Source organism: Pituophis catenifer, unplaced genomic scaffold (genome assembly GCF_029215685.1).
Source record: "Pituophis catenifer annectens isolate HBS135680 unplaced genomic scaffold, rPitCat1.0.hap2 SCAF_6, whole genome shotgun sequence".
Taxonomy (NCBI): Eukaryota; Metazoa; Chordata; class Lepidosauria; order Squamata; family Colubridae; genus Pituophis; species Pituophis catenifer.
Window position 1 is genome coordinate 68606928 of NW_027256886.1, and position 144179 is coordinate 68751106.

General features: G+C 39.1%; 5 protein-coding genes across 5 annotated transcripts in view; all 5 read right to left on the reverse strand.

Moving 5' to 3' along the window:
- Positions 1–15581: 15581 nt before the first annotated feature.
- LOC139318532 (lipase member M-like) lies at positions 15582–30821 on the reverse strand. The gene is made up of 9 exons (XM_070946007.1): positions 30720–30821; positions 29409–29526; positions 28961–29159; positions 28156–28265; positions 25330–25466; positions 22355–22501; positions 21891–21962; positions 18473–18544; positions 15582–15832 (listed from the first exon to the last, which is right to left on the reverse strand). Exons 1-9 carry the CDS (start codon positions 30819–30821, stop codon positions 15599–15601), a joined length of 1191 nt encoding a protein of 396 aa, XP_070802108.1. The 3' UTR covers positions 15582–15598.
- A 13069-nt stretch (positions 30822–43890) lies between these two features.
- On the reverse strand, positions 43891–56449 carry LOC139318533 (lysosomal acid lipase/cholesteryl ester hydrolase-like). The gene is made up of 9 exons (XM_070946008.1): positions 56345–56449; positions 55469–55586; positions 54832–55030; positions 53102–53211; positions 49799–49938; positions 49062–49208; positions 46298–46369; positions 44956–45021; positions 43891–44124 (listed from the first exon to the last, which is right to left on the reverse strand). Exons 1-9 carry the CDS (start codon positions 56447–56449, stop codon positions 43891–43893), a joined length of 1191 nt encoding a protein of 396 aa, XP_070802109.1.
- Positions 56450–62594: 6145 nt separating this feature from the next.
- LOC139317944 (lipase member M-like) lies at positions 62595–79482 on the reverse strand. Its single transcript, XM_070945125.1, has 9 exons — positions 79354–79482; positions 78072–78189; positions 72916–73114; positions 70920–71029; positions 69176–69312; positions 66929–67075; positions 66479–66550; positions 64207–64272; positions 62595–62828 (listed from the first exon to the last, which is right to left on the reverse strand). Exons 1-9 carry the CDS (start codon positions 79450–79452, stop codon positions 62595–62597), a joined length of 1182 nt encoding a protein of 393 aa, XP_070801226.1. The 5' UTR covers positions 79453–79482.
- A 13079-nt stretch (positions 79483–92561) lies between these two features.
- Positions 92562–121911, reverse strand: LOC139317941 (lipase member M-like). The gene is made up of 9 exons (XM_070945122.1): positions 121810–121911; positions 120619–120736; positions 104148–104346; positions 100369–100478; positions 99170–99306; positions 97551–97697; positions 96997–97068; positions 94259–94324; positions 92562–92795 (listed from the first exon to the last, which is right to left on the reverse strand). The coding sequence occupies exons 1-9, from the start codon at positions 121909–121911 to the stop codon at positions 92562–92564; spliced, it is 1185 nt and encodes a 394-aa protein (XP_070801223.1).
- An 8508-nt stretch (positions 121912–130419) lies between these two features.
- Positions 130420–144179, reverse strand: part of LOC139317943 (lysosomal acid lipase/cholesteryl ester hydrolase-like) — a 20592-nt gene continuing 6832 nt past the window's right edge. The window contains exons 5-9 of the mRNA XM_070945124.1: positions 140833–140969; positions 138171–138317; positions 132826–132897; positions 131787–131852; positions 130420–130650 (exon numbers count right to left, since the gene is read on the reverse strand). Coding sequence (XP_070801225.1) covers positions 130420–130650; positions 131787–131852; positions 132826–132897; positions 138171–138317; positions 140833–140969 — 653 coding nt within the window. The remainder of the gene's footprint in view (positions 130651–131786; positions 131853–132825; positions 132898–138170; positions 138318–140832; positions 140970–144179) is intronic.

Consider the following 144179-nt stretch of genomic DNA (forward strand, 5'->3'; position numbering starts at 1 on the left):
ACTGAGTACCAAAAACAATGAATACAAAGAATTTTCTCCCATAAGGAATAATATAGAGTCACAAGGCAGCCAACATCTACAAATTCTAGGTTGTACATTGAATACCAAGATAAGTACCAGGTCAAAATTTTTATGAAAAAATGCATTGAGTACCAAATTCAATGGATTTCAAAGCAGTTGGTTGCCTGGTACCACTGTGTTTCAAAGCATTTATAGGATACTAGATCATTACAATTTAGTTAAACCTTTCTTAGCCAGGCTGTTAGGATATACTATTTGTCCTGTTTCAGGTTCTACACACACACACACACACACACACACACACACACACACACAGAGAGAGAGAGAGAGAGAGAGAGAGAGAGAGAGGAATTTAACACTTCACTTCAAGACTTGAGAGATAAACAGTGAACAAAGTATGTAAACGAAACAGGAGCTTGCCTGAAAAAGCTTATTTTTAACAGAAACATTCAGAAGATGAGTCCAAATCCAGTCCAGATTCCAAGAGCCAAGTCAGGGCTGTCATCCAGTGGAAAGATCAGAGATGCAAGGTTTCTTACACAGATAGAAGCCACACACAAGTATCACATAAGAGCTAGAAATCAGTCATTGTTTCCCAGATCCAGGAAAGGCAGCATGCATCAGAACTGCTTCTTAAATAAGGATACAGTCAGCTATCCCTAACCAATGAATTTACTTCCTTCTTTGGCAAGAAGTCTAATAGAACATTGCTGCCTTGATCTCTTCTCTACTCATTGAGTCTGGGTATGGGAGGCCTTAAGGGAGGATGGATGGGAGGGTACTTATTCAACTTGATGCAAATAGCAAAAGAAATTGTTTATTAGATAGGTTTCTGTTAGATCAGTTCCAACTGGAAGAACTTTTTTGTAAAACCCAAGTATGCTGCAAATAAATTAAAAACCTAGACCAAGTAGAACTACAATTATTTATTGAAAAACCAATTGGCCAGGAGCCAAAGAACTGCACAAACCATATGTCCTACAACTGGTTATTCTGGACATTGGTCCAGCATATCTGGCAGGCACCAGATTGGTAAAACCGGATAAAACTTTTATGGATATTTGTTATTTAAATAGCTGCCATGCCCTATTTCCATATGCGGATTCCTCGCATTAGAGATATTCCTTTTTTTTGGATGGGGTTGCCTTTCCCTTACATCTCAGAACTATGGCCTGGCTTGATTGCTTGATAGCCCTATTGCAGTGGTAATGGTGATGAGGAGTGTGTGTGCTTTTATTAGCTGACTCTGTATTATGGAAAAACGTGTTATTGAAATTGAGGCTGTCCCATCACCCTTGTTGCAATTTAGATGATGTTTAATTGGTGGAATATTATGTGAATATCTGTAACACTGTCATTAACAGTTTGTGACAGCTCTCCTTATTCTTTATTTATAAGGCTGTTTTATTTGTTTTGCTGATTACACTAGAAGTAATCTAAGGAGGAATAGAAAGATTGTTGGTAATATTGCTGAGAGGTAAGATGTCTTTTCATAGCTGGAATATTCAAGTCAAGGGTATAGCAACTATATTATGAAAAATACCTTTTCTCCTTTTTAACCTCAAGGAGAAAGAGCAATAAAATAGCATTTAGGCTATTTGCAGCACTCTCTGGATGGTTTATAATGTAGAAGCATTATTTGCATATTGTCCCAATAATTTGGATCCCCATTTTACCAGAACTCAGAAGGATGGAAGGTTGAGCTAATCTCAAGCCCCGGCAGGATCGAACTATAGGCTATGGGTAGAGGTTGCCTGCAATACTGCACTTTAACCACTGCACCATCAGGGCTCAGAAAGAGGGAGCAAGATACACAGAATCCAAAGTCTTTTTTTTTATTTAAAAAGTTTTAACAATCATTACAACAATTTTCTCCCCAATTTTATCCAAAATGCCTTAATTTTTTTACATGTCCACCATATATGATAATACGTGGCATCATCACATTCACATCTCCAACACTTAGGTTGCACACTTGGATACATACAGGCTAGCTTTTTAGGATCCAGATGCCATCTATAAAACATTTTATAAAAATTCTCTCTTAAATTTTGGGCTTGCGTGAACTTCACATTTCTAACCCATATTTTTTCCCATGTTTCCATCATTATTGGTAGAATCCAAAGTCTTTAAGCACCCTCCACCATCTAAATATAAAAGCAGACTGTAAATTATAGAAAAAAGAGGTTTCAGAAGAAACTGAAGCCTATGCAGTACAGTGGGAGGTGGTAAGGAGAGCAATATTTTTTTATCCAGCCTGGGTAGAAACTGAAATATAGAGACTGAGCAGAACTATAAATTTTTAGAAGTGGTGGAAAAACCTAGGACAGGACAGTTCATTGAGGTAACTGGCCATCATTAGATGAATTGTCAGAGTCATTTAATTTAATTATCAATTATCAATCAAAAAATTTAATTATCAATTTTGTGGAGTGTGTATGAGACCATCAACCCAGTCAAAAACAGATGCACAAAGCAGCAACCAGGAATTGGAAGGAGAGGATATGCCATGTGATAGTCAATCAGAATTAGGGCTATCATTAGATCGGAAAAAAGGGCTTTTAAAAAAAGCACTATTTTAAAGCAGAGCTAAAATAGCAGGGGAGAGGTCGATAGCAATTTAATTAGGTGAGTGAAGCTCACAAAGATCTGTTTTCATTCACTATTTTATTGAAAGAAGACACCAATATTTTTTGAATGGGAAAATAAATACAGTGTGCAGATTCATACAAATGAATTTAACTAGCAGGGGATTAATTAATTTTCTAGCCCAAAGTTTCCCAGTCTATTCAACTATCCTTCTCCTACCCCACATTTGGCATTGCATAGTAATATATTCTAGAAGCAATCTGGAATAAACCTAAGTGGGGTGTGAGATTAAAAAAAATATATATTTTCATTAATGTTGTACTCACTGATTCTAAAGATATCCTTTCAGTCACTGATCCAGTTGTTTCTCTTAATCCCTCATTCTGTCTGCTCTCTAGAAGACTCAATTAACTTCCAAGGTGAAAGAATTCGTTAAAAATGCTGAACATGTGGAAGGAGTCAACATAGCTCTAATGACATCACCCTCTCTGAATATCCATGAATTCGGTGTTTATATCAGCAGGGGGAAAGCTTTGGTCATGAGGTTTTCCTTACAGCAGCTTTTCCATCCATTGGCGTAGAATTGCCTGCAAGAATGTTCTCAATGGGTGATCTTTTTGAACAACATCAATAAGGGAGGAATAGCTAATGGAATTGCTTGTACAACAGTGCTTCCCTTAAAATGAAATTCAGATAGTGAGGGCTGATAGAAAGGAAGCCAAAATACAGTTCCTTGTGAAGCTGTCAGAATGATCAGGAGAACTTGGATTTTATAGATAAGTGGATAAATGAGATTTGACTGTGGTTTAATGTGTGCTGGGTATTAATTGGTCACATTAATTTATGAGAAGTTGGGAGTAGCTGGAAAAAGAAGATTGGAAATTTGATTGACAAATCTGTACCTCTCCAGTTATTAAACATGGTATCACACATCTTCCTCACAGCTGTCACCAGTAGGAATCTTGATTTCAGTCATGTGAAGTCCTAATTTGACAAAATCCCCAAAGCAGCTTTTTTCAAAAGGCAACTGGACTTGGTTTTCCTTGAAGACTTTTTGTCAGACCTGCCCCAGTCAGATCCCTTAGGAAAGAAAGACCCTCAATTACATTTAAGGTGAAGTGATAGGCTCTTTTACTCAAGGTTGCTGGTTGCAGTAAAGTCAGGCCAGAACTGAAGTTTCCTGCGCAAAAGGTTACAAATTTTTTCCCCTCTTCCCAGCCCTTCCCTCTTTGACCAGTTCATCTTCAGCCAATGGAACGTCATCGAGGTGTTTTGAGAATCACTGAGATGTTTGGAGCAATCCACATTCCATTTTCAGGATGAGTGGCCTTAAGTGCTCACACAAACTGGCTCTGTGCTGCCCTGGTCTTTGTCAAGTTTTCATTCTGCCCTCCCTATTTCCCATCTTATCCCCATCCATGTTTATTCTCCATTTCCCCCCCTTGTCCCCTCATCTCTTAATGTCAGGATATTGACAAGCCACCAAGCCAAAGATGGCAGGACTGACATTCTTCGCTCCCCCTTGTTAGAGATGTTAATCCTATAGAGGAAACAAAAGAGGAGGGGAAGAGACAGACGCAAATGCATAATTAATTTGACAGTCATTGAGGCTTATCTGGGTATTATTCTTGGAACTTCTTAAGTAGTTTGGAGGCTTTAATATGTTTGGAATCTACCCACCCAGTTTCAGAGGGAGATTTATACTCGGTTTTGCCTCAATGCATGTGACAGTCCAGTACATCCTTGACCTCAAAATGTTGCTCTCCTTTGATCATGATGGGATTGGGAGGACATTTTGTTTCTAGGAGTAGGGATGAAGTGATTTTCAGTTTTAGGACGCTACAGTGGAATACCGGATGGACCCGCTTAAGTGGTTTTGGTAATTCAAGTTCAACAGTCACAGGAATAATAAACCTTTTTTTGGAGAAAGGGCCAATGTACTTTGGGCCCATTTTTTTGGAAGAGTTGTCTAGACTGCAGGTATTTGGTGGACAGATAGATTTCATCCCCAACTTTAAAGTCTTATACAGGCCAAGTGTATTATAATTGTAAAATCCATTCTTTTAAGGTGGCAGTTGGTGGGGTAGCTTGGGGCAGTTAGGGGGTAGATACAAGTCCTGCCCCTTGGTTACATTAAAAGGAGTGAATCCAAAGCTACTGTGCACTGAGTTATTGTAAGCAACTTCAACGAAAAGAAGGAGATCCACCCAGTTGTCCTGTTGAGAGTTAATGTAACACCTGAAGTATTATTCTAGGACCCTATTTGAACGTTCACAGGCCCCATTCATCTCTGGATGATGCGAGGAGCTAAGACCCTGGTGGTCCCCAAATGTTTTGAGAACTTTTGCCAAAACTGTGAAGTGATTTGAAGTCTGCAATCTGAGATTATTCTTTCTGGAGCCCCATCAGTCTATATACATGCAGCATGAACATTTTTGCCAAAGTGCAAGCAGAAGGAATTTCCAGGCAGGGCACACTTGCTTAGAGAAGAAGTCAGTTATCATACATATCACAGGATTTCCTGAGCATTTGGGTAATTTTATGATAAAGTCCATTGAGATTCCTTCCATGGGGCTTTAGGTTCTGCCACTGTCTGTAGGAGGCCTAGAGTTTTCCCTTGCTGCCTTTTGGCAGAGGCACAGGTAGGGCAGCTAGCCATATAGCAATAGTACTTAGCAATAGCACTTAAACTTTTATACAACTTTAGAGTGCTTTTACAGACTTAGCATATTGCCCCCAACACTCTGGGTCCTCATTTTACCAACCTCAAAAGGATGGAAGGCTGAGTCAACCTTGAACCGGTGGGACTTGAACTGCCAAACTGCTGGCAATCAGCAGTCAGCAGTAGTAGCCTGCAGTACTGCACTCTAACCACTGCGCCACCGTGGCTCTTATAGCTTTCTATGTCTCTCTTTAGTGATGGTCACCAAAACTGGTGTTTAACCAAGTGGAAGGTTTTGAGAAAGCTGAAATGCCCTGCTATTTTTTTAATCATGGCTTTTCTGTAGGACTGTTAGTCATTGGCTTTCAGTGACATATAATTTGCCCCCCACCCAGGCAAAGCCATCTTGCATCAAACACTCATTCCTATGGGCTTGGAACCACTTGTCTTTCTCTAGTGCTGATTTTAGGGCACCCTTTAAATCCTCTGCTTCTTGGGTCTTGAGTTTCACTTGCATCCTAGTGGTAATTTCCGCTGCCAGTTGCCAGGATGGAATAACCGGTCTAATAATCTCCAGCTTGGAGCTATTTTATTGTGACAGTCTGGATAGCAATAGCAATAGCACTTAGTCTTATATACCTCTTCACAGAGCTTTACAGTATATTACAATTGTAAAATCCATTCTTTTAAGGTGGCAGTAGGTGGGGTAGCCTGGGGCACTTAGGGGATAGATACAAAGTCCTGCCCCAATGTTAAGGATATTGTTGTTGTGTTACCAACCAGCAGAGTGTAGAGCACAGAGAAACGTTGCTGAGAGCAATGAATTAAGAGATGTGCAAACTGGTTTATCAAAAGTTTACTTTATAGTGAAAAAACAATCTCATAGTCTTTAAATCAATCCAAGTCTTTGCCAGTTAAATCAGTCCAGTGATACAAAAACTCCTCTTACCACACAAACAGTAGTTGGTTAGAATAACAAGTTCACTCTGGTTCACAAACCACGATGGTAGCAGATCCATCCAACGATGATAGCACAATGATAGCAACTCCACACACTATGGTAGCTTATCATCAACTGAATACGTTACAGTACCTTTCTTAAATACGTTTACAACCAGTGATTATCTAATTACAGCATGGCTCAACATTGCAATGAATCAGCAGTAAAACTTTAAAGTCACACAATACATATTCATATTAAAGTCACAGAATACATATATTGCCTGGACAACTTGTTAGGCTCAAACCATATCCTAACACCCTTGGTTACCTTAAAAGGAGTGAACCGCTTAAAAGGAGTGAACTGTGGTTTACAGAGTCAGCATCTTGCCCCCAACAATCTGGGTCCTCTCATTTTACCCACCTTGGAAGGATGGAAGGCTAAGTCAACCCTGAGCCTGGTCAGATTTGAACTGCTAAATTGCAGGCAGCTGGTAGTCAGCAGAAGTAGGATAGAGCATCAGCTAGGAAATTCTTCCCACCAGGATGAACCGCAGGGTGAAACTGAATTGCAGGGTGAAATAGAAGTACTGAGCCTAGCCTTGTCCCACCTTGCCCCCTCTGTCTTAGCTCTTGATGTCAGGGTACTAGCAAGGCACCAAGATGAAGATGGCAGAACTGATACATTCACTTCTCATCCAAGAAGCTCCTTCAAGGAAAACCAAGTCTAGTTGCCTTTTGAAAAAAGCACTTTGGGGACAACCATGACCTGGATGACTAAGAATCTCCCTAGACATTTAATTCGGTAATAGCTTTGAGGACTTTTGCTGACATTTCATGGAAACTCCTACAACATATTACATTGTATTCTTTCCAATTATGTCTAATAACTGGGTAGATCAAAACAGGATTGTACCATAGCATAAATAAGTATAATAGCATATTAACCTGATAGGCAGATCTTTTAGAAGCAAAGTCTTGGCAGACTAAATACAGGGATTTATTTCAGATGAGTTGCATGTACATTGATGAATTAGATGTGGCTCATAAAACAGTTGGCTGCTCAGGAAGGATTTGGGGAGTTTTCTGAAATGAGGCAAGCAAAACCAAATTGAGTTCATCTGAAGATTGTGAGCAATTTGGTACTCTCACAAATTTAACAATCCCCAAACGGACTGACAAGCAAGCCAGCAGGGAGATATAAAGGAAGAGAGAATTTTTTTTAAAAAAACTGTCTTCCATGCATTATTTAGTTAGGTGCTATCAAGTTCATCCGGATTCCTGATGATTACATTGACACTAATTGCTATCATGATTTGCTTGTAGCGTATTTCAAACCATATGCAAAATTCTAACGATGTGGCATATGACATAACTCACCCTATAGAATAAATGCATAACATTTATTTTTTATTACTGCAGATATAAATCTGCAACATGTTGTTTCTGGGCTTTAATAACTTGGGCATGCAATGTAGCTACAGTATATATAAGATTATTTAGAACAGTTAAATGAAATAACTCTATTGTTTCACTTGAACTCACTTGTGAAAATCCTCCAGCTACTGGACTACAACGGAGGTTGTAAGATGATACAAAGTGCCACATCAATAATAATAATAATAATTTTATTTCTATACCGCCCTTCTCCCGAAGGACTCAGGGCGGTGTACAGCCTATTTAAAAACAGAATAAACATCAATTTTAAATAATTTAAAAGTATTAAATAAATTTGGCTGATTTAAAAACCCCAAAAATTTAAAACATCCAATTAAAAATTATGTTGCTAACCCAGCCTGGGGGAACAATAGGGTCTTGAGTGCGCAGCGAAATACCCGGAGGTCAGAAATCTTACGAATTTCCGGGGGCAGTTCATTCCACAGGGCTGGGGCTCCCACAGAGAAGGCCCTCCCCCTGGGTGTCGCCAGCCGACATGACTTGGCCGATGGCACCCTGAGGAGACCCTCTCTGTGGGAGCGAACTGGCCTGTGGGAGGCTATTGGTGGCAGAAGACGGTCTCGAAGGTTCTCACCTTTTCACTTCAAATTGATATGTTTAGTTTCCCAAAGACTAGCAAAATGACAAAATAAAGGTCAGAAGGGTGTTGGGGGAGGGGGTTCAGAATGCAACTGACACAGAGGTGAAATCCAGCAGGTTCTGACAGGTTCTGGAGAACCGGTAGCAGAAATTTTGAGTAGTTTGGAGAACCGGCAAATACCACTTCTGGATGGCCCCAGAGTGAGGTGGGAATGGAGATTTTGCAATATCTTTCCCCCAGGAGTGGGGAGGAAATGGAGATTTTGCAGTATCCTTCCCCTGCCATGCGCACCAAGCCACGCACACCACACCACACCACACCACACCACGGCCACCAAGCCACGCCCACAGAACCTGTAGTAAAAAAAAATTAATTTCATCACTGAACTGACAAGAGCAAATCTTGAGTAATAATACATCTGGTAGGGCATAAAGATAAGTTGAAACAATTTATTGAAGGACTTGTTTGCCGTAATAAAATAGAATTGCAAAACAACACAGAGAAAATTGCTTAGGTGAGAAATAGGATTCAGTAAGTTGCAATATCAACACATTGCATAAGAAATACGGAGCAAAGAGGCTTAAGTAACAGTTGAGAAACAATAGCATAGATCTGTATGTACACTGTCAATCTTGATACTTTGATTTGAGATGTCTTAGTGCAGGGATATAAGACAGAGGACTAGTGAATACTGTTTGGCAAATGCTAATGCAAGCTGATTCGATCTACATTTAAAAAGTCAACCAAATAGCTTTATTTTTAAGACTAAAAATAGATGTCCGGATATCTATAGTAACTACACTGAACCTGCTGTTTAAATGTGGATTTTCATATGTTAAAAATACATTGTGGTAGCCTACAGGAGTCCATGCCTCCCTGCAAGTCTGTCAAATAAATCTTTTCTTGTTAACTGTTAAGGTGAAACTGAGCATGGGAGAAGTAGAATAGTTTGTGGAGTCCATGGTGCTTTCTTGGTTGTTTGCTTACAAACACTTCATTATCCAACTAGGTAACAGCATCAGTGCTAGTGGGCATGAGATTCACTCTCTGTTTATATTTATCACTTTATTAAATTTATATGCCATCTGTCTCATTATCCCTAGTATGTGAGTATATGCAATAGCTTGTTCTTCCAGTGTTGGTAGGACTGTGGATTTAACCTTGGTAATTCTATTATTATCTGCCGAATCGCCTGTCTCACAAAAACTATTCTGAGTGGTGCACAACAATCAAATAAAGCAGCAGATATCAAAACAATCAAGACATAACAATCCACATTAAAAGATAAATATTACAAAAACAAATAAACGTAGGCAAAGAGAGGGTAACAATGGCCACTTTAATAATGGAGCCATCTAAGCATGTCACTGGTTTTCTGGAATCCTCGGGCCTGATGACATAATCACATCTTTATTGCAAAAGTTTTACAATTACATTTTCACCCCTTTTTTCACCCCCCCACCACCCTCCCCAAACTTCCCATTCTCCCTAACCCTCCCTAACCCTCCCCCCCCAGACTTCCCTATTACATACTCATAACTAATAACACTAATAAATAAACCTGAACCCATCCCTCCCCCTATATAATTTTTCCTCTTTGTCTCTTTACATTAAAATATTTCTAATACATTATTTTCAAATAAAAGCTATTTGATACTTTCTAGTTTGGTATTTGTTCTGAACATATTCTATCCACCTTTTCCATTCCCATTCATAAGTCTCTTGTGAACAATCTTTTAAATACGCTGAAATCTTCGCCATCTCTGCAAAACTGGCCATCTTCAAAGTCCATTCCTCGATAGTAGGCAAAGCTTCATTCTTCCAGTATTTACCTATCAACAATCTTGCTGCTGTTATCATATACAATATTAGTTTTATTTCACCCCGTGTAAAACCCTTAACTATACCCAATAAAAACAATTGTGGAGAAAATTGAATTTTTTTCTTCAAAACATTCTGCATGACCCACCAAATTTTTATCCAAAAAGCCTTAACTTTCCTACAGGTCCACCATACATGATAATACGTAGCATCCAAACATTCGCATCTCCAACATTTTGGCTGAACATTAGGGTACATACATGACAACTTTTTAGGATCTAAATGCCATCTATAAAACATTTTATAAAAATTTTCTCTCAGGTTTTGCGACTGTGTAAATTTAACATTCTGAACCCAAATTTTTTCCCAAGTTTCCAGCATCACTGGTTCTTCAAAATTCTGTGCCCACTTAATCATACAATCTTTAACTAATTCCGTTTCTGAATCTCTTTCTAACAAAACATTATAAAGCCTTTTAATATGCATTGGACCTTTCTCTCTTATATGTCTAACCAATTCTTCCTCATGCAACATAATACCAGTTTTTTGGTCCTCTTTCCATCTCATTTGTAATTGATTATATTGTAACCAGGTTAAATTAATCCCTTCGTCCAACAGTGTCTGCAATCTCTTCAGCTGCCATCTGCCCGCATCTGTAAAAAGAACCTCTTTATATAAAAACCCCCCGAGTGACATTATATTTGTATTCCACAAGGTATGACCAAGATCCAGCCATAGCGGTATTTTATAATCCCATTTGAGTCGGTGCTTCTTCCAAACTTTCATCAGGGAGTCTCTAAGTATATGACTTTTAAATACTTTATCCACTTTATTTTCATAGAATAAGTAAGCATGCCATCCAAATTCAAGATCAAAACTTTCTGCATTCAATATTCCAGCCTTTTTATTTCCAAACCAATCACTTGTTAAAGTTAAAGCTGCTGCATCATAATATAACTGTAGGTTTGGGAGTTTAAGGCCTCCTCTTTCTGGAACATCTTGCATAATTTTCAATTTCACTCTCGGCTTTTTCTCGTTCCAGACAAACTTATTCACACCAGACTGCCAGACTTTCAGTTGTTTATCACTTTTAAGCACCGGAATCATTTGGAACAAAAACAGAAATCTTGGCAAAATATTCATCTTAACTGCTGCTATTCTTCCAAGTAAAGACAGTTGCAGCTTTTTCCAAGTCTCCATGTCTTTCTGAACCTCTCGCCACAACACCTCATAATTATTTTGAAACAATTTCATATTTGATTCTGCAACCTGAATTCCAAGATATTTTACCTTAGGTACAATTTCAAAACCTGCCCTCCTTTCAAGCTCGTGTTTACGATCTTGTGTCATATTCTTAACTATCATTTTAGTCTTTTTTGAGTTCAGTTTAAAACCTGAAACTCTACCATAGTCTTGTATAATGTCGTTCATCAGGATTATTGATTCCATTGGTTGTGATAGGGTAACAACCAGATCATCTGCAAATGCCTTTATTCTATAATCCTCTTGCCTTATCACTATACCTTTCAAAATTTTTGAGTCCCGTATTGTATTTAGCAAGACTTCCAATGTTAATATAAATAAAAGTGGGGACAACGGACATCCCTGTCTTGTTCCTTTTTCAATTTTAAACTCTGTCGTCAAACTTCCATTAATAATAATCTGTGCTTTTTGCTCTTGATAAATTGCTGAAATCGACTGTATAAATTGGTCCCCAAAGCCCATCTTTTTTAAAGTCTTTAGTAGAAAGTTCCAATCCACTCTATCAAAGGCTTTCTCCGCATCCAAAAAAACCAGCACTGCAGAAATCTGTTTATTCTTATCAAGATATTCCAATAAGTCTATTACTTGCCTTACATTATCCTTCATATATCTGCCCTCAATAAATCCCGCTTGGTCCTCATGAATTACTTTTTGGATTACTGGCATCAACCTGTTGGCTAATACCTTCGCATAAATTTTATAGTCTGTGTTCAAAAGAGATATTGGTCTGTAGTTCTCTGGTTTTTTAGGACCAACTTGTTCCTTTGGTATCAGAGATATATAAGCAGTTGTCCAAGATGGGGGTATTTTACCCCCTTGTTGAATATTGCAAAATAAATCTCTAAGTTGTTCCACCATTTCAGCTTGTAAAGTTTTGTAATACACTGCAGTCAAACCATCCGTGCCAGGAGCTTTGGCTGTTTTTAGCTGCTTAATTGCTGCTATTATCTCCTCCTCTGTTATAGGATAATTCATTCTTTCCTTTTGTTGATCAGTAATTTTTGTAACTCTCTTATCCTTTAAATATTTTTCTATAAGTCCATTCTGCACCTCTTCTTTGGCATATAATTTAGTATAATAATCCACAAAAGCTTCTTTAATTAATTTTTGTTGAAAAATTTCTTTCCCTCCAATGTTAATACTATCAATAGTCCGTATACTTTGTTTTTTCCTCAGTGTGTAAGCCAACCATCTGCCCGGTTTATTGGCATTGCAAAATGTATTATGCTTCGCGTATTGTAAACTTGTTGCAACTTGTTCCGCCATAAGCATTTGAAATTGGTCTTTCAAAAGTTTTATAGCACTTCGTATTCTTTCATCTGTTGGGTTTTTAATAAGTAATTGTTCCTTATTCTTTATTTCCATTTCCAACTCAGATCTTTTCTTTTGTCGGAACAGTCTATGTTTAAAATTCATGTAGATAAGTACCCCTCTCTAATAATCACATCTTGAAGGATTTTTGAAATGCCAAAATGGATATTGCTAAACTGGTTTCAGGAGGAAGAATGTTCCATAAGGTGACTGCCACCACGAAGACCCACCAAATGCAAGATCCCTAGCAGCCTGCCTTCTCTCCCAGATATAATGCGGCTGATGTAACAGGGAGAGGCAGTCTTTTGGATAGTCCTAGGTCATGAAGAACTTTACAGGTTAAAGCCAACACCTTGAATTAGACCTGGAAACAAATTGGCAATCAGTGTAGCTCAGGGAGCAGATGTGTAACATGTGTTTTTCTAGGACTGCTCATAACTGCTGCAATCTCTACCTGCTGAAGCTTTCAGATTCTCTTCAAAGGCAGCCCCAGATAGAGCATGTTTCAGTAATCTAATCTAGAGGTGTCTAGGACACAATTGATATAAGCAGGGTTAGAGTTAGTGATTAACTTGCAACCCAACCTGTTGTTGCCTGCATCCTGCCAACAAGACACCCATGCAGCATACTGCATACAGCATACAGGATATATTTTACTATGTGCCCAAACAAATAAATGGGAGCAGCATGTTGTTGTTGTTGTTGTTGTTGTTGTTGTTGTTGTTGTTGTTGTTGTTGTTGTTGTTGTTTTACGCTGAGTGATACATATGTGTGAATACAGACTGTATTTGTGTGGTAGGCTTACCCATAACTTATTCCATTGACACTAGGCTTTGAATTTGCATATGTTGTGGCCCGCCAGCGGCCAGCAGAGCTGGCAGCAGACTCGGACAGTGAAGAGGTTGGGGAGGAACATAGGCCAGACTTGGAGTCTGATGTGTGCTCTGTGTCGGAGGCAGAGATGGGGCCAGGGCCATCCGACAGTTATCAGCTACCTTCGGAGTCGGAGATAAGTGGGGCAGAAGAACAGCTGGAGCCTGTTCCCGATGTGTGCATGCACAGAGCTGTCAGGAGAAGGGAACAATTAAGGAACAAGGGTTGACTCGGAAGTAAAGGGGATGCTGAATGGCCTCTCCCATAGGAAATAAATAGTAGCGAAAGGGAAGTGATGTTTGCAGGAGACAATTAGTTCGTTTATTAGTGTGAAGATTTGCTTCTCTGAGTTAGTGCCTCCCAGAGACTCCTTGCCAAGTATTTCATTGTACAGCGTTGCGCCTGGAAGCTATTGGTCTGGCAACTACCCAAGGACTGATAAGGTCTGTGGTTGCAATTCATCCTTGAAAGACTTTTTGCCAGGACTTTGCTGGATGTGAATGATAGGAATTCACATTAGCCAAATAAAAAGGGGCTTTTTTTTGAGGGGCGGGGGGGGGGGACAAAGAGTCTGTTTTGTGATTTTGGGAAGCCTAGGTCAGAACAGCATGATGCATTGAGTTGAAGCAAGTTGGGCAACGTTCTGATGCCAATTGGCTTGGTTAGTTTGTTGTTTAAATTGTGCAAAAACAGCCACTGAGTATGGAGTCTTTGTAAGCCTCTACTTAATCCTGCCTAAGAAAATTAAGTTTCTGCAACAGAAAGTGACCATTGAAAGATTCAGCAAATCAGTCTGGCAGGGCTAAATTACAAAAACAGCAACTATTCTTTCTCTAATCTTGTTTGCTATAAGGTAATTGATTTACGACCGGTCACTTAGCAACCACTCAAATTTACAACGGACCCCTTCCCAAGTACTTACAAACTGGTTCTGAAGTTTCAATGCCCCCCCCCCAGGCGTGAGACTAATTATGTTACAGCTGTTTGCAGCATCTTACACTCATATGACTGTAAATTGTGATGTTTTTGCTGAAAAACGGCATTTACTTCCAGTTTTCGGCAAAAGTGCCCCATAATGAACAATGAGTTTGCTTAACAACCACAAGACTCACTTGATGATAGCCACAAAAAACAAAACAAAAAAAAACCCCTCTTGTAAATTCAAGTTGGTTAAATGATAACCTACTTTAACAACCATTATGACTTACAACTGTCCTAGGCAGGCTCCGTTACTCTTGTTTAGTTTAGTTTATTGTTATTGCACTTCGTACAATGAAATTAAATGCCATCTGCAGTGTAACAATATAATTATAAAAATAAAACACAAACACACATCCTTCACATTCTATACAATTGAATTGAAAACCAATATTGCATTAATATTGCACTATATAGCAGACTTCAATATAGTTACTGCCTTATTGTAAGTTGACAACTATTTGTATTACCTTTCCCGTCCCCCTCTTTTCCTGATAATACTGTTCCAAAAGTGTATCCTGTTTTCCCAAAAATAAGACATCCCCTGATAATATGCCCAATCGGCTTTTGAGTGCATGCGCTAAAATAAGCCTCCCTCCGAAAATAAGCCTCCCTCCGAAAATAAGCCCTCCCCAAAAGTATTTAAACATAGATCTGGAAATCAGGTAAGATGGCAAGAGGAGCCCCATCTTGCTCCATGCGCCCCAAAATAATAAGACCTCCCTGAAAATAAGGCCAAATGCTTATTTCGTTTGGCCTTATTTTATTATTAAAAAATGTAAGACAGGGTCTTATTTTTGGGAAAACACGATATTTGTCTTCAACTCAACTGAATTCAAAAAGCGAAAACGATTCTGATTTAAATTGTACTGTATGAGTTGGGAGCAATTTTGATTGCAATTTCAATGTTTCAAATGGAAAATATATATTTTAAAAAACTAACGTTATCCAATGTGTATTACAGAGATCTGTCATTGCAGCCAAAACTACAAATAGCACATTAAATCAAGGGATGATGCGATAGGTGACAAACACGTGGAGAATTACAGTGAAGATCATTATGCTCCAGTTATCCATTTTGTTTTGTTTTATTTTGGAAGAGATTATGCATATTTCTTCATCAGAGCAATTATTTCATTATACATGCGTCGGGGTGCATCCAGACCCCAGATGAAATCGAGGTGTGCCCAGTCTGGAATGGATTTATGGGAAACAAGGTGTTTGATTTGAGGCAATAAAATAGCAATATCTTTTGGATCTGAAAGTAAATCTTTTCCTCCGGTCCATACCACAGTTGGAACTGTCATATCTTTCACTTTATATAATGGAGGAGTAGGCTAGAAAATATATAAATACATAAAACAATACAAAAATTAATTAAAGCAACTGACTTTTTTTAAAAAAAATTAAAACATATAAATGGAAGCAGAGTTAGTATATTAAAATGAATTCTTTATAGTTCTTCGAAGGTTTACAAACATTAATGAATAAAACAAATTTGTATTATTATTTAGGGAGAACACGAAAACAACAATAAAATGAATGCAATGAAGATCAAGACCATTAAAATGATTTTAAGAAATAATTAAACGCTTGATGGAGTAGATCAAGTAGAACAAGTAGATGGAGCACTTTTGTCATTTTCTTAAATATTTGAAAGGGGGAGGGGTAACACCCCTTCCTAGGGCAACCACAACATAGCCAAGCAGCAAGAGGGATTTTCCGAAAGCTTCCCCTGCTGATCTAAACCAACTATCACAGGGCTGTCAAACTTGCATCGTCACAGCGTCATCACGTGACATGTTGGGACTTCCCCCCTCCTTCGCTAAACTGGGCGAGGGCGGGGCTAACATGTGATGCATCTGGCCCATGGGCCACGAGTTTGACACTCCTGAACTATCAGATTCACAGTGGGACAATTGATCACTCAGATAGTAAGAGCTTAAGTCCTTTTGGATTTATGATTATTACTGCTTCCCCTTTTACATTGCTTCTTCCCCTCATAGGACTTTTAGGTTTTACTAATTCTTTACTAAATATTGGGAGTGTTATAAGCCATGCATGGCTTGTAACAGGGAGTGTATGTAAAGTGTCCTGACCTCAAAATGGGATGTTCTCTCATGAAGGCCCATCCTAATTCCATTCTTATATATATTCTAAGAGTTTTAGATATGGTCAGAATAAAATTAAAAAATCCTGATAGAATGTGTTTGTTTGCTTTATGCTTCAGGACATGTGCCATTCTGATTGTCATCTGAGAATTTTAACATAACAAAAATAATCAGCTGTGAGCAAGGTGCTGAGGAATCATGTTGTCATGTCAAAACTAAATGTCCTGATTATAATTTTATCATGGCTTATTTATTTATTGTTTATTTATTTATTGGTTCGATTTATATGCCGCCCTTCTCCGGAGACTCAGGGCGGCTTACAATGCGTTAAGCAATAGCCTTCATACTTTTGTATATACCTGCTTAGTAGGGCTTTCGGCCCTCCCTAAGCGGTATTCTTTTTTATACAAAGTCAGCTTATTGCCCCCACAAACCGGGTCCTCATTTTACCTACCTCGAAAGGATGGAAGGCTAGAATTTTGAGGTAAGAGGAAGATAAAGATGATAAAGAGCAGCTAGACAACCTTTCTATTAGAACACAAGGCAAAATTGCTCACTTGCTTGTATGTAAGAGTTAAAGGGAGAATACACAAAGCTTTCCTCAATTTCTGGGAGTGCCTGCTTGTAGCTTGGGTTCAAGAGAGGTGAATCCACGCTTGAAGGAAAGCAACCTATATATTAGCTGGAAAGATTGACACCAATCTTCACCAGCAAGAAGGTGAGGCGTATGCCTAGTAGGAAGAACATTCTCTGTTTGACAGTTGAGAGAAGAAACTGTGACTGGTTAAAGTAACGCACAGCTGTGTGAATTTGGATTGTGGCTACCCCCAGATGAAGTACAGGAAAAATCAACAAGACCCAAGAATTCAGAGAGGAGAAGGAGAAACTTAAATAAGGTTATTGAATTGTGTGGATATCTTTGGGCTTTAAAATATATTTGGCTTTTTTTTTATGTGGATGGCAAGGCAAAATAAAGGGAGGAAAAGAAATTGCATATGCCAAGCAGAGTATGAAGTAATGGAGGAATGGAATTCATTCCTATAGAGTTGTATAATTACTGATGTATAAAAGTTATTCCTGAATTCTTTTTGTAAATTGGGTTGTGTGGTTATTGTTCTAATTCAAGAAGTAGGACACAGCTATTCAGAAAGTTCTGATTCTGAGTACTAGATATTTTCAACTGCAAGTATATCTTGAGCATTATTGGCTCAGAGAAGAAATATAATTGCCTCTTAGACTGCCCAGCTTGATATGAACATTTTGGTGAAATACTTGATGGGGAAAAAAAAGAGCTGGGAAAAATTTTGCTTGACATATCTCTGCAGGGGACTTCAGCTGTCAATCCCATGCCCATTTTTGATTTTGAAGCAGAGCTTTGCTAGCAGTTTCTTATTGCTGCTGGGACCATCAGGATTCCATCTCCACCTTACCCTTACAGATAGGACTATCTGATTATAGTTAGATTCATTACAATGAATCGACAATAGACAAGTGTTCATGAAAAATTAAAACTCAGTTAAAAACAACATTCCTGATGTAGTTGTGATTCATCCCCAAGTTCTCTGGAATAACTTGGCTTCAACTAGCAATTTGAAGCCTATTAATATTGGAGAACATCTTGTCTCCATGAGGAAGCTATTTCATAAGATGATGGCCATTGGAGAGAAATAACACTTCCCTCTCACTTCCTGGAATTGGGATCCTATTAATAGTTTCTCAGGGAAAGGCACCTCGGATGGGTTGAATCAGATTGGGTGAGATAGTCAAAGGTACCAGGTGTCTATGAATTATTTCTCCCCACATACATTTTCTTTGCTTTAATTTTTTTCAAAATTTGTGCCTATAAATAAACAAATATTGCCATACCTGATTGTGCTTCTTTTTGTTCTTCCTCTCATCACCCCAGTCAAAACCCTTGAATAATCCACAACGAAAAATCTAGCAATAAGGCAGGGATGAAATGAAATGCACTATTAGTGAATTAGTAATGATTAATTGCAGTCATACAGGTACTGTTGTCTATTGAATGTTGAAGTTATAATGGGTCTAAACCCCTGGCAGTAGAAGAGTAGATCTGAACACACCCAAACTTTATGTTCATGAGAAATTCAACACATTTGCCTAGTAATCTCATTCTACTATTCTATTATTTTTGAGGAGACAGGTATTATTGCAATATAAAAATCTGATTCAAGTAGAATTTGACCTAGAGTTACAGAACCAGCTTGCTTTAAAAGTTGATTTACTTAATTCAATTGGACCTCCATCAAAATGCAAAGTTGAATTATTAGCTCTTTCGATTGAAACTTCTTGTTTGACTAAAATTCTTCCTTCAAGTCATATGCAAAAATGTCTAGCCCAGTGGTGGGTTGCCCCTGGTTCAGACCAGTTCTATAGAACCAGTAGTAAAACCGGTGGGAGGCTCCGCCCACCAACCCCGACATCATCAGGAAGCTTCTGTGCATGCGCAAAAGCACACACGAGCAAAGCAAACGTGCGTGCGCAGCCCCGTTGCAAACTGGTAGTAAAGATAAGTATAACCCACCCCTGGTCTAGTCCTCCAGTTCCAGCTGTCCACCAAGAACCAACCTTAGGGGGGGAAATCACCTGAAAACAAGGAGGTGGTGATTTCCAAAATGTCATGAGGTTGACCACATCTATACAATCAAAGGCTTTCTTTGTTTTGTATGTGTTGTATGTGATACATGTAAGGAGTTGGTCTGCACATTCAGTCTTGACTTTTTTGACACCTTCCTGAGGATGTTCCTGCCTGATAGCATTAGTCTGAGATTCATATAAGTCTGATATGAAGGGCAATGCATGAATTTTTGCTCATTATGTTTCTTGACTGCTTTCCACCCAGCTTTAAAACAGCTTGGGGTACAAGAATATTTTGCAAATCTGAAATAGTGCTACTGCTTATTCTGTCTGTTGGAAGGCTCTTCCCCCTCAGTTTGTCTATTTATAAATATGAAACTCTTAGAGAGAATCCCCTTATTTCTTTGTTGGTAAACATAAAATTCAACACAAAAATAGTTTTATCGCGAAAGCGACTGCCTGTAAAGGCTCCCGGATTGGGGCTGAAAGGCAAAAACAGAAGCAGTATGCTCCGTCTCATAATTGGGTAGACCAGGTTGCCCTGATAGACTGGTCTCACCAGGAAAAAAACCTCTTAGAGAGAAAGCATAGGCTTTTGGTGTTCTTTCATCAAAGAAAAAGAAGGTATATAATGTATAACATAAGGCATGGTTCAACACAGGAGAACGAACACATCAGGACAGGATTCAGCAGTCGGTCTGCATTTAAAAGGAACAGACCACTCTTTTGAAGACAACAAAATCCATATTTTGTACAGAGGGGATCATTGATTTGAAAGAGGGGTCAAAGAGGCCATCTATGTCAAAATTGAACAGCCCTCTCTCAACAGAGGTGGAGGGATACGACATCATCTATCTCCAATCTACAACACAGTCCTTTCAGCAGTTCCAAGAAGGCTCCATACCCATTTGCACTACTCAGGTGACCCTGAGGACACAGATAAACCTCCAAGTGGCCTCAACAACTCTCTAAAAGAATGCAAATGACCAGCTGTCTGCAAGAAATATAAACCCTTCCATTCCCCACCATCCAGTCAGAGCTGAAGAAGCTTCTTGAATGAGAAGCGAAACATCTTCAAACAAAAAACAAAAAGTCCAGTTGCCTCTTGGGAAAAAAAGCAACTTTGGGACACTGAGATGATTGGATGACTGAGAATCTCCAGAGTCAAGGCATATAATGCCTTGATTCATAACTTGTGTGAAAGTGAAAAGCAATGATTTCCCTCTTAAAATAATTTTACTGTTCTTACTTTTAAAGTTTAAGCCCCCCCCCCCGAACCAGCCTCCAAAATAAATAAATAAGTAATTTACTTATTTAAAAATACAAGATCATATTTGCCTACGTCCTTTTGTTATTGTTACTATAGATCTGTGTTTTCAGACTTGGGAACTTTTACGATGTGGGGACTTCAACTCCCTGCTAGCCTGAGGAATTCTGAGATGTTAAAGTTGCCAAGTCTGCACATTTTAAGGTTGCCATATTTAAAAAATACAGCCATATTTTGTACATTTGTCACCTTCTTCTCTCCATTGTTTATTCACATTTACTTTCCCTAATCTCGAGCCAATCATACCACTTAATGTGCAAAATATTGTAAATGAAGAAAATTAAAAATAAAGGGACGATAAAGATAATGATAATAAAGGATGGGAAAAATGGGGACTGTATATAGTAGAAAGTAAGAGGAACGAAACTGGATTTGTAAAAAGAAACACATATCATGTGTTTGTGTTTTGTATGTTGTGTTATGTTGTGTTGTTGTGGTAAAACCAATAAAAAAAAATACGGCCATAGATCAGGATTGTCAAACTCGCGGGCCACAGGCCTGGGTGTGTCACACGCTGACCACGCCCATGCCCGGTGTAGCAAAGGGGAAAAAAGCCACAATACGTCACATGATGATGCCATCACAATGCAAGTTTGACACTCCTGCCATAGATGATGCCTCAATTGCACAAATGGGTAATGCCATTCTAAAACAGCATTCTCCAATCTTTCCGGGTTGGTGGCCCAGTGCGGGTGGGGAAGGGGAAATGGTTTTGTGTGAGGAGCAGGTCTGTGCAAGTTTATTTGTGAGAGTGGGGCTGTGAGTGCCGGCGCCCACCACTCACATGCAGGAATGGGTTCTAAATTTTTTTATTACCGGTTCTGTGGGCGTGGCTTGATGATCATGTGATAATTATTTAGGATTTAGCAGAGATACTGGTCTACCAGGCTTTTAACTGCTTGCAGAGCTGTACCGGTCTACCCATTTATTTTTGCAGGCACTGGTCTACCCATTTATTTTTGCAGGCAGTGGTCTACTCATGTATTTTCTTTTAACACTGATCAGCTGTAGGGCGGCCCTTTGAAGCCCCGCGGCAAGAGTTTAAACAGTTTTTTTCCCTCTAGCCATCAGCTGGGACTCAGGAGGCAGCAATAGATTGGGGATGGGGCCAAATAAAAGGTAAGAATAACACGGGGGGGGCAGGGGGCGGGGGGCAACAGAACCGGTTTAGTGACATCATATCGTCACCGCTACCGGCTCAGCGGAACTGGGCCGAACCAGGAGGAACCCACCACTGCTCACATGGCATAATTGCGAATAGACCACAGCTTGGTAGAGGGCCATGACTCACAGGTTGGGGACCCCTGTTCTAAAGTATCATTTCTTAACCAGCAATAATATTGCAATAAGCAAAGATACCTGGCTCCAGTGCAATATAGTTTGTACTGATGTTCCAGCTGGTGTTCGGGCCACATATATGTTTATTCGGCTCTAAAGGGAGGGAAGAAGAAAGGAAATTTTAGTCTCCTCGAAATGACTCAAAACACATTTCTAAATAAATGTTCTTCAAAGTTTTAGCTGAAAATAACATTAAATATTTCAGAAGTATAAAAACCAGTACCTAATTAGGCCCTACTCAATGGATATCATAGTCTTTAAAATGATTTGAAATGTACTTAGATCTATTATCCTTGCATAACTTATTAATTATTCTTTCTTCATCTTGTTTATGTCTACATTACATCTGGTGGATACAGTTAAAAAACAAAATTGAAGTGCAGCTGGTTCTATTTAAATTAAGGTATATTTTAACATGGTTTTGGTTAAATAAATGTGCATCTATGGTATTTTTTGAGCAAAGGTTGCAAGCAGTCAATACTCACCATATTTATATTTCTCCTGTTATCGCCACCGAGATAGAAAAAGATGTCTCCACAAACACTAGTGAATGGACGCCGGCTGCAGAAAGTAGCAAGAGCCTTTTTAACTAGCCACTTCTGGGGAAGGAATTCTCTTTTGCCAAACATAGTCTACAAAATACCAATAAAAATTAAATTAAAAAAATCTGCCAGATGAAGTAATATGTAGTTCTTTTCATGTCTGAACATTCTTCATGACTTCTGCTATTAGTACATGGTTACAGTAAAGGAATTATGTGAATAGAAGGGCAGAAAACGTAAATAGGCACCAGTTTTAATGGATGATACTTGGCATTAGGTGAAAAGGAAAGTTTCTGTCTATGTGGAAAGGCATAGGTAAATAATACACAGGATATGATGTAGAACCAGAATGTGATTTTGAATATTTAGATTAATCAAGAACATGAGTATTTCAAATAGTTTGCGTGATACCTGAAGCAATAAATATTTATTTTATTTATTTTATTTGTCTTTATCCCACTTTTATTAACTTTTATAAATAGCTCAAGTCAGCAAACTTAGTTAATATTCCTTCCTCCTTCTACAGGTAGTCCTCCCCACATGACAACAATGGAGCCCAACATTTCTCTTGTTAAGTGAATTTTGCCCCATTCTACGATCTTTCTTGCTACAGATTCATTCAGTGAATCACGGGAGTAGATTAGTTAGTAACCCAGCTGTTTAGTGAATCCAGTTTTCCCATTGACTTTGCTCGTCAGAAGGTCGCAAAAGATGATCAGATCAACCCAGAACACAGCAACCGTCATAAATATGAACCAGTTGCCAAGCATCTGAATTTTGATCACCTGATTATGGGGATGCTGGAAAGCAGTGGTGAAATCCAAATTTTTTTTACTACTGGTTCTGTGGGTGTGGGTTGGTGGGCATGGTGTAGCTTGGTGGGCGTGGCAGGGGAAGGATACTGCAAACTTTCCAGTCCCACCCCACTCCAGGGGAAGGATACTACAAAATCCCCATTCCCTCCCCACTCCTGGGGGAAGGCTATTGCAAAATCTCCATTCCCTCCCCACTCTGGGGCCAGCCTGAGGTGGTATTTGCCAGTTCTCCAAACTACTCAAAATTTCCACTACCGGTTCTCCGAACTGCTCAAAATTTCTGCTACCAGTTCTCCAGAACCTGTCAGAACCTGCTGGATTTCACCCCTGCTGGAAAGGTCATAACTATGAAAAATGGTTACAACGACACTTTTTTTTCAGTGTCATTGTAATTTCAAACAGTCACTAAATGAACTGTTGTAAGTAGAGGAGTACCTGTATTTGCTCCACACCAACAATCCCGTGAGGTGAGTTGGGTTGATACAGAATGCCTGGCCCAAAGTAATTCAGCCACCTTATTAACATTATACTAGTCCATTCAGGAATTGTATTACATTCAAAGGGCTATTTCTCCAGAAAGCATCACATGATAACACTCTTATTCATTATTTGTTTAATATAATCAATGTACAGTATATGGTCACCAGTTTGCTGGAGTTGTTCTTGGAAGCTAATAGAACATTCAAATAATAATTAACAAAAATAAAACGCAAAGATCTATTCTGGCCTTAGATTCATTGCACAACTTCCCAAAGGCTGCATTAGACTTCTACATCACTTGTATGTCAGGGAACATATGCATCTTTTGTTTGGAGATGATTGCATAGCTATTGCATTTATACTTCTGCAAATAGTAATAGCACTTATATACCACTTCACAGTGCTTTACAGCCCTCTCTAAGTGGTTTACAGAGTCAGCATATTGCCCCCAACAATCTGGGTCCTCATTTTACTGGCCTCGGAAGGATGGAAGGCTAAGTCAACCTTGAGCCAGTGAGAACTGAACTGCCGAACTGCTGGCAGCCGGCTGTCAACTGAAGTAGCCTGCAGTACTGCATTCTAACCACTGCACCACCACGGCTTGTTAATTTTAATGTTCTGGCTAGGGAGCGCTCAAACAACAAAGTAACAACAGGAAGTCAGATCAACCAATCAACATGCAGGATGCGCATCTCTGCACAACCTGTCATTGAGATTTGGGAGGTGTGCATCAGTGATGGGTTGCTCCCAGTTCGGTCCAGTTCTATAGTAGTAAAACCAGTGGGAGGCTCCGCCCATCCACCACGACATCATCATGGGTGATCTGTGGATGCGCAGAAGCTTCTGCGCATGCACACGAGCGGTCCCGTTTTGAACCGGTAGTAAAGGTAAGTAGAACCACCCTTGTGGGCATATCAGCCTGTCTTTAATCATTTGCAATCTACGCTTAACCATCAACCCCTTCATAGCGTAGGTATGTGTTGATGCAGACAAGTCTAAATCAAGCTTGTGAAGCATCTTTAATGTACAGTCTGGTCTTGTGCCATGTAGAGCTTTAGAAGTGATAACAAGTTTCTTGAATTGTACCTGGAAGACTGCTCTAAGTCAGAGTTCATGAGGTAATGGTGTTACCTAAGCATATCATGGTGCACATATAATTGCCCATGTTGTTAAATTTTAGAGCAACTGCAGCATCCAGACAGTCTTCAAGGTCAGGTCCATGTGCAGCTCATTGCAGCAATACATCACAGAGGTGAATAAGGCTTGTATAACCATGAGGAAGAACTGGTGGAATTATCATCCCAGTTAAAATTGGGCAAAGGCCCTCTTAGCCAGACCTGCCACTGTGGTTGTATGCCACATAGACAGGGGCATCTATTCTGGTAGTCAGAAAAATCAAGGTGGCAATCCTGATTAAGACTATGTTTGTGTGTCATGTATAAAAGGATATCCTTTTGATTGTGAAATTCTATGTGACTTCTATTTTCAGTTTGCTGACCATAATCTGTGATGCCTCTACATACAGAAAAAAGACTACTAAAACCTAGTGAAAATTTTAAATTAAGGATATGTCCTTTAATGACTCTCTGAATGAACAGGAATTGGAATAAAATATGAACTTACCCAAAGGAACCTCTCTGGCAGATGAATAAGTTTTATTAAAGGGCTTTTGGCATACTTAAGTCTAGTCACAGGGCCTAAGGCAAAAAACATCTTGATCTTCTGAGCCAATTCTGGCATGGTTGAAAATGCTATAAATCCTGAGAAAAATTCAAGAAGAGACAAAAGAGATTTTTTTAAAAAAGGAATAAAACTCACTACCTTCCTTCCCATCCTGTTTAGTTTACAAAGTAACATTTCAATATATTGGGCATATCTATTTTAATACTTAGTAGGATTTTATGGATGCCCTTTTGTATGACTACATTTTTCCGACACAGTGCTCACATAACATGCACGGGGGGGGGGGGGAGAGCAAGAGATGGAGAGAGAGAGAGACAGAGAGAGAGAGGGGGGGGGGAGAGAGAGAGAGAGAAGGAGGGAGGGAGGGAGAGAGAGAGAGAGAGAGAGAGAGAGACAGAGACAGAGACAGAGACAGAGACAGAGACAGAGACAGAGAGAGACAGAGAAGCAGTGACATTCTGAACAAAGAAGCTCTATCTACAATATAGACTATTGTATAGACTTTGCACCTGACAAACAGGTGCAAAGAACCAGGACTACACACTGAATTCAAAGCACAAAAGACTTTTTTTAAATATAACTCTTATAAGACAAGAATCTGGCCAACTAATGGTAAATGGGTCAACAGAATTCACAGGGAGTTGGACTTGAGTCTGTTGTGGCTACAAAGGATTGCAAACTGACTGTCTCTGGAGATTCTCAGTCATCCAGGTCATGGTTGTCCCAAAGGCACTTTCTCAAGAGGCAACTGGACTTTCTGTTTTTTCTTTGAAGATGTTTCGCTTCTCATCCAAGAAGCTTCTTCATCTTCTTGGATGAGAAGCGAAATGTCTTCAAAAAAAAAAAAAACCCAGAAAGTCCAGTTGCCTCTTGAAAAAGAGCCTTTGGGATGATTGCAAACTCAGACCTTTCAGCTGAGCCTGCTCATCTCCTGCACAAACTTTCTTTTAACTGTCAATCATTGTTTCAAACATCTTATGTACAAATTCTCTTGTAGAATACTCAGTTTATTCCAGGCACCAAATGAACTCATAGAATGAGACACAAGGCTGAACAAATGCCAAGGACATCCGTAGGTGAGTATTAAAATAAATACAGATAGTAAGTGCCACTCTCTGACTGTAACTATCATCTTGCTTTTTTAGACCAATATATCTCAGGCACCCCTCCATGTTCTTCCATACTATACTATATCACACCAGCAGCATGCTGCACTAAGAAATATGCATTTGAGATTTATTATGGTCAGTTGTCCTCATCCATAGCATGAATGGCAAGTTGTCCTCATCCTCATCTGTGTAAAAAGGGATCTGATTAGGCAAGATCTCTCTTAGATCCCTTTTTATATGGAGGAGCTGTCCCCACATATATCTGGTACATGATAGCAAGAAAGGTAATGAACATTCATGGCACTGAATGGTGGACAAAGGTAATTCATGGGCACATTCATTCAAAGGAAACATTTGAATTGATTCTTGATAATGGACAGTTTTATGCTAAAAAAAATAAACAAACCAAAACACTTTCTTTATTGTAATGCTTTCAAATTAAAAGTCTTTAAAATGGTTCTCTTTACACAAACTATTTTCGATCCAGTTTGTAAAGCTTTTATATTTGGGGGGGAGGGTGATAGTAGCCTAATTTTCCAAGTGTAAAAGTTACTGTTGGCTCAGTTTGCTTCACTTGTGGGTTAGCCACTAATCACACTAAGTGGGTAGGAACATTTTTAAAACTTTATTTCTGAGCAGAGATAAAGAATTTATACTCAGGACCAACATCTCTAAGCAAGCACACTGCTTCACCTCATAACAGGTATTATTAATACAGTTCATATATTCCATCAGCAATTCTGATTGGCTAAATTCACCTCACCACACATCTTATCTTTTGGCAGACTTTCTTCTATCTCAGGGAGGTTATCCTAGCTTCCTCATACGGATGCTGAATAGCTTATATAACCTTTTTTTCCAGAGATTCAGCCGGTTCAGACCAGTTCGGGCAAATTGGTAGTTATGGCCAGTGGCTGAGCCCAGCCACTATCACCCCAGCACTATCCCATCCTATATAATCGCTATATTTTTGACACAGCGCACATGTACGCAAGCTGTGTGCTCACATTTTCAATTCTGGGCGAATTGAATTAACCAGTTGTTAAATTATGTGAAGCCCACCTCCGCTTTTTTCCCTTCTAGAAACTTCTAGAATCTTCTTTGGTGCCATCATTATCGGTAGTTTTGCTATTCAGTGACATAAAAGTGACAGAACTGAAGAAAGGTATAGCAAAGTTTTTGGAGGGAGGGGGAAGCAAAATATCTGGAAGGTTAGAGGTGTCACCTGAACCGTTTGGCCCTTTTTTGTTTTTAGCACCAATAGTAGCAGCCTGTATTCTTTCCAATAGGCCTCTGTTCTTTGAAACTCTAGCCCAGGCCAACTTTGATAAGGGCCAGGGTAATGGAGCAATATAGTCGCAAAATAAAGATAATATCACAACAAGGAAAAAAAATATGGGTACCCTGCTTCAGTTCTTTTCATGAAAGCTTCAAAGGAATGCTACTAGTGGGGCTTACAATCGTATTTCTGACCTGAATGAAATGAGAACTATCAAAACTTTCAAACAAGGTGCAAATCCAGTGTAATACTACTTTAATATTAATCTTCTCCCTCCTGTTTTCTCTTTCCTCATAGTATGAAATTCCTCCATATCTCGACTGCTGTAACACAAATGGTTGTACCACACTACATATCAGCTTTTCTTCATTTACATACCTATTGTAGCACCCTGTGAGTGGCCAACATAGTACAACTGTTTTTGGCCAGTTTTCTGTAGAATGAAATTGAGGACAGCTGGAAGATCATACTTTGCCATTTCATCAAAGCTAGGGAAAGATACAAGACAAAAGAATTGAATTCAGGAATGAATTTAACAATCTGATTGGGATTCTGAAGGAAACCAAAATAGTGAGTGAAATAAAGTGGGAACGGTATATACAATAGTTGTCCTCTAGATAATGTATCAAAAATGCCTGTTCCATATTAGCTTCATATGGAAACATATTCCACAATTCTGAAGAAATAGTTTGTAGAACTGTACATGTACCAACATTACAATATTGAATATACAATATGGATTACAAAAATGGATTCATCCCTAGAGGCAAATACCTGATCTCATTGAACTATTTTGGATCTTAAATTATTTATAGCAAGAGATGGAAATTATTTTCTCTTTTCATTCCATTTCCCTGCTGCAAAATACCAAGATTGCAACAATAATAGGACAACAATAGGAGCCTGGATAGCTCAACAGACAGAGCTCTGTAATTTAACACCAGCTGTCTGCAATTAAAGTAAGATCGAATCCCGCCAGGCTCAAGGCTGACTCAGCCTTCCCTCCTTTCTAAGGTAGGTAAAATGAGGACCCAGTTTGTGGGGGCAATAAGCTGACTTTGTATAAATATACAAAAGTATAAAGGCTATTGCTTAACGCATTGTAAGCCGCCCTGAGTCTCCAGAGAAGGGCGGCATATAAATCAAATTAAAAAAAAATAAAAATAAAAAAAATAAAATATACCTGAAAGCCCAAAATTCATCTTCATTCACAGACAGATTTTGGTGACTTCTGGACCAAGTATTTCCCCTGCTGTTTCCAATCCAAACATCATATCCAGCATCTGCGAGGATGAAACCCAAACTGTTGTGGGCGAAGTTGATAATCCAGTTGCTTCCATCTCCTAGCAAACCATGCTGGAGAAATGCTACAGGTTTCCTGCCTGAAAAAAGAATATAATATTTTACTTAAGATATTAAAATTATTTTGTTTTACTAGGAATAAATGCGTCAAAAGAATGGAATGTGGGGAAAATTGTGATTTATCTATGTAGTATATATTAGGTTGGACTAGGATTCAATTTATCTGGACAATTCTCATCTATTCAGTCATAAAGATAGTCGCAGATATGTGCTTCATTTTTTCCTTTTTTGTTTCTACCTTATCCCTATGTTATATCAATTTATCTCACCAAAATCCATTTGATAGTTTCTGCCAGATGGAATTCTGTTCAAGGTAAGAATATAGCCATCTGCTGTCATCACTTTGTACTCCTCGCTTAGGTAGCCTTTATGGATGATAAGTTCATTCTGCAACAGAGTAAAAAACAAACCAACAATTCAAATTTAAAGAATTTGTGGCACTATCTAATTTCATCTTTTGGAATTATGCTTTACGTATCTGCATCTGAGCACTGAGCAATTATTAGAGAAATAAAGTTTTAGGAAACTGATAGCAAGTTGCAAGGATAAATTCTTTTGTCCCACAATTCTTCTGCTTCTCTCTCTTTTAGGGCTTTTATAATGTTTTATAATAAATATAAAACACTATAAATATTTTAGTTTACCCCTCATTTTCTAGATAGTATTTTTTCCCTTAGGAGTCATAAAACTAATGATTGAAACAATAGCATATTATGAATCTTTTTAAAAATAAATATTAACTAGAAAGATCTGAGGGAAGATGGATGATCAATTGATGGGGACATATTATTTTGTCCCACATTGTAAACCCTTCTTGAATCTGGAGTAATTGGGCTTAGGTAAAAATCATGAGAATGACCTGAATCTCTATCATCCATAGAAGATCATTTGAATAAAGAGTTAAATATAATGTGATGTTTTATATTCTATGTTTCTACAGATTTGATGTCATTTATTCAGCTTTCATCAGGTCTATGCAAAATGCTTAGTTGGCTTTAGATTATTTAGTGTAAGGTTGCCTTGATTTATATTCATAAAGTAGGAAGGAAAGGCATAAGGATCTTGAAGATGTGTGCATTTGATACACTTCCAAGACCTTTAAACATGCTTTCAACAGAAGATGGAAATGAGTACCATCTCTCTTATCTTACCTTTTGGATAACTAAATAGAACAACTCAGTGGTGGGATTCAGCCAGTTCACACCACTTCAAGAGAACCAGTTGTTAACTTTCTGAGCAGTTTGGCAAATTGGTTGTTGGAAGAAATCATTAGGGCAGAGAACCAGTTGTTAACTTACTTGAAGCCCATCACTGAAACAATTCCTTAAGCCACTGGCTGTTTTGATGTATGAAATGTAGACTGAATGAAGCAATCAGAATAGAGCAGAGTTGGATATATTGCTACATATATTAAATACATCCTTTAAAAAAATAGGGAAAGAAAATCAATCATGTAAATTGATTAATGATATTTGATTTGGAAATCCCAGGAGATAATGAGTCTAACTTTAAAAATATGAGAAGCACGTTTAAAATCAAGCATCATATTAATTTTCCATCAATAGTGAAAGGCAACTTACAATATTCATAAAGCCTTCTGAATTTGTAGCTCTCTTCGTTCTTATTAGTTTTGAGTAGGCAAATCCATGAATCAGGCATATTGTAATAATTAATGCCTGCATCCTGTGCCTGTTTAACAAAAGATATAGATTTCTTAATGACTGTGTTACATATAACATAACAAAACAATTTTTCTTGTTAAAAAGATGTATGATCACAACCATTCTAATGGCTACCGTTCAATGTATAAATAAAAGTCCTTTGCAGCTGCAAGACGTGCTTCAGTTCTTATTATTACTCTTATTCTTTTATTCTTATTCCCCTTCACTTTTGTTTGAAAATACTTTTTCTCTTTTCTAGAAACAACTACAAATGAGAATCTATATCCATTCATTTCATTCATACGAATGAACCTATAGGATGAACTTCTAATTAAAGAAGAATAAGAATAAAACAATTAGAGTAATAATAAGTACTGAAGCACATCTTGCAGGTCAATAAATACACTGAAATATCAGAACAATGTCATATATATTCAACAGTCATATTGCTCTAATAATAATAATTTATTAAACTTGTACGCTCGATTTATTCTGAATAACTCTGGAAAAATGGTAAAAGATGTATCTATGTGCTCTGCTAATTAAAGCTCCCTCTCCTTATTCTTTTCTCTCACTATCTGAAGAATAACTAAAAAAAAAAACCATCAGATAAACCATATAATTCCCTTTATAGCTGGTGGTAGTTCTTTCATCTTTAAAATTCTAAGAAAGACACAGATAACTTCACAAGGAAAAAAAGAAATAAATTAGTTAGCTTATGCTTCTCTATCAACATTCCTTTTGCTGTTGTACAAGATATGATTGTTATACTTACTGGTTTAAATATTCACTTGCTCCTCCAAAAGTTTCAGATGTTGAGATGGTGACTCTTGACACAATATTTATACCAGAAATGTAAGATAAAGGTTATAGAGAAGTTACAACATTTAACTCTTCCTTTGAAAGCATTTAGTGGTAACATCTCTTTCCATCTCTTCCCCTTCAGCTGCTTTTTCAATTTAGCAATATTGAAAGGAATTCATTGAAGACCAGATCTTGCTTACATTTTTAGGACTGTTGTAGGTTGTGAGATGTTCAAGTGACTTCAGAGAGAATTGGAACATTGAAGGGAAGGAATTTCAAATGCAAACATTTTGTCTCATTCCATGGCTTTCTAATCAGAAGAATATGCTTGTTCCTACAGTTTTTCCAATACATACCCTATGTGAGCACTGCAAAGAACAGATTATCCATAAAACTTCAAGGATTCACTATGCTTCCTTCCACGCTTTGCTTCCTTCCCCTGGCTAAGCATTTTCCCACAAGCACAGGGTCACTTTTCATTTCGGATTTTATTTTATGTCCGAGTGTGGATCCGTTGGTTGCAACAGGAATCGACTGATCAGCTTGTTGCCCCAGCCTGATCTGAGGGACTGAGAGAGAGTAACTGACCCAAAGTCACCCAGTTGGCTTTCATGCCTAAGGTGGGACTCATAGTCTCCTGGTTTGTAGCCTGGAGATTTAACCACTAGACCAAACTGGCTCTCTCAATGATTCACTTTGTTGTTGCTTGATATCCTGACATCTAGGCTCACAGCCCCAGTGTGTTCTATTACTGGCAGGTTTGAAAAACATATTATCCTCTGTTTCCATACTTCCACCTCTCACAATATTAGACAACACAGTATCAACAGTAGAGACCTTCAAATTTCTGGGTTCTACCATATCGCAAGATCTAAAATGGACAGCTAACATCAAAAACGTCATCAACAACAAAGAATGTTCTTTCTGTGCAAACTCAGAAAGATCAAACTGCCCAAGGAGCTGCTGATTCAGTTCTGCATTGAGTCCGTCATCTGCACCTCTATAACTGTCTGGTTTGGTTCTGCAAGACAGACACAGACTTCAGAGGATAATTAGAACTGCAGAAAAAACAATTACTACCAACCTGCTTTCCATTGAGGACCTGTATACTGCACGAGTCAAAAAGAGGGCTGTGAAAATATTTACAGACCCCTCACATCCTGGACATAAACTGTTTCAACTCCTAGCCTCAAAACAACACTATAGAGCACTGCACACCAGAACAACTAGACACAAGAACAGTTTTTTCCCGAACGCCATCACTCTGCTAAACAAATAATTCCCTCAACACTGTCAAACTATTTACTAAGTCTGCATTACTATTACTATTAATCTTTTCATCGTTCCTATCACCCATCTCCTTCCACTTATGACTGTATCACTGTAACCTTGTTGCTGGTATCCTTATGATTTATATTGATATTGTTTCTTGATTGCTTATTTGTAACCTATGACTATCATTAAGTGTTGTACCTTATGATTCCTGATGAACGTATCTTCTATTTTAGGTACACTGAGAGAATATGCACCAAGACAAATTTCTTGTGTGTCCAATCACACTTGGCCAATAAAGAATTCTATTCTATTCTATTCTATTCTATTCTATTCTATTCTATTCTATTCTATTCTATTCTATTCTATTCAAACATAATTTGAACATTTGGATTAACTATGATTAACAGGTCAATCTCTCAGGTGCAGACCCAAAGTGGCAAGAATCTAAGTGCGTTCCCTGAATCTGTTTAAAAATGCATCCACGCACACTATCGAAACCTGCTTTTCATGAATAAACAATCTTATCCCTCAGTATTTTCAGGAGCACAGTTGCATGGGTTGTTCCAAGGAAAAATACTTCTTCCTTTTGAAATGCTTTGTAGCACTGACCATTAAGACTTACAGAGGCCATGACCTCCATTTAGATTTGTTATCTATCCAGGGCTGATATATGCCATTGTCATTAAATGAATGTGTCATTAAAAGATGTTCAGAAACAAACCAAGCAAATAAAGTCTTTGTAAAAGACTTTCTTTTTGTAAAAGAAAAGCCCCATGCTGTGTTTTGTCATTATATACCCTCCATGAATTTTCCACCGGATTTTTCCTTCACTTTTACATTTACATACACTTTATAAATCACACACACACACACACACAAAGAATGATACTGTTTTATAGGATGCATGACAGGCATGATAGGAGCAGAAAGTAATACTTGAGTTATTATAAAAATAATGAAGGAGGGATAGCAATAAATATTCTTTTGAGCAAAGGGTTCAAACTACATTGTAGCCATTGAGTGCATAATGAGATTTGACTACTGATAGATTTACAGCTTTGAGTCTCACGAAATAATTTGTAGATTATGTTCATAAATAAATGAACTAAAGTTAGTCATGATTTACAGTCTATGACCTTTTGTATTTTCTCTGATACTTCAGAACACTTTTAAGTAAAGAATACTGCATGATATTTGAGACATTGATTTTTAAATCAATTTACATCTGGCTCCCAGCTTTGTAGGTTGTATTTTTCTCCCTAGTGGCATATACTAGAGCAGGGGTGTCAAAGTCAAGGCCCGGGGGCTGGATCCAGTCCACAGGGTGCTTAGATCTGGCCCACAGGGCCGCCCTAGAAACAGCAAAAGACTGGCCCGGGGTGCCTCTGCCACTGAAAAAGGAGCTCGGGAGGGTCGCATGCAGTTCTTCCGAGCTTTGTTTTTGTTGGCAGAGGATCACAGGAGGCCAAAAACAGAACTTGGGAGCCTATTTTCGCTGGGAGAGCCTTCAGGCTCCCAAAGGTGCCCCCAACATGAGCGGTGCCCCCAACATGAGAGATGTTGAGTTGGCCACGTCCAACCTGGCCTCCCGAGGTCAAACACAACCCTAATGTGGCCCTCAATCGAAATTGAGTTCGACACCTCTGTACTAGAGTCAGCATTACTCTGTCAGCATTCCAAAATTTTGCTGGATCTTCGCTTTGGCCAACAGCACCCTCTGTTGGGGAACAGCTCTTTGGAATCCCTGGAATTATATATTATTTTGTTCTTTCTACAAGGATGGAAACCCAAACAAGTTTTATCTCTCCTATCTTGAAAACATTTTCTGGAAGATAATGTGATTTTATTTGCCCCTTCTCATGGCCATTGTTCAGATATATCCTTCCAGGTTATCCAGGTAATCATTTTTCTATGTTACCTTGTGTTTGAAAAAATCAATCAAATAGATGTCACTATTTTTCTTGTTCTATTTTTCTCTTATCACCTTAATAAAATTTGTTTTGGAATACTGCCAATCAAATTAATATATTGTTATAATATGTTGTGAATGTCTGAACTGGTTGGTTGCTTCAGATTGTAATTTTTTTGTCAGATAAAGTATACAGTATATCACTCCTGGGACATGGTGGCTCAGTGGCTAAGACGTTGAGCTTGTCGATCGAAAGGTCGGCAGTTCAGCAGTTCGAATCCCTAGTGCTGCATTACAGAGTGAGCTCCTGTTACTTTTCCCAGCTTCTGCCAACCTAGCAGTTTGAAAACACATAAAAAATACAAGTAGAAAAATAGGGACCACCTTTGATGGGAAGGAAACAGCATTCCGTGCGCCTTTGGCATTTAGTCATGCCGGCCACATGACTCCAGAGACATCTTCGGACAGCGCTGGCTCTTCGGCTTTGAAACAGAGATGAGTGCTGCCCCCTAGAGTCGGGAATGACTAGCACATGTATGTGTGGGGAATCTTTACCTTTACATATATCACTTCTGTATGTACTACCTGCTTTCCTTCAAGTCTGAAAAATCTCTTATCACTCTGTTCTGATTCATTATATGTGCCTTCACATTATTTTTGAGTCCTAGTAATCACGTAGAAAGATTTCTCCATTACAATCTTTCTCTAACCTTTTAAGTCTCCCAATGGTGCACTCATTGCCACTTAACTGCTAGTTGTCCTCTTCTTTTCCTTTTCAGCTTTCGTTAGCACCTTCTCCAGAGAGATGGGCCTTTGCATAATGTATCCAAAGTAGGATAATTTTAGGTTGATCAGTTGTGCTTTGACTGAGAACTGTGGTTTGATTTGTTTGATGATTCATTTGTGTATTTTCTTGGCCATCCACAGAATTTTCAGTTCTCCAACACCAAAGCTCAAAGCATCAAAACTCGTCCTATCCTGATTCGATTCAATTCAATTCAATTCATTTGTTTTCACAACGCTTTTATCTGAGTGCTAGCCATATGGCCACAATAAATAGTTTATTTGATTTTGGATATTTTAATTAAATGAATATATGATATTGATGTATGGTTATTGTTAGAATGGTGTTAGTCCTTCAAGGTAGACTCAACCAGAAAGCCAAAGTCATGAATGCTAATACTATTTTTATTATAAGGTTACAGTGACAACCTTGCAATTTTGATTTCACCTTCCTCCCCTTATCTTCAGGAGAATTGCAACCAATTTGGTCTAGTGGTTAAGGCACCAAATTAGAAAGTGGGAGATGGTGGGTTTTAGTGCCACCTTAGCTATGAGAGACAGCTGGGTGACCTTGGGCCAGTCATTCTCTTTCATCCCAACTCACCTCACAGGGTGACTGTCATGAGAAAATAGGAGGATGAATACCAATAAATAAAATAAAATAAAATAAAGACATAGTCTGGAACCTTTTTTCAAATTACAGTTCTGACACAGACTCAGATTTCTTTTATCCGACTGTTATTTTGGTTGCAGTTCTTCTCCTGTTTGTCTAAGTTATTATTTTTCCCCATTTCAATTGGTCGGTTTTACTTTTGGTCATTTTAGTTTTCCAAGATACAGCATATATTCCTTAAAAGATGAAGAGGATGGAATGATCTCCAGCTTACTATCAGAGACAGATAGAAAGCCAGTGATGTTAGAAGGGAGATCTTGCTACCACTGCTGCTACAATAGGTTCATACTTACTTCCAAGGAACAAAGAAGAAGAAGCATTGTTGATTCACCCAACTTGACTCATTTGGGCCAAGTGAGAAGTAAGCTATATTTGGCTCTCAATCCAAGAGAAAGTCATGATTCAGTTCATAGTGTGACTCATCCAGTGAGGCCAACTGTGGGGGGAAAAAGGGAAGGCCATTCCTGTGAATTGTGTGGGACAAACTGAACAGCTAACCACAGAATGATCTGATGCCCTCCAGATCTTAATGGACTACAATTAGACTTAGATTAGATTAGAACCCCAAGATGCCCACATCTGTTTAGGGCAGTGCAACTCCATCCACCACCAAGAATGGTATAGTCCCAGAATTGGGTCTCCCAAAATCCAAAGCTAGGCAATCACCAGGGTTTACCTGAGGCCTGTCGTTCCCCATTTTTAATTTATTTAAGGCCAAATTAGTTGCAGTTCTCCTGAAGATAAGGGGAAGAAGGTGAAATCAAAGTTGCAAGGTTGTTACTTACTTACTTACTTACTTACTTATCAAATTTGTATAGCTGCCCATCTTACCAAAAGGGACTCTAGACAGCGCACAACAATTGGATAAAAGCCACAAATATAAAAACAACAGATATTGAAAATATAAAAATCTACCTCAAGAAATAAATAGTATAAAAAACAAATATACTGTACAAACCCCTGTAAAGACAGCATAAGAATGGCCACCTCAAAAATGGAATCATCTAAGGAAATCTCTGGTTCCCTGGGAACCCCAAGCTTGATAGCATAACCAGGTCTTTAACCCTCACAGTTTCCAGACATCAACGGCATGGTTTAATTTGCCAAGGGCAGAAATGTATAACTGTCCCTCTTTGAGGGAGATGGGCAGTTCAGAAATGCGAAAAATAAATAAATAAAAATTGGGAATGACACCTCACTCCATCGTGACAGATGACCATGATGACAGATCACTCAGTGGCTTCATGAAGATGTTGAATGCACTGGACCTGGCTGCACCCCACACCAGGGGTGAAATCCTCTGAAGTCTGCTACCGATTTGCTTTGCTACCGGTTCACTTCGCATACCAAGCAGTGCTGAAAAAGGAGAATTAAGAAGCCTTTTCTGAGTCTGCAAAGGTAAGTAGAACAGTGAGGGGGGAGAACAGCTGTACTGCATGATTTAGATTCACTAGAAAGCAGGAATTCCTGCTTTTTAGCGAATATAAATTGTGCAGCACAGCTGATCATCGGAAATACTAGTTCGCCCGAACTGGTAGCATTTTTTACTACCGGTTTGGGAAAACTGGTCCGAACTGGTAGCATTTCACCCCTGCCCCCCACACACATGATCTGACCATCACCAGGGAGACACTAAGGGCTCCCCTAATTTCATATCACATTGCTACAGGTCTGACCGGAAAACAGATCATCTGTGTGACCAGTGTCATGTGTCTCTTGCCCTGAAGTCTCAGCCCTTTTAATAAGTCTTTATTATTCTCTGTCTGCATTTATAATTTTATACGTTGTATAAATTACTATCTATTGGTAATCCCCAAGGTGCTTTTTCAAGAGGCAACTGGATTTTCTGGTTTTTCTTTGAAGATGTTTTGCTTCTCATCCAAGAAGCTTCTTCTTCTGAAGAGCTGAAGAAGCTTCTTGGATGAGAAGTGAAATGTCTTCAAAGAAAAACCAGAAAGTCCAGTTGCCTCTTTGAAAAAGCACCTTTGGGACAACCATGACTTGGATGATTGAGAATCTTCAGAGATATCTATTAGTAACCTTTGAATTATTTTCTCTTAAATTTGATGCATTTATGAAGTGAGATAGGCATATCTATCAAGGTTAACTGTAGAATTTTCCATTTTTCCAAGTCAACCTTTTTACTGTTTCTCTTTTTTCCATCTTCAACTACTGCATGTAAATTTCATGTTCATTTATCTTATTAAATGTCGTTTCCTTAAACACTTTTCCTAATCTGGGTCCTCATTTAACCCACCTCGGAAGGATGGAAGGCTGAGTCAACCTTGAGCCTTGTGAGATTCGAAGTGCCAAATTGCAGGCAGCCAGCAGTCAGAAGTAGCTGCAGTACTGCATGCTAACCACTGCACCACAAAGGCACAGTTTCGGCTCATAGAGATTTTTGTGTGAAAACTGCCATGGAGAAAGCATTGAAGTGTGCTAAAGTTAGTGCTATTTGGTCTTTGGAAACAGCTAAGTGGTGTAAATATCCCTCTGGTTTGTCTGGCCCTACATGTCTGGCCCTCAGGCTCTACATAAACTACTGTCTTGTGTGCCTCTTTGATTTGGAACTTGTCAGAAGAATAATTTGGGTTCCAACTGTAGCCGGGGCTGCACAAGAATAAATAAAAATGAGATCCAGACAGCTGTGAGGAAAGAAGAAATATTTATTCCTAAAAGCAAAACAGTTTGCCTTTAGGGACAGTTTGCAGAGAAATGAGGTACAGCAGCAGATTTTTATAGGGGGAGCTTGTACAGGATGTCCGTCTATATGCTGATTCTAAGGTGACACTTAAGAGGCATGTGTGTTTGTGTGTGTGTAGGTATGCTGATTCTTGTGAACATACAGTTCCTTTGGGAGATCTAATTTAATTAACTCTGTGTTTGCAGGCTTTATTCTTTGATATGTGGATTAGGTCTGGGTAACTTATTTGGAAGTTTAAGGAAGAGATATTTTCCTGTTTGCTATTTTTATCTGATTAATTTAGTTCCAGCCTGACAGTCAATTAACTGTAGAGACACTGTAAAAAACACTGTAGAGACACTGATTCTCAGAGCATTGTGGATTCTGTTAATATTTTAAGGGAAGATGGCAACATATAAGCAGTAAAATATATGTTGATGTAAAACTTCTCACAAACTCTTGTAAGTCAAATGCCCTGAGCTTTTGGGGAAAACTTATCTCTACACTGCAAGTGCTTGCATTTGTCTGTCACTGGCCTTGGACAGGATAGTCAGTTCCTTCAAAAGAGAGGAATATCTCTGGCAATCAATATTTCTAATTTGGAGATGTTAAGCATTGGCTACCATAGATGATCTTCAAGTAGAATTTTCTAGGGGCTAAAGCAGGGGTCAGCAACCTGCAGCTCCGGAGCCGCATGCAGCTCTTTAGCCCCTCTGCTGTGACTCCCTGTCAGGTGATCCCACCAGTGGCTGGCCCCACCCCTCACCCTCCCCTTCCAGTCACTCCTTGCCTGGCCTGAGAAGGTAAGGGTGACGGTGGGGGATGGAGAAGCCCCACTCTAGGAGTCTCTGGAGGTTGGAGACAGCAAAAAAATGTCACTTTCTGTCCAACTGGGAGTTGGGAAATGTGCCAGAGGCAAATGTGCCACAGGGCCTCCGAGGGGGTGGGGAAGGCTGTTTTTGCCCTCCCCAGATGCAGAGAGGATCTGGAGCCAGGTGAGAAAGAAAAACAGGCCTTCCCCACCCCTCCACCCCAGGCCCTCCACAGGCAGGAAACAGCCTGTTTCCCTACTTCTGGTGGGCCCAGAAGGCCTGAAAATCAGCTGGCTGGCGCACGTATGCACACCAGAGCTGAGCTGGCATGCCCACTGATATAGCTACGTGGGCCACCTGTGGCACACGTGCCATAGGTTCGTCATCACGGTCCTAGCCTGTGAGAGAGGAAGTAGCAAATAGAGTTGACATTGTTAATTAGCTACTGCAGTCATGGGTAAAGCTTTCATGTTGAGGGTACAAATAATTTAGAGAGGGGGAAGACTGAAGGCTTCAAAGCATGGGGGCACATCACACATTTGAGTTATTCTGCATCTTGTAGGACATTTGGAGATTGTTGCTTTTTTCTTGTGATATTGCACACATAGGGCTTACTCATATCAAAGTGTCCGGTAGGAGAAGTGACACTGTCAAACCACTCACAGAAAGCGTGGCATTATCATTTGCTAAACATAGTACAGAACATTGCGGCAGTGGTTATGTAAGTGAAAACAAAATGTTACCACTGTAATTGCATAAATTCCTATTTCTTCTAAGAAAACAGCATGACTGTTAGCCACCTGAACTAAAATGTGAGAATGGTGATTTTTTTTGGTCTTATATAAGAGAGTTTTAAAATTATTTCCCAATTTAAGAAAGCTTAAATGCAGTTGATGAGATCATTATTTCTGCATGTTATGGTTATAATCGAAAACTGCAATTCTGCGGTTCTTTTATTAAAATATGAATTCTTCCAGTGATGTTAAGGCAACAGCATGCATACATAGACTTTTCAGTATAAGTAAACTGAAACATAGATTTTCCATTAAAATTATAAATCTTATTTCCAAACATTCCTGAAAAAATGCAATAGGATATTTTTTAAAAACCCTACATATATTTTTTTTTACTCCACTCTGTTTGTGCACATACTACCTCTCAGAATCTAAAGAAATAACTCCAACAAAACTGTATGGCAGTGTAGAAACAATTTCCCCCTTAGCGCAAACCAAGAAATATATCTAAATAATGAATGAGAATTAACAGGGACTGAAATAACATTTGCCAATATATGAATGGTCTTTCCCTACAGCCAAACCAAGAAACTAACCCAAATACAATTTAGAGCATTAACTGAAGGACATCTTTCCTGAAAAAAATTAATCAATTCCTCTGTGCCCAAAGTGTCAGTCTTTTTCTGGCTTACTCAGATGTATTATAACTTCTGTTTGCTTTATAAATAAAGCAAAAATATAATGTTTCTTCACATTTGAAACTTCAGCAATCTCTAGGTTGAACACTCCAACACAAAATGGAATTTGTTAATTAAGAGCATAACAACGACCACTTTATAAGCTATCTGCCAAATGATCTTATATATTTAAGGCATGTTTGTATCTGATCCCCAGGCCTCAAGAAATAACAAAACAATTCAAATATGTTAATGAAACCTTTCAACAACTCCAGTTTACCTTTTCAGACTATAGATAAGGATAAAATAGCAATAAAAGCACCATGACAATATCATGTAGGAAGATAATTAGTTAATTTCAATAAGATGGACTCAATTTAATGTCATGGACTCCTTCTCTCAGAACACACTTTGCAGTTATCACATTATAACAGAACAATTACCACTTGAAGCAAAAGGTTATTTTCCAATAATTATTTGGGTGATAAGAGAGGAAGTATGAGAATATGGAATTTGACGAAGTGAAATTTGACAAATATGGAACAATTTTAAAAACAGGAAGAAGAAATGTAGGAGTCCTACTTTCTACATGACAAAAACTCATGGCATTATGCTAGAAATAGATTTGACTAACAACAAAGGCACATGCTTTCGCATGTAACCCTGCTTCCTATTGTTTAATAATAGCACTAAATTAAAAAAAAAATAACTTACTTAATATTTGAAATATTATTAAATATTTTAATAATATTTTGAACCTTTCCAGCTTTGCAGACACAAATAGAGCATGTGCACATGTGCTTGCATGCTGCTCATGCAAGGGGGGATGCATGCATTTGTGCTCTCCTGTTGCTTCTGCTGCCCGGTTCTGAACAGCTCAAGGCCCAGTAGTGGACTCTGATCTGGAGGTTAGGGACCCCTGTTCATTACAGGTATCCTTGTATTTCTATCTTTCTGATTGTTCAATTCCCTAATTGTTGTTTATCATCACAATAAGTGCTTGTACTTCTGGTTCTGAAAAGTCATACTGCTTTTCTTTATTACTGTGCCTCCAAGCAATGTTTACTGAGGTAAACTGCACTTACCTTTCCTACCGGCTTGCTAATGTGCACTCACCATTGTCTGCGCATGTGCAAAGTCTTCTGCACATACACAGAGGGTCAAAACTGGGATGTGATAACGTCCCGATTTGGGAGGGGCAAAGCCTCCCTCCACTGGCACTACTGGCTTTCCGAACCACCACCCACCGGCGCTACCAGCTTCCACAAGCCGGATAGAGCCGGCTGCATTTCACCCCTGACTCACACCCAACCATTTCTTTATCGAATGCTAAATTGGGTTGAAGACAAATGTTTGTGTCAACTCTGAAGTGGACCTGGCTGAAGTCGTTGTGCTGCCTCATAGTTGCCACGTAGCCTGAGAGGGGGAAGGGAAGGGGGGAAATAGATAGCCGGGCTACAATCAAAACAAAAGGTTTTCCTGTAGGAATCAAGGTCATTGAAACAGGTGGCTGTTGAAAGAGGAGAGGAGCCTGCCTTCCATCTTCATTGGACAATGTGACCGGTGATACCTGGGCGGGGGGAGTTTTACTCTTTTAATTAGGTGAAAATGGCGGGAACTGTCAGAGCTGGTTTTCACCAGCTGTGCCAATATGATGTATCCAATAAACATGTTCTTTGAGGAATCTCCCTGCTTCAGAGTTATGCTTTCAATGGGTGCATTACTTGGAATACTGACAGCTTGCTTTACTCTCTTTGAGGACAATGAGTCTTGATTGGATCTCCATAGTCACATATTTGAATTAATTAATTAAATGTAATAAGGTTGTCCACTCTAAAACAATTCTAGGTGGTGTGTAGTTAAAAATACAGGTTGTCCTTGACTTACAATCATTTATTTAGGGATCAAAATTACAATGGCACTGAAAAAGTAACTTATGACTGTTTTTCACATGATTGTTGCAGCATCCCCATGGTCACATGATCAGAATTCAGATGTCTGGCAATTGGTTTATGTTTATGACGGTTGCAGTGTCCCAGGGTCAAGCGATCATCTTTTGTGACCTTATGACCATCAAAGTCAATGAGGAAGCCAGATTCACTTTACAAGCATCTTATCAACTTAACAACTGCAGTTATTCACTTAACAAAGGTGGCAAGTAAGATCGTAAAATGGAGCAAAACTCATTTAGCAACTGTTTTGTTCAGCAACAGAAATTTAGGACTCAGTTGTGATCATAAGTCAAGGACTACCTGTAGAGATGGGGAATACAAACAGGAAAAACTCAGATATCCAGAAGTAATAAACATTCTGACCAAATGAAATACAAACCAAGTGTGCAAGATTCTTTTAATCCCAGCCATGTTCATGGTTGAATGAGTGGTGCGATAACCCTAGAGATGGAGCTCTTGCCTCACAATCAGGAGGCTGTGAGTTCAATCCTTGGTAGAGGCAGATATTTCTCTCTCTGGGCACAATGAGAATATATCTGCTGAACAAAACTCCGCATTGGTGACAGGAAGGGCATCTGGCCATAAACACTCAGCTCCATTCAGTTGCCCAGACTTCACCCCACAAGGGATTATGCGGTCGTTAAAAGAGAATGATGTTCATGGTTGAATAAATCTGGGGAAGGGGAGTGAGGAAAAATGGCAATTGCTGGGATAGGGAATGCACCTTTTTTAAAATAATCCAAATCTGTATTTCAGATGCATACAGAAATATACAGCAAACTACTGGTTTACACAGACTTCTCCATCAATTGAATTATTTTGAAGAACATGCGTTGGGGAGCATTGAGTCCCCAGATAAAATCCCAGTGGCTCCAGTCTGACCATGAGCGATGGTAAATCAGGTTAACAATACCAGAGAGTAAGAGCTCTATATCTTTTGGGTCTGCAAGAGTGTCTTGACCCCCAGACCACACAGCAATTGGCACCGACATGTCTTTTATTTGATATGAAGGAGGAACGCTCTAGAAAGTAAAACAAGGGAGTCATAATATTGATCATTGTAATACAGTGTTAAAACTGAGTTGCAATTACAGGCTTCTGGAAAGAGTTACATTTTTCATCTGGATCGGATGTTACTTGTCATTTAAATGATAGGATGGGGATGGGAGGAGAGGAGAGAAAGAAGATGAGACTGGAAAGGTTATTTCCATTTACCCTTTCATTGTTATTGTTTGTCATTGCTATCTTTTATGTCCAATGGAGGAATTCATAGTATCTCCTTCTTAAAAAAAAACCCAAAAACTATGATAGTATCACAGCTGGCTATATGCATGCATTGCTGTATGTATGCATTCCTTTTAATAGAGGAATAGTAATGATAGGACACAGTGGAAATATTTCCTAAGGAGGAAAATATAAATCAAAGTCATAATGAAAATACCTTTACCTAAACAAAGCCTTTATATAAACAAACTGCCTTTACATAATCAAAGAATCTTGACGAATGTATATTTTCTTTCTATGTACACTGAGAGCATATGCACCAAGACAAATTCCTTATGTGTCCAATCATACTTGGCCAATAATTAGTTCTATTCTATTCTATTCTATTCTATTCTATTCTATTCTATTCTATTCTATTCTATTCTATTCTATTCTATTCTATTCTATTCTATCTTTAAAAAAATGGGGATAGCATGTCAAAGTTAAAAACTATACCCATGGTGTTGATATATGAGTTTTTAATTAATATATCTGGGGTTGTTCTTTTACTCAAAGTCTATTATAATACAGGTTCTTGATATAATATTCTAATTATTTTATATTTATTTTCCAAAACTTTTCCCTCTTACCTGTTTATATGTCATCTGATTTTTGTCCTCATAATCAAAATAGCGGAACAATCCTATATCCAGCATCTATCAAAAGCATCAGAGAAAGCATTAGATACTATATACAGTATATCCCCGTTTCTGTGATTATAATCACAGCAAGTCCAAAGAGCAAGTACTAAACAGGTAAAAGGAAGAAATAGAAAAATACGATAATATATATTTTAATATTGGGACTAGGATCAAAAGAACTGTTATTTCTCATTTGTGATCTGAGAAACTTCAGAGGAAAAAGGAAATGTGCTTCATATAAAACGATAAAAATGTTTATTGAAATCAAGAGAAGCTGTAGAGCACTTGTAAGAAAAAAAATTCTTCTTTTGAAAAAGAACTCTCAGCTTGGCCTTGATAAATAGAACTACATTTTAAATACTTCTAGCTGAAGAACTATGGAAAGTTAGCACCCACCCCTCTCCTAGAAGAATGAAATATTTTGAGAAATATTAAAAAAGCTGGAATATTATATTTCTCCAGCTGAGAAATTGAGAAATATGTTTTTTTAGAGGGAGAAAGCAGCCCCCACTTTTCTTAATAGCCCTCAGCAGATATCAGCACTTAAGAGATAAAGAGATTATTGAAAGAAGCCAAATATCTAGGTAGCTCTATTCATAGGCAAAAGTTGCCTGCAGCAAGGTCTGAACAAAGGTAGTATTAGCCCTCAGCCACAATAAGAATTGCCTAACACCCTTTCAAAACACAAGTTCCTTCATTGCAACATCTCAGTTGCACCACCCCCAGCAAACTTCAACCAAACTTAGCTCAGACAAACATGACCCCTACATGGCCCCATAGGAGTCTCACAACAGCCAATATAATACATGTTCTTGCACAGGAACAGGAAGCTCAAGTTCACAGCCCAAGAGAAGGTATAAAACCTCTTCACTCTCAACTCCATGTGGTCAACTGCCCAGAGTCACATGTGGTTCTGCTTCATCATTAAACCATCTTTTCAATCAACCTCCATGTTTCCAGTGTCTTTCTCCCAGCTTGGAACTGAACCAGATGGATATTTCTTCCAACAGAACACTTGTAGGGCAAATATAACGTTTAAGTGAATAATGCAGATTTAGTATTACTTAGTATGATAAACTTTCAAAGTCTGGTGCTCTTCTGGGACATTGGACCATAAATCTCATAAATCTCTGAATAATATTTGTAGACTAGCACATCCAGAAAATGGGACAGGCAACCTAGAGAATCCTGGAAATTATTGCTATCAGCATCAGAGCAAATGTCACATCTCAGGAGACTTTGATGGTTAAAATGTCATACAATTTAACCTAAGTTATTAAAGACATTATACCTGTTTCCAGTGTAAGATGGTTTTAACTGATGTTCTATCTGGATAGTGAGCTGCATATACATCAATTCGGCTCTGTAGAGATTTGAAAAGTCAATAGATTTTTTTTTTAAAGAAATCGGACAACTGGTGAAAGGAAATATTTACTTGCATTGCTCATTTTTGAAAGAAGATGTAGCAGCCTACTTTTAACAGAGCAAAGTAATAGATTTTGTCATCACCTGAAAAATCACCTTAGATCAGGGTGTCAAATTGGTGGCCCGTTGGCTGGATGCATCACTCGCAGGCCACGCCCACCCCAGCTCCACGAATGGGAAAAATGTCACAAAACATCACGTGACAGCAATGTGACATGGCCAGTTTGACACCCGTGCCTTAGGTAATCCTTCTGTTATGATGGCAATTTGTACTGAGAATTCTGTTACTAAGAGTGATATCATGTGACTGTGCCACAGAAACACAGAAGCTCACTTTAGAACTGGGTAAATCTCAGTCAAAGATCTGTATCACAACAAGCAATGAAACTCTTCCAGATTGCCCAGATTGTGTCCAAAGAAAGAATGTGTATCAACCCGCATACATTAGGCAATGTTCCAGGTTATGATCCACCTTACCTGGAATGCTAAGATCTTGGCTGAAATAGTTTCAGCTTTGAAATTAATTACATTTATTTGTGGCTTTTCAAGGGTTAGAAATATCTGAATGTTGTTGCACATGAATAAATCAAGACTACAACATTCTAGAATTTCAGCTGCTGTTTTCATTTACCAGAAAGATTTCATTTACAACTCTGCTAAAAGTCTTCGTTAGACTCATCATGGACTTTCATAAAATGACCATTGCCTACAGTAGCTGAATGCATGAGTAGGGAAACATTTATAAAATGCATAGTACAGTCCAATATCATGTTTCCAGTCCTATGTACAATATCTTCATTTGGCTTATCATTCACAAAGAACATAGAATTGTTATTTTATCTTTATGATTCATGGGTTTAGATCACTATCAAGAACATGTAACTGGGGCAGTGGGAGAGGAAAGATTTCAATTGTTAGCATGTCTTTGATCTACAGTATAATGTCTCCATGATTCCTTCTCCAGTGAAGTCAGAAAAAAGCAGAAGAAAGCAAATTATTCACTATTATTTTCCATAGATTGATCCCCTAGTATAGGGTTGTCAAACTCATGGCCCACACACTAGATGTTTCAAATGCTGGCCATGCCCCCCCCCCCCAGTTTAGAGAAAAAGTCTTGATATGTCACGTGATGACAACATGACGTCGTGAGTTTGACACCCCTGCCCTATTGTGTTTCCCCAAAAATAAGACCCTGTCTTATAGTTTTTTGCCACCAAAAAAGGCACCAGGTCTTATTTTCAGGGGATGTTGTCTACTGACCCACCTCACTCGCATGCATTGCCACCGGTCTCCTTTTTGCTGTCAGAGGCCTTCAGGAACTTCTTCTGTGGCTGGCAAGGCCAGAAAAGTTTTCCTGAAGGCCTCTGCAGCCAATAACAGAGGTCCAGATTGATCCGGAATTCTGTTATCGGCTGCAGAGGCCTTCAGGAAATACTTGCTGGCCTTGCCAGCTACAAAAGAAATGGACTGGCAAGGCAGGTGTCGGGATGTGCGAGGCCTGGCTGCAACTGTCTAAAGGTAAGTAGTAGGGCAGCTTCACACCCCATCCCCACCCTAGCTTAATTTTTACCTGTACACCCTGGAATGGGTGGGGTCTTTCTTAGGGCTTAATTTGGGGGTAGGGCTTATATTGGGCACCCATGTAAAAATCAAGCTAGGACTTACTTTCGGGGTAGGTCATATTTTTGTGGAAACACAGTAGTACAATGCTATATCCTGGCTGTTATAAACTATAGTGGTTTTTAACTGAAACACCTCACTTCTCAGCCATTTCAGATAGCAGTTCAAAAACTGGGCTAATTAACTAAAATAACAACATATTCTAGTAATGTCAAAAACAGGAAAGTTAGTCCTACTGGAAATTAAGTAGCCTTTAAGGAACGAAGGACTGAGCCAGACTGAGAAGTTTCAGAATGGGATGTTCTGAGCTTTCCATCTTGTACATTGTAGCCAAAATACTGAAATACTAAAGTTATTTTATGGATTATATTCTATAGGCCAGTTGTATTGATAAAATGAAATCTATGAGCCATCTGATTAATGTGAATATACAACCATGGATAGATGGGGCTCCTCTGCAGGGCCTACAGAAATTATTTCTGTTGCCTTTTTCCTAAAATTCAACTTTTTAATTTAATTTAATTTAATTTAATTATTTAATTTAATTTATCACATTTCTATGCCACCCAACTCCCAAGGGACTCTGGGCGGCTTACAACAAAAGTAATGCGACAATGAACATAGAAAATTATTAAAAACATTATGAAAACATTTTAAAAACATTAAAAGCCCATGCACACCATTCATGGCCGGATCTCGCAAGATTGCAACAGCGAGATCAATGCTGTTTTTTAAAAAATAATTTTTAAAAAATTAACATTTCAAAAGGGTGTGTGTGGGTGAAACAAAGGATTCTCAAGAAAATCTTTCATTTGAAAGAAAGATTTTCTTGAGAATCCTTTGTTTCACCCACACACACCCTTTTGAAATGTTAATTTTTTTAAAAAAATGAATGTTTCCATCCTTTGAAAGCTTAGTTTTTGCCTCCATGATGAAACCGTTGTAAAATGTAGAAAAACACAACCAATACAACATTCAGAGAAATATATTTCCTAGGAAGATTTACTTACCATGTTTAGATTTGTTGTATTGTAAGTACCAGGAAAGAAAATGAGATTTGGACATAATTTATGTATAAATGCAGTTGTACATAATTTCGTCATGAAATCTTTCACAGGCTTGTGGCTAAACGTAAAATCTTTGTCACCGAATATGTGCTGTAAAAATAAGAAGTTAATTAACCATAGATGATGATAATGAGGATGATTTATGGTGATGATGATGGTGGTGGTGATATTTAAGGCATGCTAAGCTCATCTGGTTCCTTCTGAGTTTTGAGCCAGCAACATTTGACTTACCCCAAAATTACACTGACTATATATTGCAACAATTCTGCTATTGCAATGTGTACTTGCAAACAAGAGTTAGGTCAGTGTAGCAGTTAAAGGTGCTGGACTGGGAGTAGCAGACTTGAATTCTAGCTCTTCATGAAGAATGAAAGTCAGATTTTTCTCAGCTTTCAATTCTTCATCTTAGAAGAAGGAAGTTTTCCATCCCTCCCTCCATGGATAAATACTGTATTCATCTTTGTGTTTGTGCAAAATCATATAATAAAAATGATAAGTTAGATAATTCTAATTCTTACTGGTATGTGGCAGTTGGAATTGTGGTGACAGCAATTTGGGAATCTATTATTATTATTATTATTATTATTATTATTATTATTATTATTATTATTATTATTATTTTGGTCATCTTACCTTTTTCAGTTCCAATTGTCATAAAAGAATAATCAATGAATTAATACCTTAAATGAATGTTGAGGAAGTAAGGAAGGCAATCTCAATAGAAGATTTGGGACATGCATAACATAGATCACAGGAGCTAAGGCAAAGAACATTTTGATTTTTTGAGACAGTCCTGGCATGGCTGAAAATGCTATGAAGCCTAAAAGGAAAAAAATAAAGGGGAAAAAGTAGCCATTTAGAGCTAAGTAGAATCTATTAGTAACCCATTGGCCTAATTTCATGTTGTAGTCAGATTCATTCCGAAAGCTCTCTGGAAGTTTTTTTTTTTTTTTTTTTTAATTTGATTTTATATGCCGCCCTTCTCCGGAGACTCAGGGCGGCTTACAATGCGCTAAGCAATAGCCTTCATCCTTTTGTATATTTATACGAAGTCAGCTTATTGCCCCCACAAACTGGGTCCTCATTTTACCTACCTTAGAAAGGATGGAAGGCTGAGTCAACCTTGAGCCTTGGTGAGATTCGAACCTGCAGTAATTGCAGGCAGCTGTGTTAATAACAGGGTGCATTAGACCACTGTACTATCAAGGCTCTTTTTTGGTAGTTGCAGGTTCCAATCCTCTTGTTAAGACAGGTCTGATTCCAAGGAAGTAGGAAGAAGTAGGAAGAAAAATAAAGGGAAGGGAATTTTGGAAGAAAGAAAATAGGGAAGGGACGGAGCAAGGGAGGGAAGGAGGAAAGCCAGTACTGTCATATCATGTCTCTCAGAATGGAAGTGGAAATGTAGCTCTCATTAAAATTCAAGGGTTGTGCTTTCATTCAGAATAATCTGTTGAGGAATTTACTCCATGGTAATGATTATTGGGATTGAAGCACAACATGGCCCTGGAAATATCTTTCAATTAACCTCCTTTCCTGTGTTCCAATTTTAATTGTCTTTCTTGACAAACTAATTTAAACAGGCTGTTGGGAAAACACCGGATTACCCTAATCATCCATCTGAATAAACTCCTCATAATTAGGTTTGGAAGATCCCTATGAAATTGTGAAATAGTCTACATGTTCCTTCAACTCCAGACTGCCATCATTGTCCTAAGTAGCTTCAAGGTACAGAGAGAGAACATGGATTTATTTTGTTTTCAGGCTCTTTTCAAACATTACCAGATAAGATTGTAGATGTACCCTCTTTCAGAGGTGGGCTTCAGCCAATTCGGACCAGTTCAGGCGAACCGGTTGTTAAGATTCTGCACAGTTCAGTGAACCAGCAAATCCCACCACTGGCTGGCCCTGCCCATACCACCTCACCTCACCCCACCCCACCCTGCCCTATCTCGCCTTGCCCACCTTGGCTGGTGCTAGAGTCATGCCCGCGCCCAGCTACTCTCTGGCTCCTTTGCTTGTTTGTGTGCCCAGACCCTGTGCCCAGCTGATCTCCGCGCCTCGCCCACTTGCCTGCCTTCGCCGCTGCTTACCATGCTGGTCATGCAGCCCTGCTGATCTCTGCACCTCTCTGCTCACTGCGGCTGTCCATGAAGGTAAGCCACCTCAGGGTGCACACAGCAAGGCTAGGCCACCTTTCAGGCCTGGCTATTGCCATCCTTCCACCTGCATGCCGCCCAGTCGCCCTTCGCCTCAGGTCAGAGGACGTGCCAGTTCCTGCCTCTGGCCTTTCCAGGGGCCTACGGGCTCTGAAACTCAGACCTTGACTCTTCTTCATGGGTCATTTCCAGTTGCCCAAGATGACTGCAATGGAAGCAGGAAAAGTGCACCAGCTCTGATGTCTCTTTCGGAGCCTGGGCGGCACCCTGCAGCTCTCTGCACATGCGTGGGAGCGCTCTTTTCTGTCCCGCTAAGTTTCCCAGGATTGCTTGGATGGTTAGCAAGCAGAGGGGCGAGCAGAGGGGTGAGCAGAGATGCCTGCTTGCTTTGTCTGGGGCGGCTTTCATTTTCCCAGCCTCCTTCCTCCTTTCTCTGCCCATGGTTCCACCTCCTCTGGCTGGCTGCCAACAGGTGGAAAGGTGTGAGAAACAGCGAAAGCAACGATGGCACTGCTCTTCTCTATCCTCTGTGTGCAGCTGGGCCTTTTCTTCGCCACCAGCGGGGTAATCAAGCTCACCAACCGGACTGCTGGCACTGCCCACCAGCAGCTAGTAAGGGAGGGGAGCCCGCTCGGGCCACCACTTGGCGATGCAACCTGCAAAGGCTGGGGTGGCCGCACGTTTGCAACCACCCCAGCTTCCAACTCAACCCTGATCTAGCAACCTAATCAGGTTCCTCGCCAAGCAGATCTGCAGCAGATCCTCTCTAAGGAAAAGCTTGGCAGGCCGGCTCGTTAGCAATCTTTAGAGAAGCTGCACAGGGATCTTTGGTGCTACTTGGCGAGCCCGGTTCTCACAGGCACTAAATAACTTGCTTACAAAGGAAAAGGTGCACAGCTTTCCTGGCACATCAGTGTGCATTGCCTCCTGCACGCAAAGGGCTTGTCTGCTTTTTTGGGAGGATACTCCCTTTTCAGAGCAGGGATTCCTTTTGTTTCCTTGCCCCCACTCTGGGATTTCTTTGGCACAACTTTATCTTTTTCCTTCCTCTGGGCTTTTTAAAAAACTAACATCTCTCCCTCCCTCCCTCTCTCTCTCTCTCTCTCCTCTCTCTCTCACACAGGTTGGATCTTTCTTTCCTCCTGGCCCACTCAGTCACATGACCCCCCCCCAACTACACCAGTGGTAGGTTCCTCCCGGTTCGGTCCGGTTCGGCCGAGCCAGTAGCGATGACGATATGACATCACCGAACCAGTTCTTCCCCCCCGCCCTTCCACCCCCCTACCCCCCCACGTTATTCTTACCTTTTATTTGGTCCCATCCCCAATCTATTGCTGCCTCCTGAGTCCCAGCTGATGACTAGAGGGAAAAAAACTGTTTAAACTCTTGCCGCGGGGCTTCAAAGGGCCGTCCTACAGCTGATCAGTGTTAAAAGCAAACAAATGAGTCGGGTCGTAAGTGCGAGGACTGGTCGTAAGTGCTAGGACCTTCCAGAAATGACTCTGACCAGCTAGCCACGCCCACCTAGTCACATGACTTCCAAGCCACACCCACAAAATAAGCCACGCCCACAGAACCGGTAGTAAAAAAATTTAGAACCCACCCCTGAGCTACACCCACTCATCTGGTCATTAGGAAGAACCTGTTGTTAAATAATTTGAATCCCACCACTGCCTCTGCTTCTTGTGATAAGCAGTCCAATTAAAATGGCCCTGAAAAACATGCAAGACCTTTTACATTATCATCAGGATAGAGACAGAGACAGAAAAGGAGAAAGAGAAAGAGGGAAATAAAAGAAAGACAAAAGGTTTTTTCATTTTATCATACCAATAGTAGCGCCTTGAGAATAACCAACATAGTATAATTGTTTCTGTTTGGTTTTCTTCAAAATAAAATTTATTGTTGCTGGAAGATCATACATGGCCATTTCATGGAAACTGAAATGAAATATTAAAAACTGTAATTGTTAATAAATAAGTAAGTAAATTTCACTTACTGCATTTCAAACATTTCAGGAAAAGCTGCATTCCATCCCAACTCTCCAAGCCAGTCCAGAAGGATACCATAATTGATAGTGTCAAAAGCCACTGAGAGATTAAGGAACACAATCCTGATCCAATTCTGTCTCAGGTTATCAACAAACATGACAAATGCCATTGCCATATTTAACCTCAACCTAAAATCCAATAAAAATGGCCCCAAACAATTTGCTTTCTTCAGAGTCCTCTGAAGCTTGAAGACCAACCACTGTTTCCACCACCTTCCCTAAAATGGGGAAACTGGCAACCACTGGATCCAGCAAGATGTGAGACCTGGATGCACCCAGGTCTCACATCTTGAGACCTGGGTGCATCATCACATCTTTTAGGGCTTATTGAATCATCCAATCACTGAAAAAGGCTGACACCATCATATGAACCCAACCATAAGTCACCTCTCAAGCAGCTTTCACCATCCAGGAAGGAGCTGGATCTAACAAGCATATGGCCAAGCTAACAGACTCTCTCTTAGTGAGTTACAGGGTCAAACTTACTTCAGACAACCATACAACATTTTGCCTTAAGACCTCAATTGGAATTGATCAATTGGAGTCCAACCTAGAGTTATCTATCATATAGCAAGACTATTCCTCGCAGTGAACCTGGAGATGTTCCTTCAACCCTAGCAAAAACCAGGTCACTCTAAATAGGGTCATTAGGCTACCAGGAGATGCAAAAAAAAAAAAAAAAGCAAGAAAGAAGAGCATTTCACCTGGCCTTATTGTCATGATGCAGTCCCTAATATGGGTTATTACTTGTACTCAATTGGATTCACTCTTTTATTTTTTCAATAGCACTTCAGGAATCTTTTCACACACTTCATTTTCAGGGGTTCCTCAGAAAAGCATTGTATATTCTAGGATCAGCACAGGGAGAATGACTGCATAGAGACAATCAGAGCTAAAGCCCCAGTAATGTGTCCATTAGAAGTATTGCTGAATCCAACCATGGATTCAGCAATAGCTCATCAGACCCTCCAGAAAAACCGTAAGCTCCCTCAGGAAGCCCTTTGACTCCATCAGTAACATGGAATTGGATCATCTTTGAGTTGGGGAGACAGTTTGAGCTAGTGGTTAAGGTACCAGGCTAGAAACAAGGAGGCTGTGAATTTTATTCCTGCCTTAGGCATGAAAGCTGGCTGAGTGACTTTGCTCCAGTCACTCTCTCTTAGCCCAACTCATGGGTCCCTAACTGTCACTACCGAGCCTGGAGCCTTTCGGAACTGGGCTGCAGAAGTGACGGGTGAGTGCACACGTGTACTCCATTTGCACAAACGGCAGGCACGCATGCCCATTGCTCACATAAACGGAGCTTCTCGTGCACACGCACTTGTGTGCCGTGAGAGCACAGAACCATTCCCTCCCCCACCGCCACCAGTCCACAAAGCTGAAAAGTTTGAGGAACTCTGGCCCAACTCACCTCACAGGGGAAAATAAGACATGTTATTAACTAACATGCTAACACGTTATTAATATAGCTCAATACAGGAATGCAGTTTCAAACTGTGACTCAAACTACCTGAAGTTCCAAAATTCCTCTTGATCCACCGATAAAGTCTGGTGCCTTAGAGAATAGCTTGTTCCTCTGCTGTTTCCCAGCCAAACATCATAGCCTGCATCCGCAAGCACAAAACCAAGGCTATTGCTGGCCATGTTCTCCACCCAGTGACTGGCTTCTCCAAATATGCCATGTTGCAAAAAGGCAACAGGCTTTCGATCTGTAGCATTTGTGGATTATATATATATATATATTTAAATAAAATGTTACTGAGTAGAATTTTCAAGTCATAACAACAAAACGTTTTAAACAAACCTTCCATTCTTCTTAAACATTCGTAATATGGTAGTATTTATAATTAATAACTTCATAAAGTTTCGGTCACATGTTATTGTATTCTAGACTACATTATACAGCCGAATATCCAAACTGCATGGATCTGACCATTGATTGCAAGAGAGGTTTATTTTCTAATATTATACATGAGTTACATATAATAATATGTTTTGGGACCCAGATGTTTCTGAAGTCGACTCCATTTTAGCATGTTAATTCTTGAAAACGTACATTTGTCTTTCTGCCTTGGCATGGCTATTAAACATTTGATATCAGCTTAATAGATCCAGCATTGACTTTGACCTTTTAAAAAAAAGGATACCTATGACTGCAATGTTTTTTCTTCCCCAGGGAATTCTGTTTATTGTTAGATAATAACCATCCTCTGTCAAGACTTCATACTCTTCACTTGGGTACCCATGGTGGGAAATCATCTGACTCTGAGAGAAAAAAAAACAATTAACTCTCACATAAGATTTTTTTTTCTAAAGTTAAAACCAAGCATCAGCTAGTAGATCATGTACAACATAAGGTCTCTCCCTCTCCCTCTCCCTCCCCCCCCTCACACACACATACCCCTCCCCCCCCCACACACACACACAATGATGAAGAGGTGGAAAAGACCAGACTCCACCAAGAATAGATCTGGATTTGTATTCATTGGGGAAGGAATATTGTTGTTTTCTGTTAAAATTAAGAATGCTGAAATAGTAATCTTTAACATTAAGTATGTAAATATGCGTGTAGGTGTAGTGTTAACGGTGATATAATTTTTCCTGCATTAGTAACCTTGATTGCAGTGGACTAGTTAACTAGGAATTCTGATCAGTGTGTTATCAACATTACACAAAGACTTAGTTCTTTGGAAAAGACTCAAATACTAGGAAAGCTAGAAGGAAAGAGGAGAAGAAGCTGATGAACATCAGGCTAGATAGACTCAATTACAATGGCAATGGGTGCACCATTGGAAAACCTAAAGGACCAGTTAGGGACAGATCATCATGGAGAAAATGTGGTTGCTAAATATCAACACTGATTTGATGGCACACAATCAATCAACTGGTATCAATATATTTGGAGGCTGGAAAAGAATGGTGCTGATTTTGCCATAAGAGAAAGAGCAAGTGGTCACACTTAAGAGTATGTTTCAGACCCCCTTCTACTTCATTATTTATAAAATATAAATCATATAACTTACAACGTTCATATAAGTTTCGGGATTCACAACATGTTTTTGTCCCATAAGTTCTTCATAGCCTGTCAATCCTCGTATTAGGTATGCTAATACAATAAAACTCCACATTTTCTTTCTCTTTCTCTCTTTTTTTTCCAGAGGATAAGAAAAACAGAAGAAAAGAATCTCAAAAAATCAATACAGTTGACAAAATACATGCATTCATTAAATCCTGACTGTAATTTTGAAGACACTGAGGATTATGGATGGATGATCAAGAGCCTCTCTATTAGGGCAGCCATAAAAACTATGAGCTGCCGCAATTCCTATCCTCAGCATTCTAAAAACACCTAGCAAGCTTAAACATCTCCCTCACAATATTTTCTTAGCTGTCAAAACCACAGAAAGTTTTTCTGAGAAATAGCTAATAGATAGCTGGTATTTTTCATAAAGCCTACCTACTCCAACAAAATGAATCCCATCAGAAAAGCCAAAACAAATGTGGAAGAAATAAATATATTACCATCCAAAATTATACTGCTGCGTTATGAAGGAGAAAAAATAATTGAAATAAATATTTGGAACCACCTTAGAATAATAACAGCAAATAAATACCTTTTTAGTTGACACCGGTTTAGTCTTTTGCTACAGGTATCTTGTGCCACATTTCACCACACTGTCATTTAAAGCACAAGGGAATACTGTGGGTTGTTTCTTCAGATGTGGGTGGTAAAGATGCCACAATTGTGAAGAGCTTCATTGGCAACACCCAGTTAATATTGGGTTCAATAAGGAAGAAGAGAAATGGATGGAGGTTATGCAACTAAAAATAGTATTGTGATGTTCTCCTATTTTATCTTGTAATGCACAAAGAACACACTCCGTGACAAGGAAAAATGAATATTTTTTATCCTGTTTTGATGTACATCTTGTTATACATTGAGAATCTCATGCTTTAAGTCAACATGGCACAGTGGTTAGGGTGCATACTGCAGCTACTTCAGCTGACTGCTAGTTCAGCAGATCAGCAGATCAAATCTCACCGGCTCAAGGTTGACTCAGCCTTCCATCCTTCCGAGGTGGGTAAAATGAGGACCCAGATTGTTAGGGGGCAATATGCTATTTAGTATACTGTCTTTGGTGTAAGCCGCCCAGAGTCCTCGGAGACTGGGCGGCATAGAAATATGACTAATAAAATAAAATAAAATAAATAAACATGGTTTAATTTTTGTAATTCATTCATGAAGGTGCTATTCCTCTGGCCACACAGGGCACAACTTTGTGCCTACACAGATGTAATGGTTATGGAAATAATCCAATCAAAATATATAAGAGCTTAAGGGTTTGTGTTCCTTAACCTTTGTCAGACTTCTTCAAATAGAACTGAGTTGTGTTTACATGGAGGCCCTCATGAGAATTTATCATTAGGTAACCTTGCTTGAAGTAAATTTTCTGGGGTGAATTCCTGCCTCAATCTATCTCACTGATCTTTCATTTTTGATAAGTAACGTAGCCTTCTCAAATTGTTCTATTGTGAGCTTTCAGTATTTGATTTCAATCAAATACCTATTAAAGCTTAAATCAGAGAAATCTATGTCAAAGGTCAAACCGACTTAGACCTGGAGCATAACAGGTGCAAAGTTTCTGATTGTTATTATGGGGGCCTTTATTATAGACTTTTCACTATTTCTTATTAGTTTTCCTATCGTCTCCCCCTCTTACATAGAACAATATCTACACTAGTGAGGTTTAATGTCCTATCTTCAGGAATATTGGAGTGAGGATTCAGCAACATCCTACATTTGGAACGATTGTGTCTATTGTCAGGCAAGGCCATCAATGCAGTTTTACACATCTTGCTGTGTGGGCCCTTTTTATTATAATTGATACACTTAATTAATATTTACCTTTTTTTATTAAAAGACGGTTGGCCCAAAATAGAAGTTGGGTTCTTTCCCTTAGCAGACTAAATAACTGAACTGAAAGTTGCTAAATTCTGGGTTTATATCTATTCCATATTTTCAATATGGCACTTTTAATATAGTGATTTTTAAAAGCTAAATTAGCCTTAACTTTATTGTACCATAGAAAGACATGCCATCCAAACTTCAGGTCTTGCTCTTCTAGCTCTAAGAGTCTTTTATTTCTCATCAGCAGGAACTACCCTTTCATCAAAACCAGGCAGCAGGATGAAAAACACCCAATCCTCTTTATTCCTTTGCATTTTAAGGGAATTTAAATTTAATCCTTGCTTTTTTCCTTTGTCATACAAACCTAGATACATCATTCTTTACTACTTAAATGGAACAAGAGTTGTCAGAATAAATATTTGTTTGAAACATAAACATCATTTGAGGCAACACATTCATTTTTATCATGAAATTCTACCACAAAATGACAACTGTGTTTTCTCCCATCTTAGCATAATGTTCTTAAATTTATTCTATATCTTATCATAATTGTTCTGAAATAATGGACAATTTATATTAGTCATAGTAATACTGAAGTTTTTCTCTTTTTTCTCAGTCTTAAAACCATTTTTTCCATTGGTTCTTTTTGCACTTCCAAGGAAAAATTATTTTTTTGATTTTGTATTTAATGATTGTTTATAAAAAAGTAGAATTAACAGTATGGAAGCTAATTTGTATCATAAAAGTAATTTGCTTTTATTCTGCCTAAGTATAATTAACATTTTAAATTAATCCTTAATTTTACTCCACAGGTCCTTATTGAGTCCTACATATTGGCATATGATAGATTGTATGAGACATGTGCTTAACAATAGGTTTCTAAATCATAGGTTCATTCTGCATTCATGCAGAGACATCAGATAGAATATCTTTACTCAGAAGACAAGTATTCTCTTTGTTTTTATTTAGTTGGTGACATCATACCTATCACAGGATCACAGGAATTCAACAGCCACCTGTTTAGCCACCTGTGTAAACCACATTCACAGGCAAAATACACTGTTCTCTCACAGAAAGGATATAGCTTTCCACAGTACGTAATTTTAAACTATGTGTTGCATTTTTAACACACTAGTCCATACTTTTTTCTTTAAGTGTCAATTTATTTATGAACAACTCAATAACTCTTTGGGAAGCAAGAAAGAAATATTTTGGGATTTTATTATGATGTTGAATTTGGGCCTTCAAATTTAGAATGGTTCTTCTAATCAATTCCATCTCTCTACTTAATAGTTCTGCCCTATTTAAAACATAGTATGGTAGAGATAATTTTCTTCTATTCTTCCAACTCCTCCACTCATCATAATTATTTGTTTCTTTACATTTTGGTCTACATAATCTTGAGGTAAAATACCTTTGTTGAGGTATTTAGCAATTAATGTTTATGCAATAAATTGTTGTCACCTTTGGCCAAGATTCTGTGTGACACCTCTTTTTCTTTTCATTCTTCTTCCTGCTTGCCCCTTAATGTATAAGATAGGTATTTCACAAAATTGGGTATGCTTTGTGTGTGTATCTAGACAGATAAATAAATAAACATACCCTTATCTTCATATCCATTGTACTGCTGACAAAGTAATATAGGCATGTCTAAACTCAAGAACCTCAGCAAGTGGCAAACCATGGCCGACTTCAATTCCAGAAAAGTTAAAAACTATCAGATATGATTGTCACTTGATAGGGATGAACAGAAGTTATAGAACTATAGGTTCGATTGATAGGGTTAAAATCATCCTGGAAGAAAGAAATGGCAAGCTGTTTCCATACTGCTACCAACAGGATTATATGTTTATCAGGAGTTTAGCATGAGTCAAGACTTTATACCGACACAGAGTTCTGAATATTAAAGCACAAGGTGGATCTTGCAAAAATTAATGGCTTTGTCCACTTGACTCACAGATAAGCAAAAAGATAATTTCTTTTTGAGAATCAATAGGAAGAGAACTTTGTGTGACAGGAACAGAACAGAACATGACTTGACATTAATTTCTTTATTACATGCTTTCCTCAAAGCCCAGAGCCCAATACTTCAATTTTCTAAAGATTAAAAAAAAGCATAGAACAAGTCCTTCATTTAATCTTGGAATGGAATTACCTTGCTGAAAGAGTGAGAATTTTTGAAACACTCCAGCATTTCCTTGGTTAGTTAATCAGACTGCAATTTAAGAGGACAGGATTTTAAAAAAGATCCCTTCTTTTCTCTGAAGAGCAAGAACTTCAGAGGTACTTCAGATTCTTTCATAGACCTTTCATAATCCTTACCTTTGAACCATTCGTCTAGAAAATAAAGTCCTAATTCCGATGTGTCTGTTGGTTCTTCTGCTGTTATGTGCCATGCCTTTCTTTAAAAAAATATTATTTTGGCTCTCCATGAAGAGGAATAATATTTTTGTTTGCATTAGAAGTAATTGTTGTGGTCCGCCGGTGGCTGGCGGAACTGGCAGCAGAGTCAGACAGTGAGGAGGCTGGGGAGGAACAGGGGCCAGTCCTGGAGTCTGGGGAAGGCTCAGACATGGGCTCTGCATCAGAGGCAGAGATGGGGACAGGGCCATCTTGGAGTTATGTGCGGACTCTGGAGTCTCCAGAGTCAGACATCAGAGAGGCAGAGGAACAGGGGGAGCCTGTTCCCAGTGCACGCATGTGCAGAGCTGCCAGAAGGCAAGAACAGTTAAAACAAAAGGGATGACTCAGGAGTAAGGCTTGGAGATGATTGGCCCCTCCCATAAGACATAAAGGAAGAGCAAAGGGACATGGGCCTTTGCAGGAAGCAATGTTGTGGTTGGTGTCGGTTTGTACTTTGAAGCTCCATTTTTGATTCTGTGTTTCCGTGTGGCTTTGCCAAGATAATTGTCAATTAGGTTTTTGGCAGCGTGTCAAAGAAGATAAAGGTGGGTGTTTACCAGCCTTATCCGAAGGATTGTGGCAGACTTCTGTTGGACTATTTATAAATTCTTGGTGATTCAGTATATGCTGTGAATGAAAGGAATTCACAGCCATTAAAATTTAAAAAGGGGGTTTTGAGACTAATTGTGTGCTTTTTACTATATCAGGAAGCCTAAGTCAGAACAGAAATAGCACATGAATTCTGATGTCCTTCATGAGATAGCACACAAATGCTGATATACAGACAGGACTGAGATATTTATCACATCCTACTGTAATTGCAAAACGTGATACAGGTCATGTTATTAAGTGCTTATGTGACGTACTATATATACACCAGTATGATTTCTACCATACAAAGGTTCAGATGAAAAACATACTTCAAAAGCAAAAGTACAACTACTTTATTAAAGCCAACTGCCTAATCTCTACCATTCTTTAGCCAACTCACAATAAAGCTGGACAGGGTAGACCAGTGGTTCAAAAATTGGAATAACTTTATTTTGTCTAGTGACAATCCTCCTGTTGAAGAAAGTAGTCCCATCAATAGGCAATAAGGCAGAAGTGTCAAACTCGATTTCATTGAGGGCTGCATCAGGGTTGTGTTTGACCTCAGGGGGGCCGGTGTAGGTATGGCCAGGGTGGGCATGGCCAGATTGACGTCAATCGCCTCAGGGGTGACTGTGGTGGCCCGAGTACTCTGCCAGCGAAAATGGGCTCCTGAGCTCCGTTTTCAGCTGTCACCGCCTCCTGCAACCCTCTGCCAATGAAAACAGAGCTTGGGAGGCTCCGTTTTCACTGGCAGAGGGTTGCAGGAGGCGGGTGACAGCTGAAAACGGAGCTCAGGAGCCTGTTTTTGCTGGCAGAAGCACCGTGGGCTGGTCATTTGCTGTTTCCAGGAAAGATCTAAATACCCTGCGGGCCGGATCCAGCCCCCAGGCCTTGAGTTTGACACCCCTACAATAGGGTGTGAAATGGCAAGGATGAAAAAACTCTGCTTTCTCTAGACTAGCCTACTACATTCAGATAGGACCGTGTCACACAGAGTAATGAAATAAGATCCAAAAATCAATTCTTCTTTGCTTCTTAATGAGAAGGACACCATCAAATAGCAAAATGTCTTTGTACTGTGATTAAAAGCACTACAGTTACTGTAACCCCATGTTTCCCATTTATTGTATAAATCCTTTATAGACCTTGACTCTTTTAGAGCATGAGTATTTGGCCAGCCTGGTATATAAGCAGAGACTCATAACAAAATATGATTGAAAGCAACATTCAGTAAGCAATCTCCCATGATTTTCAAAATCCATTTTATTATTATTAACAGTAATAACATTTATATTGTATTTATATATCACCAATTTCTGACAAACATAAAGAAAAAGTAGTTTTTAAAAAATTTATACAAATTTACAGCATTATGTATACAAGGATATCAATTTAATAAGGGGACTGTAAACTCTCTTAGAAGCATCAAGGCCCCAAATAAAATCAAAGTGACTCCAATCAGATAAGCTAGCTTTGTAGACAACACTATGGAGCTGGTTAATTAATGCTTTGACACTGTCAGGCATCACTAACCGGTCATTTTCTCCATACCATATACTTATTGGTACTGTAATGCGCTCTACATTGTAAGTTGGCGGCTCATCCTAAAAAGACAAAAATAAACCAACTGAAGGGTTTTGCGTACAAAATAGCATACTAAATACAAACTGCCTATTGAGAAACTAGCATGAATCTTTCTAGGTACAAGAGGAGGTGAATATCTTAATATTTGATAACGGTAGTTTAGTTAGAACAAATATTTTCAGTGATAGAAATCTTTGCAGAGTAAGTGAGATATTCTGAGAAAACAAGAATGAAACAATAGTTATTTTAGTCACCCTCCAGAGGGGCTTAAAGATCTGTCCTTCTTCCAGTCATTGGACTAATAGCAATAGCAAGAGCCTTGATAGTACAGTGGTTTAGTGCACCCTGTTATTAACAACAGCTGCCTGCAATTTCTGCTGGTTCGAATCTCTCCAAGGCTCAAGGTTGACTCAGCCTTCCATCCTTTCTAAGGTAGGTGAAATGAGGACCCAGTTTGTGGGGGCAATAAGCTGACTTTGTATAAAATATACAAAAGAATGAAGGCTATTGCTTAACGCATTGTAAGCCGCCCTGAGTCTCCGGAGAAGGGCGGCATATAAATCAAATTAAAAAAAAAAATAGCAATAGCGCTTAGTCTTATATATCGCTTCACAATGCTTTATAGAGCTCTTTAAGCAGTTTACAGAGTCAGCATACTGCCCCCAACAATCTGGGTCCTCATTTTACTGACCTCGGAAAGATGGAAGGCTGAGTCAACCTTGAACTGGTGAGAATTGAATTGCTAAACTGCTGGCAGCCGGCAGTCAGCAGAAGTAGCCTGCAGTACTGCATTCTAATCACTGCCCCACCTCAGCTCAGATGTGTGCATACCACAGCTCTGACTAAGATAATTAGAGTCCCTTTTTGGGTGTATGATATGCTTGGTATTATTGACTGGAAGCACCATTCTGTTTATTGTTTTGTGTTCCATTCTGACTTCATGTTTATTATTTTGTTATTTTGCTGTGAGCTGCCGGAATCGATTGGAGTTGTATGGAAACCAAATCCGATGAATAAAATTCATATATAAATAAATGTTAAAGGGTATCATATAAATTATATTGTTATACAAGAGCAAGACTTTGACCTGCACAGATAACATGCTTGCCTGAAGTTAATTGGGTTGAAAGCAGCTTGAGGCTTTTTCAAAGAATTAAGCAAACAGGGAAACAAATTTATCCTTTGGCTGTGAATGCTTAGCTCCTCAATGACTGTTGGGTTTTAATAGCTATGTATTGAATGCTGTATATTGTATTGTACATGAGTTGCCATCATTTCTTTTTTGGGTAATATGCACAAAAGCAGTTGCAGCTAGTCAAGGACAACACAGTCATTTACGGGCTCCTGTTGTATTTGCTGAAGTGACAGAGAACTTTAAGTAGGTCAGATAAATCTTACCTGATTGTATCTCTCCTTGTTTCCATCCCCATAATCAAAAGCTCTAAATTGTCCTGTTTTGTATATCTAGATTTTAGAGAGAGTGAGGGGGTAGGGAGGTAGGAGGAGAGGGAAAGAGAAAGAAAGAGATAGGGAGAGAGAGAGATGGGGGAGAGGGAATGGGAGCGAGGGAGAGGGAGAGAGAGAAGGAGGGAGGGAGAAGGAGAGAGAGAGAAAGAGAGAGGGAGATATATAGAGAGAGGGAGGAGGGAGGAAGGAAGGGAATAATAAATGATTCCAAATTCTGGCATTTTATTATACTAAACACTGAAAATATAGCTTTAAACACTGAGCAAAGACTTTAGGCAGACCCAAGATCAGTAGAACTTTCTGTTACAAACAGAACATTATTATACATTGGTATAATAATACAAGATTATTATACCAATGATGCTCTAATGCAGGGGTGCCAAACTCAAGGCTGGGGGGCCGGATACAGCCCATGGGGTGCTTAGATCTGGCCTGCAAGGCTGCCCTGGAAACAGCAAAAGACCGGCCCTTGGTGTTTCTGCCAGAGAAAACGGAGCTCATGGGAGCCACATGCGGCCCTCCCAAGTTCTGTTTACGCTGGCAGAGGGTTGCAGGAAGCTGTCACAGCCAAAAATGGAGCTCAGGAGCCTGTTTTTGCTGGCAGAGCGCTTGGGCCATCACATGTGCCCCCAACATGAGTGACGTCAAGCTGGCCATGGTCACCCCGGCCCCCTGAGGTCAAACACAACCCTGATGCGGTCCTCAATGAAATCGAGTTTGACACCCATGCGCTAATGGATGGTAATGGTGGTAATGGAATGCACAACAATAATCCCAGACCATCAAAGAATCAAGCCATCTTCTCTCCACCATTGTAAAACTATGGTGGTATGTAGTCTGGATTCCTAAGAGGGAGAGCTGGTTTCCAGAGGGTGAAGAGGCAGCATCTCTTGGAAAGTTTGGTCAGCAGTAAGAGGATTAAAATGGCTTTCCTCTAGCTGTTTCCAGAGTATATAATTACATACAGATTCTGTCTGTAAGTGAAGAACAATAAAGGAAACTACTCTTTAGTAACTGTGTACCATTCTTGGGGCCTGATGAACACTCAATATACTCCCTAGGCACCTCCTGGCACCTCACAAAACAATCTTGTTTCTTCTTCCCTCAATTCAGGTCTGTACAGTTCCTGTAAAGTTTAATAGCAATAGCACTTAGACGTATATACTGCTTTACAGTGCTTTTACAGCACACTCTAAGCAGTTTACAGGGTCAGAATCTTGTCCCCAACAATCTGGGTCCTCATTTTACCGACCTCAGAACAGTGGTGAAATGCTCCCGGTTCGGACCGGATTGCCCGATCCGGTAGCGATGGTGGCGGGTGGTTCGGAGAACCAGTAGCAAAAATCCCTCCCTCCCCACGCCCAGCTGAACTGCGCAATCATCAAAGGCTTTTTTTTTTAAAGCATTTTTTCTACAACTTCTTCTGCCGAAAAAATGCTTTTAAAAGTTAAAAAAAAAAGCCTCTGATGATCGTGCAGCTCAGCTGGGATCTCAGAGGCTTTTTGAAGCATTTTTTTCTGCAACGTCTTCTGGGGAAGAGGTGGTTAAAAAAATGCTTTGAAAAGTCTCTGACGATCAGGCAACACAGCTGGGATCGTCAGAGCCTTTTCAAAGCATTTTTTTAACCACCTCTTCCCTGGAAGAGGTTGCAGAAAAAAATGCTTTAAAAGTCTCTCCGATGATCCCAGCTGAGTTGCCTGATTGTCACTTTTTAAAGCATTTTTTAAAACGATCAGGCAACTCAGCTGGGATCATCAGAGAGACTTTTAAAGCATTTTTTTCTGCAACCTCTTCAGTGGAAGAGGTGGTTAAAAAATTACTTTGAAAAGGCTCTGACGATCCCAGCTGTGTTCCTGATCGTCAGAGGCTTTTCAAAGCATTTTTTTGCATTTGCAGAAAAAATGCTTTGAAAAGTTAAAATTAAAAAAAAAAAAGTTGGCCACACCCACCCAGTCACATTACCCCACCACCACCAAGCCACGCCCACAGAACCGGTAGTAACAAATTTTACATTTCACCCCTGCCTCAGAAGGATGAAAATCTGAGTCAACCTTGAGCCTGGTGAGATTTAAACTGGCAAATTTCAATCAGCTGGTACTCAGAAGTAGCCTGCAGTATTGTATTCTAACCACTGCACCACCACAGTTCTTTTTATCATCATATAAAATCCTAAAAAACAATATTGGATTTTGAGATATTTTACCTGTCCCCAGTGGAGTATATTTTGAACGGATGTTGAATCTGGAAAGTATGACATGTAAACATCCATGCGGCTCTGCAGCAGATATTTTGATTGTTAAGTGGAGCAGTGAAATAACTTTACAATTTTCTTAATGATGATACATGGGACAGTTTTGCTAATAACCCTCCTGAGCTGCAGCTTAGTTTATTTAATTTAGTTTATGGTAAAGCCTCCTTCCTTCCTCCTATATATGAATTGTGTAAGGAGCAAACCAGAAGGAGCCACACATATATTCATTATAAATGTACAAGATTGCTAAACTGTGATGAAGTTTATGCTGCCTGTTAAATAAGATAGCTCGGTTCCCATTATTTAAGATACAGAAGTTCATGAAAAGTTAGTTTTTTTAATCTCTGTGAGATGTACAGAACAAATTTCAGACAGCTAAAATACATTTTTCTTGATACATACCAAATTTAGATTCTTCTCATTATATCCTCCAATAAATGAAACAAAGTGGGAGCAGAGTCGGTTGTAAATTATGGAGCTGCATTTGCGGATGACCATTTTTTTCGAAATCTCATTTCTCAGGAAAAAATCCCTCCTGCCCAATAAACCCTGTAAATATATTAATATTATATGTAGTTACATCAATATGGATCAATGGCTCTATCAAGGTTCTAGAACACGGATGTCAAACTCAAGGCACGGGGGCTGGATCTGGCCCGCAGGGTACTTAGATCTGGCCCGTGGTGCCTCTGCCAGCGAAAATGGAACTTGGGATGGCTGTGTGCGGCCCTCCCAGGATCCTTTTTCAGCTCCAACGGCCTCCTGCCACCCTCTGCCAGCGAAAACAGAGCTCTGTTTTCACTGGCAGAGGGTGGCAGGAGGCCATCGTGGCTGAAAATGGAGCTTGGGAACCAGTTTTCGCTGGCAGAGTTCTCGGGCCACCACATGTACCCCCGACATGAGTAATGTCAAGCTGGCCATGCCCACCCTGGCCACACCCACCCCAGTCTCCAGGGTCAAACACATAATGCGGCCTTCAATGAAATCGAGTTTGACACCCCTGTTCTAGAGTTTGGCTTCGCCTATTGATGAGGATGGGAGTGTGAGAATTGTGTTGCAAAGGAAATAGCTTGGAAGAGCTGGGTGTGAGAGAAATACCCAAAGCCAGGTTTCGCTCTAACCATGCAAATCACTGCAATTAATTATTTAGAAATAATTAAGTGAATGAACCTTAATATCTCAGGATTTCACCTGGAGAAATTGAAATGCACCTTCCAAAAGTGCATTCTCCTTCATTCTCCTGAAAGAAAGCTGTTTCAGATGGACATATGCTGAACACCGTCAGCACCAGACTGAAATGACTGTCAACAGTCTGTGCAAGGATATCTGGGAATGATGTGGGGGAAGAGCCTCATTGGGGAACAGATAAGAGACAGTCCCACAAAAGGAATGTGGGCACAGCAAGCATCTTGGAAATGACTTTACCTAATTACTTGTAAAGCTGATGGGAGGAAAATGTACCTTCCGACTTGTTAGATTCTGTTAATTTAACCTTAAAATAAAGTAGAATTAGTCCACCTGGTTGCACTACCTTATAAGGCTGACCTGCTGCTGTCAAAGGCCTTTCAGGGCCACTTAAGACTGGCCGTTCTTCTTAACAGCTCTTAAGTAATCCAATTGACCTTGTTTTTCTCCTCCTCAGTAGAAGTGAGAGGACTTAGTCACATCTTGGGAGACAAGAGCTGCCAGCTCCCTCTTCTGGAAAGGCTGGTGTTGTAATGATCTTATCAGTAGAACAATTCTGCCATCCCTGATCTACCATATAATACCAGATAATTCAGTGAAGGAGGAAGAATACCATCTAGCCCAAATAAACAAATCAGATTTCCAGCCTACTTGAGCAAGAGATATTTGCAACATGGATAACTAATAGCTATCTACTTTCAATATGAGCATAGGCTGCTCTTCTTCTTTCTAAGAGGAAAGCTGTTTGCATCTACGGTTTGTTTTTGGGTTATTATTGTGTTGGTTTTTGTCAGTTTCTCATTTGTGTAGATCTGCTAAATTTGGTCCCTCAGCCTTGAGAATTTGGGTGCATTTTGGTTTCCCTTTCTTGAAAGAGAAACATTTTAAGCCTTTGTAATTTTAAACAAGGTTCCCGCAAATTAAAGCATTTTATAACTTTTTCCCCACAATTTTCTTTTTTTATGGTGAATTTGCTATAAGTGCAAAATCTGGAACCGTGGACATTTTGAATGACAAGTAAATTTTGTTTCTTCTATTGGTCAGAAAATGCAAAATTGGAGAAAAGTGTAGTCAGATGTGAACTTAAAAAATGTGTCATCATTCTAATGTTAGCAGCTAACTCTTGATGTTGGTCATTCTTAATACTGGCTCAACTATGTTAATATTGTATTTCAAGAAAGTTCAGATCAGCAGAAGCATAGTAGAATGTATTAAAATACATCCCCACATTTGAGATTTTGGCTAGTAAGCTTACTATTTCTAGAAGAAAGATTGGACCATAAATGGTCCAGTATCGAAGGACCATTTTTATGTAGCAGGGATTCCCCCAGGCAACAAATATTAAAGCAGTCCAAAATCAAAAAGTTATGTGCCCAAAGTTGAATCAATGTGTTATAGGTAAACAATAATTAAATAATTGAAATCCTCGTCTTTGCTATTACCATCACATTGTACGTCAAATACCTTTAATGCAGCATCTGGCAGGTATAGTAATTTGATCATTGGATTTTGAGAATTCTTTAGAGTGGTTGCTGGAGACAAGGCATGGAACATTTTTATCTTTTCAGCCACATCTGGCATGGATGAAAGTGCAATCAAACCTGAGAATACAGGCCCAAAATATTAGCCTAAAAAACCCACATTTTTCAGAGTCCATATTTTTGGTGAAACTCTAAAGCACAATTAATAGAAGTAAAAGAACCAGGACAGATTTATTTGGGAGTGGGTGGGAGGGGGGATAGATTCCTGATCCAAACTAATGTTCATATGCAGGATTTTCAAATTAAAAATACTCAGGATAAAAAAAAAAAAGCCGATGAAACATGGAATATTGCAATATGATCACATGCCTAATCTAAAAAGGCAGGGAAATTTTTATTCATTAATTAGAAGTTCCTTCCATCACTTCTCAAGCATACTACCTCTCATCCTTTAGAATTGGACAAATATTAGCTTGCATTTCTTCTGCCAAGGAATCACAGGCATTCAATGCACAGGTTTGCTTATAGCACAATCTATGGCAGAATTCTTTAAAAATGGAATATATATATTCCATTTGCATATATATATATGCATATTCTTTCTAGCCAGGTTTTACCTACGTAAACTAAGTTGTTCTGCAGCCCTGGTTCTGTGAAATCTCATTGCAACCAGGGCTGCAGAACAACTTAGTTTACGTAGGTAAAACCTGGCTAGAAAGAATATGCACATAAAAGCCTATGAAAAAGACACACACACACACACACACACACACACACACACACACACACACACACACACACACATATATATATATATATATATATATATATATATATATATATATATATATATATATATATAAACAATTTATGACATCATTAAAACTGGTGAGATTGCACAAGTTTGGAGAACTTGTACAATGGCACTCTGAGAATTAAATACCATAAGACTGGGACATTTTTGTCTAAAATATTGTTTAGCAACCTCATGAGATTTGGGCCACTTTAAAATGATTTGGTTATGGAGTTCTGCTAATGCTACTTAAGGAAGTTGTAAGTCACTTGGACAATATGTTGCTATCCACTGAACTATTCTGCAACAACCAATTTCTTTATTTCACAAAACTTTCTTTAGTTTTTAGTAGCATAATGTTACTTAATTTGAGAGAGTTGCATTAAAAGAACATTAAGCATTTTTAAGAGTCTTCCTGAAGACTAATAAGCAGATTATTTTTAAATCCAAATCAGAAAGGCTTGGTTAAGCTTTTGTCCTGTGTTACAGAAATTAACTTGTTTTATCCTGGATTTTCTGATGCAATATATCTAAAGCAGGGGTGAAATCCAAAATTTTTCCCTACCGGTTGTGTGGGCATGGCTTGGTGGGCGTGGCAGGGGAAGGATACTGCAAAATCTCCATTCCCTCCCCTCCTGGGGGAAGGATATTAAAAAATCTCCATTCCCACCCGACTCTAGGGCCAGCCAGAGTATTTGCCGGTTCTACGAACTACTCAAAATTTCCGCTACCGGTTCTCCAAAACCTGTTAGAACCTGCTGGATTTCACCCCTGATCTAAAGACATGTGTGAAATAAGCATATATTAATGTCATTCTAGTTTTATAATATCTCCATCTCTATCTTTTGCCATTCTGCCCATATGGAAATCATGAATACATGCTATACAACTACGGCTGCATGTAGTTTGTGTAGTGGTGGTTTCTATAATATACCTTCAGTAGCACCTTGAGAGTAGCCCACTAAATGTATCTTGGAATTTCTCGTTTTTTCCACAATAAAAGAAATCATTGCTGGGAGGTCATATCTGGCCATTTCATCAAAACTGTAAGATATAATAGACAATTCATATTAAATAAGATAATTAACACTGTTTTTATGAGCTCTCTAATTCAATCAATGGAATTTTAACATAATAGAGGTAGATTGAACCATCCCTTGCAAAGATGGATGACAATAAGTATTGAGATCCATTGTAGAAATAAACATACACTGAATCAAACGTGTCTGGGGTATCCTAAAAAGATGAGAGGATGGTCTTGACCATGATTGAAGTCCTGTGGTGTTGTTGTTGTTTTTTACATGTATCATATATGTGATGCATTTAACAAAAGAGGGACAAGGGCTTTAATGGTGCTGTTGCAACTGTCAATTTTTTAAATATCTATGGAAATTCTCAGTCATCCAGGTCATGGTTGTCCCAAAGGGGCTTTTTTTTTTTTAATTTGATTTATATGCCGCCCTTCTCCGGAGACTCAGGGCGGCTTACAATGTGCTCAGCAATAGCCTTCATCCTTTTGTATATTTATACAAAGTCAGCTTATTGCCCCCACAAATGGGTCCTCAATTTACCTACCTTAGAAAGGATGGAAGGCTGAGTCAACCTTGAGCCTTGGCGAGATTCGAACCTGCAGTAATTTTTCAGGAGGTAAATTGACTTAATTGTTTTTCTTTGAAGATGTTTTGCTTCTCATCCAAGAAGCTTCATAGACATTTAGCCATGCACTTTGGGATGAACCTTTTCAAATGGTGTAGGAATATGAACAGATTTCCAGAAAAGTTGCAGACTACAGGAACCATTGACCCTTCAGTTTGAGATGCAGACAACACAGAGTCATCCTCAACAGCCTGCTCCTGTCTTCAACAGTGAAGGGACACAGGACAGAAAAATACCCTGCAGCCAAGGAGGCTCCACACACATTTGCACTACTCAGGTGACTGTGAGGACACAGGTAAACCTCCAAGTGACCTCAATTACTCTCTAAAACAGTGTTTCTCAACCTTTGTAGCTTGAAGATGGGTGGACTTCAACTCCCAGAATCCCCCAGCCAGCAGCGCTGGCTGGGGGATTCTGGGAGTTGAAGTCCACCCATCTTCAAGCTTCCAAGGTTGAGAAACACTGCTCTAAAAGAATGCAAATGACCAGCTGTCTGCAAGGAGTATAAATCCTTCCATTCCCCACCATCCAGTCAGAGCTGAAGAAGCTTCTTGGATGTGAAGCAGAACATCTTCCAAGAAAAACAAAAAAAGTCCAGTTGCCTCCTGAAAAAGCACCTTTGGGACATAGCGATTTTTTAATCTTCCTGTGGACACCCTTGCTGTGAACTCTGCACATACATTCATGGACAAGGAAATAGTTCATATCACTATCAGTCCCCACATGTACATGGAACTTTTCATTCCATTGATTCCAGGTAAAAATTGTTATACATCCCTAACATGACTCCTAGAAAATGTCATGTTTGTCAATGGATGAATCAATGGATGGATTTTTCTCTAAAGTACACTGTTTAAAATAAGAATTCAAACAGCCTAGTTCTTTGTTACTAATTTTAACCACGAGTTGTATAATGTTATTCATATGATGGAGAACATAATCAGTTGATTAATATCAAAGAATTGAGGACAGACTTTCAAACTACTCTCTTTTCAAAAAAAATTCTCTTCCATTCTTGCTGTTGAATGTTTAAATCTTGCATTTTACAGTAAAAAGCCAAACATTTCTCCTTCGTTAACACGGGCTTAAAATTTAATAACATGTATTTTGAACAAGGAAATAGGAAATGCAGCTAAATCACATGGATTTGTGAAAAGTATTGTGCAATCTGGTAAAAAGCTGTTCCACATGAAGTCTAAGAAATGCAATTAAAAGCAACAAACAAACAAAAAAATACATATCCTGAGGCTGTCATCCATTCTGTTTTACGTCACCTGTAAGCATGATACTGGTCTTGCTTGATTGTAAGATGTTGATGTTTTCGAGACCAGGAGTTGCCTCTGTTGTTCCCTATCCAGACATCATAGCCTGTATCTGCTAGCATGAATCCAAGACTTTGATTGGGCATGTTTGCAACCCATATCCTTCCTTCAAAACATAAGCCATGTTGCAAAAGCACAACCGGTTTTCCTGCTGTAAAAAGATACCACAAACATCATTATTGTTCACATCAGTTCCTAAAATTTTGTTTGTCTTGTGCGTATGGAACAACTCTAGATTCAGTACTAGCGTAGGTCCTTAGTTCTTCATCCAGATCCCCAAATTTATATTAGAATGGAATGGAATGGAATGGAATGGAATGGAATGGAATGGACTGGACTGGACTGGACTGGACTGGACTGGACTGGACTAAACTAGACTAGACTAGACTAGACTAGACTAGACTAGACTAGACTAGAATAGAATAGAATAGAATAGAATAGAATAGAATAGAATAGAATAGAATAGAATAGAATAGAATTCTTTATTGGCCAAGTGTGATTGGACACACAAGGAATTTGTCTTGGTGCATACGCTCTCGGAGTACATAAAAGAATCATAAGGTACAATACTTAATGATAATCATAGGGAAACAGTCAATATAAATCTTAAGGATACCAGCAACAAGGTTACAGTCATTCATGGGAGGAGATGGGTGATAGGAACAATGAGAAGATTAATAATAATGCAGAATTTAGATTGCTACTCAAAACCAGAGCAAAATATTCATTAATTGATGAAAAGTACAAATTATGTATGCATGTAATTTTAGCCTTTAGTCATGGTCAATGGTAGCATGTAGCTATAAAAGGAATGCTGCTTATCATTAAGGGGTCATGGGAACAGTTCATCAGTTGGTCATTATATTAATGATGCACTCTGCTCAATCTATTATTTATCATTCCTTTATCTAATAATACAAAATAGCACTTCTCCACCATGAAATAGAATTCATTTTTCCATTGAAGATCATATTTCCAAAATCTAATCTGTTAGGGGTTACAAAGGATATTAAAGGCAATGTATGCTGGAGCTAGAATCGGAAATAGATAGAGGTAGTTCCCCCCCCCCACTTTCTCCCCTTACTTTCTTTCTCTCTCTTCTTCTCTGTTGCTTGTCCTCCCCAATTGAACTGATCACTTTAAAAAGGCTTTTTAGATGTCATTGAGATCCAAAAGTAGGAAAAGGTGTCCATATGTAATTTAAACTGAATTTTAGTTTTTTTAAAATACATTTCTAATCAATTCTAATTAGTGGCGATACAGGCGGCAAAATGTTCGCATTTTTCCGCACTTATTGCATCCGCTGATTCGCTCCCAGCTGCCCTATTTAGGGTGACGCGCTCCCTCCTTGATGTAGGAAGAGTGGAGGAGCCCTTGCAGGGTAGAGCTAAGGAGTTTGTGCAGTTTCTGTCGGATAAAGTCACTCAGATTCAGATGGACCTGGACTCTGATTGGGCAATTCTGACCGAGATGACAGGGGTAGGTCTTAGTCCTATTGTGTGGGATGAGTTTGAGCCTGTGACTCCTGAGGAAGTGGACAAGGCTACAGGGGCGATGAGTTCCTTCACTTGTTTGTTGGACCCGTGCCCCTCCTGGCTGGTCTCGGCCAGCAGGGAGGTGACACGAGGCTGGCTCCAGGCTTTAGTTAACGCGTCCTTGAGGGAGAGGTCCTTCCCGCAACCATTGAAGGAAGTGGTCGTAAGGCCCCCCTCAAGAAGCCTTCCCTGGATCCAGCAGAATTAAAGAACTTTCATCCAGTCTCCAACCTACCCTTTGTGGGAGAGTTGTAGAGAAAGTGATGGCACTTCAGCTCCTGCGATCATTGGATGAAACGGATTATCTGGACCCTTTTCAGTCTGGCTTCAGGCCTGGCTACAGCATGGAAACTGCTTTGGTCACACTGATGGATGATCTTTGGCGAGCCCGAGATGGAGGTCATTCCTCCATCTTGGTGCTACTGGACCTTTCAGCAGCTTTTGATACTATTGACCATGGTATCCTTCTGGGACGACTAAGGGAGTTGGGAGTGGGAGGCACCGTGTTCGGTGGTTCTTCTCCTATCTCTCTGGTCAGTCACAGTCGGTGTTGGTAGGAGGACAGAGGTCGACCCCTAGGCCCCTCATTTGCCGGGTGCCTCAGGGCTCGGTCCTCTCTCCCCTCCTATTTAACATCTACATGAAGCCTCTGGGTGAGATCATCCGACAATATGTAGTGAGATATCAGCAGTACGCTGACGATACCCAGCTGTATATCTCTACCCCGCGTCAATTCAGTGATGCAGTGGATGTGATGTGCCAGTGCCTGGAGGCTGTGAGGGTATGGATGGGAGTCAACAGGCTCAGACTTAATCCAGACAAGACCCAGTGGCTGTGGGTATTGCCTCCTAAAGACTATGTTGATTGTCCATCCTTGGTCTGGGGGGGGAGAAATTGTCCCCCTCAAAACGGGCTCACAATTTGGATGTCCTCCTAGACTCACAGCTAAGATTAGAGCAACATCTGACAGCTGTGGCTAGGGGGACCTTTGCACAAGTTCGCCTGATGCACCAATTGCGACCCTACTTGGATCGGGAGCCTCTCCTCACAGTCACTCATGCCCTTGTCACCTCATGGTTAGATTATTGCAACACGCTCTACATGGGGTTACCCTTGAAAAGTGTTCGGAGACTACAGTTGGTCCAGAATGCAGCTGCGCAAGCTATCGTGGGCGCACTTAGATACACCCACATTACACCAATTCTCCATGAGCTGCACTGGCTCCTTATTTGTCTCCGGGCACAATTCAAGGTTGGTTATTACCTTAAAGCCCTACATGGCTCAGGGCCAGGTTATCTTCAAGACTGCCTTCTACCACATAGCTCCCAGCGACCGGTAAGATCCCACAGAGTTGGTCTCCTCCGGGTCCCGTCAGCTAAACAATGCCGGCTGGCGGGCCCGTGGGGGAGGGCCTTCTCTGTGGCTACCCCAGCTCTCTGGAACCAGTTACCTCCTGAGGTCCGGACCACCCCCACCCGATTGGCCTTCCAAAAAGCGGTGAAGACCTGGCTTTTCCGGCAGGCCTGGGGCCATTGATCTTGCTGTTGCGATCTTGTGAGTTCCGGCCATGAATGGTGTGAATGGGTTTTAATGTTTTAAGTTTTAAATGTTTTTATAATGGTTTTTTTAAATGCATTGTAAGCCGCCCTGAGTCTCTGGAGAAAGGTGGCATATAAATTGAACTAATAATAATAATAATTAGTTCTTTGATGATTAGCTTGCTTGTATACCACTTTGGCCTCCTCCAGGTGATGGAAAGCTCATTCTCATACTTATATAGTTGACCTTGAATTTGCTAGTCATGTCCATTGTAGGGTTCAGTCACACCCTAGAGATAAGGATGCCATAATACTACAAATGCTGGGCAGTTTTCATTCTGTCTCAGTTTCCAGATTTTCCAGTTCTTCTGTCTTAGAAAGCAAGTTAATGGAAAATCTAAGGTCACTAGACTTTCCATTATAAATCTAATAGCACTTAGATTTATATACCACTTTACAGTGCTTTATAGCCGTCTCTAAGAGTTTACGGAGTCAGCCTATTGCCCCCAACAATCTGGGTCCTCATTTTACCGACCTCGGAAGGATGGAAGGCTGAGTCAACCTTGGAGCGGGGGCAAAAAAGTCAAAACAGCAGGCATGATTGAGTAATTCAACCTCTATTTTAACTTGTTTGGTCCATCCCCTGTCACAGCCTATGCCGCCCCTCCAATACAAGCATTCCCTTGGAGAAGGACAGAAAGAATAAGACCAAGAACTGTTGCAATTTGGTTTCTTTTGTGAGTGAGATTCTTCCCCACATTAAGCAATAAGGTGAAATAAATATGTTCATTATTGGGGGATTAATTAAAAGGCTTATAATTCCAGGGAAGTTTGGACCTACCAGACTTTGCAACACTACCTATAAAGTCACCTTAGAAATATATGTCCCATAAACCAATGGGGAGGTGGAAAGACAATCAGATATCGGATTCTGTCAGGGTAATCATCATAAGTGTTGTATCTTATGATTCTTGACAAATGTATCTTTTCTTTTATGTACACCGAGAGCGTATGCACCAAGACAAATTCCTTGTGTGTCAAATCAAACTTGGCCAATAAAGAATTCTATTCTGTTCTATTCTAATGAAGATTTAAAGCTGACCAGCCCCTTTAAGACTGAGGATGAGTCAGCAGGGTTATTGCTGTTTAAGAAGCTGTCTATATAAAGGAAGCCATTAGAGGGCCCTCTCTCTCTCTCTCTCTCTCCCTCTCTCCTCGTGTAATTGTATCTCCTCATGTATCTGCCTTATAGTTCTCCATTTAGAGTTGAAGAATAATTGATTGCCTGGCTTTGCTTAGCCCGTGTATGTATATATATATGACTTGTAGATAAACCATTGTTTGAAAGATCTCTGTGTACTGTATTTTGCTCCTGGGTTGTCTCAAAATAGTAGTCACACCGTGCACACACTGACAGATTCCTTCTTCTAAAAATGGAAATCTGCCTTTCATCTTTGAGCTGGAAACCTGTTTAATAGTTCTGGGGAAGCTGTCCTCAAAGGCCATAGAAATATACCTTTATTTGTCAAAATTCTGAACAGAGCCTTTTCCTTTCTGTATCATCTCTTGCCTGTTTTCTTGAGACTGGATCTGTAGTATTCTTTTATCTGCAGACATATTACTCCATCCTGTGTGCATCCTGTGTGTGTGTATGTGTGTCACATGAATGCCTAATGTTGAAAAAAATGCAGGAATAAGTATCCTAAATGCCTAGGAGTAAATGTATATGCACAGGAATAATTTTCTGTACACTTCTAAATTCTACCTCCTTGATCTTTAAAAATCTTTAAAAAGTAAGAACTGGGAATTACGCTCTCATTCCTGGTCTTGGAAAGGTAATGGCTCTCCATGCTGTTTTCCAACTCTGTCATTTGAAAGTTGTGTCAATTAGAAGACAATTGGTTACCTAATGTTGGCTACTCCAATGGAATAAGACATGTGTTTCTTTTCCCCAAAAAATGTTCTAAACAAACTTTTCATAAATATTTCCCATGATTTTTTTAAAAAATGTATAGCCTTATTTATTTTTACTTACATAGGCCCCAATGTTGTTTTCTGCCATATGGAATTCTGTTAAGAGTGAGAATGTAACCATCAGAAGTTGCTATTTCATATTCTTCAGCTTGGTATCCTTTATGGTGAATGATTTCACTCTGTTGAAGGAAATTTCAGGATAACTGCATCAAGTTTTTATGTTACCTATCAACTGGTGCATTATTAATGTGTAGAATCACCTAAAAGAAGTCTGGAAATAGCCAAAGGATTCTTGGCTATTTTTTAAAAAATGTAGAATATCAAATGTGAAAATGATTGGAAGAATTCATGTGCTTGTATTACCTTAAAAGTGAGAACGTGTATGCATGAACTGCGGTGGTGCAGTGGTTAGAATGCAGTACTGCAGAATACTTCTGCTGACTTCCAGCTGCCTGCAATTTGGCAGTTTGAATCTTGCCAGGCTCAAGGTTGAGTCAGCCTTCCAGCCTTCCAAGGTTGGTAAAATGAGGACCCAAATTGTTGGGGGCAATATGCTGACTCTGTAAACCACTTAGAGAGGGCTGTAAAGCACTGTGAAGCAGTATATAAGTCTAAGTGCTATTGCTAGTGCTATTATCAATAAAACACTAAAACAATGCCCTTTTTAACCTAGAAGATCCTTAGTGATCCATAATGGAAATAATTAAAGTCCCTGGAAAGATTTTGTTTTATTTATTTATAAATAATTCTTTTATTTGTATTTTTTCTAGTCATTTTCAGCTCCTATTAGCCCTTTGAGGAAGGGAAGGTCAAGAAACAGAAGCAATAGGAATGTTATTTATTTATTTATATTTATATTAAGCCGCGGTTTGCTCAGTGGTTAGAGTGCAGTACTGCAGGCTGTTTCTGCTGATCACTGGCTTCCAGCAGTTTGGCAGATCGAATCTTATCAGGCTCAAGGCTGACTCAGCCTTCCATCCTTCCAAGGTCAGTAAAATGAGGACCCAGATTCTTGGGAGCAATATGCTGATTCTGTAAACCGCTTACAGAGGGCTGTAAAGCACTGTGAAGCGGTATATAAGTCTAAGTGCTTTTGCTATTGTTGTAGGCTATGAGAACAGTATCTTGAAAGACCATCTGTTTCGCTCTACTACATCTTAAACAAAACTAAGGCAGAGTTATATATTTTTTTTAATGTTTTCTGCTTTTCTGGAATTGAATAAATATGGAACTTGAAACATCCTGTTTTTAATTTATTCTAGTGATCCATTTATTTTGACTGCCATTTTTAATGTTCTATATTATATTATACCACATCAACCACCAACACAATTACAACTTACAATGTTCATGTATGCTTCAGGATTTCTGGCTTGGGGCGTTATTCCCGTGGAAGATAAAATGCCTTGAATTGCAAAAACCACTAAAAATAAGAGCCACATCTTGTACCTATAATTTTAAAAAATAGTGTTTAGAAGATTGAGAAATGTTTGATGCCAATAAATCATGCGTGACATTAGATAGAATATCCACACAAAAGTTGTAACAATTGGAAACTATTAATAAATCATTGTGTAACTAACAATTAGAATTCAGGGCTTAGCTGCTCTGGGGATGTCCCTGTTAAAAAAAGCAATTTGAAGTGCACTGATATTTACTAATAAGGCAGTCTTATGTCTATTCATATGAGTTTAAGTGATGTACCAGAGGATGAAATCTGTAAGAATTTTAGAACTGGATTGCTGGGAGACGAATGACATATAAATCTAATACATGAATATTATCTTCAAATACCTGCGTTTTAATTGTAAGCAGGGGGTCATACATTTGATGAGAGAACTATAATGGTTTGTGGTTATGTGAGAAAACTCTGGGAGATAGGAAAAAGAGTTACAGCCTAGACTATGGTCTGACAACAAAATTTAAATCTGAAGAAGGGTGGGGAAAGCATCTCAGAAGGTATCTTCCCTAGTTTTCCCAGAAGGAAAAGAAAAAGTGTGGGATGGGAGGGGAACTTTCAGATGTGTAAGATTGTTAGCATTGTGAGGTAATCCAAACAAGAAGCACAGTCATAGGTACTAGCTCTATCTTTATTCTAGGGTTACATTAACAGAATCATTGCAAATCTGAAAACCTCTCTCCTGTCCCTCACTTACTATCTTGAAAATTTGGGAGGGTCCCTTCCAGTGGTGGGTTGCCCCCAGTTCGCACCAGTTCTATAGAATCGGTAGTAAAACTGGCGGGAGGCTCCGCCCACCGACCCCAAGCGTTCATAAGAACGCTTCTGCGCACGCGAGCAAAGCGAGCGTGCGCGCGCGGGCCCATTGTGAACCGGTAGTAAAGGTAAGTAGACCCCACCCCTGTTTTACCCTATACCCCCCACCTACTGAAAAACATTCAGATTACCTTCATGAGAGAAATCTTTTAGTTGGGAAAACTGAGGAACAAGCGTAGAACCCTTGATTCAAACTGCTTATGAAGTAAAATAAAATCTCAGAAACATTCTATGTAATACTATTATTTGACACCAAACATGTTGCAATCCAAAGAGCTGAAACATTTATTACAGGTTCAATTGCTTTAAAATGGAATCTTAAAACTGTGGTTTGTTTGTTTGTTTGTTTGTTTATTTATTTATTTATTTATTTATCAATCAAATTTCTATACTGCCCTACTCCCGGAGGACTCAGGGCGGTGAACAGCCAAGATAAAATACAGATATTACAAACATTAAAAGTCGATTAAAATTATTAAATATTTTGGCCGAAAAACAAATTAAAACACCCAATTTATAAAACAAATCAAACGATTTAAAAAAATTAAAAGGGAGAGTTAGGCCAGGCCAGCCTGCTGAAATAAAAAAAGTTTTGTCTTTTTTAATATTTATATTCAATAAAAATTATTTTAAAAAAAATAAAATAAAAAAGTTTTGAGAGCACAACGAAACGTGCGCAGATCCAGGATCCTCCGTATCTCTGGGGGGAGCTCGTTCCAGATGGTAGGTGCCCCCACAGAGAAGGCTCTCCCCCTGGGGGCCGCCAGTCAACACTGTTTGGCCGATGGCACCCTGAGAAGCCCCTCTCTATGGGAGTGTACTGGTCAGTGAGAGGCTATTGGTAGCAGAAGGCGGTCTCATAAATACCCCGGTCCAATGCCATGGAGCACTCTAAAGGTGGTAACCTAAACCTTGAAGCGCACCTGGAAGACCACCAGGAGCCAGGGCAGCTCGCGCTCCCATAACCACCCATGCGGTCGCATTCTGGACCAGCTGGAGCTTCCGGGTGCTCCTCAAGGAGAGCCCCATGTAGAGAGCATTGCAGTAGTCCAGGCGGGAAGTAACGAGAGCATGAGTGACCGTATTTAATGAGTCCCAATCCAGAAAGGGATGCAACTGGAGAATCAGGCGGACCTGATAAAAAGTCCCCCTGGCCACGGCCGTCAAGTGCTCTTCCAAAGAGAGCTGTGAGTCCAGGAGGACACCCAAGTTGCGAGCCCTCTCCATGGGGGCCAATGCTCACCCCCAATAGTCAGTGATGGCACCAACTTGTGGTGTCCTTGAGCCAAACACGCCTTCACTGTTCTTTTCTATGGAGAATTCCAGATTATTTTTAACTATCCTGTTTTAAGAAATCCTCTGACAGAAATCTTGGCCACCCTTTGGACACATCATTCCAAGTTGCCCAGTTCTACCCCACCCCACCCCATCCCCCTTATACAGATCAGTCTTTCTTTGGGCTTGAAAAAGTGACCCAATTTCTTTTTAGTTTCATGTTTCAGTTTTTACCTGTTTTACTTTCACTTCACTGGTGGTTTTAAAGGTACAAGAAACTTTTGGTTTAATCTGGCATTTAGAAATGTAAATTCTGCAAGAAATTCTGCATTGCAATAAGTATTTACATTTTAGGAGAGGGGTGGGTTTTTTTAAAAAAATATAAGAGGTAATGCAGGAGCAATAAAATTAAGCAAATATATGCAACAGTAAAATAAACCAATGTTTACTACTGATTCAGTGAACATTTTTTAGCTAAAAGTCTTTGCTGGGATTTTGGTGAAGCAAAATAAACTTGAGAGAGAATAAAAATGTTCTCAGTCGTGTTAGTATAAATCTGGCATACATTCATTTAATAGACTATTTTAGGAGTATCACAGCTTCTTCAATTAAATTAATTTTTAAAAATAGGTTCACTCCTCATAAATGAATTTCTGATGCCTGCATAGAAGAATTTAGATAAACAATTGGTGGACATTTGTCAGAGGAGAGGTTTGAAGATTGGAGTCATTATCCATCTTCTCTGACAAAGGATTTTCTTCATTTATTGTTCTCCTGGAAGGTTTCTGTTAATCTCTCACCTACCTTTTTTGTTTGTCTTTTTTTATAAAAAGTTTTTTTTTATTTTTTAGACAAACACACGTACAAACATACAATGCATTTTCTTTGAACAGAGTATTTGGCCGGTTCACAAATTTAAACAGTGTTTAGGCATTTCAATTAAATTTACAATTTCTATATTTCCTTTTTGCCATATTTATTCCTCATCCATTTTTTTAAAAAAACCAATATTACCCTTCATCCTCATCTCTAATCTTAATCAAATTCAATTTTGCCCTTCTATTCTGTATTATACCCCTTCCCATTATCATCTATTTTTATATCCATCCTCACATTGGTTAATTATGTAATATTACAATTGTTTAATACAAATTCAACATTTTAATATAAATCAATTGGTTATATAACTATCTTTTTTTGTATATTAATCAATATGAACATGACTATTCCAATTATTTCCATGCAATCCAATTTCTTACAAATCAATTAATTATATTTACCAATAATAATAAACCAAATAATTTCCCCCATGTATTCCTCCAAACCACAACTTAACCATTTCTGCTTTCAACACAATATACAATTAATTAATATACAATTAATTAATAGGAGCCTGAGTGGCGTAGGAGGCTAATGCCTCCTACTAAAGCAGCATTTAACATCCAGCTGCCTGCAATTACTGCGAGTTCAATTCTCACCAAGCTCAAGGTCAACTCAGCCTTCCATCCTTTCTAAGGTGGGTAAAATGAGGACCCAGTTTGTGGGGGCAATAAGCTGACTTTGTATAAAATATACAAAAGTATGAAGGCTATTGCTTAACGCATTGTAAGCCGCCCTGAGTCTCCAGAGAAGGGCGGCATATAAAATAAATAAATAAATAAATAAATAAATAAATAAATAAATAAATAAATAAATAAATAAATAAATAAATAGTATCTCAATTATTACAATTCCCTAGTTAAATAGAGCTTTCCCCTTATGTTACTCATTTTCACATCTTAAACTCTCCCAATAACCCAAATAGTTTTGCCCATATAATCCTCCAAATCACAACTTAATCATTTCTACTTTTATCACAATATATAATTAAAAATATTTCAATCCTTTCAATTTCCCTAATTAAATTTAAAAATGTTCTAGCTGTTATCCAAGCTACAACTTAATCCTTTTTACTTTCACCACCATATACCATTAAAGGTATTTCAATTGTTACAGTTTATACTTATTCATATTTCTAAATAAAATAAAAAAATAAAAACTTATCATTGTCTAGATTTCAAAAATACAAAGACAAATATTCCAATTATTATTCATTTCATTTTTACAATCATGATTTCCCATTTATTTCTTACTACTATTCATATTTCAATTCTAAATATGTATAACATCTTTCTCTTTCATTTCTTTTTCTTTTTATCCCTTCCCATTTTTATTTTTGCCTTTTTCTTTCTCCTTTTTTTCTTTTGTGTTTTAAAATCTTGAACTCTCCTCTTTTGCCCTAAATTTTCCATTGTTTGCACCTACCTTTTTTGGTGATGAAAAACAAGAAAAAGAAATCTCCCTCTGCCTCTGCTTAATTTTGCCAGGTTGCAGCAAACAGCAAACAGCAAACAGCCTGCTTTACTTTCAGTTTCGTTTTCAGCATAGTTTGATTAGCACAAGGGAAAAAAAATCTGCTCCAGCAAATTACCTCTTTGGAGCAAGCAGCAGAGCCCTGCACAAAACAGCTGAGAGCAAATCAGCTGAGAGTCGGGAGGCTGATCTAATCAACTTGTGCTAATTAGGCTGTGCTGAAACTTAAAGGTGCTGTTTTTTCTTGCTGTTTGCTTGTAAGGAGGTAACTGCTGCGAGGCACAGGCCAAAGGGTGGGGGCCAGTGGGTGGGCGGGGCTACATTCGGTGTATAAGACGCACCTAAATTTTCACCCTCTTTTAGGGGGGAAATAGGTATGATATATCTCGTATATCATATCTCATATCTCATATATCAAAACAGTATTTCCTTGTATGCCAAAGGCTCACAACCTGAGGTAAAAATACATTCTGTATTTCCAATAAAATGGAATCTTTGTTCCTTTTAAAGTAGTGTTTCTCAAACTTGGCAAGTTTAAGATGTGTAGACCTCAAGCCCCAGAACTCCCCAATTAGTCAGCCAGGCTGGCTAGGTTATTCCGGGACGTGCAGTCCACTATCTTAAACATGCCAAGTTTAGAAATACTACTTTAAATGAAAGCAAACAATTGCAATGCTGGCATCTATTGAGAAGCCAACAATCTATCATGGCTTCTCTATCAGATCCTTAAAATGTTGCTGAGTAGAGAAAACATTATAAGTCTTCTGTTCTACAAAAATCAACAATCTGATGCTTATTACTGCAAGGAATGCACTATTCAGGAAAAAGATTGAGATGGCTGTCCCAAGATTGTCAATTTGGGGAGTTCAAAAACAGATCTCTTTTACGAGTGAAAGAAATATGGCTTCAAGAAAAGATGATCCCATCTCCACTGTGAAAGTACTCCTGAAAAATTTTGGACTTCATTTTTATAGGAAAGCAAATAAATGTATTTTGTTTCAATTCTAATAATTTGATGAAAGACATTGCTTACTAAAAATTATTGTCATTTTTCAATGAAAACAAATATTGAGTTAAATATTATAATTTGAATCACTAAGTAAGTAAATTGGAATTCAGACCATGGATCTTGATAGACATAGACCTTTTTTCTGATATAATTCTTTCATTGTATATTAGGTCAAACTCAAGGTTTTCTCAAGAATTTGATTAGCTGTTCTTTCAGTGTTATGGTGGATTATACCACAATGAAGTTTTATAATAGCCTTCTAAAAAGAGCCTCGGTGGTGCAGCGGACTAAAGTGCTGTTAAGTGCTAGCACTTAGCTGCCAGCTGCCTGCAATTAGTGCAAGTTCGAATCTCACGAGGCTCAAGGTTGACTCAGCCTTCCATCCTTTCGAGGTAGGTAAATTGAGGACCCAGATTGTGGGGACAATAAGCCAACTTTGTATAGAACAACACCGCTTAGGGAGGACCGAAAGCCTTAATAAGCAGATATATTCAAAAACGTATGCAGGCTATTGCTATAATGCATTGTAAGCCACCCTGAGTCTACGGAGAAGGGCAGCATATACATTGGACTAATAAACAAGCCAATCTGCATAAAGAAAAAAAGAAATCTTTACCAGAATCTATTTGCTGTCCTGGAGAGAAATTCTGGACCTGGAAAGATTGAAATGTTCACAGCTTTAAATAAGAAGTGAGAGGATTAAGTGAACGCTGCCTTATTATAGGGCGTGGATTTCAATGATGTAATTCTTTCAATTCTTCTGTCTGTTGATGTCATCAATATTGTTACTGATTTCCAAATTAAAAAGTATTTGAGGCCTGCTCTTTTGAAATATAGATATAAAATTAGTTGGGTTTGTGAGTGAGAAAACTTTTAAAATTCACAAGGTTCAGCAGTTTCCACCGGAATAGAAACAAAGATGTTTCTTGTAATGATAACCAGAAAAATGCAAATCTTGAAAACTGTAAGTTGCATCATATTGGAAGTGATGGAAATAAGAAATGAAGGAGCTGCAAAACTAATTCATGTATATGCAAAGAGCCCAAACTGCCTCTTTCTGGCAATGCTGGCTTTCACATGCACCTTTCACCATGTTTGAAATAGGACCAAGTTTCAGCTATGTAGTAAGATCTGTAGGCATTTTGGTCAGCCTTCCAAGATAGGCAAATTCAGAAATCGAATCAGGTGTTTCTTTCCCACAACTGAGTAATACTTTCTGAAACTCCTCCCTTAATTGTTTATCTCTTACCCCATTCCTTTGAACCCTTCCATTAGAATCACCCCTTTTCTCATGAATAGAGATGGGCTTGGCAATTCATCAAGGCCAATGGACAATTCTGATAGGGAAGATCCAGATGGAGCTGAAAAGTGTCTCCTCTCCTTTACTGTTTCATGGAATCCGATGTGGCAGAAAGCAAAGGTGTTTTCTTCTTCCCGGAGAGCATTGTTTGGCAAGTCTGGAGACAGTTCATTAGATGGGCTTTGTATTTCAAGTGGAATTAGCAGAGAACTAATTGTGGTGCATGAATGTCTCCTGCCACTTTCTAGGATTGCTCCATGTCAGAGTATCCATTCCAGGGAATTAAGCATTTCAATTGCCCCCACCTGCACCTCCAGAATCTGTTCCATCTAACATTCCTCTTCTCCACCCAGTAGAATCAGTGGAGGAGAGAGAGGATCAGCTGTAGAACACAAGTGGCAGGGCATCTTCTTTCCAGCAATGATATATATGAAGATGAAAGTTCAAACTCTTCACACAATACTGGAAGTTGAAGCAGACCCTCAAAAATGTGACATATGTATCACAAAAGTTACTGTTTTTCTCAGGAAAAGGACTATGTTTCAAAAAATAGTGGATGTCACTGAAAAAATGGAAGATGAGAATGAAGCAATTAAATACATAACTATGGACCCTACCAAAAAAGAAGTAATCATGTAAGTAGATTTAATGTTTCTCTTCCTACAACATGGAATGTGCTGATTTTTTTAAAAAAATGTCTAAATCTATTATTTTTATTTAAAGGGCTATGATGATGACTGGTTGTGACCTTTCTGCCATCACTAAACCTTGGGAGGTGCAAAGTAAGGTGGGCACCATAAGAATCAAGCAAAACTCAGAATTTAACGTATGCTCTTCAGTCTATTTGTTCTACTTGCAAAGCAATTTAGATATAATGCAACATAGGAGAAATCTGACATGTTTTTTTAAGGAAGCAAAACTCCCTTACGAATCCTTCCAGTTCAGACCAAAGCCCAATCTAGCCCTGAGGTACACCATCTATTTCAGACTGAAGGCCATACTGGACTCTGAATGCTGACAGCTGTATTATGCCAAATCAGATCAAAATCTAAGTTGGTGTAATACAATGCAAGTTACCGGTAATTCATTTAATGAACTTAATACAGGGACCATATTACTATTTGTATATTTTAATGATTCCCCCCTTTGGGTCAATTTAAAATTACAAATAAATGGCAAATTTTAGTTGAGCTGAAAGAAGGGAAATTTACACACAAACTTTTCAAGATCTGCCTGTCCTGATATCTGTCATCAAACATTTCTGCTAAACCCATTGCTAAGAAAATCTCATCTTTTTTTATTGCCCCATTAATTGTCAATTAGGCCTGTCTTTGGCTGTTTTTCTACCTGTCATGTCAATCCCCCTTTTGAGCTATTGATCGCACAACTATGATGTGCAGTGAATTGTGTGGTGAGGACCACATTACTTATTAATGTGGAACTTGCTTGACAATCATCTGATCATGGTTTAAATGAGAACCCATTTTTAGCAGTGAAAACAAGGAACACATTTATTACTTAGAATATACATTCCCTTAACATGTTCTGCTTAAGAAATAGTCTCCGCCCATGTTTACCGACCATTTCATCACTTCTATAACTATTTTCTTTCTGTTAACATTTTCTAAAAATAAAAACAAGGTTCTAAAGCAGCAGTCCCCAATCTTTCCAGGAGGGGAGCGGGGATGGTTTTATGTGAGTAGTGGGCGAGTGAATGGAGCTTCACATGTGGGTGGAAGCACTTGCCACTTGCATGAGTGGAGCAGCGCATGCCCGCCCATGCTCAACTGCCACTTGTGCAACCCAGTTCTGAACAGGACGCAGCCCAGTAGTGGGCTGCAGCCCTAGGTTTGGAGACCCATTTCTAAACAGTTAGCATTTTGTCCTTTTCTACAATATCCTTTTATATGAAGCAATGCAGGCTTTGATGGAGGACGTGTCTAATTACTCTAGTAGCTGACAACTACTGCAAAAAACATAAAATTGTTATCCATTCTTAGGTTGCTTTGATCGTGGCAAGTGAATTTTGGGAGCAAGGTGACCTTGAACTAAGGTCTTACAGCAACAGCCAATTGTAAGCATCTTACACAGCATGTATTCAATCTTAAAAAATAAGATTACATGCTAATTACTTTCTTCAGCTCTTTCTAGCCTTTGATGTACAGAGCCAAGAGGGATGAATTACCTAAGCTTCAATGTGGTTTCATTGATTTTGTATGTACCTTTGTGTACAAGATAAGGGATAACTTCATATCATTCCATTTTATTATGTATGTTCTTATATAGAAATACAAAATATAAGATTAAATCTGCACAGAGCTGTTTTTGATGAAAAGACGTTAATTAAACTACCAAACAAATATATTGTACATATAAGCTCATATATTTGTGAATGCCCTGAAATGTTGAATCTCCAAAGTATTTCCTACAAGCGTTATATTTTCCAGTCAAGTGTCAAACCACATGCATTACATTCAGTAAAGCCAGAATATGCTTGCATTAAAACAAACATTTAGGAAAACATTCCCAATTTCCAAAGCTACATCTTCCTCTTGACTGGTGAGTTCAGTATTTGATGCAGGACAGGTTGAGACAAACTGGCAATAGACATACATATTATCTCCTGTATTTTTATATTAGAAATGTTAGCATCATTCTAGCGTTGTGTGTGAGAATCAACAATAGTACCTAAAAACAGTGAACTATAATAAAGGAAGGAACTCTTAAGTGCCAACGGAAAACCTGCTGATATAGAATGAATGAGCTGGAAGGGATCTTCGAGGTTTTCTAGTCCAGCCCCCTGCTAAAGCAGGAGAACCTATACTATTTCAGATAAGTGACTGTCTAAAATCTTCTTAAAAGCATCCAGTGATGAGTCCATCTTAATATGCTATTCCTGGTATGTGATGTTTTGTATACATACAGAGAAAGAAGCACTCTTGTAAGCTTTGACTTTTAGGCTTGCTGTCAAACATCAGCCATAATACTAATGACTGTTTTGAACAATATGCAGGTTGTATTACACAAATGTGAAATTATGGCAAATATGAAATTATGCGCCTATATTGATTCTCACTGTCAGGAAGTTTCTCCTTAGTTTTAGGAGAAAAATTAACTTCTTCTTTGTTCAGTTTCCATCCATGCTTCTTCTTTTGCCTTCTGGTGCTTTGGAAAATACATTGCCCCCCCCTTCTTTCTGGCAGCCCCTTAAAAGCCTGTTGCCTATCACACTCTTGGGCAAAGCATGTGAGCCATTTCCTCCTTTCAGTGGTCCGTGAAAGTGCATCTATAGTATGTAGATAATAAATTTGAAAAAAGGTGAACAACATTTTTACAGAACTATAGATACTGTACATTGAGGCTGGGTGTGACAAGGAATGGCTGGGAGGGGAGGGGCCAGGTGAGGCACCCCTTGACGTGAATGACATTGAGTTGGCCATACCTATCCAGTCACATGACCGCCAAGCCATGCACGTTATCACATGACCATCAAGCCACACCCACAAAATAAGCCACGCCCACAGAACCAGTAGTAAAAAAAATTAGAACCCACCCCTGCCAGCAAGGGATGTCAAGTGAAACATGGGTAAATTCTTACTGTAACAAAAGATGCTTGTGTTCAATACTTCTCACTGAATGCAAAGCTCCAGCAGGAAAAAGGGAAAAAAATGTTTCAGATGAACTCCTGTTTGGAACAGTGGTGCAAGCACCACACGGATGAACATATCTGCAGAGAGGCCAATTGACAGCAACATGTTCCAAAAGCAAGTTTTTTATAAAGGAGCAAGCTAATAACAGTTGGAGCTGGAGGTTTGCTGCAGACCACCAAACCAATCAGAAGGGATAAATTAAGATCTATTTAGCAGATAACGGAAGCATCTAAAAGTCTTGAGGCTCCTTTTCAATACAAGGAGTATTGAAAGTCTTTTACACATACACAACAGTATCAGGTTAAGCTCTCACAATATACCTCTTCTCAATCCCTACTTGAAGGGTAGACTGAACACCAGGGTATTCCATAGGAAAGTCGTGGAGTAGACCATTTGTGGCACCTGATGGGCTTTGGTTTCTACTTGTTCAGTGTATTAGATATTGTAAAGAATCTGCAAGGCTAACTAGTGCCTATCAAGCTACTTTTTTCCTCCTGCTCCTTCTAAGGAAGTCATGATGCCTCCAGGACTCTTAGGCTCAGAACATAAAGAAGCTGCAATGCAAATATAGCAGCCTTTCCACTCTAATTATCAGTATAAATAACCTTGCACTCTTCCTGATCACATAATTAGCTTCCCATCAATAGGTTTATTGATTTCTATTTCCATCAATAATTTACTGCATGCAGCTTGGGGAGCAGGAAGTATCCCTCATTCCCACATATGAAAGCACAAATGTCAGTCTCATCATCAATCAATCTGGCAATGTTTCTTGGTGCCAGATGGGAGAAGGGAATCTATGACTAAACCTGGTTGCTAAAGAACTCATAGTTACAACCCACATAAGGAACGAAGTGCCTCTCCCACCATGGTTTCCTGGCATCCGTTGTTTATCTCTTCAGGATCTCACCTGATGGGTGGCACTAACAGACAGTTAATACCCATCCAGAGGGAAAAAAAATCATGAGACAAAGTTCATTAGAGAGTAGGAAATATTTTTTCTTCTTGTTTAATAAGAAAGTAAAGCAAGGAAATAATGTACAGTCCAGCAAAGCCTAGGAAGCATCAAAGAAAGTCCAGTTGCTGTTTGAAAAGCACCTTTGGTGCAGTCTAGCAATTACAAAGGTGTGATATAACAGAGCAATTTATACAGTCTAAGCCTCCCGTTTCAAACCAATTCCTCCCAATAGATGCACAGTGTTATCAATTCAGAGCACAGCTGGGGGAAGGGGGGGCAAGAGTGGTGGCTCCTTCCATAAGCTTCTGGGTTATGTTTTGTTTCACAGCAGGCCAGGCAGTTATTGTAAGTGCCTGTTTACTTTACTTTACTTTATTTTGGATTTATATACCGCCCTACTCCCGAAGGACTCAGGGCAGTGAACAGCCAAAGGATAAAACACACATAATACAAAATTTAAAAAACAATGTAAAAACACATTAAATAATTTGGCCCATACAAATTAAAACACCCCTATTGTTTTAAAACAAATTTAAAATTAACAATTAAAAGGAAATTAGGCCAGGCCAGCCTGTTGAAATAAAAAGGGCTTGAGGGCACGGCGGAAAGTGCGTAAATCCGGGATCCTCCGTATCTCTGGGGGGAGCTCGTTCCAAATGGCAGATGCCCCCACAGAGAAGGCTCTCCCCCTGGGGGCTGCCAGTTGACACTGTTTGACCGACGGCACCCTGAGGAGCCCCTCTCTATGGGAGCGTATGGCCTGTTAAATCTACATGTAGATTTAACTGTGAAATGTATCTTTATTATTTGCTATACTATATCATAAGAATTTTAATAGAAGAGAATATTTGTATTTCAGAGTTGAACTGTGCGGTCTTTGATGCTCTCTGAACTTTGTTGTTTTCTTGCAGATGTTTCATTATCAAGCTTCATATTTCATCAGTGATATTACCTAGTTTGTTAATGAAACATCTGCAAGAAAACAACCAAGTTCAGCGATCACCAAGGACCCCAGATACTATAGGAATTCTTTTTGAACCCTTGACTTGAGCCACACTAACTTCTGCCTGAATTTACCTAGGTTTGGTGTCTGAGTTAGCGCTTGCATACAAACTGATTGATGTCTGTGAACTACATAGGAATTGTAAGTAAGTGAAGACAAGCTTGGACTAACTTTGCTTTTTCTGGAAAGTAAGGCTGACTGATGTAACAGCAGAAAGGAAATGAAATAAGATTATTGTTTGCACAAAGGTAAAAAAAATTGGCACTACCTACAATGGACGAATGGTTGGTGGAATTTGCTGAGGTAGCTAAATTCACTTTGATCAGAGAAAAGACAATATCTAACATTCATTGCTGAGTGGAAACCCTTATGGACTTTTTGCTTGAAACAGAAAAAAATGAATTTATAATTTATGATTTTGACAATTAGACAGGATAGATCATAGAAAAAAGAGAGCTCAGCTGTGCCTTAGAGTAAGAGGTGAATTTATAATCATATTTATAATTACTGTAAAGAATATCAGAAGCTACTTCTTCCTATCTTTTTTCTTCTCTGTTTTTCTATTACTTCCCCTCTTTAACTTTTAGCAAAAGGTGTCTGGAAGTCATTTTCTGACAAAAGAGGATAGCAACATTTCAAAACTAATGTGGAAAATATAAACTATTTATTTTCTATATCAAATTCGAAATGTTGCTATTCTCTATTGCCAGAGAAAACTTCCATCTATATTTATCTGTAGTTCTGCATTAGATGAAAAATATCCTTGTGCAAGTATTTTGGGACATCAAGGCCCCATATAAAATCAGCATGCTGCCAGCTAGGAATATACTTATGGAAAACTAAATTAGTAAGTTGCGGGAGCAGATGATTGATACTCTGTGGACTCACAATGAAGTCATTCCCACCACTCCAAACAGCTGTTGGCACAGTTATATCTTCAAGTTTATAAAATGGGGGCTTGGTCTGTGGAAGAAGAGATACAAAATATGAAAAAGTCTTCAGCTTGCCTATTTCCAGATATTTCATCTGTAAGTAATACCACCATTCTCGTTCCATGCAGCCAGATCTGACAAAAATACTTATTCCTTGACAGATCCTTTTATCTTCTATGATACACAATTCATATTTTCTGACTGATAATTTACAAAGCTCTTACATTAAAGGTTTAATTAATTAGTAACTCAGGATGAATCACATCTGTATATTTTGTATCAGATCATACCAATTCAATCATTTCAAAAATTGCTGAAAAAAATATGTTGATTGATAAGTATATTTTTACAATCTATTTTGGGGTTCTTGAAAATGTGAAATTTACACACTTGTATGTAATTAAAAGGAGATTTGTATTGTGATACTTTGGTATAGAGAAATTGCATTCGTAATATTTAGTACATTACCATGTTTTCCCGAAAATAAGACCCTGTCTTATATTTTTTTGAACCCTGAAATAAGCGCTTGGCCTTATTGGCACGCGCTCAAAAGCTAGATTGGGCTTATTATAAGGGGATGTCTTATTTTGGGGAAAACAGGGTAGTAATTTAATAATTTAATACAGAGAAGCACATTTTATAATTATTCACAAGACTTCCAAGAAAGAAGTGGTGACCCAAAAAAAGAGAACCAATGACCATGGCAGAAAGAAGACTCAGCAAGTACATTGACTCTTTGATACTTCTTCTCTGGACAAGGAGAGGACATGAGGTCACCCACAAGTGCTCCAGACAGCTTTGTGGTCTTTGGCAGGTTTAGAACTCCATGAGATAAACATGGAGTTTATCTAAGTTATTAAAACTTAGAAAGCTACAAAGTAAAGGTCCAGATAAATTTGAAATTAGATTTTGGAATTAATTATAAAGAATCCTGTCTATAGAAAAAATGATTTTGTTTTGATTTTAAAAAAATACAGTAAGATTTTCAAAACTGGACACTAGAGGGAACTAAAGGGAATCAAAGATTACAATAAAAGAAGAACACATACTCAATTTACAATTACAGAATGAAGCAAAATATTTTAACATTGGACAAGAAAGGATATTTTGGAAAACTAAATCCAAAAGTTAATTTTAATAGTTTCTGCCTCTATAAACAGACTGTCTGAAAGATGCTAGGGAATAGGAACAAGTTCTCCCTGACAAAATTGAGACAGCAATGGAGGAAGATGTTACACTGGACATACAAAAGAAACTGGCTAAAAGCACTACAGCTTTAATTTAGCACATTTTTCCTCCCAGTTAGACTTTGATTAATCCAGTGCAGGGAGGAAACTGCTTTGAAACAGTATGGATGGTAGTAGCAGTATGTACAGTAGGCTGTCACCAAGATTGTGGGAAGTAGGAATATTGTGTAGGGAAGATGGCTGCCCAGAAACCACACATCTTTATGTATATATGCAAACACATATCCCATTACAAGCATTTCCTCACCATGTTGTATACAGCTTTGTTCTGGTTTCCATAGTCAAAATGTTTAAATTCATTCGATTCAAAAATCTAAATTGGGAAGAAAGAGTTGTGTATACTTAACAAACTTTCATATTTATTTTTTAAAATCTGAAATTTGAGACAAATATAAATTTTAATTATCAGGTCCTTTCTCCACTTTGCAAAAATTTTCATAAAATGGAAGATGGTCTATAAAGAATATTTGGATATCTCACTCCATTGCAAGTTACTTTCAAAGAGCCTCAAGCTATGTAGATTTAGAAGTTCCCCCACCCACTATCTCAGATGGCTTGGGTCTTTCACAGAACTCTATCAGCTCAAACCCAGCTTCTGCATCTGATTAATCAAAGACGTCATAGGCAAAACAAGTTCAATTCATTTGCCTATTATGGGGGATATTTGCTACTCACTATCCAGATGCTATGTCACTAAATTTCTCTTATGTTCCTTGATGATTCAGTGTGGGCCTGAATTGAGCTTCCTGATACCAACTGATTTTCCTGTGATCATGATTTAATTCCCATCTTTTCTTAGAACATCAAGGCAAAAAGTAAAAAATCTTGACATCTCACTCCTGGATTATATTACTATTCTGACATTCTCCTCTTTCAAGAAAATATGGCTTATCTATTTTGTCTGGGTAAGTGTCCTATGTCCCCTTTATTAAAGAAATATCTGAGTTTTGGTAGTGATGGGTATTATAACAATTTCCATTTATTATTCTCATGAGTATGCTAGAACCAGTTCAGCCTTAGATCTTCTCCTTAAATTTGCTTTGCAATATTTTGTTTATAAATATTTATATACCCCTTCCCCCATTGCATTATTGTTACATTAGCAATCCCTGGGACTTTCTAGACAATTATATTACTAATTTACTAAAATTCATACCAGAAATTCAAATAATATTTGCTTATCAATTTGATCATATAGTACATGTTGGAGGCAAGTCCTTTTTAATGGTCCTCTCACAAAAGAGACAAGTTCATTATGTCCAGGCTCAACCATCCTGGAACAAGCATTGATACATGGCAAGCTTTCAACTGGTCCATTTGACAGATAGGTTGAGCATTGTCACTTCACAAAAGTGAGCAATTACTATTATCCTTGTCCTGGTAAGTATGAATAGGCTGTTCCAGTTCTATGGGAAAACAAACTTCTAGTGGGAAGTTGGCCTTGATGGGTTAAGGCCAACATTTTAAATTGCATGCAGAAAGCTTTAGGAGGCCACTATAGGGCCTGCAATACAATTATGATGTGCTCTGATGTGTGTTGGAGAATACACTGGCTATTGCATTTTGGCCCAACTGAAGGTTCTGAGTTTGCTTTAGAGGCAGCCACATGTAGAGAACATAGTAATATTCTAGGAGAGTGATAATGGGGTATGAGTCTATGTAACAAAATACTGTCACCCTGGTAGGGTCACAACTGCCAAAGGATCCCTGGCTGCAGCTTCTATTTGCAAATCCAGGAGGATCCCAAAACAGTGACCTGCTCCCTAATGGCCATGCTTCTCCACCAAGACACACCGTTGGAGCTATTAAGTACTCCAATGGAAACAGTAACTGTGTATTGCCAGGATTAAATTTCATTCCCACCCAGAACTCAGTGGAACAAGACCGCAACAGGGTGAAGATAGAAAGCAAAGTATTATCATCCTACTAACGGGACAGGACTACAAATTACAAATCACCCTCATCCAGTGGTTTCATGGAGATATTAATCAGTGGGGGGTGGAAGACAACAAGCCCCTGTGGCATCCCATAAGTGAACAACCACTGATTTGACCTCCTTTTTCCTATTACCAGCAATTGGAATGGGCCGTAGAGGAAGATACTGTTGCAAAACAGCATCTCCAATCCCAACCCCCAAAATAGCATAGAATAATACTATGAGATCGAAAGCGCCAGAGAAGTCTAAAAGGACTTCTACTGCCCTCCAGATCTCAAGAAACTTCATTCACTAGCCTAATCAAGGTTATATCCATCCCATGCCCAGGCTCTGAATTCTGACAAGGTCTAGATCAGGGGTGTCAAACTCAAGGCCCACGGGCAAGATCTGAAGAGCTGAAGAAAGCTTCTTGGATGAAAAGTGAAACATCTTCAAAGAAAAACAAGAAAGTCCATTGCCTCTTGAAAAAAAACACCTTTGGGACAACCATGACCTGGATGACTGAGAATCTCCACAGACAAAATTAGATGTTAGTTATTTTGCATGTTGGATTCAAAGAAGTCCTTTGAAAGAGGAGATATATCACAGCTTTCTTTAAGGTGACCAGCAGCATTCCTCCCAAAAATAGGCACCGATTCTCAGATCCAGGGAACAATTCCTTTTTTTTTTTGGCTACCCAAGAACCCAGGCAGTGCAAGGGTCCAAGCACAAGTTGTAGAAAGCATCCTAGAGATCACATGACAACTTCTCTGAAGTTAGTGTAATACATGGTCACTAATGTGGGTTGATTATTAAATTATTGTGGATAAGCCCAAAGTTATGATGAAGGTCTTGAATTAGAGCCAGATTCCATCAGCAACAACACTACAGTGTTTTAACAAATAATTACAGGGTTAAGGACAGTGATCTAGACTTTAGTTTTCAAAGAAGTACTTTGGAACAGAGACTTGAGCATTCCTTTGGTGTATGCCTGATACATTTAATCAAATGGCTGCAAATAGTACCATTCTATTTTGACTTGCAAAGAAAATTGGAAAATGAAACTTTACCTGGGTCCAATGAAATATATTTTTCACAGAAGTAACATCAGGGTAAGTTCCCAAAAAAAGATCAGCTCGACTCTGGGAAAAAAGTAAATACAAAATAATTAAAAGATTTGAGAAATTGATTAAGAGATAATATACCAATTAAGCTTCTTAAAGCCAAAAAGAGAGGCAGATAGATTTCTTTAAAACCTCTGTTAAGGAGAAAGGCTATTCAATTCCTGCTGACAGTGAGCTTGAAATTTTCAAACCAAGGAACACATATTCTGTCTCATTATTGGCCAACAGCCACCAAGCAAGGTGACCACAGGAAAGGAGACGGGGGGGGGGCAAAAAATCAAGATGGCAACTGCAACTGTGCAATCAAGGCTACATAGGATTAACTAATGAAAACAAACTAATTGAAAAAGTTGGTGCATCTGCTAAATTTTGAACTGTTGTAAAAATAATAATTACTTACAGAAATAATACATACCATTATTGCAACGTTACACATAAAATTCCATATTAAAAATAAATACTTTGATTTATCTAAAGAAAAAATTCCACAATCCACTTACCACATTTATATTGTTTTTATTAAAACCCGCAACAGAGAAAATCATTTGGATGCAAATCTTGTTTAATCCTGGGTAGCTGCATAGATTGGCATTGATGTTTTTTGCTCTGTTGCTTAGAATATTAAAGTCTTTACTTCCCCATAAATACTGGAAAATACAAATACAAATATTATTGCAAAATTCTATAGAAGCACTTCTAATTGAATAGTTTATCAGTTCCTCATTTAATTCAGCAGATTCAATACCCCCATTGATTCTCTGCATTATTTTAACAATATTTTAAAATACATGCAATTTTTTTTATTCCTTACTTACGGGATTTATGTCCACTATAATTAGTGGGTATTATTTACAACATTCATTAATATAAAGCATGCCAACTATCACTCCATCCATGATAAAAATACAACACAATAATGCAACAGATGAAGCCTAACATGCACAAAACTGTTACTATGATAACAACTCATAACTCATAGACTTTCTAGAATAGTTATATTTTTAATAACAAAGGGACAAATCAAATTTCTGTGGCGAGGCTAACATGTAGGATCACTGACCCAAAACCAAGACTTGTAAGATCTGCTCTTCTCATTTTTTGAACATGGGGAACTGCAAATAGGTTTTCCTGGTGTTAGAATAAATTCTTAGTACGATCTGGGATTTCAAAAGAACATAGGAAAATTGCCAGAAGCAGAGGTGAGATTTATTTAATAGCAAGAAAGTTAGCAATCAAAGATGGCCATGAGTCACAAAGAAAAGCTAGTTACTTTTATAGAGAGGAGTGCATGAATTTGTTTAATCAGTTTTATTAAAGCATTTTAGAAGAGAAAGTGAAGTTAAACCCTGTAATTAGATCAAGCAAATATGACTTACACTGATGGGGGCAGGAAATAGGTAGATATTTAAAAATTAGTGAAAAATAACTGGATGAAAAATGGCCTTTAAAATTTTTTTACACTGTTTGTGGAAACAGCAAAGAATGGTTTTTAAATGTTTTCCAGGAATTATTTAAGAATTTGGGAATTATAAATTGGAGGGTTTTTTTTAAAGATTAAAAAAAATCTTAAAAATTCATATCATACTGTAGGTGAAGCAACTGATTTTAAAAAGCGGAGAGAGGAAAAAAATGGAGATAAAATAAATAAAAAAAATAAAAGTCTATTTCTTCAGCCGTACTTTTTTTAAAACAAATATTGTGCATGTAACTTCATGTAAAATTCTCCACCAACTTTATAAAAGACAAAATGAAGAAAGCAATGTTTTGTCTAATATTCTGTCAAGGGGAAATGAGCATCTGTAATAATGTAGGAGGGTCACTTCAAAAAGGAAGCATTTGTACAGTTTTGATAAATTCTGTCCAATTTTGTAGTCACATCTAGGTTCATTACATGATGTCTTATGCAAGAGGGGGAATTGAAGTCATTTTTTGTATTTAAATACAGAAGGGTGGAGAAAAAATCCATACAAATTCTGAGAAAATGGTGGTTGAATTTTAAATAGATATTTAAACCCTAATTCCAAATTATATGAACTGCATGAGATAATAACACATCTATATCTGTATACTGAATCAAATAGTATAAGAATGTAAACCTATGGGAAATAGAAATACCTACCGTTTTAACTTTGTTGGGAAGTAGTATGATATATTTCATCATTCCCTTGAGGTCCTTCAATGTGCTGGGAGGCGCAAGGCACATTAAAAGCTTTGTTTTCTGAGCAAGCTGTGGGAAGGTTGAAAAAGTAATAAGACCTGAAAGAAAGATAAGTTTTAAAAAATGGAAACCAAGCTAAATGTAGATCAAAACATAGTGTCAGTATTTGTATTGATATTTAAGTGATGCTGTTGCTGTACTTGTTTTGTTCCAAGATTGAGAGATACATAAAGGATAAGCTTGCAAGAAAGGGCCAGCTATCCTCTTCCTCCTATTGTTGTTTTTATAAAGGCGGCTTTCTTTTCTTTGCAGCAGAATATCTGAATTGGATTGATTTCCTTTGAAGATTGAATATTGGAAATATGAAGGAATTCTGGATTAGAAGAATCGTGAATTAATGGGATATAACAAAAACAGAACAGGATTGGAAAGGTGAGCCTATTTGCTCAAACAGATAGAGAGACGGCTAATAAAAGGATATGAGAAGGCTTTGTTTGCACCCAGGTATCTCATAGTTAAATGCTAAAGATAATTTAAAGATTATCTTTAGTAAGGACAAAGGGCCACCAAGTTCTACTTGGTTGGGAAGTTAATAGCAGAAGACCAAATGCAATGTTTGTGATTAGTCTCACAAAGCCTTGATATCCACATTTTGCTTAACTCCAAAGTTAAATTTTCAATCTCATTCTTTCCCTACATTTCTGCCATGCCTCTAACAGGCACATAAAAAGCCTATATTCATGAGTGGCTTAGTTTCTTCACTATTGCATCATCTTTCAGAAAAAAAAGAGAAATAAATCAGTTATTTGCATTTATCCTGCTATCTATCTATCTATCTATCTATCTATCTATCTATCTATCTATCTATCTATCTATCTATCTATCTCTATTTATCTATCATCTATCTACCTATCTATCTATCTATCTATCTATCTATCTATCTATCTATCTATCCTGTTCCCTATCGATTTTTCAAGAATTCAAGATAGATTTCTTGCTGTCAAAGAGACTATTATATTTTAACCTCTGTCTTATACTTTTGGCCATATATTTCACAATAGATTAGTAAATATATTGTTGATCATTAAATAGCTAGGTTTCTATACTGCTTGATTGTTAAGAAAGATGCAAAGATTGAATATGATTCATTCTTAACTTACCCATTGAAGCTCCTTGAGAATGGCCAATGTAATATAAACTATCCTGCTTTGTCTTATGTAGAATAAAGTTTATAGTTGCAGGAATATCATAAATTGCCATTTCATGAAAACTGTAATAATGGGACACAAGCAAAGACACAAAACGCTGCTGAGATTTATTCTGTATAATAAATTAAGGGTAAAAAAAAAAATCAAAGGCTGCAAGTATTTTTTTAATCTTGGCTTTATTGTTTTTTAAAAAAATAATTTAAAATGGTGAACATATCTTACACTCCTCCTCCTCCTCTTTTGCCCATAACAATACCCTGTGAGGTGAGTTGTGTTGAGAATAATTGGCCCAAAGTCACCCAGCCGGCTTTCATGGCTAAGGTGGGATTGAAACTCCCGTTTGTATGACATAGACTAGGGGTATCGCGGGCTGGATGCGTCATGCGCTGGCCACGCCTACCCCGTTTTAGCAAACAGGAAAAAAGTTGTGATAAGTCATGTGATGACGTGTCATCACAAGTTTGAAACCCCTGACATAGACAGCACAGAAGTGAAGTAAGCTAATTTTTTATTACATGTTTGACAACTTTACTTAAACTAACCTCATTAGATTTCCAAAATAGCAGCTGTCTTTTTAATTGTTTCATTATCAAATTGCTCACTTTTTAAATTTCACATGTCCGAGTCTTCCTTGTGCTGCATTTTAGCAAAAACTGGGGGCCCTAAATTCTTCTCCATGCTTTATAGGATTTGCCTTAATAATTAAGAATAAGTCAGACCAGTAAGAGAATGTATCAGTGAGGGATCAGTCTTGCTTCCATATAAGATACTATACTCTGTTCTGTTCTCTCTCCTTACTTGTTTTCCATTTGTTTTGCCAGAATTTTGTAATCGAGTTTATTGAGCCTCTATGAAGTTCTTTCTGTTTCTTTCCCTTAATCTATTTCCTCCTTAAAATGTACTTCTTCAAATAGCTGGGTTTTTTCAGGCACACCTTCCTCTTTTGTATAGATGATACAATTTTGGCTGCATAGAATTTGTTGTGGTCTTTCAAGCCAACTTTGACTACTAGTGACTACAGGTAGTCCTCAACTTATGACCACAATTGAGCCCCAAATTTTTGCTGCTAAGTGAGACATTTGCCAAGTGAGTTTGCCCCATTTTACAACCTTTCTTGACACAATTGTTAAGTGAATCACAGCAGTAATTAAATTAGTAATACAATTGTTAAGTGAACCTGGTTTCCCCATTGACTTTGCTTGTCAGAAAGACATAAAAGGTGATCATCTGACCCTCAGGATACTGCAACAGTTAAAAATAGGAGTCAGTTGCCAAGTCTCTGAACTTTGATCACGTTCCCATGGGGACACTGCAAAGGTGGTAAGTGTGAAAAACAGTCATAAGTCACTTTTTTCAGTGTTGTTGTAACATCAAACAGTCACTGAACGAACTATTGTGTTGTGGTTCGCCAGCAGCCTGCGGTGCTGGCAGCGGAGTCGGACAGCGATGAGGCTGAGGAAGAACATGGGGCAGTTCTGGAGGCTGGGGAAGGCCCGGATGAAGGCACTGTGTCGGAGGCAGAGATGGGGCCAGGGCCATCGGGGAGTGAGGTGCGGACTCCGGAGCCTCCAGAGGCTGACAGTAAAGAGGCAGAGGAACAGGAGGAGCCTGTTCCTAGTGCACGTATTAGAAGAGCTGCCAGAAGGCAGGAGCAGCTAAAGCAAAGAGGACAACTCAGGAGTAGGGCCAAGAGATGATTGGTCCCTCCCATAAGGCTTAAAAGACCAGCAACGGCTCTTGGGCTCTTTGTCAGAAAAGAACGTTGATAGTCTTGCTGCACTTATCTCTTCTGCTTCTGAACTTTTGCCAGGAGAAGCCTTTGGCAGTTTGCCTAATTATACCAAGGTTGGTGATTAGACTGAAGAATTTGTGTTATGAAGAATTTGTTTTAATTTAGTTTGGACTACGCTGAGAATGAGTTAATTCTCAGCTGTTCTAATAAAGTCTGTTTATTTTGAACTGTTTGCGTTGATTACTACCTACTTGGGCCTGGGTCACAACATGTTGTAACTGTCAAGGACTACTTGTACATGGACAATCACTACCATTTTTTTGGCAAAATTTCAGAAGTGGTTTCCCATCGAGTTCTTCCCAATGAGTTTTTGGGCCTAAGGAAGGATTAGAACAGGAGTGTCAAACTCAAGGCCCAGAGGCCAGATCCAACCTGCGGGGTACTTAGATTTGGCCCGCAGGGCCACCCTGGAAACAGCAAAGGACCAGCCTGCGATGCTTCTACCAGCAAAAATGTTTTCACTGGCAGAGGGTTGCAGGAGGCCGTGTCAGCTGAAAGCGGAGCCCGGGAACCCATTTTCATTGGCAGAGCACTCGGGCCACCACTGGTGCCCCTGACAGGAGTGAAGTTGAGCTGGCCATACCCACCTGGTCACGCCCACTCCACTCCACCCCCCCTCCCCGAGGTCAAACATAACCCTGATGCGGCCCTCAGTGAAATTGAGTTTCATACCCCTGGATTAGAATTTATGATCTTCCAGCTTCTAGTCCAGAGCTGTTCATCCCTAAACCAAGCTAGGTCCCATATACTAACTGCATTTTAATATTTAATTTGCTATTAATATACACTGAAGTTTAACACTAATTTATTGAGCCAAATAGCACTAACTTTAGCACACTTCAATGCTCTCCTCTTGGCAGTTTTCAAGGTCTGACACACACAAAAATCTCTATGAGCTGAAACTGTGCCTTTGTGGCACAGTGGTTAGAGTGCAGTACTGCAGCCTACTTCTGCTGCCTGCTGGCTGCCTGCAATTTGACAGTTCAAATCTCACCAGGCTCAAGGTTGACTCAGCCTTCCATCCTTCTGAGGTCGGTAAAATGAGAACCCAGATTGTTGGGGGCAATGTGCTGACTCTGTAAACCACTTAGAGAGGGCTGTCAAGCACTGTGAAGTGGTATATAAGTCTTAAGTGCTATTGCTAAATGCTATTATTGACACTAGGAGGCAAAGTGCTCCTATGCATCTTCAGAGTAACTGGAACATTTTTCCTTTCCTGAGAAAAAGTGCAGGCATGTGCAGTAAAGCTACTTTAAAGTGTTGCAGATAGGCACTAAATCCACATTCTGCATGCTTCAAATGGCATTTTAATGATAAAATCTAAACTGCTGATAAACCTTAATGAATAACTGATATTGAAACTGGAAGAAAATGCCTTTATGTTCCGATGGGCTCCCTAAAATAGTGTCAGAAATCCAATGAATCTGACAATTCATACTATGAATATATACAGGGAGTCCTCAACTTACAACTGTTCATTTAGTGACCATTCAAAGTTACAACAGCACTGAAAAAAGAGACTTATGACCATTTTTCACACTTACGACCTTTGCAGCATCCCCATGATCTAATTTCAGATGCTTGGCAACTGATTCATATTTTTGACCGTTGCTGTGTCCCAAGGTCATGTGATCCCCTTTTGTGACTTTCAGACAAGCAAAATCAATGTGGAAGCCAGATTCACTCAACAACCGGGTTACTAACTTATCAACTGTAATGATTCACTTAACAACTGAGGCAAGAAAGGTCATAAAATGGGGCTCACTTAACAAATGTCTCACTTAACAACAGAAATGTTGGGATCCATTGTGGTCGTAATTCAGGATTACCTTTAATACAATCTCAAAAAGATACATCTCCCATTTTACAAAACCTGACCCATTTCTCTGGCAAAAATATGCTTTTATTTAGTTATTATATAAACTGTTCTGAGCTTTACCTGAAATTCCAAAATTCTTCTTGGTCAATTGTTAAGTTCTGGTGTCTTCTAGACCAGGTAGTCCCTCTGTTATTTATTATCCAAACATCATAGCCAGCATCTGCTAGAACAAATCCCAGGCTATTGCTGGGAAGATTGAGGAGCCAACTTCTTCCTTCAGTCAGACTACCACATACCAGTAACACAACTGGTTTAGGCCCTTGAAAATAAGCAACATTAAATATTATAACATTTAAGGAACATGCTAGCAAAGAGCACTGTATTTCTATAAACATGGAACGTCATAATTCTATCTGTATGATATCTATGGAACCTTGAGGCTGAATATGAGCATAAATGTATGAAGGCTGAATGAAAAGTAATGTTTGCAATTTTATAAATTGCCAATAGAAGCTCAGATTCACTTCAATTATTGGAAAGTTGCTATGAGAAAAGTTAGAGTTGCTACTGTTTGTGAAATGGAAGCCATCGTTCGACTTTAAACAATGTGCCATGACTAAATTTTTTACTGCCAAAGGAGTCTGTTCAAATGAGATTAATAGGTTAATGCAGGTTGTTTATGATGGTTCTATCATGGTTATAGATAAAAAAAAAATGGCAAAGATGGCGAATGACAAAGAACTTATCTACACGAGCCAGAGCAATGTGGACAACTTGTGACAGCAACCATTGACTTTCACATGAGAATGGTTAATAAATTGATTAAGGACAATCAGCAGATCACTTAAAATGGACTGCTGTGAAATTTGGGATTTCATAGGAAATCCCAAATCCGGTCCACATTACTGATATTCTTCAACATTAGACAGTTTGTGCAGGATGGGTTCTTTTTTTTTTTTTATAATTTTTATTAATATATTCTATACACCAATACACAAATAAAATATACAATCCTGCCACCATGGTATAATGTGATTACATTGTCCATAAATATAAAGTCATTCCTTTATACATACATATTTGCCATCATATATATACATCATCATATATCTATTCTATCCCACCTTTTCTGGACCCAATCGTACCATAATTTCCAACTGTTATAAAATTCTAAATCTTTTTTACCATTGATCAATCTAGTTAATCTATCTGATTCCGCACACTCATTAATTTTATATATTATTTTCAAATCCATCGGTAAGTATTGATTTTTCCACTCCTGCGCATACGCTAATCTTGCTGCAGTAATAATGTGAATCAACAAGAACCATATATCTGATTTAACATTCAAAGGTTTTGCCCCCAATAGGAAAATCTCGGGCCTTAATTCCAAATTAATCTGTGTAATTTCCAAAATCCATTGCCGTATTTTTTTCCAATATTTAACCGCCTGCGGGCAGGTCCACCATTGGTGAAAATAAGTTCCATTACTGTAACCGCACTTCCAACAGCAGGCAGATGTCCTGGGAAACATTTTAGCTAGTCTCACAGAGGGGAGATGCCACCGGTAAACCATTTTATATATGTTTTCTTTGTATGAAGAAGCCATGGTTAATTTCATATTTTTCAACCAAATCTGTTCCCATTGCTGGAAGTCAAGGGGATATCCAAAATTTCACCCCCACGCTATCATACAATCCTTCACTACATCCTGTCCTATCTGCAGAGACAATAAATATGCGTAACATTTAGATAGTATCCCTTTCCCTCCTTCTAATAAGATCTTATCCAATTCTTGTCTTTTACGGTAGATTCCTTCACTATATAAATCTTTTTTATACCTGGAGTGCACTTGAGAATAAGACCACCAGTCTACCTTATATCCTTGAAGAGTTAATAATTCTCGTGACTTCGGATTACCCTGAACATCCAAAAAAACTTCATACATCAAGGTTTTCTCCCCTTTATACAATGTCGGGTAAATCTGAGCTTCCTGCACCAAAATCCAACATGGAACTTTTGAATATACTCTTCTTCTAACCTTTTCCCAAGTGTACCCAAGCGTCCTACATAAATAGTGATCATCAAAGTGTCTAGGGCGGCTGGATGCTCCCGGCCATAGAAAATAGTGCCAGCCATGTTGAAGACTGGCTCCTTCAAATGTCAAAAGTTGTCTCTTTTGTAGGATCATCCATTCTTTCACCCAAATCAAGTTCGCTGCTTGGTGATAGATCTCCCAATTTGGGAGTCCAAATCCTCCTCTATTTTTGGGTTCTTGTAACATTTTAAGTCTAATCCACGGCCTCTTTCCCTGCCAGATAAATTTAGATATACTCTTATCCAAATTTATAAAAAACTCTTTATTCAACCTTACCGGGGCTGTTTGGAATAGAAATAACCATTTGGGTAACACGCACATCTTAATGGTTGCCACCCTTCCCAAAATTGATAGCTGGAGATTTTTCCATCTTTCTAGATCTCTGAGAATCTGGTTGTAAAGAGGAAGATAGTTATCCTCCTTTATGGAGGAGCATCTGGCAGTCAACCATATACCCAGATACTTAATTTTATTTGTTATTCTTAAACCCATTAACTGCTCCAGCTGTTGCCTTTGCATCTGAGTCATATTTTTCGCTAGGATTTTAGTTTTTTCTTCATTCATCAGTAATCCTGCTACCTTCCCATACTCTCTAATCAAGCGTAATAATTTCACGCCCGAGTCCAGTGGTTGATCCAAGATAAATACAAGATCGTCTGCATAAACCTGGACTTTAACTTCCTCCTGCCTAATCTTCATTCCTCTTATTTCCATGTTTCCTCTCACTTCTCTAAGCAGGGGCTCTAAAGTTAATACAACTAACAATGGGGAAAGGGGACATCCCTGTCTTGTACCTCTACGAATTTGAGTTATCTCTGGCTTCTCTCCATCTATGAGAACTCTTGCAGTCTGCTCCCGGTAGATAGCTCGAATTGCCTGAATAAAATTCCCACCAAACTCCATATATTCCAATTGAGAAATCATAAATTCCCAACTGATTCTGTCAAACGCCTTTTGAGCGTCAACAAAAATTAAAGCTAATTGTTTATCCGGGCGATTTTCGAAAAATTCTAGTGTATTCATGATAATTCTAAGATTATTTCGTAGATATCTATAAGGAAGGAAGCCGTTTTGGTCTGAATGAATGAATTGGTTAAGGGAGCAGCTAAGCCTGGCTGCAAGAACCCCCGCAAATATCTTATAATCGGAATTTAGTAATGATATAGGTCTATAATTCTTAATAAGAGATAGATCAGTTCCTTCTTTTGGGATAATAGAAATATAAGCCTCAGTCCAAGATACTGGAACCTGAGCCTCTTTCATAACCGCATTGAATAAATCCGTCATGTGTCTTCCTACCACGTCAAACACTATTTTGTATAATTCAACTGGAAGGCCATCTCTACCTGGGGTTTTGCCATTCGCCTGTGCTTTCATAACTGTCTCTACTTCCTCCATCGTAAATTCCACATTAAGAATTTCCTTCATTGTTTCTGAGACTTTAGGCAAGTCTGCCTTTTCCAAATATTTCCGAATTTCATAAATATTTTCCTCTCCTTTCTGATAAAGCTGTGTGAAAAAATCCTGAGCTACCATTCTCTTGCCTTCCTTAGTTCAATGAAGATTCCCAATTACATCTTTCAGCCCTTCTATTCTCCGTTGTTCCTGCTCCTTTCTAAGCCGGTAAGCCAACCATCTTCCTGTTTTATTTGCCCTTTCAAAAAAATTTTGTTTAGTCCACTTTATTTTATTTGCTAATTCCTCTTGATCTAATAATTTAATCTGGTGTTGCCAGTAATCCCTTTCCTCTATCAATGTTGTCTGGGTTAATCCATTTTGCATCCTTTCTTCCACCCGTTGTAATTTATTCAAGAGGTTGTCTTGGTGTTTCTTACCCACCCTACGTTTATCAATCATATATTTGATTAACCATCCCCTCATCACTGCCTTAACCGTATCCCATGTATTGTATATTGAAGTATCCTCTTTCTTATTTTCCTGGAAAAAAAGATATAACTCCTTCTTAAATTTACTCATAAATTCTTCATCTTTCAGAATACCTATATTCATTCTCCATCTACCCTTCCTACAATGTGGGATCTTCCAAGTTACCATTAGCGGGTTATGGTCTGCCCACTGGTTGGGCCCTATTTCCACTTCCGAGACCAACCCCCTCAACTCAAGAGACATCCATATCATATCTATTCGGGTCTACGAGTGGTGTCTGAGAGAGAAATAAGTATATTGATTTTTATTGGGATTTCTCAACCTCCATATATCCTGTAATCCAAATTCCTCCCTTAAATCATTACATATTTTTGGTAATGTTCTCTTAAGAGAAGCCGTCCCTGGATCCGGCAATATTGGCCAACTATCATCCTGTCTCCAACCTTCGCATTATGGCGAAGGTTGTTGAGAGTGTGGTCGCGCGACAGTTTCCACAATTCCTGGAGGAAACATCTTATCTAGATCCGTTCCAGTTGGGTTTCAGGTCTGGGCACAGCACAGAAACGGCATTGGTCACGTTGGTTGATGATCTCTAGAGGGCTCGGGACAGGGGTTGCTCCTCTGTTCTGGTCCCGTTAGATCTCTCAGTGGCTTTTGATACCATCAACCATGGTATCATGCTGCACCGGCTGGAAGAGTTGAGGGTGGGAGGCACCATTTTGCGGTGGTTCTCCTCCTTTCTCTCCAACCGGTCGCAGTTTGTGTTGGCAGGGGGGCAGAGGTCGACCTCGAGGCCTCTCATCTGTGGAGTGCCGCAGGGGTCGGTCCTCTCACCCCTTCTGTTCAACATTTATGTGAAGCCGCTGGGCGAGATCATCCGTGGCTTCGGGGTGAAATACCACCAGTACGCTGATGACACCCAGCTGTACATCTCCACCCCAGGCCACCCCAAGGATGCCCTTGAAGTGATGTCTCAGTGCCTGGAGGCTGTGCGGATCTGGATGGGGAGGAACAGGCTCAAGCTCAACCCTTCCAAGACTGAGTGGCTGTGGCTCCCGGCATCCTGATATAGTCAGTTGACTCCATCACTGACTATTGGAGGAACATCTGACGGCTGTAACCAGGGGGACCTTTTATCAGGTTCTCCTGATTCGCCAGTTGCGGCCCTTTCTTGATCGGGATTCCCTGTGCACAGTCACTCACGCCCTCGTCACCTCTTGCCTTGACTACTGCAACGCTCTCTACATGGGGCTCCCCTTGAAGGGCACCCGGAGGCTCCAGCTGGTCCAGAACGCAGCAGCGTGGGTAGTGACGGGAGCAGCATGGTGCTCCCATGTAACACCGCTCCTGCGCGAGCTGCACTGGCTCCTGCTGGTCTTCCAGGTGCGCTTCAAGGTGTTGGTTATCACCTTTAAAGCGCTCCATGGCATAGGGCCTAGCTATCTTCGAGACCGCCTGCTGCTACCGACGACTTCCCATCGACCCGTGCGCTCCCACAGAGAGGACCTCCTCAGGGTGCCATCAGCCAAACAATGTAGGCTGGTGACCCCCAGGGGGAGAGCCTTCTCTGTGGGGGCACCTACCCTCTGGAATCAGTTGTCCCCAGAGATAAGGAGAATCCAAGACCTCAGGGCCTTCCGCCGTGCCCTTAAAACCCACTTTTTCCAGCAAGCCGGGCTGGCTTAAGAAGAAATTTTTTAATTTTTTTTAAATGTTTTAATTGGTTTGTGATTTTTAAATTTTTGGGCCAAATTTATATATATTTTAATTGTTCTTAATATTTGTATTTCATGTTCTTAATTCTGGCTGTGCACCGCCCTGAGTCCTTAGGGAGAAGGGCGGTATATAAATTGAAAATTATTATTATTATTATTATTATTATTATTATTATTATTATTATTATTATTATATTACTATTAATATCCTTCAACCTTCCTTGTATGTTTCCCGGGACATAATCCTGCATTCTATCCATTACAGCATTGAAATCCCCCACTAAACAGACATGTTCATATTCCAGTTCCCCCAGTTTAACATATAAGTTTTGATAAAAAGTCCTCTGATTGTCATTAGGGGCATAAATACAAACCAATAAAGACTTCCACTGGGCAATTTCTATTTCGAGCATGAGAACCCGGCCTTCCTGGTCAGCAAAAACCTGTTGGGATTTCAAATGATGTCGTACATATACCACTACCCCTCTTTTTTTTTTTGACCTGCTAATGAGGTATAAGTTTTACCCAATGCCCGGCATTCTAACAAATGGTTTTGATCTTTTTTTATATGGGTCTCCTGCATGCAGACAATATCATACTTAGCCTTTCTTAATTTATTCAAAATCCTACTATGCTTATTAGGAGCATTTAAACCGTTAATATTTACAGATATCAAACACACTAATTTCCCCATTTCCTTTTCTCACCTAAGTTTTTACTTTCCCGCTGTTATAGCCTTCTTAGCTGTTTTCTTGTCTCCCTCTGAGGCGCTGTTAATTCTTCAACTTTTCGTGTTCCCCAACCCTTCTTTCCCGCCTTTCCTTCTCTCCTCTCCTCTACCTCTTCTTCCTCTTGCAATTCCTCCAGACTTCTACTTTCCCCTTCTCCTTCAACATCTAATTCTGATGAATTAAATTGTTGTTCCATGAGTTCTCTTGCTTCTTGAAGACTCCGAATCCTCACTTTCTTATCCCTCCATGTCATCAATAAGCCTTCAGGTAATAACCAACGATACGAAATTGCATTTTTCCTCAGGAAAGTCATCAAAAATTGATATCTGCGTCTCTGTTCTCTTAACCGACATGGGATTTGTTTCAAAACTATTATCGGTTGGCCTTTATATGTAATAGTTTGATCCCTTGTTCGTTTATAGAATTCTTCGCACAAAGCTTTCTTGTTAAAATGAACGTGAATTTCCCGAGGGAGATTGTTCCTTTTTGCGTAGCTAGTGAATACTCTAAAGGCCTCATCAATATCCCATTGGATCATGAATCTATCTGCCTCCAAAGTTTCTGCAACTATTTCTCTTACAATGTCATCCAGTTTTTCCCCTTTCTCTTCCGCCACATTCTGTATTTTAAGAAAAAAAGAAGATCTCTCCATTTCCAGAAAAATTATTTCTTCCTCTAAGTCCCTATTTATCGTTATTTGTCTCTTCTCCCAACTGTCCATCCGTCCTTCGCATTTCTCCGTCTTCTTCTCTATCTCCTTCATTTTTTCCTCTTGTTGTATTAATGTCTGTCGTATATCTCCCAGTTCACTTCACATCTGTTTAATTTCTTCCTTAACCCCTCTCATTTCTGCTTTCACATCTGCTCCCAAGTCCTCAAAATTCTTAGATGTCGACTCCTGGTTTTTAGCCATCGATTCCTGGATGGTTGGTAACATATTTTGAAGAGCCTGCATAGAGGGCGTCTTCCCCGTCGCCGACATATCTTCCGATGTTCTTCTAGAAACTAAATACGTCAAACTTGGGTTACAGAGGTAGGCAGAGAGATAACTTTCTTATTTGTTATAGTAATAGTTGAAGATGTAGACATAACTGAAAACAACCACTGTTCCTCTACTCTTTATTGAATAAATACGTCAATCAAGTATTTTAAATCAAATAAATTAATCCATCAGCTCTTGATATATCCAAATTAGTCAATTTTCAATGTTTACTATGAAGCAGTGTATATATATCTTTTCCCCCTCTCCTTTCCTTTCTTTTCCTTTCCTTTTAGTTGTAATATCCAAATTCACCACTAGGTGGCAGTGCAAGACCAACCAAGGGCAGTCTCCGTCTTCAGCAATGGGGAAAAAAGAAAAAAGTGTCAAGTCATGATGTAGCAAAAAGCTCACCTCTTCTGATAATGTGACAAAGAGAGAAGTAAAAGAGAAAATCTCACTATGTCTTCAACAAGATCAATCAATTATTCCTCATCCAACAGACAATATATTCAAATAAAAAAAGGGGAGAAGATGAAGTTTCGATAATATCAGAGTTCAAAGGGAGATCAATAAGCTTCTGAGGGGGGAATAACAGCTAGCAGCAAGAAGTTTACAAGACAGCCGTTTCTCCGTTTCAGCCACTCCCCCAGTAAATGGCAAATCTTATGTTTCTTAGGCAGGAGGTTCAGTCAGCTCGGAGCTAACTTAGTAAAGTAGAATTCTTACACCACGCTGGCGGGCTTCCCTCTCCAATTGGTATAGTCACTATTTCGGGGCGATCCCACGCCGCCCTCTTTCTGCGCTGGTACCTTGAGAAGAAATCTGCCGGCGTGCGGAAGAGCCACCTCCTCGCATGCCCCGATGCTTCCCCTTCTTCGCGAGCCTCTCCACGGCTCATGATGGCGCAGGAACAACCGCCAGACACAGAAAAGGGAGAACTAGGATAAGCAGCTATACAATTCCTAGTCCTCCATTTCAGCGTGATGCAACCGGAAGCCCAGGATGGGTTCTTCAGATGCTGAGGGCAGACATGAAAGCTTCAGTAGTTGAAAATTGCCAGCAGTTCTCATGCTATGAAAATGAAGATGAAGCCTTTCTTCACAGACAGTAATGACACATAGGTTCTCTATATTACACAAACAAAGCATTAGTCCAGAAAATATGATCACAAAGCTTCCCCTGCATGGAAAAAGGATGGAAGGAATACTTTTGTGGACATCTATCTGATTCAAATGAAGAATTAGAAAGGACTATCGGGATCTGGTTGAAGAATCAAAATTGTGGAGGTCTTTTCTGTAGGTTTTAAGAGGCTTGTCTATTATTGGCAGAGGTATTTGATGATTATATGGAAAAATAAGTTTAGGGTATTAATGGCACATTTCAAGAATTTTTCCCTCTTGTGTTCATCAAAATATCCTATTTAAACTACAACTAGGTGAAGGCATTACTTTTCATTCAATCCTTAATGGAAGTGGCTCAAATAAAGGTCACAATAAAAACAATCTATAATAGACTATGCTGAAAAAAGTTGCTATTTTGAAATTAGAAAACAGGATCTGTCATTGCAAAACAATCGGATTGTGAAGCAAGACAATGTCTCTAGGAAAGAATTCCAAAAATGGAGCAGATCTTAGTGCCACTCAAACCCACAAAATGAAATGCAGTGGGACCTCCCTAGCTAATTGTTACTAATAGATTAAATAGTAGCAGTAGAGGAAGTGTTTCAAACACTTACCTTTCAGAGTTTAGTGTCAACATGTTAACCTACAGAACGTACAACTTCAGTGAGATCTCAGTATTGATATGTTTATTGCAAAACTATGATTTCACAAAGGAAAACCTTCCTCCCGCCTCAAGTCTGGTGCATTGTTTATTTTATTTTTATTTTGTGTTGTAGCTGCTGTGGGAAAAATTGTTTGAAAAGTGGTATATAATTCCTTAAAAGAAAAAGTAAAATAAATTAGGTGCCATGCTTGTCCCTGTTTCTTTAGTATCAGTGGAACTTTGATGCATATCAAAGTTGAATGAGTAATAATAGAGCCATATGAGAAACTGGGACTGTTGTGGAGGCTGAACCAATAGGGCCCACACGTTACTGTGAAGATATGTAGGCTCACACACATTATCATTCGCCTTCAAATTAAAAGCAATGCAGTTGCATTGTATTCATGGCATTCACTTATTTACACCTGATTTCTAATTGCTGATTGACCTCACAAAGGCCAGACAGGGAGAGTCAAAGGGCTGAATGTGACCTGGGATCCATAAAAGTCCCAGGTCTGATTTAGTTACATTCATTTGGAGGGGATGGGGGGCAGGGAGGAAACTAGTTCTTGCTGTTTTCTTGACAAGGTGTTTTGGAATTGGTTTGCCACTGCCCCATTCTAAAGTTGAGAAAGGTGACCTGCCCAAGGTAATATCGCTGGCTTGCTGCCTTAGGCAGTACAGGAACTCACTGTTTTCCCATTTGTAACCTGATGCCTAAGCTACTACCCAAACTAATTTTCACCTCATCTACATAACCTACATACGTCAGGTACAATGTGTCAGAACCATATGTTTAAGTTGTAGTTAAGAAGATTTATTGCTCAAACCTATACAGAAGAATCTAGTCAGTGTTCAAGGCTAAATTGGGTTGGACTTAGACTGTGGGAATCTAATGATGCAGAAGCCGCTGTGGAAGCCACAGTATGAGAGCGGACGGGAGGACATAGTGCAGGCTATAATACCAACAACGCCTCCCTTAGCACAAACAGTTCAACAGACACCACCCACATCCCAACCAGAGGCACAGGTAGATGACATACCCCATTCCATTCAGGCCACACTCCAGGCGGATTAATGGTTCCAGGAAAACCGACACCTGCTCACCCAGAGAGATGGCCTAGCCTGAAAGGGGTTGAAGATCTATGTGCCCAGCACTCTCCGGTTGGAAGTGCTGCATTGCTACCATGACGCCCACACGGCCTGGCATTTGGGGTTTCTTAAGACCCTAAACTTAATCAATCGACAATTTCGGTGGCAATTTTGGTAGGTGCCCCTCTGTGGGGGCACCTACCCTCTGGAACAAGTTGCGCACTTTGCGCCGTGCCTTAAAGATGTTTCTGTTTCATCAAGCCAGGCTGACCTGACCTAACTTTTTAAAATTATTTTAATTTTAAATTGTTAAATTATGGGTTTTAATATAGGGGTGTTTTAACTGTGGGCCAAATTAATTTAATTGGATTTTAAAATTGTTTTAAATTTTGTATTTTCTGTATTTTATCTGCTGGCTGTTCACCGCCCCGAGTCCTTCGGGAGAAGGGCGGTATACAAATATAATAAAGAAACATAACAAACAGGATTACATGCGAAGCTGTGTTATATGCACCATCATGAGTGGTTAGCCCTGACTAGATTTCATTGCTTGGCTTTGCATTCATTGATGGTCAGTTTGTGCCACATCGGGAGATAAAACTCTACAAACCAGGACTGTGTTTGGTGGTGTTTCATTCCGACCTTCCGGAACCTGACATCTAGGCTGATAACTCACGTAATTCTGCCCTCTGGCTCTGCCTGCTCTTCTTTTACGCATACAAACAAACAAAACAAACAAAACTCTTGCTTGGAGATGTATTCTCAAAATGAAGTAACTGAAACAGGGCATCTGCAGGGAATTCCTGCTTTCATCAGAATAATGCACATTCTCCCCTCCATGTGGATACACCCTTGTCATGGAAGAAGGGCTCATGTGTTCTATTGAGAACTATGCTGGACATATACCACCAGAAAGTATACTGGAAAGATCACCCAAGCTAAATAGGCTTCAACTGAGGAGCCGAACTAAGAGTAGCCACAAACCCATTAACCATGATAAGACAATAACAAAAAAAGAATCCCATACCAGATTGGTTGTTGCCCAGGTTAATAAGGACCATGGCAGTTGCTGTTCCTGGGCAGCTGTTGAAAAATGAGTTGCAGGATTGGAGAAAGACCTGGGAGCCTACCCCATAAAAAATTCTGCCAGAAAATTTGGGAAACCAACACACGGCCACAGGATTGGAAATGTCCAGTATTCATTCTACTGCCAGAAAAGGGTGACTCTAAAAATTGCCCCAATTATTGCACAATTGCTGTCATCTCTCACATCAGCAAGATTCTGCTTAAAATTATACAATAATGTCTAGCACCAACTATTAAAAGGAAATTACCAGCTTTTGAAGGTATTGTGGCACCATGATCATATTGCAAATCTATGCTGGATCATAGAAAAGTCTCATGAATATCAAAAGATCATTTACATATGCGTCATCGAATACAAGAAAGCCTTTGATTGTGTTGATCAAGAGAAGCTATGGAGAACTGTACAAGACCTGGGATACCAGTACATCTGATCAAGTTGGTGCAATCACTGTACACAAATCAGGAAGTCACTGTGTGAACACCATATGAAGATACTGATTGGTCTGATTCAGTGGTGGGTTGCCCCCGGTTTGCACCGGTTCTATAGAACCAGTAGTAAAACCAGCGGGAGGCCCCACCCACCGACCCCAACATCACCAAAATGCTTCTGGGCGTGCGCAGAAGAGCGCACACATGCACAAGCGAAGAGAGCACGCGTGTGCATCCCCATTGCGAACCAGTAGTAAAGGTAAGTGGAACCCACCCCTGGTCTGATTATAGGATTATTAAAAAAGGGAGAGAAAGGTGTGTGACAAGCTTGCATTCTCTCTCTTTTCTTATTCAACCTGTATGCCAAAAGGATCATGAGGAAGCTAGATATTAAAGAATTAAACACTGGGTTAAAGAAACATCAGTTATCTTTGATATGATGATGATATAATTCTCATCTCAGTAATCAAAGAAGACCTGGAACATCTAATCAGAAAATCAAAGAAGAAAGTGAGAATGTTGGTCTCTTTCAGAACATCAAAAAGACCAGGATCATGACCATTGTAAGGAAAGGAAACATCAAAACAGAAATTGATTGTAAAGAAATAGAGTGTGTGGAAAAATTCGATTTCCTAGGATCGCAGATAGCTCAAAGGATTGAATGCAGTACAGAAATAAAACATCGGATTGCATTGGATTGCACAGCAACAATGAGCATGAGCCGAATATGGAAAAGCAAGGACATCAGCCTGGCAACCAAATGTAGGTCAGTTTGCTCTATTATGTTCCTCGTAGCTAGCTATGGTTGTGAAAGTTGGACCTTAAAAAAGCAAGACAAGAAGAAAATCAACTCATTTTAGGTGTGGTGTAGGGGAAGGCTTTGATATCCTTTGGACATTAAATATGACTAACAAGCATGTAGTGGAGTGCATAACACCAGACAGGTAACTAAAATGCAAAATCATGAAACAGTATCTCACTTACTTTGACCACATCATGGGAGGGCAGAATTCACTGGAGAAAGGAGTTACGTTTGGAAGAGTTAGCAATAAAAGGAATTCAGACCAGCAAAGAACATAGTGGCTGGACATCATCAAAGCTGACATCAGTCAGAGCACAGAAAAAAATCAAAGAAGTAGTGCAGGATCAGAAGATGTGGAGAGCCCTGGCCCATAGAACCGCCAAAAGTTGAACACAACTGCAGGGATAATCAACATCATCAATTCAAGTTCTGTCCATTCGGTGCTACATAGAAATTGATGTAAAAAGAAAAAGGGATTGCATTGTGACATCATAATGCCACTTGCATTAATTTGAGCTCTCTTTCAATGTGGATGAAACAAGTTCCTCGGAAAGCCTGAGAAAACTCTTCGATCCGGCAATGATCGAAGGGGCAGTGATCAGGGGCAGTGATCAGTGCGAATCGCCATGAAGCTGGAGCATCCGGAATAAGCGTTGTGCAGGAGTGAAGATTCGGACAGAGTACTGGTACCAGGTGAGTGATTGGACAATTCACAGGTAATAAAAGAAAAATTCAAAAATTTTACAATTACCCCAGTGTGGAAATAGCGGCTAAATAGCGACAGGGAAAGACAACTGATGAAGAAAAAATACGGAAGTGACAAGCGCTCTATAGGAGAGCCAAAATAAAGACTTAAAGTTGAATATGAATGAAAATGTTAAATTGGAATTTGGACTTTTCAGATTTGGATTGGATTATAAACAGATTGGTTGGATATAAAAGTTAAAGAAGAAGTGGGAAAACTTTCCTTTTCTCCTTTTTGAATTACAAACAAAATAGATACTTTTTAACCAGCTGAGTGGAATTGTGAATTGTAGAGAGACATCTCCAGGAGAAATAAGAGTATAACATTAAACTTTTTGTTTTGAGGGAAAACTTTGAAGCAGTGAAAAAAAACAAAACACCTTGAACTTTCAAAATGATAAACAGTGAGAACTAAGGAGGATTTGTGTGTCTATAAGCAGTTAGACTTTGATGATTTAAAAAGGAGGATTATAATGTGGATTTAAATTGGAACAATATCAACCCAGAAAGAATAAAATGGCGCAAGAATTTAAGGAAATGATGAAGATGATGTGCTTGGAAATAAAGGAAATGATTACAAACTTGCATGGAAAATCGAAACGTGATGAATCTAAGACTGAGCTAGAATCAGTGGTGAAATCTAAAATTTGTTACTACCAGTTCTGTGGGTGTGGCTTGGTTGCGGGGGGGGTAATGTCACTTGGTGGGTGTGGCCAATTTTTTTTTTTTTTACTTTTAAAACCATTTTTTCCAAAACCTCTTCGGCTTGTTGTAAGGTTGTAAAAAAATGCTTTCAAAAGACTCTGATGATCCCAGCTGAGTTGCCTGATCGGCAGAGGTTTTTTTTCTTTTAAAAGTCTCTGCTGATCAGGCAACTCAGCTGGGATAGTCAGAGGAAAAAAAAGCCTCTGCCGATCAGGCAACTCAGCTTGGATCGTCAGAGATTGTAGAAAAAATGCTTTTAAAAGCCTCTGGCGATCCCAGCTGAGCCGCGCGATCATCAGCCGCACGATCATCGGCCAAAGAGGTTGTAGAAAAAATGCTTTTAAAAATTAAAAAAAAAAAAGCCTCTGATGATTGCGCGGCTCAGCTGGGCATGGGGGGGCAGGGATTTTTGCTACCAGTTCTCCGAACCACCTGCCTCCATCGTTACTGGATCAGGCAATCCGGTCCAAACTGGGAGCATTTCACCCCTGGCTAGAATACATGGAAGCTGAAAAGGAACTAACCAATGAAAAACAGGAAAGAGTGATTGACAACGAAGAAGACGACAAAGACAAAGAGACTGACTATGGAAAATTAAACAATGAAATAGGTTGTAATAATAAAAGGGAGAATCTTAAAGATTAGAGTGGGACTAATAATGGGGAATATAGAAAAAGGGAAAGAAACAAGGAAGGAAAAAAGGGTCGAATAGAAAAAATATAAAAAGATTAAATGATTACACTGGGATTTACAGTGGAAGTACAAGAAAGAAGGAAAAGAGATGGAAAATAATGGGAAACAAAGGGCAAAAGAAAAGATTTTATGACTTTAAAATACAAAACAAGTATACTGGGATTAACAATGGAAATATAAGAAAAAGGAAAGAGAGAGGAGAAATAATGGGAAATATAGGGCAGAATAGGAGAGCTCAGAATCCTAAAACACAAAAGAAAGGAAGAGGAAGAAAAAAGAAAAAAAATAGAAGAGGAGAAAGGAAGAAAGGGAGAAAGAAATGAAAGGGGGAATAAATTTAGAATTGTAAGATTTAACAGATAAAATGAATGTTAGAAAAAAGATAAAATAGTGATACCAATTAAGTGACTTAAAATGATGGGAAATTATAGAGATGTATGAAGTAAATGAAATAAGATTTATGTTTGATGTTTTATGTTTTAAATATGCTCTATTGAAAATTTGAGAAATTGCAAGAATTGTCATACTTTTAATTGCAGTGTTGGAGGTTTATAAAATGATAAATTGTAATAATATGATTAAATTTAATTGGGGAAGTGTAATAAATTGGAATATTTTAAACTATATATTTGAAATGTAATCAAAAAAGGGAAAGAAGGCGAATTAAGACTAAATAAGAACTAATTAGGTCGGGGGCAATTAGAAATGATTAAGATGTGAATTATAAATATATATTGTTAACAAGATAAGAAGAATTTTGAGAAAGAAATTTAATAAATGAAAGAAAGGTCGGGGTTGCCTGGACACCATAGTGAAAATATTAAATTGAAAATCTATACAGCAATAGAGAGAGATGGAAGAAGAAATAGAGAGATGGAAGAGAAAGGAAGTAGAGAGAGGGATAGAAGAGAGGGGAGGAAGGAAGGGAGGGGAAATCAGAGTAGGAGAGAGGGTTAGTCAGGGAGGAAAAAAGGAGGAGAAGGAGAAAGAAAGGGGAAGTAGTAAGGAGCAGGAGAAGAGGAAAAGAAAGTAAGAAGGAAGGAAGAGAGGAAGAGGGAAGAGACTGAGAAGAAAGATTGCTGTATAACAGAAAAGAGGAAATGGAAGAAAGGCAACCCCAAGCACACATATGAATATATGAAGCTAAAGAAGAAATTATTTAAAAAATAAAAGAGAATAAATGTGAACAAACAGGAAAATTAGAATTTGAGAGCGAATGAAGATGCTGTTTATATAAATAAATATAGAAATATTGAGATATGAATTAAAGAAAAAATAGGGGGAAAAGGAAGATTTTGGCAAAAATTGTAATTGAGTAAACTGTATTTGAACTTGAAAAATTGTATAAGATAAGATATAGCCAATACTCTGTTCAAAAAAAGATGCGGGTGAATGTGGGGGGAAAAATCAATAAAACTTGATTTAAAAAAATGTGGATGAAACGATAACCTTAATCTAGCCCATTGAAAATAGCCCCAATATATACATTTGTGCTTACTCCAGGGTACATAAATGGTTGAAAGCCAGCCACAGAGCACTTGATCAAAACAACTCGGAATCTGCTCTCAAATTGACTCGGTAGAGGAAATTGAAATTGTTACAAAACTCTCTGTGATTAATGACAGATTAAGTCCTAATAGAAGGAAATAGATTAAAGATACCAGAATAAGTCTTAATTAAAGGACATCAGACTGGAAAAAAATACCTGACCTTGTCCACACTATTCTTCTCTTTCTCATATTTTTTAACTTGTCACTTCATGACACTGAAAACACTTTTTCCTCATCGCCTGATGTGTATTAAAATAGTGAATCTAGCAGACCTCAGAAATGTCACCATACTAATAATTTATCTCCAAAATACCTGTCTTTTCAGGATTGTGCATTCCATTAGGAATTCTGTTTGCTTTGAGATAATAGCCATCACTTGTCAGGATTTCATACTCTTCACTAGGGTATCCCCAATATTGAATGATTTCACTCTGCAAAAAAATAAATCAACAACACCTTGAACAAGCTAAATAGTATTCCGGAGCATTACTACTCTAACCATTCATAATATGATAAATATTTTTTAAATAACTGGTCACTATCTAAGTATTTTCTGTTTGTTTTTTTACTAGATGAAGCTGCTCCTTCTCTTCCCTGTCCCATTCTTTCCCACTATGAGGGGATAGGAAGGTACAATCTAATGTTTTTCAAACTTGGCAACTTGTAAATGTATGATCCTTCCCATGCTGGCTGGGGAATTCTGGGAGCTGAAGTCCACATATCTTAAATACTGGTATAATTTTTTCCCTTTGTGCACAGTGAGATGTCCCCGAACTAGAAGTTAACGTCAAGCCAGCTACATATTTTTTATACTCCAAAGTAGTTGTGTCCTGTCTATCCAAAAGACAGGGTAGACTATTCTATTTTCACAAACAGAATTGTGAAAGAAACACAATTTACAATGGGTGTTTCAGCAATATTGTCATAATGATGATATGCCTTTTTAACATGGTCAGTATGAGATACTTATCAAGCATCATGGTAGCCTAGTGGAGAAGACGCTCACTTCCCTACTCAGAAGGTTGAAAGTTCAATCCGAGGTAGTAGCAGATGTTTAGAAAAAATATCTGCTGTGAATTCCGTATGGAATTTCACATGAAAGAGCATCCAGACAATAAACACTCAGCTCCAACCAGTCTCCCTGACTCCACCCTGAATTAAGGGATTACATTCATATGGTGAGGAGCCTATAACGTGTCAATTTTGGATTAAACGGTTTCAAAAGCAATAATAGATTAGATGCAAGGTATCATTAATTGTGTATCTTACAAAAGAGCCAGTTTGGTGTAGTGTTTAAGGTATGTGAGGGCCATAAAAAAGGCGGGGGTTTTAGTGTGAGTTACTCAATCTGGAAATGAAAGTTGAATAAAACATTTCAGAACTGTCTCCCGGAATAACCAAAACATTCAGGAACTTTAGTCAATTAAACCCTTTTTCTTGATCATCTGGCTGAATAAAACATGAGATCCTTTCCCCTTTACCACCACCTAGATGAGCCATTTACAATGTTCATCAAATGTTCAGGATTCAAATATCTTCCATTTATAGATTTTTCTGAGGTCACCGCTTGTTGGATTAAACATATCACCACCCAAACCAGCCACATTGTGGATCTCTGCAAAGCAAAAACATACAGATCAGTCGTAAAGCTTTGTCAGTATAAGCCTTTTTCAATGCAAGCCTTCTATCTATCAACTAATAGAACAGAAAAATCAAACTTCCATCTTAATTGGCTTTGATCTTTGCATAAGATACAAAGAAACCATCATAGGGCTTATAAAAATAACGTCTGTGATCCAAACCAGCAAATTAAGATTGCAATGCCATTTGTATATTGTATTTTATGTAGCTAAGACATGCATAACAGCTTTTTAGGGGCCAATAGTAGAGAAGTGTTCTTCACAGTCATAGGGAGACAAATATAACGAATAATGTAAATAAATTCCAATCAAGAATATCTGTATTTCAATATCTGTATTTAAATATTAAATAGAACTGAAAGGCTGATCAGGCGACTGTGATGGTCTTACAATCTTGCTTTCCCTTTAGTCATTGAGCAAATCACTATGGTTTTAAAACAAGGCATCATGTGAGTGTGACGTACAATTTTACTTCCGCATTCGTTGTCTATTAACTCTACTTGGCATAAACCAGTTACGAAACTCATGGTCATGGAACAGCCACAACGCCACTGTGATACTCATAAATGCACTCTACAAGGATTGGTTGCAAAGCTATTTTCTTTTCACAGTGTTGTAGCTTTAATTGCTAAACAAAGTAGTAGGTAAGTGGGACTACTTGTCTGTTAATTCAGTGTTACATTTCTGGGCTAATCCTACTGTCCTAGCAAAATAATCCAATAAAATGCAAAGAGTCCTAATAATGTTTTATTACTCTAAAGCTTGGAGCAGTGGTGGGTTGCCCCCGGTTTGGACCGGTTTGCAAGAACCGGTAATAAAACTGGCGGGAAGCCCTGCCCACCGCCCCAGATGTCGTCATCAGCAACCTGCACATGCGCAGATCCCGTTGCGAACCGGTGGTAAAGGTAAGTACAACCCACCCCTGCCTTGGAGGTTACAAATCACTGCTATCTTTCACTCAAAAGTGCCAGGATTTAGAGCTGTGAGTTTACATAGAACTTACATAACATATTGATTGTATGTAATGTATTGTTACAGACAGTTCGAGCATGTGCATATACTAGCAGCAGATTCCCAATAGAGAAACAATTGTTGATAAAGACACAAGGTGGTCACAAAGTGGGACAGTACAGGCATACAATCAAGAATACACTTTAACTTTTTTTTTTTTTTTTTACCTTGGTTGAGCTTCAGCTGTTATTGTAATAGGATGATCCTGTGTTTGGTAAGTAATAGAAATAAAGAGCCCTGGTTAGAAGAAGTTATTAACAGCCCAAAATAGGCAATAATAAAACTCCATTTTTAAGGATGTTACAGGAGAGGCACAGAGAAGGACATCTGTGAAACTAAAGACACAATAAACATACAAATTGATTCAGCTTGATTTATTTAGCTCCCAATGTTATGCATGTAAGCTCAAGACTAACCAATGATTTCATTCTTGTATAAATTAACTCTCTAACTGCAGTACAAAAAAGTCTGGCCAGATATTAAAAGTGGAGGAGTTGGCTTTGATATGACTTCACTGAAACCTTTTTTTGAATTGTACATTGGTCACGATCCACTGAAAAAAGGAAGATAGTTTCATCTTATGGATATATCTAAGTTTCATAAAAAATAAGTGTTTTATATTTATTATGGGAAATAAAATATAAAATTCATATGGTGGGGAGACTATAACATGCCATTTAGCTTGGATTAAATGGTTTCAAGATCAATAGATTAGATGCAAAGTATCATTAATTACTGTATGTGTCTTACAAAAGAGCCAGTTAGGTGTAGTGGTTAAGATGGTGACCTAGAAACCAGGGGGCTGTGAGTTCCAATTCTGATTGATTTAGGGATGAAAAAACAGGTCAATTTATCTCAGCCTAACTCATCTCACAGGTTGCTGTTGTGTGGAAAATAGGAGGAGGAAGGAGTATTAGGTATACTTGCCACCTTGAGGTATATATGAAAAAAGTGGCATAAAACGAGAGAAAGAGAGATGTGACTACTTTCAAAGACTTTGTAGAAATATCTTTGTTTTTCTTCCAATATCTGCAACTGATGTATTATTCATATCAAAGCTGATGAAACTGACATATTCTTTTTCTGACACATAATTAAAAATAATTACTTATACTGTCCAACTGAGTATATTTACACACCATAACTGTAAGAACTGTATATTTACTGGGTATACTTTAAGGATCTGAATTCAGAAGAAGTAATAAAGTAATATGTGGTGTAATGCCTCACCAATCCAAGAACAACCATCCTTTGGTTTGTGCTACTGTTCAATAAACACCTAATGCAGGGGTGAAATTCAGCAGGTTCTGACAGGTTCTGGAGAACCGGTAGTGGAAATTTTGAGTAGTTTGGAGAACCGGCAAATACCACCTCTGGCTGGCCCCAGAGTGGGGTGGGAATGGAGATTTTGCAATCTCCTTCCCCCAGGAGTGGGGAGGGAATGGGGATTATGCAGTATCCTTCCCCTGGAGTGGGGTGGGAATGGAAATTTTGCAGTATCCTTCTGCCACGCGCACCAAGCCACACCCACCAAGCCACACCACGCCCACCAAGCCCACAGAACCGGTAGTAAAAAAAATTGGATTTCACCACTGACCTAATGCTAATCCTGCTAATACCTACACAACATATAGGCATCCTTAAGACTTGTCACCCAGTTAAGTTGGGGGATATATAAATTAAACAAACAAATAAAATAGACAACCATTTCCTATTATGGGAAAAGCCTCTTCTAGTCCTAAAACAATGGGGAAGTCCTCACTTGCCAGCCCATGTTTAGTCTCTTTGAACGTAACTAAATTTTGTTATACAGCCTGTAAAATTAGCCAGACTTTGACAATCCAGTGAGGAACTCACCACGAAATGTAACATTTCATCTTTTTATTTTTAATGTGTTGTTTGCAATAAAACATTATTGCAAATAAAAATATCCATTTGTTAAAGTTCATTTAAAAGGCATCCTTATAAGAAACCTGTTAACCTGTTAACAAGGTGAGAAACTGCCAGCATGTCATTGTCCACAAGAAGGCTAGATATCTCAACATTTCATCCTTGTTAAAAATTGAATTTTCTGTACTGCTTTTGCTTTACAATAGAGAAATAATTTTTCTATTATCTGCAACACATTCCCTCAGATTTTCTACCTCTCAACCTCAAAGTTTGTAAGTTTATAATTTTTCTTTCTGTTGTTCAGGGTCCCTTTCCTTGTAAAGCAGGTATCTAACGATCCGGCAATTGGCACTGCAAATGCACCCTATTTCTCTTTTCCCATATTTATATAATGTTTTAAAGAGAATTTCAAGCAGGAGCTAGACAATATTATTGTTTAGCTATGACAGCTGTTACAGATATGGATGTAATCATTTTCATTAATGGTATTTGCAATATTTTTAAGAAGACATGGAAAGACCCAGATGAGTTTTCAGGTCTTTAGATATCAGTTGTTTTACTTTAAAAATCTAAACAATATTTTTACCTATAATGTTCTCTCAACTGAAGGATTATACTTCAGGGAACTAATAGTTATCTTTTTTGAAAAACTAATAAGCATCTAAAACAGTATTGCAAGATAAAAATATTTTCCATACAAATTAAAGACTAAAATTAAAGAATATACTTTAACTTACCTAGTTGTGCTATCTAGAAGAACTTGATAGTGAATAGATCCTACACAAAGCTTGCAATGGAATATAATTTGAACATACTGCATATCCAAAAATACATAGATCATAATTACAAGGTGCATAAACAAAAAGATCCTTATACGCCCAGCCATGATCCTAATTACCTGTATTGCAGCTTCACTCATCCACAGATAGATTAATGTCTATGGACATTGATTTCTTAGTTGCTCTTTCAATTTGATCTTTGAAACAATGTATTCCACCAGACGTTTTTAAAGAGAAGGATCAAGACGCAGAACTGAAATGCAAATCTGATTAATCAGTGGAACAGCTTGTCTTCAGACATTGTGGGTGGTTCATCACTGGAAGTTTTAAAGAAGAGCCTGGATAGTCACTTCTCTGAAATGGTGTAGGATCCCCTGCTTGAGCAGGGGTCTGGATTAGAAGACCTCCAAGCAGTGGTGGTATTCAGCCAGTTCTATCTGGTTCGGGAGAACCGGTAGTGGTGGCTGCGGGAGGCTTCGCCCACCCACCCAGACGTCATTACGTCCTGTTTTTGATGCTCTGCGCATGTGTGGAAGGCTCTGTACATGCTCGGAGCTGGCACCTGCGAGTGAAGCTAGCGCTCACACATGCACGCTCATATTTGCAGATCGGTAGTGAAGGTAAGTGAATACCACCCCTTTCAGCTATATTCTGATTCAACTATATCACCGTTTCAAGGTGCTGGTATTCACCTATAAAGCCCTACATGGCATGGGCCCGGGATACTTGCAGGACCACCTCCTACCGGCCTCCCACTGCCCAGTGCATTCACATAGAGCTGCCCTCCTCTGGGTGCTGTCGGCCAGACAATGTTGGCTGGCGACCCCTAGGATGAGGGCTTTCTCTGTGGCCGTACTGACCCTCTGGAATGGGTTACCCACCGAGCTCCGGATGGCTCCTGATCTCCGCACTTTCCATGCTGGCCTGAAGACATGGCTGTTCCAGCAAACTCCCTGATCAACTACGAGGTTTTAATTTTGGGGATTTTAATTTTCATACTGGTTTTAGGTGTTATTGTTGTTATTTTATTTGTGTGAGCCGCCCCGAGTCCTTCGGGAGAAGGGCGGAATATAAATTTTAATAATAAATAAATAAATAAACAAACTTCTGATTCAAAACCTGGTCAGGGAATATTTTTGAATGAGTTTGTATTTCTAGGTCAGATAAATTGGTGTATTGATGTTCTGACCAAACCTTTATGAATTTATGTTAATATATTGTAAAAATTGGAAGGAGAGGAGAAGAAAACAATCAACAGTCAGATGAATGGACTCGGTTACAGTGCTGATGAGTATGCCATTGGAAGACTTGAAGGACAGATTGTTATGGAAAAAAATAATTTTGCATGGTTGTTTTGTAGCATATAAAGGGTGGTCTGACTGCAATGGCACTTACACTTAATTGATTAAAGGCAGTTACAGGTTTCATTGTTCTTTTTCCATTCCCATTGCTTCACTCAACCAGTCTTTGAGACTCTGTGTGATGTAATTAGTTAAGGTACTGACCTAGAAATCAGGAGCAATCAGTTCTAGCCTTGCCTTTAGGCGTGGAAATCAGACTTTGGATCAGTTGCTGAGTCTCAGCAGAATGCACTTCATAGGATTATTGTAGGAAAAATAGGAGGAGGAAGGAGCATTATGTATGTTTGCTACCTTGAATTACATATAAAGTAATAAAGATGGGATTAAAAAAATCAAATAAATAATCAATAAATTTAGAAATCCTAGAGAATAGGTAAAAGAGGATTTGGGAAAATACAGGTGAGTCACCCTGACAACTAATAATATAGCAGATGGAGATATTCTGACATATTCTGAAATCACCCAACAATGTGACTATTACCAAAACCACAATTATAGGTGGAAGGATACCCTAATTTTATGTTATTAGTATATTATTATCACTACCAAAATTAATGGTACTTATGAAAAAGATCTTGAAATAGCAATTGATTGCAAATGGAATATACTGTAAATAGCAATATGAGATGGCTCTTAAAAGTTAAAAAAATGGGCTGTATTAACATAGGTATGGTTTTCAAATTATGCAAGCTAATTGTTTCACTTTATTCCACACTGGTCAGTAATATGTCCAGTTTGAGGACCATATTTTAAAGGAGAATTTTTAGAAACTAGAACATTCTAGTACTAAGCAGGGGGTTAAATTCAAAGGCCTAAACTGTCAGGACTCAGACAATGATTTTAACTTTGAAGAAGAGGCTCCAGCAGAACCTATGGCCTCAGGAAACATAAAGCCAAGGACAACATAAGGCTCATTAAAATCAGGCCCCATCTGAGCCATGGAACAGTCATCTGAGAGTGACATAAGTTCTCCCAAACCCTGCAACTGGTGAGTAAACAGAACAGAGCAGAGAATTATTGCCAAAAAGGGGATCTCTTGAGTAGTGACAGTTGGCTGCAGCCTGATTTAACAGGTAGCACTGATCCATATTACTTTGCTGGAAACAACCATCTGATCTCTGGCTCTTACATGGCAATTCATGTAAATTCTGCTTGTGAAATTCTGACTTCTGGACTGGCTGACAACTCTGACCCAGCACTTGGAACCTTGGACTGATTTTGGACTGAACTTCTGCATGCTTTTGTTACAAAGCTAACCATTTAGGCAAGTGTCTATTACAGAATCTGTATATTGCATTTTAGTGTTGTTACCTCTTTGATCTTGCATACACTGAATTACAAGCAATTTTGTGTGAGTATTTGAAAACGAAAACAGGACAGTTTGTTTCCAGCTCCATTAACTCTTGGCTGACTGGAAAGAGATATTTTTGGTAATGGCCATGCTACAGAAAAGCAAGCAACATGGAACAAGCTGCAAACATTACATGCCTAGCCACTGCAAATAGCAGTAGTATCACCCAATCTTTTGCAGAAAATGCCCAATTGCCAATCCAGAAAAAAAATGGGATATTGTCCCAATTTCCTACCTTTTAGGCAAGAATGAGCATGAATGGGGAGGATTTTCAAACACAAAGTCATGTAGTTGGTTTTATAATGTGCCTTTGATCTGGAAATACTGCTAGATGGGCCTTGCCATTGTTAAGTCACTTGTGGACAATTTTGCTAAATTTAGTTGATAGATCTGCATTCTGACCTTGTGATAATTTAGTCAGTGAATAGCCATATTCAAAAACTGAAATAAGGGTTTCTTCAGTAACTGAATATGTAAATGCTTTCCAGCTAATCTCTCAAAATCTGGCTTGGATTGAAGCAACACTTATTGACTAATTTCAGGAAGGATTGCCAGATCAAGTTCTGGATAAGCTAGCAAGAACTGAGTACATGCAGGAATTAGTTCAGCTCTGTTTGCATTGGCATTGGGCATTGACAACAGCAAAAGGTTAGAGCTCGAGCTAACAAGTTTGTTGTCAAGCCTGTAGCACCTCTACCTATGTGAGTGACTCACACCTGACCTATCACAAGACCCTGACCTGATGGGACACTCACCTGCCATAACCTTACCATCACAAGACCTACTGAGCATACAAAGCCCTTATAAACAGAAGAACACTGACACCCCTTAAACTCTGCTGAATGTTACATAGCCTAGTAATAAAATGTTTGGAAACCAACCCACAGACGTGGAGAATGAACCTTCCCCCTCACCTGTGCATATGTGTATGCTTGAGAAAACCTCTCCAAAAGAACCCATGCAGAATAGGGGTGCCTGCCCTCAACTGAGTGATACAATTCTTTTATTTCATATATTTAAACCATCCTAAACTATTTTAAATTTTTACTCATCCTAACATAAAGGGGAAAAAACAAAATACATTAATACTGGAAAGATGAAATAAAAGAGGTAAGTGAAAGGAAGAAATGTTACTTCTATGGTATGTACATCATAAAACTGGCTTCCCAAAGAAATCAATCAGAAAAAGGGACATACTTTCAAGCATCAGTTCAATGAAGATGTCAACTCTGTATATTAAAAGCATCTGATCAAATATATAATGTTTGAAAGTGCTTAACGATCTGTCCACAGGACACAAATGAGGCTCACTCTGAAGACACTCACTCTGAAGAATTTTTATAATCAGTTTGCCCACTCTTCGGAACAGATAGCCTTAGGAGCTGATAGGGAGGCAAGAGATATCTTTGGTTTCTAAAGGGGAACATTGAATTGATCTTTTCATTGATCAATAGAAGAATATTTATTTAATAGCAAAAAAAAAAAAAACCCCACATGAACAATAATAGAAACTTACAAGTGACAAAGTAGCCTGAAATGAACTAACAATATTTAGTTGTTAATTGAAAGACCATTGTTCTTCAAAAACTTTTCATAAGACCCAAAAACTAAAAGATAAAACCCTGTTTTAAAACTGGAATCAACTCTGAATGATTTGAATTTGAAAATGACCAAAAATGAATTTCTTACAAAATGTAAATGGAACAAGAACTTAATATCACAAATATAAGTAAAATTCAAATGAGTAAAATGCTCATCGAATGTTAAGAAATACCAGCTAACTGTTCAACAGAAAGCAGAACCATCTGCTTTCATACAGTTTAAACTACTTTTTCCAAATTAACCTTTCTGGCCAATCTAAAGTTTCCTGGAACTTCATGTTATTTAGACCAGGAAATGTGCATGTTTGCATGCATATAACTTTGAGTACAGGTATAACATAGCTTAATTAACTTTAAAACTTAATTTATGACATATTTTTCAATATAGTTTAAACATTAGATTTGAAGAATTCATGGCAAAAATAAATGAATGCTTTAAGATCTTGCTTTTTCCTTTTAGGTTCCACCTCTAAAATTAAACCTAGTACTTCTGCATTAGTTTACGTATATCATTATATAGCTGTTGTGGAATATCTAGGCCCAAGATAGGATCCATATGTTGCCAGTCAGGAATGTTCTTATAGAAAACCAAATGAGTGATTTGAGAAGTCATTAATTCGACATCTTTTTTTGTTGCAACAATATCCCTTCCTCCACTCCACACAGCTACTGGTATTGTAACATCTTCAATTTTATAAAACGGAGGTTTTGTCTGTTGATGAAAAGAGGAGAGAAAAAAAAGCAATAGTTTTCATGGATCAATTGCATTTTCAGGTATTTTCTAATTCAGAAATGTCAGGCCGTAGAAACTAATATTTTCACCTTATCCCCGGCACCAAAAGATTGTAGGCAAAACTGCCTTATGAGCAAGAACCCTGTATTATAAATGGCAACCAGTTCTATGTGAGACTCTATATAAACATGCTTATGTGTTAGCCAAACTATAATTAATATGGGATTTTAGATAATGGCTCAGAAAGAGGAAGAGACATTTTGACAGTTCAAAAGAAATCAGAATTATGGTGGTTTCCTGCCGTAGCATATAGTTGCATTTATAAGGTGCAACCATTTACTCATTCCACACAAGGAGGTAGCACATTTTGCATAGATACCACTTTAATGGGAAAAAACTGTTTCTAGAAGTTGCAAGGGAAGGAAGTTAGGGGAAATCCTATCAACAATGACTTTGTCAGTGCTCTTTGGCTGAGATTATTTGTATACTTCTCCTGTAGCTGGGGACTCAGATCAGTTCAAAGGGTGGGCATCGGCATACTTCCCTTTGTCTGTCTGAGTCTGGATCCAGCTGATAGGTGAAGCCAGTTGCCTTTTCTAGGAGATGAAACCCACTTTAACAGAACTGCTTCAGGATATCAGGAAGGCTGTCCTTCTGGAGTCTAAGAACAATATGCTGTTGCCAGTTGCTCCGTTTCTATAAGGTCCAGCAATCTTCTTGGAACTGTACTTATGTATAGGCTGGGAAGTAGGTTTCTCTCTGGTATATTCAAAAACACTGGCAAGGGAGGAAGAAACCTACAAGGCTGGCTGCTCTCTCTACATCTCTTCTAAAGGACTTGAGCCGTGGATGGAGACTGGAAACACAGTGCATATAGAAGCAAAGCAACAAGTTTAATAAGTATGATGAGTGGGATTTTCCTCCTCACAGAGATTTCTGCCCAAAGCTACAGTATTACCAGCCTAAGTAATTCTCTCTTAGAAAACAAATTATACACAAAATTATATTTTTAGAAATAAACATAAAATCCAGGAAAAAAGATACAGGACATATTTTAAAAGGTTTAATTTCAGTAATTTGTATTTTTCATGTGGGACTGTCTACAGCATCCTTACTCTGTTATATATGGCTTTGTTCTTTTTCCCATGATCAAAATATTTAAATTCCTTGGAATAAATAACCTAAAAGAAATGAAAGCTGGGTTCAGTAGAAGTAATATAATAGCCAATATGTATTTAAATATTCTGATTCTCATTTCAAATGTTCTGTTGAGATCAATGCTATTGAGGTCCAACATAAAGTCCTTGTTACTAAGAATCATTTGTTCATTAAAAATATGACCTTTATGGAAGGCCATAATGTATAACGTATGTATATGAAATACATAGTTTAAATAGAGGGGAATCTTTTATAGCTAGATTTTAGTTCAAATGTACTTTTCCAAACTTTCACCAGCAGCAGGCTTGAAAATCTGCAGCAAGGCGTCTCACTATTAAAGAATATTTTCTTACTACTTCTTCCAGAGTATAAGCTTCATAAAGCTTATACAAGCAAAACAAGATTAAGAAAACAATGCCATACAGGTCAGGATGTTGACAACTATAATTACATGAACCTAAATGTCATTTTGTGCCTGATCAAGATTATTGATCAAGATTATTGATTGTGCAAGAGTTTAATTAGTATGTAAGCGAATACCATCATTCAACAAGAGGTAAGAATATTGGGAATGGACTGTTATACTTAGCACTACCTCACTTAACACAAATTTCTGAATATGGATTTATCAAGTCAGAATCTATTCATATAACATTTCTGACAGTTCCTGTTCAGATACTGATGAACATCTAAAATGTTTTAGAAACATTTGCAGAATCATTCTATTTGAGCAGTTGGCACTCAATTCATTTTAGCCCACTCATACATAAATGAATAAAGATTTGGAACCTAGTGATTAGTTCTTAAAAATGCAGAAAGGAGGGAAATATTTTAAAAAATATATAAAATACACTTTATAATTATTTTAAAAAAATATTTTATAGGCCATGTTAATAATATAAATATATAAAAATAATGTCTTCCATACTGAACAAAGCATTTTGTAAAATACAATATTGATTCTCTCTTGCAGTGAAAATGTAAATTACATTCTACCTGTCCCCAATGGGATAATGTTTTAACAGATGTGAAATCAGGAAAAATTCCAACATAAACGTCTGCTCGACTCTAGAAAACAAGAGGAATTTACATGTTAATATCTATCTGTATGTTGTACATACCTCCTAGTTGATATGGGCAACAGCACCCTTTAGTAGTCTTAGTTTGCAAAAATAGCTTGAGCATGCTTAGAGTAAAACTAGGCTTCAGTTGCCCTAATGATCTACAGACTAAACTATGGCCAAACTGATTTATCTTACCGGTATTATTACATTTAAAAAGGAATACTAAATGTGACATGGATATGATGGATAAAGCTAGTAATCATTTGTAACATAGAATTTTCATACTGATAATGAGTGTTAGATAGGGGGCGTAATAGAAGAGGTGGGACACAGAAAGAAGTTTCAGCACTTTTATTCCTGGTCGCGATTAGCAAGACTTGCTTGGCAGGTTGCCGGGCCTCTCTTTTTAAAGAGCTCCAGCAGTCTTGCCGGCCACTTGACAACGGTTTATTTTTTCCACCGCTAGATTACCCAATCAGCGGCGGGTATGCAAATAGGTGCTCTGTACGTCAGTACGTAACAATGAGGATGCCATTATATAAGCACAACCTGAGGATAGATTAACAAGAAATTGGTTCTCTCCCTATACTGAATGTGCCAGAGGAAAAAGCTACATTTTAACAGTTTTGCATTACCTATAAGATAGGTTCCAAATCTGAAAACAATGTTACTTACTGCAATCTTTGTATTCTCCCTTCATTATTATTCCCCTAATAATTTTATTAATCTGAGCTCAGAGATCATTGTTATTGTACTAAGAAGATCAGATAGAAGATTATCTATCCTACTCTTTGTCTTAATTCCATTGATCAATGGGATGAGGCAGTGGTGTGATTCAAGTAATATAACAACCGGTTCTCTGCCCTAATGATTTCTTCCAACAACCAGTTTGCCAAACTGCTCAGCAGGTTAACAACCGGTTCTCCCGAAGTGGTGCGAACTCGCTGAATTCCACCACTGGGATGAGGGCAGAAGAGGTTAATTAATTAATTAATTAATTAATTTATTTATTTATTTATTTATTTATTTATTTATTTAATTTCTATACCGCCCTTCTCCCGAAGGACTCAGGGCGGTGTACAGCCTAATTAAAAACACAAAGACAGACAAAATTTAAAAATTATTAAAATTATTAAATAATAGGCCCAATTTGTAAAACCCCAAATTTAAAATCCCATTTAAAACCAATTAAAATCTTTACATTGATAGCCCAGCCTAGCGGAACAACATGGCTTTGAGGGCACAGCGAAACACACGGAGATCAGAGATTTTACGAATTTCTGGGGGCAGATCATTCCAAAGGGCAGGGGCTCCCACAGAGAAGGCCCTCCCCCTGGGTGTCACCAGCCGACATAATTTGGCCGATGGCACCCTGAGGAGACCCTCTCTGTGGGAGCGAACTGGCCGGTGGGAGGCTACTGGTGGCAGAAGACGGTCTCGAAGGTATCCAGGTCCAATGCCATGGAGTGCTTTAAAGGTGGTAACCAACACCTTGAATCGCACCCGGAAGACCACTGGGAGCCAGTGCAGCTCGCGCAGGAAGTGTGTCACGTGGGCACAACGAGTTGCACCCATAACCACCCGCGCGGCCGCATTCTGGACCAGTTGGAGCCTCCGGGTGCTTTTCAAGGGGAACCCCATGTAGAGAGCATTGCAGTAGTCCAGTCGGGACGTGACAAGGGCATAAGTAACTGTGTGCAAGGCGTCGCGGTCCAGAAAGGGCCGCAACTGGCGGATCAGGCGAACCTGATAAAAAGCCCCCCTGGCCACGGCCGTCATATGCATATGCAGACAGCCGTGCATCCAGGAGGACGCCCAGATTGCGGGCCCTCTCTGTGGGGGGTAAAGACTCACCCGCAATAGTCAGCGATGGCACCAGCTGACTATATCGCAATGCCGGGAACCACAGCCACTCGGTCTTGGAGGGGTTGAGTCTGAGCCTATTTCTCCCCATCCAGACCCGCACGGCCTCCAGGCAGCGAGACATCACATCAAGGGCATCGTTGGAGTGGTCTGGGGTGGAGATGTACAGCTGAGTATCATCAGCATACAGATGGACTCTCACCCCAAAACCACGGATGATCTCACCCAGCGGCTTCACATAAATGTTGAACAGAAGGGGCAAGAGGACCGACCCCTGCAGCACTCCCCATGCAAGGCGCCTTGAAGTCGACCTCTGCTCCCCTGTCAACACGAACTGTGGGCGGTTGGAGAGGAAGGAGGAGAACCACCGCAAAACGGTTCCCCTTATTCCTAACTCCCTCAACTGCTGCAGCATGATACCATGGTCGATGGTATCAAAAGCCGCTGAGAGATCTAACAGAACCAGGACAGAGGAGCACCCTCTGTCCCAAGCCCTCCAGAGATCATCCACCAAAGCGACCAATGTCGTTTCTGTGCTGTACCCCTGCCTGAAGCCTGACTGGTATGGGTCCAGATAGATAGCTTCATCCAGGTGCCCAGGCAGTTGTTGTGCCACCACACTCTTGACAACCTTCGCCACAAAACGAAGGTTGGGGACCGGACGGCAGTTGGCTAATTCAGCCGGGTCCAGGGAAGGCTTCTTGAGGAGGGGCCTCACCACCGCCTCTTTCAAGGTGGCGGGAAAGCACCCTCACTCAGAGAAGCACTTATAATCCCCTGGAGCCAGCCTTGTGTAACCTCCTGGGAGGCCAGTACCAACCAGGAGGGACACGGGTCCAATAAACATGTGGCGGCACTAATCCTACCCAGAACCCTGTCCACATCCTTGGGAGCCACAGGATCAAACTGACTTTGTATAAATATACAAAAGTATGAAGGCTATTGCTTAACGCATTGTAAGCCGCCCTGAGTCTCCGGAGAAGGGCGGCATATAAATCAAATTAAAAAAAAAAAAGACTTGGAATGTAAGAAGAGTATGTGGTTAAAAAAAAAGTAGTAAAAGAAAGAAAGAAAAATATGTAGGCTGTAGGTTTGCAAAACTAGGAAAAGAGACGATATACATTTGAATGGAAAGTGGTCTGATCTTCTAAAAACACAGCTGAGGAATATCTGAAGGGTTTATGGAGGGCTATTTTGGACACAATTATTTTAAAAGAAGGAAAAAAATTGAAAAGAAATGAACCACCCAAGTAATGTGTGATGGAATTTTGGCAGCACAATCCTGCAAGATGTAGGTGATGCCAAAAAAAGAAGAAAAAAAGGATGGGGGGAGGGGAGGAATATAGGGAGTTTTACAAAGTCAAGATGGTGTCTGCCACTGTGTGATAAAAGCCCTGCTCCTTGTTTATATATTTTGAATATGACTGAGTTGATCACCTTTGATCACTTGACTTTTTTTTTTTTACAACCTACTCCCACCAGCTTCCCCAGAGCTGCTGCTGCTAAGGAAATAATGTAAGCAAAAACCAGGCTGGATGTTAACTTTGGTCTGAGGCAGGGGTTGGCAACCCGTGGCTAGGAGCCACAAGCAGCTCTTTGGGCCCTCTGTCATGGCTCCCTGTCCCATCACTGGTTCGCCCCACCCCTCTTATTTCTTTTTTGGACTCCAGCCTGAAATGGCAGGAAGCAAAGGCTGCCTTACACCCAAATGTGGCGTGAAAGCAGGTAGAGGGCAGCTTCGCTCCTGCACTCTCCTCCCCGCTCCTCCTCCTCCCGTAATCCCCTGGCCGGCTGTGGCTGAGCTGGGAGTGCGCACACGTGGAGAGACCCTCCTTAAGTGAGCCACTGCCAGCCCTGCGCACACCTTTCCTGTGCTTTGGCACTCGCTTGAGGAGGATCTCCCCGCCCGTGCGCAGCTTCCGACTCAGCCATAGCTGTCCCAGGCATCCTGAGAGGAGGAGGAGGAAGAGGGTCACTGGAGAATGCAGGAGCGAAGCTGCCCTGTACCTGCCTTTGCACCACATTTGCACATAAGGCAGCCTTCGCTTCCTACCACTTCAAGCTGGAATCTCCCTGCATGTGCAAACGCCCCTGGCCAGGGAGTTACAAGAGGAGGGGGGAGGAGGAGGACGGTCACCTGAAGGGAGGGGCGAGACATAGAGACATACAGAGTGATACACAAAGGAGGTGAGAGAATGGAAGAGAGGGAGAGACACAGAGGGGGGAGAGAGGGGGAGAGAGACATAGAGAATAGTTTTGTGGCTGGGTAGGCGTGGCTGGGTGGGAGTGAGTGACATCAAGTTGGCCATGCCCATTCAGGTTTTGTGGCTCCTGGTGTGTTTTTTTTCTGTAGGAAAAGGTCCAAGTGGCTCTTTGAGCATTTAAGATTGCCGACCCCTGGTCTGAGGGAACCCAGGATCAAGTTCACCTGCAGCAATGAAACCTCATGATTTAATTCAGTAGCTTTTTTTTTACCCCAAACTATTGCACAGGAATTATTTTTGTGGGAAAACTGGAGGAAGTAGTGCTATACACTTACTTTAAAGTTCTGGAGAAAAGATAAGAAGTACATCTAAATAACAACAACAACTCTACTTTACCAATATTTGTTCTACAGAGATTTTGCCAGGCATCATTATTACATTTAATTTTTCTATACCCATTCGTAATATTTTTTTTCTCTAGAGAATATTCAGTGAAAACTCTTGGTGAACAAAATGGGAATTTCAAACATTGACTCCAAAACAGGGGTGTCAAACTCGCTGCCCGCAGTCCGGATACATCACACGCTGGCTACGCCCACCCCTGGTTTAGCGAAGTGGGGGAAAGTTGTGATACGTCACGTGACGATGACATGACAATGCAAGTTTGACACCCCTGCTCTAATAATATCTATTATTTTTGTGGGAGCAGGCCTTCCTGTCCTTCTATGACAGGGGTCTCAAACTCGCATCATCATGGTGAGTGACATATCTGGACTTTTTTCCCTTTTGCTAAACCAGGCATAGGAGTGGCCAGCATGTGACACATCTGGGCTGTGGGCTGCAAGTTTGACAGCCCTGTCCTATAAGAATCCTTTTGACCTTTTCATCCCCAAATATCAACCAACCATATAATTTCATATTTAGTTGTAATTACTTTATTTGTACATTTTTGGTACTACAGACACAAATTGAGAGATTTCTAAGAGTCGGTTTTCACTCTGTGTTTGTTCAGTTGCATTCAAAATATATTGTACAAATATAGGTTAAAATGTGTCCTTTAACTGTTCTTTTATTGTGTCCAACAAAAGGAAAACAAGTGTAAGATACTACATTGTTGTTATTTGGATGATTTAAGCTTTTTTCTTTCTTCTTCTTCCTTTCCCACTTCCGCTATAGAAATTACAATAAAAGTAGCGCTTGCTGTACTTACTCTATTTAGGTTTTTTGCATTATATCCTCCCATAAAGAAAATACTTTGAAGGCAAAGCTTATCAAACATGGCATGGCTACATCCATAGGCCAGGAATGCTTTTAATCTGTTACTTAAAAGATAATATTTCTTCTTGCCCCATATTAGCTGTAAAATAAACATGTATCAATATTAAGTGTTCTTCCTTTGCCTGCCTGACTATGCATTGCGAGTCTGTGATTATAAATCTACATTCACATGTATACAGGTAGTCCTTGCTTAACGACCAGTCTCATAGTGACCATTCAAACTTATGACAGACCCTCCAAAAGCTACTTAGGATCCTGTTCTGGAGTTCTGATGGCTGCACACACATGCACAATCACATGACCACTTAGAAACCGGCTCACCCAGCTGACCATGATTTACAATATTTTGGCCTGTTTCTAGCCTTTGGGGACGGTTTCCAGCAAAAAACACCCATAGGAAAATGTGGATTCACTTAACAACCATGGTGTTCTCTTAATGACCACCACAAGTAATAAATTTGGGTCCAGCCCAGTGCCTCGCCATACATCATCATGACTTACAGTGCAAATTCTGGGATTCATTATAGTCGTACATTAAGGATTACCTGTACATGAAATACAAATATTAAGTCTAAAAGTGTCTTCAGTATCCAACCCCCTCAATGGCCCAGTGGAATACAATTAATGGTATTGAAAGATTTATAAAGATCAGGATAAAAAAAAAAAAGATTTAAAAATATCAGGATAAAAAGACCACACCTGGAATACTGCATCCACTTTTGGTCACCACATTACAAAAAAAGATGTTGAGACTTTGGAAAAAGTGCAAAGAAGAGCAACTGTGAGGAAATAATTAGATTGTGAACGCACAAAAGGGGGCAGTCATAGGGGCCTGGTCTTGATGGTGTTCAAAAGTGTAGCTCCGCAAGAAAACAATCCCAGAAACCCTGCCTGCATTTTAGATAATATCAGTACATCATCATTACAGTCTGCAGCATATGCACCCCCAAGGGATCGTTTTCCTCTCTATATATAATACAGTCCTGTTGGTGATGCATGTTGGCATGCATTAGAAAAGAGTAGAGGCATTTTCGGATGTGCTAACCTGAGTCTTCCTCTGCGTTTTCATATCTGGGAGACCGGATTGATCAGAGGCTAGATGATTGTCTGGTGTTTTTAAGGGAAAAGGAGTTCAAGGAGCAGAGGTGATATTCAGCCGGTTTGCCCTGATTTGGGTAAACCGGTAGCAGCAATTTGGCCTGGGTCGCTGAATCGGTAGTGACTTCTGGCTGGCCACGCCCTCCCATCCAGTCACCCGGTTGCCACTCACTTGCCCTTCATCTTGGGTCGGGGGCCAGGACCATTCCCCAGCTCTGGCCTTGCCCAGGAGATCTGCTCGCTCGCTGCCCACCTCGGCCGGGTCGAGGAATGTGCCATTCCCTGGCTCTGGCCTTTCCTCGGAGCCATCACCAGGTCTCCCTTAAGTGCAATGCATTGCCCCATTTCCCCTCCTTTAGAGGCCCCGGCCCTTAATCTCCCCACTTCCCCCACCCCCACGATCGCCTCTTTTGTGATGGCTGTGACCTTACCTTCCTCCTGCGGCTGGATGCCAGGGAAGGCAAGCCAGGGCTGAGACCCGTCATTGCCACTGGGCTCCCCGCCAGACCACATCTCGCCCTCCTTGTCACAAGATACCTGCAGCCGCTGTGTGTTTTTTCAGTGCGTGTGAAGTCCAGCCAAACCCAAAAAAAACATGTGGCAGCTACAGACTTCATGCAGCTAAAATTACCGACCTCCAGCTCCACTCTGCTTCTCCAACGTGCTGCCACCACCCTGATCTATGTGCCAGCCACGCAGGTGCACCCCACTGTCTGCTGCCACTGCACAGGAGGAACTTGCCCTGTTGGGGGCACCTATGGTGGCTTGAGTGCTCTGCCAGCGAAAGCAGGTTCCTGAGCTCCATTTTCAGGTGCCACGGCCTCCTGCATCCCTCTGCCAGTGAAAACAGAGCTCTGTTTTCACTGACAGAGGATGGCAGAAGGCCCTGGCAGCTGAAAATGAAGTTCGGCAGCCCGTTTTCACTGGCAGAAGCACAGCAAGCCGGTCCTTCGCTGTTTGTAGGGTGGCCCCGTGGGCCAGATCTAAGTATCCCATGGGCCGGATGCAGCCCCTGGGCCTTGAGTTTGACACCCCTTTTCTATACCATGGCTGGGCCATGTGAGAAACTGACACTGTTGTGGAAGGTTACCATCCCCACCGCATAGCCTCCCCAATGCTACCACCCTCTCCACAGGCCAGGCCCGGGCAGTCAAAGGACCAGATATGACCCATAGGCCATAAAATGCCCAGTTCTGTTCTAAAGTATCCAGGCAGTATCAACTAAAACTGAAAGTTTAACACATTTAACTTCCTTAGCAATATTTGGGTGGTGAGAGATTCCTTATAGGTAATTTTAAAATTGTTAGAATTGATCTATTTTTTCTACTAAAAACAGGTTATGTTACAATTATCAATAAATAAATCTCACTGAATGCACAAATCAGCCTTTTAATTCATTTTTCCAGAAAACTGAACAAGAGAGAGCCTGGTTTTTCAAAACTTCTGAATGAAAAAAATGAGTTTAATATACTAGTAGAAACAAGAGATATACTTACTTTTCTTAGTCCAGCAGGAATTTTCCCCAGTGCTTTGGGAAGTCCTGTAATACCCCTTAATGTGTAAGCAGGAGTAAAACACAGAAAGAGTTTCACTTTTTGTGCTAGGTGAGGCAGGAGTGAAAAGGCAATAAATCCTACAAAAGAGAAGAAGAATTTAGCTTTCAAATTGCAGGATGACTAATATCTGCACTGCTCTCTATATACCACTACAAGTTTTATTTCTGTTTAGTTTTAACTTTTGGGCTGAATCCTGTAGTGCATTTTCAAGATTCTCTTGTTTCCTGTGAAGAAAGGAAGCTTCTTTAAAATTTAGGCTTAAGGGCAGGAAGTTATGCAACCTCAATGACAGGCTGGAGGGGGGGTGTCTATTTTATTCAAAGAAGTAGCATGTGTTAAGGCTGGATACTCAAACAGTGCCTTCCTTTCCCATAAAACTACTAGGAATGACCATGTGACCATGTGACTACATGACCACTTTGACTGTTCCAGGAAATAAAGTTCCCTGTAGCAGGGGTGGGTTCTACTTACCTTTATTACCGGTTCGCAACGGGATTGTGTATGCGCATGCGCAGATCACCAATGACGACATCCAGGGCAGTGAGCGGGGCCTCCCGCCGGTTTTACTACCGGTTCTTGCGAACCAGTCCGAACCGGGGGCAACCCACCACTGGCCTGTAGGAATCTAACTTTTTGCAAATACAAAGAATATATGGGGCATTTTATTTCAAAAGGAAAAGACCCCCAAATCCCTCACATCCCCAATTACATTCACATAACTCTCTGTTACCCTTCCAGCTTTCACCCAGAACAAACCATCATAACTCTACTGAAGATCTCAAAACGACTATTTTGGGAAATCAAGATTAACTGCACCACTGAGCAAGGCAGTTGTAGAGCATTTCAACAAACAAAATGGGTTTGTAACACATTTTAGATATTGTATTTAAATACATTGTATCTAACCTATACATCAACTATCGTGCTGACTGCATAAAAAGTAAGACCCACAATCAATCTCCTAACATCCAACCCTCCATCACCCAAAACATCCAACCCTCCATCATCCAAAACTAGATACGCATGCACCTTACTTCCTCAATACCAACCACTACTGATCTTAAATGCAAACTAATAAATGCAAGAAGCATCCTAAACAAAATGACCAAACTGCTCCCCTTATTAAATACTGCTACATTTGACATTATATTTGTCTGTGAAACATGGCTAAACGCATCCCTCCCTGACTCCATTATCACAGTAAGAGACTATCACATTTACCGGTCTGATCGCAAAGCCAGCAGAGGGAGTGGAGTACCTATCTTCTAAAAAAAGTCACTAAACCTAAAAAATATTCAAGTTGCACATGAACTCACTCTTCCGGAAACTATCGTCTGTGAACTGTCCTTAAACACCACACTTTGCTTCTTACTATGTTACAGAGACCCTGACTACAACATCGCACATGTGAACAAGTTAACTTCACTACTAACATGGGCAGCCTCCTGCCCATACCCTCTCATCTTTCTTGGTGACCTCAACCTACCTCTTATTAATTGGACAATAAATGAATGTACCACTGAACCCATCCATACAACCCTATACAATGCTGTTACTAATCTAGGTCTAGATCAACTAGTAATTAACAACTGCCTTGACCTCATCTTCTGCAACAGCTTAAACTCAATTTATTGACTACAAATAAGAGAACCCTTTTCCAACAGTGACCACAGCATGATTAAGTTTTGTCTCAATATACACCCTTACAAAAATCACCATAATAATGGGATTTCCAACTACAACTTCAAAAAAGCCAACTATGATCTCATAGACACCGACCTCTCATCTTTTGATTGGCAATTTCTATTCTCTGGCTGTAACACTTCTGAAGACCATTATAACATTTTCTTGCTTGAAGTCAATATAGTTATTAAACTATATGTACTACTAATCACCACCAAAACCAGGATAAACAAATTACCCATATCAATAAGAAAACTTCAATCCAAAAATAAATCCCTCTGGCGAAAAAACAAAACTGGCTATGTAGCTAACTTTAAAAGCCACTACAAAAATATATGCCACCAAATAAAGACTGAATGCACCAATTACCACATCAAACAAGAAGAAAACATTCTGCGCACGAAATCCAACCATGCCTTCTATAATTTTGTAAACAACAAACTTAAAGACTCGAGATCCATCCGACCCCTAAAAGGACCTAACGGTAACGAATGCAATGATGAAGTAGTTAAAGCAAACCTCTTTAACACCTCTTTCTTCAGCTCAGTCTTTGTAAATAGCAATGGCTCATGCCCAACATTCCCTAGTTGTACCACTAATAACTACAATAACTCTTAACACCAATAAAGTTCACAGAAGATAACATTGAAAAGGCACTACACAGACTAAAACCATCTCTATCTATCGGACCTGATGGACTATGTGCATACTTCTTAAAAAAGCTTTCCACTTTTTGAAGGAAAAGTCCTTCAGGACCAGCTCCCTACCCAACCTATGGTCACTAGCCTCGGTCATCCCTATCTTCAAAAAGGGAGACCCCAGCCTAATTGAAAAATACAGACCAATCTCTTTATGCTGCATCACCTGCAAAGTCATGGAATCAATCATTAACCAATTCATTACCCTCCACCTAGAAACAAACCACCTACTCTCTAATAAACAATTTGGTTTCAGAAATTTTTTTTAGAAAAATTAGAAAAATTCAGAAAAAAATTATCCTGTAATCTACAATCTACAATTTCTACAATTAGAAAAATTCAGAAAAAAATTATCCTGTAATCTACAATTTCTACACTGCAAAAACATATGGACTACAAATCTCGATCAGAGCAAAGCAATAGACACAATTTACATAGACTTCTGTAAAGCCTTTGATTCAGTGGTACATGACAAACTACTTCTAAAACTAAAATCCTATGGCATCTCTGGACTTCTACATAATTGGATAGCCAAGTTCCTGTCAAACAGACAATAAGTGATCAAAATAGGGAGCACCCTATCAAATTCTGTGACTGTTAATAGCGGTGTCCCCCAAGGCAGCGTTTTAGGACCAACACTCTTCATACTATACATAAATGACCTTTGCGATCATATTGTAAGCAACTGTATTCTCTTCGCTGATGATGTAAAACTATTTAATATCACCAACAATGCTGCTATCCTTCAAAAAGACCTTGAATTTGTGTCAGAATGGTCAAACAATTGGCAACTCCAAATCTCAACCAATGCTCTGTCTTACACTTTGGCAAAAAGAATCAGAACACAAAATACAAGCTGAGTGGACAAAACCTTGTAGATGACCCTCACTCTGTCAAGGACCTTGG

What these genes read in the sequence shown, in the direction of transcription:
- LOC139318533 (XM_070946008.1), bottom strand. Translation starts at nt 56,449, where the DNA reads ATGTGGAGTTTTATTGTATTAGCATACCTAATACGAGGATTGACAGGC. An exon ending in TTCTCAAGGCGCTACTATTG is followed by an intron (nt 49,939 to 53,101) that starts GTATGATAAAAT and finishes TTTTCCTTTTAG; the next exon opens with GCTTCATAGCATTTTCAGCC. An exon ending in TTCCTCAACATTCATTTAAG is followed by an intron (nt 49,209 to 49,798) that starts GTATTAATTCAT and finishes TTATTTTTACAG; the next exon opens with CACATATTCGGTGACAAAGA.
- LOC139317941 (XM_070945122.1), bottom strand. Translation starts at nt 121,911, where the DNA reads ATGTGGCTGGTTTGGGTGGTGATATGTTTAATCCAACAAGCGGTGACC. An exon ending in TTCTCAAGGAGCTTCAATGG is followed by an intron (nt 99,307 to 100,368) that starts GTAAGTTAAGAA and finishes TCTTTCTTTCAG; the next exon opens with GTCTTATTACTTTTTCAACC. An exon ending in ATAAAAACAATATAAATGTG is followed by an intron (nt 97,069 to 97,550) that starts GTAAGTGGATTG and finishes CTTTTTTCCCAG; the next exon opens with AGTCGAGCTGATCTTTTTTT.
- LOC139317944 (XM_070945125.1), bottom strand. Translation starts at nt 79,452, where the DNA reads ATGTGGCTCTTATTTTTAGTGGTTTTTGCAATTCAAGGCATTTTATCT. An exon ending in CTGAAGCATACATGAACATT is followed by an intron (nt 78,190 to 79,353) that starts GTAAGTTGTAAT and finishes TTCCTTCAACAG; the next exon opens with AGTGAAATCATTCACCATAA. An exon ending in ATGAGAAGAATCTAAATTTG is followed by an intron (nt 66,551 to 66,928) that starts GTATGTATCAAG and finishes TATCTGCTGCAG; the next exon opens with AGCCGCATGGATGTTTACAT.
- LOC139318532 (XM_070946007.1), bottom strand. Translation starts at nt 30,821, where the DNA reads ATGCAGGCATTAATTATTACAATATGCCTGATTCATGGATTTGCCTAC. An exon ending in GATGAATTTTGGGCTTTCAG is followed by an intron (nt 28,266 to 28,960) that starts GTATATTTTATT and finishes ATCTTTCCCTAG; the next exon opens with CTTTGATGAAATGGCAAAGT. An exon ending in CTCACAGGGTGCTACAATAG is followed by an intron (nt 25,467 to 28,155) that starts GTATGTAAATGA and finishes AATTTTTCTCAG; the next exon opens with GATTTATAGCATTTTCAACC.